This window comes from Leucopleurus acutus (genome assembly GCF_964270905.1).
Source record: "Leucopleurus acutus genome assembly, chromosome: 20".
Lineage (NCBI taxonomy): Eukaryota > Metazoa > Chordata > Mammalia > Artiodactyla > Delphinidae > Leucopleurus > Leucopleurus acutus.
This window is the reverse complement of record NC_139162.1, coordinates 50,907,341-51,024,398: the sequence shown is the minus strand read 5'-3', so window position 1 is coordinate 51,024,398 and position 117,058 is coordinate 50,907,341. Positions and strand designations below refer to the sequence as shown.

Below are 117,058 nucleotides of genomic sequence, written 5' to 3'. Positions count from 1 at the left end.
GTTGATGTAGTAGGCTGAGCTGGGCAGTTCTTGTGGCTTCAAAAGGGCTCTCTTGTGTATCTGTGGCCAGCCACAGGTCAGCAAGGGGACTCTGCTGGCAGGCAGTGGGGACAACAGGAGTGACTGGGCTACATGGTAACATACCCCAGCAGCCTGACCTTGTTTGTGGAAAATGACCAGCTCAGTCCCCCTTCGGGGTGTCTGTCCTGGCTGTTCCCTTTGCCTGGGACACCTTCCTGGCTCAGAGGTCACCTCTGCAAAGACAGGAACAGCCAAACCAAAGCACCCCGCTCTGTCCACCACTCTCTCTCACCTCATTCCCTGTCCCCCATCACCCCCTCCCTGGAATTCTTTCCATCACTTATTTGCCTATTCATTATTGGCTGGAACCTCAGCACTTCCAGAAGGCAGGAGTTTGTCTCTCTCTGTCACTGTGGTGACCTGGGGCCTCAGACAGCAAGCACCCTATACCCAGCAGGTGCCTGGGAAACAGGTGGAGAACGGAGGAAGAAATTCCATAGTTCTGAGACTCAGCCGCCTTCACCTCGTCATTCATTCCTCCTGGCCACGCGTATGCCCTGGCCACGCACCCTCTGCTCGTCCCTGCACTTGAGTGAACAAACCCAAGACCCTGCCCTGGGGGAGCTGACGTCCTAGTGGGGAAGACCCACGATGGGCCAAATAAATGAGCACATCATTTAGTCTGTTAGAGGCTGACAGTGTCATAAAAAGCAGAGCAGGGTAGGGATGGGGGTACAGGTGCCTCTTTTACACATTTATTTACCCTTTCTCTAGTTCGTGCTGTGCCAGGCTCTGTTCCAGGAGGTTTATACCTATCAATCTGGTAAACGCTTACCACTAAGCCCCAGGAGGAGGTATGATCACTGGCCACATTTCCCAGATCAGGAAACTGAGGTCCAGAGAAGTGAAATCGTTCGCCCGGGGTCACAGAGCTGGAGAGTGGCTGTTCCCATTAGAACCCAGGCAGGCTGTGAGCTAACCACTTGCCTCACAACCCCTCATTTTTAAAAATAGAATTCTAAGAGTCTATGATTTCTAAAGGGCCTATATCACCGATTGTTTTCTGAGTTACAAATTGTTTTGGTGACTATGATTACAGTTTGTCTCTCCCCAAACTCCCGGGGACTGAAGTGGGATGGATGAGGGATATACAGCAAGAAGGACTTCCGACACGTCTTCTCCCCACTTTTAAAGGCGGGTGGGGGAGGGTTATGGGGGAGGGGGCAGGGCTGGGCCAAGGCCTGAGGTCTACATCAAGGGGAGGGCTTTGTATTCCTGCAACCTGGCCTGGCTGGCAAAGGGACACTGGCAGGTGGGGGAGGGGAAGCTCTCCTCTCCCCCTCCCCCACCTGGTTGAAAATACCTCTCATTTAATCCTCTCTAATTAAATCAATTGGCTGTGCTGTGGGGGAGGAGAGAAACTGGGCGGGAGGTTAATTGTAACTAAAAATACCTCCCCCACTTCCTGGGGTGAGGAACCAGCTGAACCTGGAGTTGTGAGGCTGCCTGTGCAGTGGGTTGGTGTTGCTGAGTGGAAGGGGCAGAGAGGCGGGGACTCTGATGGGTCTGCAGGGTGGCCCGTGTGGGGCTGGATGGCAGGGCCAGGTGGTCACCGGGGTTGGTGCATGTGCGTGTGTGTGACAATTGCACGACTGCTGAGGCCATGGACTTAGGATGCTGGGGTCGACGTGCCATTGTGGGGAGGGGCATCGGTGTAGCGGCCACCTCCAGGAGTGTGTCCGCCGCCGAGCTTACTACTGAATGGGACGTATGTCACCGAGGAAGGGCTGTGGCTGTCACGCTGTGCCTCATAGGTTGTATGTCTCCGTGTGAGTGCGTGTCCATGACTACAAGACAGTGGGTCTTTATAACTGGGGACCACCTTGCGTATGTCCAAAGCCTGGTTGTGTCTCCACGGCCGCTCTTCTCTGCAGACCAGACCTCACGGTGGCCGCCCCTGAACTGGGAAACAAGTGCAGTGGGATCATCCGATCCGGGGGCGGCAGGGGCTAAGACGCGGCACTGAGCCGCCGAAGCCCAGGTGGGCGTGGCCACCACAAAGGACAGACCCGCAAACAACAATCAGAAGAGACCATGGCGCTGGGAGTTGATCATGGCGCTCCTAGGAAGGAAATAGAGGTCCTCTCCACTAAGTTCTGGCTTGGTCTGCATACGCGGAAGAGTTCTGGGTCTAGTGAACCAAAGTCTAACCTGGATCCTAAAACCAGAGAGTCACAGGCCCTCCATCAATCCCCAGGCTTGAGCCAGGTTACAGACCCAAGGCCCCTTGAATGAGGGGAGGCCGGGTCCCCTCGAGGAAGGACTCCAGTACACTGACCAAAATTCATACTGTTAATCTTTCTACGGGTCTTCCCCAAAGGGACTTACGGCCTTTGACCAGGGTCACTGCGCACTGGGAAAAAGGAAATAATCGGACCTTTCGGGGACTGCCAGACACCGGCTCTGAACTCATGCTAATTCCCAAAGACCCCAAACTTCAATGTGGCCAACCAGTCAGACGGGGTGCTCATGGAGATCAGATGACTAATTTTTTTTTTCCACTCAGCTCCGTCTCACCGTGGGCCCAGGGCATCCCCGAATCCATCCTGTGATAACTTCCCCAATTCTGGAATGGCCAATTGAGATAAACATACTCAACAGCTGACAGAATCCCTGACAGACACCACCTTGATGTCTGGCTGGGATGGTGGGTGAGACCACTGGGCCACCTGGTACGGTCTGGGGGTGTGTCTGGGTGGGATCGTGTGGCAAAGTGAGTCTTTATAACTGGGGGCCTCCTTATATGTGTCCATGGCAGTGTCTTGTGTGTGTGGCTTTGCAGCCTCTTGTGTTACGTGTCCACAACAGTGTGGGGTCATCCCACGCAGATGCATCAGAACGTGGGGCCAGGCAATGAGGCCGGGATCCCTCCAGAGGGCGCTGGGGAGCCAGGGAAGTTGTTTGATAGCAGTTTTATTGAGATATAATTCAAATACCATAAAATTCACCAATTTAAAGTGTGTAGTTCAATGACTTTCTTATCTTCACAGAGTTGTGCATCCAACACCACAATCAATTCTAGAACATTTCCATCCCACCCAAAAGTCACTTCCGATTCCCCCTCCCCAACCCCAAACCCCAGGCAACCACCAATCCACTTTCTGGCTCTGTGGATTTGCCTGTTCTGGACGTTTCTTATACACGGAATTATACAATACGAGGTCTTTTGTGTCTGCCTTCCTTCCCTCAGCATAGTATTTTCAAGGTTCATCCGTGTCATGGCAGTGCTTCATTTCTTTTTAGGGCTGATAATATCCCATTATCTTGGAAGAACTTTGAGCAGAGAAAGGACAGAGTCGGTTTGTGCTTTGCCCCTCGGGGTGCCACATGGAGGGTGGAATAAAGGAGGGCTGTTATGAGTGGAATTCTGTCCCCCAAAGAGATATACTGAAGTCCAAACTCCAGGACCTGTGAATGTGACCTCATTTGGGTCTTAGCAGATGGTCAAGTTCAGATGAGGTCATCGGGTGGGCCCTAATCCAATATGACTGTAAACATGTTCCTTATAAAAATGTTCTTTATAAAAAGGGAACATTTGGACATGCCCAGACATGCCAGAAGGAAAAGACAGCCATGTGAAGACGGAGGACTGCAGTGATGTATCTACAAGCCAAGAAATGCCAAAGATCGCCAGCAAAGCACCAAAAGCTGGGAGAGACAAGGAAGGCTTCCCTTGTGGGTTTCAGGGGTGACAGGCCAAGGCAGGGACATGGGGAAAGAATATGAGGAAACAGGGCCACACTTTTTATTTTTTATTTTGTAAAATAAATTTATTTATTTATTTATTTTTGGCTGCGTTGGGTCTTCCTTGCTGCGCGCGGGCTTTTCTCTAGTCGCTGCGAGCGGGGGCTACTCTTCGTTGCGGTGCGCCGGCTTCTCATTGCAGTGGCTTCTCTTGTTGCAGAGCACGGGCTCTAGGCGCGCGGGCTCAGTAGTTGTGGCTCGTGAGCTCTAGAGCGTAGGCTCAGTAGTTGTGGCACACGGGCTTAGTTGCTACGCGGCACGTGGGATCTTCCCGGACCAGGGCTCGAACTCGTGTCCCCTGCATTGGCAGGCGGATTCTTAACCACTGCGCCACCAGGGAAGTCCAAGGCCAGACTTTTTAGAGATGAGAGTGCCATCAGATTTCTACATGGTATCTCAAGATATCACTGTGCTCACCCCCACAGCTCATGGTGTAACTGCAAACACTCAAATGATGCCTACTACGTGCCAGGCACCGTTCTAAGCACTTTACGTATATGGATTCACTTAATCTTTGAAACAACCCAGCAAGATAGATAACTCTCATTACCTTCCATTTTGCAGATGGAGCAACTGACACCCAGAGAGATTGGGTAACCTGCCCAAGGCTGCACAATGAGTATGTAGCAGAGCTGGGATTTGAATCCAGGCTGTCTGGCTCCTGAATCCATGCCCTTAACCATGATTCTGTGCTGCGTGGAGAGCTTGCTTTTTCTACAGCCAAGGAGGGCTCCGAGGCATAACTTATTCAGCCATCACCCGATTGATGAGTGTCTTTGTGGCTTCCAATTTTCTGACATAATTGGGTGGATCCAGGTTTTGTGGGGCCTGAGGATCATACAATTCGAGGGGCCCTCTTTTGGAAAAACTATAGAACCACCAACACATTAGGTGCAGGGTCTTGTAAAAGGCCTGAACAAGTGAGGGTGCTGAAGCCCCGGCGGCACTATCATCACAGTAAATCCCCCTCTGCTAACTGTACTGCAGAAACGGTACTAGCTGTAGCAAACAGAAGCACAGAATATCCACATGCAGTCTGCACATGTGTGCAAGTGTTAGGAGGAAAGCCTCCTAGAAGTGAAGTTTGGACTTTCCATTCCCAGTGCCTAGAGCAGTCATGCCCGGGACATAGCATGTGCTCAATAAATAGTTGTCAGATATCTTTAACAGGACACAGAAACACTAATTGTACAGAAAAACTGGACAAACTGAAGTATAAGATGAATAACTCCTGTTCGTCAGCAGACACCATTAAAATAGGAAGGCAAGCCACAAATAAGATACTGGTAGTCCAGACATTCAACAAGCATTTGTATGCAGAATATATAAAGAACTCCTACAAACCAGGAAGAAAAAGACAACTCAACAGAAAATAGATCAAACACTTAAATGGACGCTTCACAAAAGAGACCATCCAAATAGCCAATAAGAACATGAAAAGATGCCCGAGTTCATTAGTCATCAGGGAAATGCAAATTAAAAACCACAAAGTGGATCTACCGGAACGTTCGAATTGTGAGCGGGAAGGTAAAGTGGATGAACCACTTTGGAAAACTGTTTAGCAGTTTCTTTTAAACATAAACATACACCTACCTAAGGCAGCAATTCTGCTCCTAGGTATTTACCCAAGAGAATTGAAAACATATCCACATAAAACCTTATACATGAATGTTCACAGCAACTTTAGTTCACAAATAGCTCCCCACTGGAAACAACCCAAACATCTAGAGAATGAAGAGACTGTAGAATATTCAGACACTGGATTATCACAAAAAGGACATGCTGTATGATTCCATTTATGTGAAATTCTAGAAAAGAGAAATCTAATAAATGGTGACAGAGAGCAGATCAGTGATTGCCTGGGGCTGAGGCTGGGCTAGGGCATGGACCCGAAGAGGGGGGAACCATGAAACTTTCTGCAGTGTTGAAAATGTTCTGTGTCAAAACAGACTCACAGACCTAGAACAAACTTACGGTTACCAAAGGAGAAAGGGGAGGGGGGTAGGGATAAATTAGGAGGTTGGGATTAACATATACACACTACTACATATAAAAGGATAACCAACAAGGACCTACTGTATAGCACAGGGAACTCTACTTAATACTCTGTAATAACCTGTATGGGAAAAGAATCTGAAAAAGAATGGAGATATATATATATATATATATATATATATAATTAAATCATTTTGCCATACACCTGAAACTAACACAACATTGTAAATCAACTATATTCCAATATAAAATAAAAATGTTTTAAAAATGAAATTAAAAAAAGAAAGAAAATGTTGTCTTGATTGAGATGGTGGTTACACAGGTGTGTTTGCCAAAATGTATTGACATTTTATTGTATGTAAACTAGACCTCAATAATCTTGATTTAAAAAGAAAAATCACCCTTTCCTGTCTTCTGTCCCCACCCCTCCTATCCCCTGCCCTTCCCTCCACAGAGGTGACCATCATTCAAGTTTGCTGCGTATCTATTGTATCTGGTGTGTGATTCTATTCAATTACGTGAGCATATGGAAACATGTCAATTTTTTTTTAAATTGGGATATCACACATGGTTCTGCAACTTGCTTTTTTTCACTTAGTAAAATTTGGAAATATTGTTTGTATCAATACAGAGCCTGCTCGTTGTTTGGCATGGCTGCATAAGTGGTCAATTGTATGGATGGGTTTTATTTAAGCAGATCCATATGGAGAGATGTTGACGCTGTTTCCCATATTTTGCTCCTACAAAGCTGGTGTGAATATCCTTACACACGTCATTTCCAGACATATGTGTATCTGTAGGATAAATTCCTGAAGGTGGAATCACTGGTCCAGGGGAAGCGGCATTTTTCACAGGTCATTTGATTCTCCCAAATGTCTTTCCAAACAGGCTGTACTGATTTACATTAATTTCCCCTGATTGCCAGTGAGTCCGAGCATCTTTGCATATTATTCTAGGTCATTTCTATTTCGTCTTCTGTGTGGGTTCAAATCTTTTGACTGTGTCCTTCCTAGGCTCTTTATCATTTTCTTATTGGTTTGTAGCAGCTCTTTATATATTTTGGATCTTAAACTTCATCACAGATATTACAGACACTTCTCCCAGTTTGCTGCTTGTCTTTTGGCTTTATGGTGACTCTACCCTCTCAAAATATTTCCATTTTTTGGTTGTCAAATCTCTATCCCTTTTCTGTTATGGCCCCTGAAAATGACTTCCCAACTAAAGGTATTAAAAACAGAGAGATAAGTGGAAGAAGGGAGGAAACTTTAAATGCCCAGAGACAGCCATCAGGGCATCTGTCATAATTGAGGGCCCACAGCCCCTCAGGGGTGAATTCTGTGGCCCTTAACAGTTCCAGAAGCTCTTACTATCCATTAATTACCTGGGGAAACGTCTGTTCCAATACCTGCACAAAGTTCCAGGTGGGGCTGTGCCTTTGCTGTTCTGAGCTGCCTTAAATAACCCTCGTTATGACATTATTTTTCGCCCATCAGATTGACCCAGGTTAGAAAGATGGTGCTCACCGCTGGCGAGGCTGTCGGGAAACGGGCACTTTCACCTTCCTTGAGGGGAATTTGTACAACTTCAATTTAGCAGGATCTTTCCAAATACAAAGTGGGTAGGCACTCATTCAACAACCTTTTAAAACTTTCTCTTGAAGCTTAATATACAGAAAAGTGCACAAATCATTATTAGTTTGGTGAGTTTTCCCAGAAAATGAAACATACTTGCGCCACCAGCGTCCAGACCAAGAAACAAACCCTGAGCAGCCCCCTGCAGCCCAGCTGATGCTGCCCCCACCCCATTATGTTGCCGGAGCTGCGGTTTAGTCCTTCTATTGCATGAATTCACCACAATTATTTATTCTTCTGTCAATGGGCATTTGGCTGGGTTCCAGTTACGAATAATGCTGCTAACACACCCTGGCTTTGGCTGGACACACGTGCATTTCTGTGGAGTGTGTGTCCACGAGCGGAACTGCCAGGTCACAGAACGTGCCCAGGTTCGATTTTCGCAGATTCTTTGAGTTTTTTCCAGTCGTTTTACCGATGAATGCTCCGACCAGCAACACGTGAGCTCTGACTGTGCCACACGTTGAGTTAGTATTGTCAGTATTTTTTGCTAGCCATTCTAATGATATTTACATATATTTATAAACATCTAATGATATTTATTGTGATATGTATTGCAGTTTTAATTGCATCTCCATGACAGTATTTTTTCATGGGCTTATTAACCGTTTGTCTACTTTTTGTAGTTTATACTCAGTATTTTGCCTCTTATAAAGCAGTTGTCATTGATTTGAAAGAACTCTTTGTATAGTTTATACATTTGTAACATGTAGCTATTATATATGTATTTGTTAAATATACATATATAGTGAATATTTTCTCCAAGTCCATACTTGCCTTTTCATTTTCATTCTTTTTTTATTGTCCTTTTTCTCAGTATCTTTTGCAAAACAGATTAATTTTGATGAAGTTCAATTACCATTTTATTACTTGCACTTTTAAATAATCTTTATTATTTTATTGATTTTAATTGTTTAGTAATTTATTTTACATTTTATTTTTATATTTCTATCTTATTTTTATATTTATTTTATTATTAAATAAAGTTAAACCCAAGATTTCTATATCAAAATGAAACCTCTGGGGAAAATAGTTTAGCTGTGTTCATTTGTCAGAGAAAAGAAATATTGGAGCAGAGAGGTCAAGGGGGTTTACCCAAGGCCACAAGGTGTTGTTAAAATCTGCCAAACGCATTTTCTGTTTTTAATACGATGAATCACACTGATTGACGTTCGAATGTTAAACCTACTTTGTATTCCTAGGATAAATGCCCCTTGGCCATGACGTACTACTGTTCTTTTCATATGTTGCTGAATATGAGTTGCTAAACTTTTAGGAAGGAGTTTTGTGTCTGTGTGTCGTCTGAGTCAAGTTTTTCATTAGGGCAATGCTGGCCCAGAGGTGTCGCCTTCCACACTGTGAATGAACCGTTGTTGTGTTCCTTCCCCGTCTGCTGGAAGTCACCAGTGAACCCACCCTAGCCTGTCCTCTGTGTTTGTAACTAAGAATTACATTTCCTAATAAGTTCATAGCGTTGTGCAGTTTCTTCTTGACTGAGCTTTGGTAGTCTGTGCCTTTCTCTGTTTCTCTCTTGCTATGTCTCTTGTCTCTTGTTCTTTCCTCTATCCCGCAGCTGTCGCTGCCTTGGCCACGTCTATCCTGTTGTCACCCAGATTTCAACTGAGTCATGGAATTCATTGGCATCATCATCGTTCACAGCGTTCCCTATCTTTTTCATGTCTGTAGGGGAGACGTGGCCAGGGAGTCCACAGGGGACGGCTGAGGACTGCCCATGGACCCCACAGCAGAACGACCCTGGTGAACAGGCAGCCTGTGGGTCCACAGGAACACTGAACCCACCCCGTCCAACTCTCAAAGTGGCACATGTACATGGGCCAATGCAGCGTCTCTCAGGTTCAAAGGAAAGCAGAGGCCGCGAGTACAGACTCAGGAGACAGCAGTCGCCAGGGGCGATCAGATCCTGTACCTGGAATCTGAGGTCCCTGCTCAGCCTTAGCTCCCCGGATCTACCCCAAAACATCTCAGATGGCCTGCTGCAGCAGGAGGGATGAGAGCCAGACCATGCGGAGGACCAACAAGAGGCAGCTGCTACTTTCTGGATGGGCAGGAGCAGGCTTAAAGATCTGAGCCCATCGGTGAGACTTTTTTTTTTTTTTTTGCTGCATTGGGTCTTCCTTGCTGCGCGTGGGCTTTCTCTAGTTGCAGGGAGCAGGGGCTACTCTTCATTGTGGTGCGCGGGTTTCTCATTGCGGTGGCTTCTCTTGTTGCGGAGCTCGGGCTCTAGGCGTGCGGGCTTCAGTAGTTGTGGCTCGTGGGCTCCAGAGCGCAGGCTCAGCAGTTGTGGCTCGCAGGCTCAGTAGTTGTGGCTCGCAGGCTCTAGAGCGTAGGCTCAGCAGTTGTGCTGCACGGGCTTAGCTGCTCTGCGGCATGTGGGATCTTCCTGGACCAGGACTCGAAACCATGTTCCCTGCATTGGCAGGCGGATTCTTTTTTTTTTTTTTGCGGTACGCGGGCCTCTCACTGTTGTGGCCCCTCCCGTTGCGGAGCACAGGCTCCAGACGCGCAGGCTCAGCGGCCATGGCTCATGGGCCCAGCCACTCCGCGGCATGTGGGATCTTCCCGGACTGGGGCACGAACCCGTGTCCCCTGCATCGGCAGGTGGACTCTCAACCACTGTGCCACCAGGGAAGCCCAGCAGGCGGATTCTTAACCACAGCGCCACCAGGGAAGTTCCATCGGTGAGACTTTATTCACATATTTATGCTCCCTCCCAGCGGGGCTGGGCCCAGACCACAGCTCCGCATCTAGGCTGGGGGCTTGGGCGGGAGCCCTGGCCCTGGCCCTGGTCCTGGTCCAGGACAGGCTGGGCTCACACGTGCTGCCTCCTGTGTCGCAGCACCTCCGTGGGTGTGAACAGAAAGTCCTTCTGGCAGGCCTCGCAGTGGTAGGGCCTCTGCAGGGCGGATGCCTTCTGGAGGGGCTCGGGGGCAGCCTCCTCAGCCCCTAAGGGAGAGGAGATGGGAGGCTGTGAGGGGGACGCTCCATTGCATGCTCTCACCCCCACCCAAATCTCAGAAACCTGGCGGGGTTAGGCTCTCTCCTGGCCTCTGGGGACTCCAGCTCTGTGTCCTCCAGGAAGCCCTCCTTGATCAATACACACACAGAGGCGAGTCTTTACTCTGTGTCCCAGGGGGTGAAAGGGACACAGAGAAAAACACAAGCAGAGACACAGAGACTGAGAGAGACAAACAGAGCCCTGGGGTGGGACCACGTGGCCCTACAGCCATCTCCCCAGCAAGCACCAGCGGGTGGCACATGGGGCACCGCAGAAGACTCTGTGCCCGGGCCTGCCCACTGCAGCGTCCCCTGGCTGACAACAGGATGGACGTGGCCAAGGCAGAGAGAGCTGTGGGACAGAGGAAAGAACAAGAGACACGGCAAGAGAGAGACAGAGAAACAGACAGGAACACAGAGGCCAACCGGACAGGCGGAGACACAGAGACCAAAGAGAGACAGACACCACGACCTGAGAATGAGATGGCTGCAGGGCCTCCTGGTCCCGGGCTCTGGGTCCTTGTGACGGAGTCCGCACGTGGCCCCAGCCAGGGCAGACGGCTGAGGTCGTGAGTCCCCAGAGTGTCGAGCAAGTGCCCAGACGCACAGTCAACAACCACAGGCTGGACGGACAGCTGGGCTAACACAGGCACCCCGGCCGCCACTGCCCCAGCCTCACCTGGGGGACCGTCCTGTGGGGCCTCGGGGCAGGTGCTCTCGTGGGCGATGCGCTCCAAGGGCGTGAAGGGCATGTGCAGGTCGCAGTGGGGGCAGGTCCAGAAGGTGCGGAGACAGTCACTGTACAGGTCCGCGTCGCTCTGCGACAGGCAGGCTGTGTCAGGCCTAGCTCCCCACCGCCCCCCGCCGCCAGCCTGGGACCTTCCCAGAACCCCTCGGGGCTGGCAGGCCCCTTTCTGAAACTGCATCCCTGGACTAAGCTGGAGTGCGGTTGGGGGCAGAGGGTGGGGGGAATCACTGACGTCACATTTTCAGGGGCAGGAGGATGAGGGGCCAAGGTGGGGTCCGTGCTCACCGTGAGGCAGCTGTAGGTGAGGAAGTCAGTGACTGCGTAGCCCCCTTTGGTGGGATGGGGGGACGGGGTAGAGCAGCCAAAGAGGCCAGGGAGGCTGGGGGCAGCAGTGATGGTCTGGGGTCCCACATAGAGGTTCTGGATTTCCAGCCCTGTGAGCCGCCGGAGGCTGTAGGAAACCTGAACAAAGAGAGACAGGAAATAGGGGAGAGAGACTCAGGCAGACATGATCGGAGCACCTGGATCCAGCCGTGCCGAAAGTCCACCCCTGGGCTTCTCAGTTATGGGGGCTAATTGCTTAAGCCAATCACAACACGGTTTCAGATACTCATGACCACAGGCTTGTCTAGAACATTCCCTGATGCCCCATCCCCCATCTCACCTGCCTTCCCCAGAGCCCTTCTCTCCTTATGACTGCTGGGAACACATCCAGACCTTAAGTCTGACCTTCAAGTCTGGCCCCCTTGCCCCTTCTCCTCCAGCACGTCAGCCTGTTCCCCTTTCCCTGGTCCACTGGGTCGCACCCCATCCACGTGTAATAGCAATAGACTCAGGAGCAATTCTCAACCCCCCGCCACTTAAAGAGGTGGGGGATCAGTTTCAATCTGCTCCGTCTGAATTCTTCCCGTCTGTCCTCCACGAATAGACAGACACCTTACAGCTTCCCTCTCACACCCTGCACGCCCTCAACTGCTAACGGGGGGTAACCTGCACCACACATGCAGCATGTATTCATAAACATCTGTTGAATGAGGGCCGCAGGGGTTAATGGCATGGCTCCTGGGGTCAAACCCTGGCTCCCCCCTTACCAGCTGTGTGACGCTGGGCTTGTCATCAACCTCTCTGGTTTGAAAACCCCCAAATGTGTGCATATTGATGAGCTGGAAGCCAGGCCTTCCAGAGCTTTCATCCCTATGGCTGATGGCCCCTGTGGCCAAGGGGGTGCAGGTGCCCAGGAGGCGGGTACCTTGGACGCCGTGAACTGCAGCAGCTCCCTGCTCAGGGCTGCCACCTCCCTGCGGTTGACTGGGTCCGTCTCCTCGTCGTCTTTGTCCTCCAGCCGCCACCGGGCCTGGTGGGCCAGCTGCCGGTCCAGGGCGCTTTCCCAGTGGGCCCGGAGCCGCAGGGAAGCCGCCAGGAGCCGGACAGCGCTCTCACTGTCCACGAGCTGGAGCTCCAGCCAGCCATCGGCCACCAGACGGCAACAGTCACCACTGGTGTCCAGGGACCGGCTGAACAGCAGGAGGGACTGGAAGAGAAGGGGCAGGGGACAGGCAGTGGCGGGAGGGGGAGGATGCCATCACAGAGAGGCCCCCCGCCTGGCTGGGCTCCTGCCCACCCCCCACTCACCCACCCACCCAGCCCTGCAACAAATACTGACCACACGCCTACTCTGTGCCAGACACTCTTCCGGGTGCCAGAGACACAACGTGAACAAGATGGACTCAGTCCTCGCCCCACGGAACTGAAATTCTACTCGGAGAAAGAGACTAATGAAGACTAAAGAGTAAAATGCAGAGCAGGTTCCAAGAAGTCAGGGGCAGGGGAGTCATCCCTGTGCTGGAGGCCAGTGGCCGTCTCTGTCTTCCTAGGGTTGGGGCTACACGTGTGTGTCTTTGTCAACCTTGTCAGATGGCGTGCTTAACATGTGTACGTGTCACTCTCTATACCTTTCATCCTCATAACATATAAACAAACATTGAATGTTAGTTAACAGGAAGCATGCTGAAGTGCTTACAGGTGAAGGGTACTGATGTCAGCAACTTGCTTTAAAATGCATCAAGAAATTCAAAGGAAAGGCCACCTGTTAAAATAGACTGACGAGTGGAGAGGTGATAAAGCAAAGACCGAATGTTAGCTGCAGGACTGGGGAGTGGGAATATTGAGTGTTCCCTCTACACTTCTTTCAGCTTTTCTCGGGGAAACTCCTGTGGGATGGGGCGGGGTGAGTGGGCGGGGCAGGGCTCGCCGCGGGCGGGGCTGCGGGGCTGCGGGGCTGCTGATGGAGCGTGAGAGCCCAGTGTGCTATTCTACTCTTGTGCATGTTTGAAAGTCTCCATCGTCAGAAACCACGGGGCAGGGCGGGGCGGGGCGGGGGGGATTGAGTATCAGGCAGCATCTCAGCCAGCAAAGCCGTGTTTCTGTCCCGAGGTCCTGCTGACCACCAGCACTCCGGCCCTCACCCCACTTCATTCCTCCTCCGGCACTGGTACAGCATCTGGTGTGCTTCTCTTTACCATCTGCCTCCCCCACTTATACATGAGCCCCGCGAACTCAGGGAATCTTGTCCATTCTGATCACGACTGCATTCCCAGCACCCGGAAGAGTACTTAGCGGCTGGTGCCAGGTGGCCACTCAGTACATGTTTGAACGAAGACATAGCGGAGCAGATCAGAGTTCGCTTTCTTGGTGCCAGTGGAAATCAGCGTCAACAACATCTCCCAGGGCTCTAGGAAGGGTGTCTCTCTTCCCTCTATGTCCCCTGGGATGGAAGCGAGGGGGTCGGGGTAACGGGGACACCCACCTGATGGGGGGAGGCCTCAGGTGTGGCCTGTGACCCTGAGTTCAGGCTCAGCCACTTGCTCACTGTGTGGCTTAGTCAAGGGACACGCCCTCCTCCTCACTGCCCCCTGCACCCAGCCCCATCTTCTCCCCTAGAAAGTGAGACTTGTGGCCAGGCCTGGAACCGCAGGGTGGCCACAGTGGGCACACAGGTGTGGCAGCTACTGCTGTCAGGACCCCCCCTTCCTGGCTGCAGACACACATACGCACGTATATCTGCAATCTGAGCACGTTCTCAGCCTCCAGCACCATCCGCTTCTGCCCTACGACCTCAGTCGCCTCCTTGCTGGGCTCCTGGCCTCTGCCCCGTGTCAGACCCTGTCCCGGCTCTGCTCAGAACCCCCTGGTGGTGGCGGGGAGGGGGATCCAGTCTCACCTGCCTCCCTGACCTCTTCTCCAGCCATGCTCCCCCTCACTGACTCTGCTCCAGCTGTTCCCTGTCCACACCAGGCACGTGGTGCCTCAGGGCCTTTGCACTTGCTCTTCGCTCTGCCCAGGACACTCTTCCCGCAGAGATCCCTATGGCTTCCTCCCTCCCTCAGGTCTTTACTTGACTGCACCTTCTCAATAAGGCCCACCCGGATCGCCTGATTCTATACTAGAACCTGTCCCCTCCCCTGCCCCCCAACCCACCCCTCCCCAATCCCCTCACCCGTTCTTTTTATTTTCCCCAAACGCTTATCGCCCTCTACCCTATCAGTTAGTGCTGCACTGCGTTTAGTGCTCCTGCCCGCCCTCCCCGCACCAGATGTGAGCTCCTGGGGAGCAGGAACCGGGTCTTGCCTTGTGCACCTTCCAGAGGTCCTGGCACCCGGCAGGCACTCAGTGAGTGATGAATGACAGCAGCCAGCCTGGGGGAGGGCAGCTCCTCCAGGCCCACCTGGGGCCCCCTGCCCTGGGACACAGCCATGGCACGGGGAGTTGGGAGGCGGGGAGGCTGGGGCGAGGACCCACCTGCAGAGCGGGGATGCGGACACAGTTCACCAGGTACGGTTTGTTGGTCTCCAGCAGGGAGACGAAGGTGAGGAGCTGGTGCCTGCTGCTCATCTTGTCCTTGTCATCTGGAAGGGTCGAGGGGACAGCTCAGCTCCCCGCCACACCCCACACCCGTCATCCCCCAGTGGCTGCCTGTCCCACCCGGGCCATTCACACGTCCACACAAAGAACGTGCTCACGTGTGTCATGGTGAAATGCCTGTGGCTTATTCTTAACTACTCTGCCGGGCTGGATGTGATTTTGGCTATGCAGTGACACTAAGAACTATTGTTAATTTTGTTAAGGGTGACGACAGCATTGTGGTGATGCAAAAAACCAATCCTTATGAATATGATTTTTATTATTATTACTAACTGGTAAGATGTCTGGGACCTGCTTTAACATGCTCCAGCAAAAAGAAAAAAAAAAATCAAGGGGACAGAATAAACAAGGATGGAAAAATGGTGACAGCTACAGCTAGGCAAGAACACGGAGGGTTCCTCACACACTCTCTACTTGCAGAATGCCTGGAACTTACAAAATGTTTCCAAAAAGGAGTAAAACAATGCAATAGGAAGAGGGTAAATTCACTTGGAACTTACAGCACTTGAAGATTAGAGAGAAAGCTTCAAATTCTATCTTTGCTATTTAAAATCATAAACCTTACCTTTGGGCATTACCGTTTACCATTTTAGCGCAGTATGTTACTTTCTTTACAAACAGAAGGATGAGCTGTGTTTCAGCGCTCAGGCAGAGCACATAACTAGACCTTCACGTTGCAGACGTGAAGCCCGCTCCTGAGGGCAGGGCCTGCCCCTGGGGAAGGGCACCCTGGTGGGACTGGCCTGGCCTGAGTGCAGCCTCAGCTGAAGCGACTTTTGTGGCCTGGATCCCACTAGAAGGTAGACCGAATCCAACTGCCTGAACGCTGGGGCTGGGGGAGCCCCCCAGGCAGGACCAAGCCCTGAAGTTCACGGGGCTCCCGGGACAGGTCTCCTGGCAGGTGCTGCTCTAATTGCTAAAAGCTCAGGCCTTGGGACGGGCTCAGGGCAGCCAGCACCACATGGGGAGGGCGAGGCTCAGCAAGGGGTGGACTTGCCAAGGCCACCCAGCCAGGTCTGGCTCTTGGGACCTGCAGGTCCCACGTCAGAAGCCCCAGCGAAGCTGAATGCGGGGAGGAGCGAGGGGGTAACCCCAGACGGCGAGGGGCACCCTGAGGTCACTGTCCTGCCCCTCACATCCCCGTTGGAGGGCTTCCCCCAACCCCCGCCTGGGCTCATGGTACCTCGGCTCCCATCGCCGCCCCTGGCCTCCTGTTCCTGTGTGTGCAGCACCTCAGGGCTGTTGGCGAAGATGCAGGTGGGGTGCAGCACGGCGCCCTGCTTGGTCTCGGTGTGGAAGATCTGCAGAAGCCGAAGGCGGGTGCTGGGTGACAGAGGCCCTCAGACTTGCTCTTCCCGCTGCCAGGTTCCCTCCTCCTCATCTCAACTCAGAAGGCTCCTCCTCCAGGAAGCCCTCTCTGACCTCCTCCAAGGCTAATCAGGTCCCCCTCAGCCCCTGGGTCCCCATCCCGACCCCAACCACTCTGGGCATCTGTCTGGGAACGAGTCTATCCCCTGCCCCCGCCACTAGACTGCAGCTCCACAAGGGCATGGCCAGGGCTGTTTCAGTCACTGCTGTATCCCCAGCACAGAGCAGGTGCTGGGAAGGGGTGACAGACGACAGAACACACACAGGGACGGGGAGAGGGAAGGAGACCCACCTGGTCCGAGTCCTTGCGGCCGCTGTTGAACGGGTCCGGGATGGCAAGCTGTGGGTAGAGGCCCCGGCCCAGCACCAGCTTGAGCAGGGCCATCTGGTCCCGAGTCAGGGCCTGGGCTGAGCTGGCGACCGCCTGCAGCTGTTCCAGGTTGTGCCGGAGCTTGAACTTCACATCCTGGTGGCAACACGGGGGAAGGTGGGTTCCTGAGGGCCCTCCCCACTACCCCAGGGGCTTGTACTGGAATCTGTGGATCCAAGGGTTTCTGTAGACTCCTGTCCATGGAAACCTGCCTACTGAATGAGGGCAGGGCTGTGTCCTCTCAGACCCCAGAGCAAGGCCATGTCCCATAAGACCCCAGGGCAGCCCACATCCCCGCTCTGATCAACTCCATCCTCACCCACCCCAGGCGCCAGTCAGCCCCACGGCGCCTCACCTGGATGTCCACGTTGTCGCCGCCCCCCTGGGAGGCTGCGCCGCCCCGGTCCTCATCGCTGGAGCAGCCGTCCTGGTCCTCCTGGAGCCGCAGCACCTTGCGCCTGCGTCCCTGGCCCTGCTCATGCTGGCGCTTCAGCTGGTAGAGCACCTGGCGCTCCCGACGCTGCCGTAGCCGACTGTAGCTGTCCCCCGGCTTCGAGTCCTGGGCCCTGGCCAGCAGCCCGTGGTCTTCCAACAGCTCCTGGGGGCGGGTGGGGCCCGAGTGAGGGACACGGGGCAGGCCAAGCGTGCTCTGGATGCAGCACGTTCCGGTCTGGGGCCTGCTGCTGGTGGCACAAGACCTCACCCTTAGAGCCACACTTTTCCTCAAATGAAGAACAGGGACCTTCCTGGGGCCTCCCTGCTAGGGCTGTTAGGGCTGAAAGGGGCTGTATGAGAACAACTCTTTGCACGGTGCCGGGCACACGACTGCTCCAGGAAAGAGCCGTCTCTGTCATCGGCCAACGGAACACCTGGGCCAGCCGCCAGGAGGGAGGAGAGGAGGCCGGGCCATCACCACCCAGGGTCCTCCCCGGGGCCTCCTCTGCACACAGTCGTCACCAGGCTCCGGGTATGCTCAGAAATGCCAAGACCTGGGCCCCATCGCAGAATGACTGAATCAGAATCTCAGGAATCTGGATAGCACGGACCCTCCCTGTGATTCCAATGCACATTAGAGACCTACTGCCCACGCCTTTGGAAACAGTCTCCCAGGGACCTACTGCATTGGACCTTGTTTCTCATCGAGCCCCGACCAACGAGGAGAGATAGGATATCATATGTGACTCAGAGTGAGAGAGAGAAAAGGACCCACACTTTTCATTAGTTTCTCAGCATCTGGGGCTCAACAAAGGTTGGACCGTCGCTCTTTAGAAAGTCAGAGATGTTGAGAGATGCCGAGAACAGCTGGGATGTTGGTGGTCCCCAACATGGAGCCCCCGTGACTGCGTGGGAGGCCTTGGCGCTGGCCGTCCACTCTGGGCCGCAATCTGCCCTCCCGCAGCCGAGAGGAATGGTTACCCCGGGGGCTCTTTTATTTTCGCTCCGTGGCACGCTACACGACCGCAGAGAAGTGCTCGGCACCGGGTCTTTCTGTGCTCGAATGGAAAGAGGCCCGTGGAATATTAACAACACAAGCAAGCTGTGGAACCACATCCTCTTTTTTTTTTTTTGCGGTACGCGGGCCTCTCACTGCTGTGGCCTCTCCCGTTGCGGAGCACAGGCTCCGGACGCGCAGGCTCAGCGGCCACGGCTCACGGGTCCAGCCGCTCCGCGGTCTGGGATCTTCCTGGACCGGGGCACGAACCCGCGTCCCCTGCATCGGCAGGCGGACTCTCAACCACTGCGCCACCAGGGAAGCCCGAACCACATCCTCATAATGACGATGAAAACTGCAAACACTTGTATGGGAACACCTGGGTGTCGGGCCCTTCTAAATGCTCTAGGTGTATTAACTCATTTAATCTTCATGGGAACGCTGGGAGGCAGGGGCTATTTTTGGCCTCCCTGTTTTCAGAATGAGAAGCTGAGGCCCCGAGAGGCCCAGTAACTCGCCCAGGGTTGCACTGCTAGCAAGCGGCAGAGCTCAGATTCACTGCTGGGATGTCCGGCTCCAAATCTGGTGCCCCGTGCGGCCTGCTGGCACTCGGCCAGCTCGGCTCCCCCACTCCAGAGAAGGCGGCTTTTTGTGAGGATGCGGCTTGTGACCCTCACCACCCCTCCAGGAAACCCTCCTGGATCTCTACTCCTTTGCCCGGGCCGCACTCCACACCTGGTGATGTGACGGTAGGGGAGGCGGGTGTAGGGTGGGACTCTGATGACTGTCAGAGGATGGGAAGCCGTGCCGCAGAAGGTGTCATGCACACCCCATTCCAGCGCCCCCCACCCCCGCTCGCCAGGTCTGTTCCTGGCCCTGTCTGCCTGGGCAGGCCGGCCCTCACCCCTCCTCCCAGGCCTCACCTTGAACTGGCGCCGCAGGTTGGCCATCTCATACAGCCGATGCTCCTCTATGCCCCGGTGGCGGCACCACCTGCGAGAGTTTCTGCTCCGTTCAGATTTCACCTGGGTGGAGGTCCGGCCACCAGAGGGTCAGGGCCTGGCCAGCTGGGAGGAGGGATGGGGGTGCCGACCCACTGCCCAGACGAACCCAGTGTGAGCCCAAACACCAGCCTCTGGGAGGATGGCAGGCAGGCCTGCCGGCCCTCCCTCAGCACCACCTGCTCTCCTCCTTCTTCCAGGTCTCAGCTCCACTGCCCCCTCCTACAGGAAGCCCTCCCAGACACCACATGGGATCAGACACCCTCCCTGGGCTCTCCCAGCCCCTTTGGACTCCCCATCACAGCCCATTCTGGCTGGTCACTGTCCAGGGACAGTCTCTCTCCTGCACTGAGCTGGGAGCCCCAGGAGGGCCGGGCCAGGTAGTTTTAGTCACCACTGGGTCCCCAGCACTGCCCAGAACAGGACCCGGCCCGGTCAGGGAATGTGTGCTCAAGATATAGCCCCCAGCCTAAGGCATCTAAACTTTCTCCAGATGGCACTGGCTTTCGTCAGTGCTTTAGAAACCTCAGGCTCCCCCCTCAGGCGGGGGCCTCTGCACGTGCGGGTCCCATGAGTGGTGGAGTCAGGGTCCTCCCCAGACAGGCCCGGCCTGCGGAGGGCTCAGTGGTCGTCCCTGGGGTGGCAGTGGGGGCACGAGGAGGAGCCACAGCCTCAGGGAGGCCCTGGCCCCGTGCAGAACGACAGCCAGACGGGGGCACCCTGCTGTCAACCTCACCTGCACCCAGGTGTTGAAGACGTTGAAGAGCGTGAAGGGGTCACCCTGGTCACTCTCCAGGGGTCGCCGTGCCGCCACACACTCGGGGTTGCTCTGGGCGCCGCGGGTGAAGGGCGACTGGACGCTGAGGGCGGCGGCGATGGTGAGCACAGGCTCCGCCAGGTGGAACATGGAGCCCAGGATGAGCATCTTCCCTGGGGGCAGACACTGCGCTGAGCCTCCTGGGCGCCTGACAGCGTCCCCAGCCCTCTGGGGCCCCTGACCCACCCTCCACCTCACCCACAAAGGGCCTCGGGAGCCAGAGGGACAGAATCAAACCCAGAATCGGATCCCAATGTGATGGAAGACTGTTTCCACCTGCCCCAAGGTCAGTGGCCTGCATGTCACACATCTGACTCACCCTCACTGTTCCCCTTGCCTAGCTTTCCAGAAAGTTCCTGTTACACATGTAGCCTCATAAGATAAAGTAGGGCAGTAACACAAGGCTGTCCCAGAACCCCTTAGCTCCGTCACCTCAGGCAAGCCCCTCCTCCTCTCTGTGCCTCTGTTTCCCCACCTGTGAATTGGGTTAACTGCAGCATCTACCTGCTGTGAGGATGAACTGTGCTTCACCTGGGAAGCACGGGGAGCTCCACCTGGCACAGGGGAAGAACGGTAACTGAGCCACCGGGGCCCAGAACTGCCCAGCACTGCATCATCTGTGTCGCCTGCTCCGCAGGGCCTGGGGACCCACGGTGCCAGCCTGGCTGGGGCGTGCCTCCCTGGCGAGCGAGTGACAGCCTTTCTCTGAGCCTCGTTTTCCTCAACTGTACAACAGGAGCACCCAGAGGCCCTCCCCTCACCAGGTGAAGATGAAATAAGGGCCACAAAGTCTTCCACTGACGCAAAGCAAATGCTCACAGACTGTTCTCTTTCTTCTCAGATCTGATTCTCCTTGCACTAGCCCTGTTTCCTTCTAAAATAAACAAAAATAACCATTTCCATGGCTGTGGGTGGCCCTCAGGGTTGGTGGTATCCAGGCTGCTGCCCGTACTGACGCTCCAGCGTGTTGCAATGATGGGGACTTTAACGACATTGACGCAGGCAGAAAGCTCCCCTGGGAAGTGGTGCCCCAGGTGGTAGAACTCAGCGAGCAATATTCTCTGGGCCGTGGGTTGTTGGTAGACACAGAATGCCTCAAGTCAGGAGAATTGGGCAAGACAAATATGCCTCGGTCAGCAAGTTCCTCGGCAGGGGCAGGGATGACTCAGGATGGGCAAGAGGAAGAGGCAGGCGGTTTTGACATCCAACCACAATAGAGGGGGTACCACATGGAGCTGGGGACAGGCTGTGCAGAGGAGGGAAATGTCTGTTTTGTTTACTGCTATCTCCCTGGTGCTAGAACAGGACCTGACCCAGAGGACCTGAGAATGAATGGACAGGGCCCAGAGAAGGACCAGACTTGACCCCGGGCACTCAGAGCAAGCGGTGTCCCACACCCATTCCCAGGACCCTATGTGATCACCCCAAGGGGGGGTCCTCACCAATCACGACGTCCACAGGCAGCTGGGCCAGCAGGGACCCAATGGGGGTGAGGGCCTCTGAGCTGTCCAGGGCCCCCTGGTCCCGGAGGTAGCGGATGGCCGTTTCCAAGCTGGTTGGTGGGGGTGGCTCGATGAAGGGAAAGGTTCGGGGGTCCCCCACACTCATGCCCTTCATCTGGAATGAGAACCAAACCCTGTCAGGAATGGGGAACACATGAGCCACTGTGGAACACCGGGGGACTCAGGGATCACAAACTTGTGATACTTTAAAATGCCCAATGTCAAGGTTCATTGTACAGAAGCAGGGAAGGAGGGCCATTATCTGTCTGTCTGCCTAGCAGCTCTTCTCCACACCCTGGCCATGGAGCGAGCAGACGATCTAAGCTGGACCAACTGAGGTTTCTCAGCCCCTGGTCAGAGCGACTGACTAAGGAATGAGCACATGACCTGAGCTGGGCCATTCAGAATCCTTCCCTGGGGCTTTGCAGACTGGAGCTGAGAGAGAGAAGCTCCAGCATCCTCTCTGGTTGTGAGGGGCCAGGATGGAAGCCCAGAGCTGTTGTGGTTAGTTTTTCCACTGCCTGGAAATTAGCCCATTCACAGCAGATGGAGAAATCCTTAATTTTTCCTAAGCTAGACCTCCCCCCAACATGGACACACAAATCCATAAAAGCCCCTTTTCTGCTAACAACAGTTTGAGTTGGGTTTCTCTCACTTTTGACCAAAGCATCCCGACTGATTCAAAGGCCCAGAGGGGTAGCAGGTCACAGGGAGAAAGCAGTGGAACATGTATCATCACCAGGCCTGGCATGGCATAGGGAAACGGCACCTCTCTGGTGAGTGGATGAAGGAAGGGCTGGCATGGTGGCTCCCATGACCATGAGAGAGTGAGAACAAGGCTCAGAGAGACTAGGGGATCTGCCAAAGTCTCTGGGTAAGGTGACCTGCTCTCCTCGGCCTGATCTGGAGGGCACCAGAAGTTCTGGCATCCACCCAGCAGCCAGTGGTACCACCTTCCTCCCTGCCCACTAAGCTATGGTATTGTCTGGGAGATCACTAATACTCATTAAAAGACCTTTAAATGAGAAGCTCTGGGTGAGGGATAGGGCACGGCTGTTTTTTGTTTTTTTAAGCACTCTCGTGATTCCAAAGTGTAGCTGAGACTGCGAATCACTGCTCTGATCCAGTTGGGCAATGCCACCCCGCCACCCCGGACAATTACAGGTCACAGAGTGGACACGTGACCTAGTTCTGCTGACAAGACAGGATGGGAGACCAGCCAGGGGGCTTCTGGAAAAGGTTCCCACGGCCTTAAAAATGAGACCCACAAACTGGGAAGTCCCTGGCAGGCCAGTGGTTGGGACTCTGCACTTTCACTGCCGGGGGCCTGGCTTCAATCCCTGCTTGGGGAACTAAGATCCTGGAAGCTGCTCGGCGCGGCCAAAAAAAAAAAAAATGAGACCCACAAAGAGGGGCAGTTCATCGCCTCTGCAGCCAGACAGTAAAGGAGGAGGAGGTGCTGCCCGTGGCTACCAGAGCCAGGTGGCATTCATGAGGCACACTCTGGAGCCTGACAGCCTCAGATGGAATCCGGGCTCTGCCACTCGCCAGCCATACCACACGGATCAAGCTACGTAACCTCTCTGCATCCTGTTTCTCATCCATAAATTGGAATAAGTTTACCTACTACAGAGATTGTGTGAGGAGCAAAACGTATATACATAACTCAGGCACCTAGAACAGAGCTAGCACCCAGGAAGTACGAGGTAAGTGCTTTTTATCATCATCATCATCATCGTTATTAGGACAGCTGCTGATAAGCTGAGGCTGGAAAGCTAGAAAAAACCCTGTTCCTTTATGACATCACCATTCTATTTAAATAACCAAGCCTGGGGACTTCCCTGGTGGTCCAGTGGGTAAGACTCCACGCTCCCAGTGCAGGGGGCCCGGGTTCAATCCCTGGTCAGGGAACTAGATCTCGCATGCCGCAACTAAAAAAACATCCCAAGTGCTGCAACTAAGACCTGGCACAACCAAAAAAATATATATATATATAGATAGATAAATAAATAAATACCAAGCCTGGAATTTCCCTATCTCAAGGTTTCCTGTTATGTGAAACGGTACGTTTTCTGTATTGTTCAAGTCAGCATTTTTCAAACAGCAGGTTATGTGAGTCAGGAACTCCATGACATGGGTCACAACTGGCATTTTTTTAAAAGGAAATCAAATGGATAGAAACAATGAGTGTGCATCACCCATAGGAAAGGGGGCTGGTTCATGCCTCTCTCTCACCTGGGCACGTGTGAGCCTGAGGCAGATGCCACCTGCTGTTCCCCATTTTCAATTTCTGCTTCTTCCTGAGCACAGAGACTACACTTCCCAGCCTCCCCTGCAGTGAGGTGTGGCCACAGAACTGAGCTCTCACCAGGGTGAGTGGAAGGGAAGTACACTGCTTGTGGACCTGGCCCTCACACCCTCCCAAACGTAAGTCCCACGCTCTCTCCCCATCGCTGGCTGACACACATGATGAAGAGGCCCCAGGGAGATGATGGAGCCATGAGAGGAAAAAAGGCCCAGGTCTCTGAATAAAGGAAACTGCTCACCAACCCAAGGACTAACGTTCTGCTGTGTTGGCTGTTATGTGAGTGGGTCTATTTGTCACAGCAGCCTAATCTAAGCAAATGACATCTAAGCCATGACATAAAATGTACTGAGAAACCCCGTTTTTTTTGGTTTGTTTTCGTTTTAATAAATTTATTTATTTATTTTTGGCTGTGTTGGGTCTTTGTTGCTGTGTGCGGGCTTTTCTCTAGTTGCAGTGAGCGGGGGCTACTCTTCGTTGTGGTGCGAGGGCTTCTCACTGCAGTGGCTTCTCTTGTTGCGGAGCACAGGCTCTAGGGGCACAAGCTTCAGTAGTTGTGGCATACGGGCTCAGTAGTTGTGGCTTACAGGCTTAGTTGCTCCACGGTACATGGGATCTTCCTGGACCAGGGCTCGAACCCATGTCTCCTGCATTGGCAGGCAGATTCTTAACCACTGCGCCACCAGGGAAGCCCAAAACCCCGGTTTTAAAAGCCACTTCTTGATGGGTTTTCTGTTACAGCTGAAAGCACTGTGACTGAGTCACAAGGTTCTTCCCATGACCCTGTGGATTTGGGGGAACAGTTCTCCCCTCAATACGGGATCTGACATTTGGAAGGAATGAGTTCCACTCAGTGGCCTGGCCAGCCCTGCCCTTCCTGACCCTGAAACCATGTCTAAATGCCTCCTGGGTTCCTCTCTGGCACCAGCACTCAGGATGCAGTCCCCTACCAGCCCCTGTCTCACCTGCAGCACCAGTGCATCCAGGGCGACCCTCCGAATCTCCGGGACAGGGTAGGGGGCGAAGGCATCGTAGTCCGATTCGGCATAGAGGCGGAAGCAGACACCAGGGCCCGTGCGGCCCGCCCGGCCCTTACGCTGCTCAGCACTGGCCTGACTGATCCAGAACTCCTGCAGCCGCTGCAGTTTGGCCTGCGGGTCATAGCTCATCTCCTTCACCTTCCCTGGGTAGGCAGGAGGGTAGCAGGGAGGGAAGGGAATGTGTGTGCAGGAGCCACGTGGGTCCTCCATGCGCCTGGCCCCCTACCCAGCCGTTCATTCACTGACACCATCACTTACTCCTTTGTTCCAGTAACACTAACTGAGAGCTTACTCTTGGCCCCACCCTACCATTTTGTTAATGTATTCTTTAGTTTCCTCATTCATTTATCTTTTCATTTATTTTCTCAAGCCTTTTCTTACTCAGAGGTTCAGTCATCCAACATAAAATTATGGAATCTTTTATCGTCAGTGGCATCAGATTCAATACAATAAGATAACTGCTGACATTTACTGAGCATTCACCCTGTGCCAGGTTCCAGCCTCAGCCCCCAAATGTATTAACGTCTTTAACCCTCAACACCTGAGAGAGGTGCTGTTATGATTGCCATTTTACAAATGAGCAAACTGACGCCCTGAGAGTCACACAGCCGGCAGTGTACCTGCAGGCTGGCCCCAGTGTCTCCTCGCCACTAGGCTATGCTGACTTTCCAGAGAACAGTCTAGTTGGGAAGACAGACAATAACAGATCTTGATCTTAAATAGATCAAGATATATAAAATATAATGCCCATACTATGAAGAAAAATAAAGCCTCATAAGGGGAGTGACAGTGAAAGGAGATCACTTAGATAAAGTGAACAAGTGGGCTTCTCTAATGGGGAGACATTTGCACAGGTCCTGAAATAAGGTGAGGGAGTGAGCCGTGTAAAAATCTGGGGAGAGACAGCTCTCTGCAGAGACGACGGTAAGTGCAAAGGCCCTGAGGCAGGAGCAAGCTAGGAAGGCCTGAGCAAGATTAAGATGCTGCCACTGCTATACAGCCCTAAACACTACCTCCTCCCTGCTGTGGTCCAGAGTTCCCTCACTACATGTGCACAGCTCCAAACCCCACACTTCTCACCAGATCCTTGAGGTAGCTGGGGGGCAGCGCTTACCAGAATCTACGACAAAGCGGATCCCATCAATGGTGACTGAGGTTTCAGCGATGTTGGTGGAGAGGATGCACTTCCGGACTCCAGGTGGGGCCACGTCGAACACCTGGGGTATAGTGAAGAGGCGGCATCAGTGCCTTGTCTTTCTCTCACCCCAGGCCCTTTGCACAACTAACTCGGCACTCACTAACCCATGTGTCCAGTGGCCTCCTGGATGTCCCACGGGCACCTCACAGTCATATGTCTAAAACAGCCTCAGCACCTTCTACTGAACCCTTCCCTACTCAGGCCCCCATCTTAGAGATGGCTCCTCATCTACTGCATCACCGGGACCAGAACCTGGGCTGTCCTGGGTGTTCCCTCCCTTCTCACCCACCCCGCTACACCAGATCATCTTGAACATCTCATGAATTCACTCCCTCCTCCCCAAACCCACAGCCCCTGCCCTGCTCCATGCCCCTCCTTTCCCACCCCAATCCCGCTCCAGCTTCCTCCCTGGTCTCTAGTCTCATCCCCTCCCATCCAGCCTTCACATGCAGCAGAGGGATCTGCTAAAGCACAAACTGGCACTGCCCGCCACCTTGCTCAGAACCTTCCCATGACCCCCCTCCAGTGCCCTCAGGACAAAGCCCACCACCACAATGGGTCTTCACGGTCCCTGGTGGTCTAACCCTGCCCACCTCTCCAGTCCCGTCTCTCCTGACTTCCCCTTCACAATCTGGACCCAGCCACTTTGAGTGCAGTTTCCCAGCTGTCCCATCTTTCTCTCACCCCAGGCCCTTTGCACAAGCCCTTCTCATGGACCCAAGAGACAGCCAAGCACAGTGGTTAAGAGTGGCTGTCAGCAACTGCAGCCTGCAGGCCAAATCCACCCTGCCACCTGTTTTTGTAAATCAAGTTTTAATGGAACACTGCCTCACCAGGTCAGTCTACAGCTGCTTTCTACCTGTAATAGCAGAGTAGTTATGACAGAGACCATAGAGCCCGTAAAAACTAAAAATCTGCCCTCTTCACAGAAAGGCTGCCAACCTCTGGTTAAGAGTATGGGCCCTGGTACCAAATTACCAAGTTCTACAGCCTGGCTCTGCCAATTATGTGACTTTGCATAAGTGCCTACGCCTCAGTTTCTGTATCTATTGAATGGGGACAACAGGACCTGGCAGACAGGGCAGCTGTGAAGCTTAGAGACAAGGAGTGCACAGAGCTCAGGACTCTGCCCAGCACAAAACCAGTGCTCCACACACTTCAGCTGGGACACACTTCTCCTCACCCCCTTCCTAGAATGGGGCTTTCTCAGGTCTCCACGTACAGAGTCCCTTCCTCCAGGAAGCCTTTCCTGAATCCACCAAGACTCTGCTCTCAGAGTATCCAGAGTTCTCCTCTACCACTTGTGGGATTGTCAATTACTTGTCTATCCCCCCTCAGTGGACCAGCAGCTTGAGGGTAAGAACCATATCTCAGCTCCCACTGTATCCCAAAGAGGCCCCTTGGAGCAACGGGAGCACTAAGGAGGTGCTCAAAGCTTGTTTCTTTAATCACTAAACAACCAAGTCTGACCTGAAGGGATTCTTCTGGAGGTGACTATGGTAGTCAGCCTCCAGGACAGCCTGGGGGAGTCTCAACTCCCGGGATTCACACCCTCACCCAGTACTTTCCCCCTGAACAGGGCAGACGGGGTAAAAAACTAAGGGATAGGGCTTCCCTGGTGGCGCAGTGGTTAAGAAATCACCTGCCAATGCAGGGGACACGAGTTCGAGCCCTGGTCCAGGAAGATCCCACATGCCGTGAAGCAACTAAGCCTGTGCGCCACAACTACTGAGCCTGTGCTCTAGAGCCCGCGAGCCACAGCTACTGAAGCCCACGGGCCTACGGCCCATGCTCCACAATGAGAAGCCACCACAATGAGAAGCCCACACACTGCAACGAACAGTAGCCCCCACTCGCCACAGCTAGAGAAAGCCCGTGCGCAGCAATGAAGACCCAACGCAGCCAAAAATAAATAAATAAATTTAAAATTAAATAAATAAAATAAAACTATCTACTATCTGGAAATTAAAAACAAAACAAAAAACAAAAAACACTAAGAGATACTGTAGAAATGATGGTTTGTGATTTCCAAAGCGAGGTCATAAAAGATGCTGTGGCTTCTACTTTGGTCTCTTGGGAAGAGCCAGCCACCATATCGTGAGGACACTCAAAGAGCCCCCTAGAGAGGCCCCCAGCCAACAGCCAGCTCCATCTGAGAAGATAATCCTCCAGCCCCAGTCAAGCCTTCAGATGAGAGCATCCCCAGCTGACATCTGACTGCAACCTCATGAGAGACCCTGAGCCAGAACCATCCAGCTAAGCTCCTCCCAGATTTCTGATCTACAGAAACTATGTGAGATAATGCATGTAACAGTAAACGTGCTGCTAGGTTTGGGGGTAATTTGTTATACAGCAATCAATAACTAAGACAGTGACCCAAAGGCCTCTCTCCCAGCACCCTTCCATGCCAACCAGGCAGTCTCTTCACCTTTCCCCACACCCCACTCACAGGTTCCCACCTCCAGGCCTTTGCTCAAGCTGGTTCCCCCCACCTGGACTGCCTTCCTCCCTCTTCTCCTACTCAAAACCCTCCTTGTCTGGGGCTTCCCTGGTGGTGCAGTGGTTGACAGTCCACCTGCCAATGCAGGGGACACGGGTTCGTGCCCCGGTCCAGGAAGATCCCACATGCCGCGGAGCGGCTGGGCCCGTGAGCCATGGCCGCTGAGCCTGCGCTCCACAACGGGAGAGGCCACAACAGTGAGAGGCCCGCGTACCGCAAAAAAAAAAAAAAAAAAAACAACAAAACCCTTCTTGTCCTCCAAAGCTCAGCTCCAATGCCTCCCACCTCATCAGGGACTCAAAGATGGGAGCAGCCCCTCTGCAGCCCACAGCCCTGGCTTGTGGGGTCACATCTGTCCTGCATTAGCTGCCCTCAGCCCCCCCAGACCCCCATCTGCCCCACGTGGCCTGGCTGCATGCGCCACCTTGTCCTGGTCGGCCACAGAGAGGGCACTGTGCAGCGGCAGCACCGCCCAGCGCTGGGTGTGGCTGGCGTAGGTCTGGGCGGCCTCGAGCACGGCGCTGATCTCCGCCATGCCACTGAGGAAGACCAAGAGGTCACCCCGCTCCTCGGGTGGGTACTTATTGTCAATGGCCTCCAGCACCCTGAGGAAGGGCCGCGGGTCCAGCTTCTCCGACTTGGATGTTGTCGGCTCGGCCTCCTGCGGCTGGTACACAACCTGTGAGGAGACAGCCCCAGGCAGGAGCATACCTTGTCACTCCAGCTCCCAAGCAATGGGGCGAGGAGGCCACAGGCTGACAGAGAAGACACAGATCAGTCAGGCAGCAGACAGCACACTCAAAGACGGTATCTGAGGAGGATGTAATAAAAGGTCGAAGTATCAAGGTAACTTGGAAGGTTTCTGGGGTGCTGGTAATGTTCATGTTTTTTAATCTGGGTGCTGGCTCTAAACAGGTATTTAATTTGTGAAAATTAATTGAGCTGCACACTTGTGATATGGGTACTCTTTTGTATCTGGAGTATAACTCCAACAAGAACAAAATTTTAAGGGGTGGAGTTGGGATTAAAACACTAGAAATCACTTCTCTGAAAGTAACCTCACTGTTTCTAATGGTTACTTAGAAGACAAACTGATGGGCATTTAGACCCAGAAACCACAAGGGACAGTGCAGCTCCTGGGGCTAGGAACCTCAGAGCTCTTATCAATCCTTGGGCGCCAAAACAAGAGGAAGTAGTGGTTATCAAAACCATAAAGGAGGGCTTCCCTGGTGGCGCAGTGGTTGAGAGTCCGCCTGCTGATGCAGGGGACACAGGTTTGTGCCCCGGTCCGGGAGGATCCCACATGCCGCGGAGTGGCTGCGCCCGTGAGCCATGGCCGCTGAGCCTGTGCTCCGCAACAGGAGAGGCCACAACAGTGAGAGGCCCGCGTGCCGCAAAAAAAAAAAAAAAAAAAAAAAACATAAAGGAGAGAGCTGTGTGGAGAGACATCTCGAAAAGGAGCTGTGACTTCGGGTGAGGGTCACAGTTCACTGGAGACCTCAGGGGACGGGCTGACTCTCCTTTTCCCACTGGCCAACCAGAAGGCAAAGGGGAAAGGGGTCTGTTTGTGCCTCCCGGGAAAGACAGGAAGGTGGGGAAGGGACAAGGAGATCTGGAAGGGCAAACAGAAGCTATCGAGCACAGGGACATGTCTGTCTGTGAGTGGGATTCAAGTCCTGGCTCTGCCACTTCTGAGATACTGCTAGTCACCCTGTGACGCACAGGGCAGCCAAGAATTACCCAGACCCAAATGTCCAAAGCGCTGAGTCTAGAAACCCTGCCCTGTGAGATGGGAGAGCAATGAGAAAAGAGGAGCCTGGGTCCCTGAACGACCACGTAGAACAGAGCTGCCCATCAGCCTGGACCAGCCACACTTGGCTGGCTTGGGTTATATAAGAGAAATTTATTTCTATGTTATTTGAACCTTTAAATTTTGGGGTCTCCTCTAACAAGCACTTAGCACTCTATCCAGCACACTGTAAATGCTCCAAAAACAGCAACTTTAAAAAAGAGAGAGAGAGAGAACATCATTAATCAAAGAGATGGGAAACAGAGAAAAAGAGAAGAGAAGGGACATGTCCAGGGTGGCCAGAGACCAGGTGGGAAGTCCGGGGAGGGGCGAGGGGGGCACTGACCGTGATGGGGAAGAGCCTCCCGGGCACCTGTACCACGGGGGCACTGCCGAAGTAGCTGGAAAAGAGCGAGATGTTGATGGTGGCTGACATGAGGATGACCTTGAGGTCAGGTCGCTGGGGCAGCAGGCGCCGGAGGATACCCAGGAGGAAGTCGTTGTGGAGGTGCCGCTCGTGGACCTCATCCACGATCAGGACCTGGTACTGCGGCAGGCGGGGCTCCCGCTGGATTTGCCTCAGGAGCAGCCCCACTGTCAGGAACACGATCTTGGTGGCCGCCGAGCGTGTGCTCTCAAAACGGATCTGGTAGCCGACCTGGGAGTGGGGGGCAGTGGGAACGTGTGGCCAGGAGAGGACCTGGGCCTGGGCCACAGCCCCTCGCCCTCCCCAAATTGAAAATCGGAGCAAATGTCCCACATCAGACTCTGGAGTCCAAAATGCCACCTCTGCCACTTAGTGCTGTTGACTTGGGCAACTCCATCCCACAGATGCGTATTTTTTCCTCCTAGATGCGGTGAGAATTACATGTGCTAATGCACATAAAGTACTTGGCACAGAGCCTGACGTATGATACTAATTAATTATAATAGTAATGCTTAACCCTTCTTTGAGTCCTTTCTATGTACCAGGAACTACTTTAAATCTTTATGTATATCAACTCACTCCATCCTCACAACTACCACACAGTATAAGCACTAGTGTTACCCTCACCTCAGAAATGGAGAACCTGACACAAGTCATCCAAAGTAAAATCGCTAAAAAGTGTTATTGAGACGAAATGTATCTTAACCCCTGCCTCACATCATACACACACAGATTTCAGATGAATTACAGTCCCAAATGTAAAGGTTTTTAGAAAAAAACAGAACATCTTCATGACCTTAAAGTATGCAAAAATTCCTTACACAGAACCCAAAGGGTGGCAACCATAAAAAGAAAATGACAGACTGTGTTATATTTAAATGAAAAGACACCATCATCAAAAGACACCATTCAGAAAATGAAAGGAAACTCACAGAATAGAAGACAAGATTTACAATACATAAATCCTACAAAGGCCTCATATCCAGATGCTATAAAGACATATAAATCAAGAACAAAAGCACAGAAAACACAAAAGCGAAATGGGAAAAAGACTTGAACAGACACTTCACAAAAGAGGCTCTCCAAATGGCTAATACATACATGAAAAGGCACTCAATGTCCTTAGTCATCAAGGAAACACAAATTAAAACTCACAATGCAGGGACTTCCCTGGTGGTCCAGGGGTAAAGAATCTGCCTTCCAATGCAGGGGACACGGGTTCGATCCCTGGTCGGGTAACTAAGATCCCACATGCCGCAGGGTAACTAAGCCCTCTCGCCACAACTAGAGAGAGAAAAACCTGCATGCCACAACTAGAGAGAAGCCCGTGCGCCACAAGGAAAGATCCTGCATGCCTCAACAAAGATCCTGCATGCCACAACTACTACCCAACGCAGCCAAAACAAAACAAAACTCACAATGCAAATTAAAATGTGATATCACTACAGACCCACTGGAAAATCTAAAATGAAAATGATTAACCATAACAAGTATTGGTATGACCCAGTGATCCTACCCTTATTAGATATATACCCAACAGAAATATGTACCAAAACACACCAAAAGGCATGTTATAGAATGTTCGTAGTGGTACCATTCACAAGAGCCTAAAACTAGAACTCTCCGCAATGCCCATCAACAGTAAAAGGAACCAATATCTGTGGTGCCTTCACAATGGAATACCATACAACAGTGTGAATGAATGGTGTACATCTACATGATGATACTATAGGTGAGTCTCACAAAACTAATATTGAGCAACAGAGGCCGTAACTGGCAATAGTAAGCAAGAGAACATACTTTTTGATTCCATTTATAAAAAGTAAGAAAAAGAGGGACTTCCCTGGTGGTCCAGTGGGTAAGACTCTGCGCTCCCAATGCAGGGGGCCCCGGTGCAATCCCTGGTCGGGGAACTAGATCCCGCATGCATGCTGTGACTAAGAAGTCCGCATGCTGCAACTAAAAGATCCCGCGTGCTGCAACTAAGACCCGGCATAGCCAAAACAAACAAATAAATAAATTTTCAAAAAAGTAACAAAAAGAGGAGAAAATAATCTGTGATATTCTATCACCAACGCAGGTCTGATAATCTAGCACTAAAATAACGATCTATCCCTAAGAACAGTGATGACTCTTGAGGCCTCAAGGCAGTAACTGGGAGGCGAAACGAGGAGGTTTCTGGGGTGCTGGTAAGTTTGACTTTTTTACCTGAATGCTAGTTACACAAATGCAGTCAACTTACGAAAATTCACAGAGTTATATACGTATGATACGTGCATCCTTCTGTGTTGAGAGTATGATAACTTCAAAAACAAAAATTTTTAAGTCGTCGAGCCAGGATTAGAACCCTAGAACTCATTAGTAGGAAGCATCCTCATTCTTTTTTTGTGACTGCCTAGAAAAAGACTGATAAACACGGAGGCATTTCCGATTGTTGACTGTTAAGGTGCTATATTGGGTAATGTTAGTGCCTTTGTCATTTGGACCATCTCCAGGACAATCGATAGATAAATTTCTACAAGAATCATCGCTGGGTTAAAGGGTAAGGGTTTTCGTAACGATACTGCCATAGGGCAACCAACTTATTCCGCGAGGTCACTGGGAAAAACTGGAAACCTGTTCTGTCCCACTCACCTGTGAGCCATACTGACTGAGGCTCTCAAAGCCGACCCGCTTCGCCAGTGAGATGCAGGCAATTCGCCGGGGCTGGGTGCATGCCACGTGGCTGAAGCCAGCGGCCAGCAGGTACTGGGGCACCTGAGTGGACTTGCCGCAGCCCGTGTCACCTGCCACCACCACCACCTGGTGCTCCTTCAGCGTCTGCAGGATGCGATCCCCATACTGGGCGATGGGCAGTGCCATGCGCTCACGCTGCAGTTTGGCCAGCCGCCCAAACGCCTGCTTCTGGCCAAAGTCCAGGTAGTGCAACAGGGCTTGGCGGAACTCAGACACTCTCTCCGGGGCCAGGCGCCTGCCTAGCCCCCGAAAGCGCCGAGCGTCGGGGCCAAGGACGGAGAGGTTGATGCGGTAGCGTGGGTCATAAGCGCGAGGTAGGTCAGCCAGTGCCGGGATGCTGTGCTTGGGATGCCTAGAGTCTTTCTCCTCCTTCCTGGTGGTCTTGAGATTCTGGAATCTCTGCAAGCGTTCAAAGAAGGTCCAGAACTTCTGGCACTCCTCAGAACCCTGCCGGATATAATCCTCATCACCGAAGAAGGCGTCCTCGAAGAGGCGACGTGTCTCTGGACAATTCCAGTCCCATTTCTCCGGGTCCTCTTCCTGACTGGGAGCCGGGGGTCGGTCTCGGGGACCCCTGCCCTCCCTTGTTCTGGGAGGCGGCATGCAGTTTTTTGCCGTCACAAAACTGGCCTCAGTTCTGATCACCTAGACCAGATATTCCCCACCTCCTGCAGTGAGAGGCCAGTGCCTGCAATAAGGAAGCACTTTGTCTTCAAAAAGCTAATTTCCTCCTCAGGGGTGCGATAGGATCACGGCAGGTGCTGGCAGAGTAAATGCCCTGCGGCCTGGGTCAAGCTGGTGACACACAGGGCACCTCATGACTCCTGTGGTGATCTCTGGGATGGACACAAGTTCATGCTGGGATCTCGGGCCCTGAATGTTTGCGGGAGAGAACAGAAGACATTCATTCATTTTTAGAAACATTTATTGAGAGCCTGCTGTTTTGCAAGCACTGGAATGGAGGGAGGGACAGCAATGAACAGGACCACACCGAGATCCCGAGATGGAGGCTGTGATAAAGGAAGCCCAGGGGGTTGCGGGAGCCTTCCTTGACTGTGCTTGGGAGTCAGGGAAGGATCCCCGGAGGAGGGAATGTTTGACCTGAAGGAATGTAGGTCACGTGGCCAGTCAACAGCAGAACGTGGTCCTGAGAGGTGATAACATGAGAGAATTGTGGTCCACTGAGTTTCAGGGCTCCTGGGAGCCCTTTGAAATCAAGTGCACAGTTTTGCAAGTGTTGCATTATGTATGTTTTGGTTTTGCCTGCCCGGCAATTCTCTTTTTTTTTTTTTTTTTTTCAGAAAAACCTATGCACTTTCCTTTGGAGAGCAGCCCTTCCTGGAATCCACATGGTTCCCACTGCCTTTAAGTGAAGAGAATTCCTACTGGTTGGGCAAGTGACAAAGGCCTGGCCAATCACAGTACCCTACTCCCCCTTTAACCAGTGACTGGTCTGAAGAGCGGACACATTGGCCCGAGGAGGGCCAATCAGGGCCTTTCCCTGGAATTTACACTATGTTATTAGGAGACAAAAGCTTATTTACTGTGGCTAAGCAAGGACAATATAAACAGGGAGTTGTTTGTAGTAGCTCTTAAATAGTCTTTCCTAGAAATCTATCCCACAGAAAAGGCTGCACGTGGGCACAGTGAGGCACACACAAGGATGGTCACCGAGCAACTACAAGGAGAGAAGTGGAAGAGGGACGGGGAGAAGCTTGGCAACATCATTCAATGCCTGAGGCTTAGTTCCCGCCAACCCTCCACTTCATGGCTACACAAGAAAATGTCTTTTTCTTAAGGTTTGGTTTCTGACTCTTAGCTGCGTAAGTCCTAACTAACAAAGCACATCCCCGCGTATGTGCAATTTTCTGGAGCGAAGCCCATCACTCAGATTCTTCAAAGAGTTTATGATCTTAAAAGGGTCCCGAGACTTCCACGGTAAAGACTTCATGGTCAAACAGATCTGGGTTTGAATCGCAGCTTTATCAGATGTGTGACCACTGGCAAATTAAACCCTTTGAGGTTTTCTTCATCTATAAAATGGGGGCAATACCCATCTCAAAACACTGCAATGTTTATCACCTAGCCTGGCACAGAGAAGCTAAATGGGTAACTGGCATACAAGTCCAGTGAGAGGAACCACGGGCATACAACCTGGAAAAAAATGACACTCAAATGGCCACAATTCACCCTGGTTCATTAGCAATGCTTTCACCTTCTCTGCCTTCAGTCTCTGAGGGCCATCACAGGAGAGTTCTGAGGTTCCATCTCTGTAGCCTCAGAGGGACCCAGACCAACCCTGGGAGTTATTAGAGCCAGGTGAGGCTTTCAGCTGAAGAACCTGTGAACTGGCAGAGCTGTTTCCCGCAGGAGCAGTAGCCATGTGTGGGGATGTGTGGGGAGTGCACATCACTTCCTGGTAAACACCTGGGCTGCGTGATGCCACGGCACCTTCAGAGGGAACTCCTGTTCTAGAAGGGAAGGAAAAGGCCTTGAAAGACTGCTGTGATGCTGAGCCAGTGTTTCTCAGAAGAAGACAAGGACAATTAGATGGAAGAGAGCGTTCCTCCCAGGCTGCTAACTGCCTGTCCTTGCATGTGGGCCGGAAGGAGAGCACCCTCATGACCCTCAAGGAATCCATTCTCTTAAGACGACCTTTTCGACTTCCTGGATCTACTAGTTTCTCTGTAACTGTGTCTCGGACCATCTCTCGGTCTCTTGGCCTGTATTTCCTAGGCTTAAGGCTTTTAGAGGTTTTCTCCGCTTCCCTATTTCTCTCCCGTCTGGCTCTCCATCTTCAGGTCTCTTATCTGTTTTGGTCCATCCTGCTCACCACCCTCATCTCTCTTCCCTTTCCTTGCCTGGTCCCATCTCTTTTCATTTATCTAATGCTCTCCCATTCGGATTCTGTTCTTTAGTCTGATTTTCTCTCCAGCTGTCTTCCTCCATTCGACGCCACTCTACTTCAGTTTTCCATCCGACTGTCTCATTTTCTGTTTGAATTTTTTTTTCCGACTCTCCGTTTTCGTCTCTCTCCATCGTGACTCTCTCATCTCTCTCCATTTCTCCCTAAAATTTTGTCACTCAGTTGTCTGAAGCTTTAACGATAGCTGACATTTACTTAGGGCTGACGCATGTATCAGGCACTATTCTAAATCACTCATATATATTTATATGCATACATATACATCATACACACATATACACACTTTTCTCGCAACCTTAGTTTCCACTCTCATCTTTCTACGTTTCCCTCCATCTCCCAAGTTCCCGGTGCGATCGCATTTCTCTCGTACTCCCTCTAAGCCTCTCTCGGTAGGACCCATCAGCCTCTTGCCCTCGATCTCTCCAGTTTTCGGCTTCCCTCCTCTCTCAACCTCCCTGTCTCTCGGTCCCTCAGTTTCTCGAAGCTTCTTTCCGTGCCTCCATTGCTTTCAGGCTCTCTGACCCTCAGGTTCTCTCAGGAACCCTCAGGCTCCACCTCGGTCTGTGTCTCCCGGCTGCTGGGCCTCCTCCAACACACTGCCTCATCTCGGGATTTCCCTCCCCCCTCAGCTCGCTCCCAAGATGTTCCCGAACCCGATCGGACTCCGGCCGCCCCCGCCACCACCCTGCGCAGCCGCCCCGCCCCCTCACCTCGTTCGCCGCCGCGAACGCCTCAACTTCCGGTCCGCAGGGTCCCTCACGCTCCCGAAACCGGTCCTGCGCCTGCGCACGCCATCCTCACAGCCCAGCCCCGCCCCACTGCAGACTCGAACCAGTGAGCAGCTGCGAGCGCCCAAGACTCACTCTGCGCCTGCGTACAGCACGTTCAGGCCCCGCCTTACTTAGGGCGGAGCCTCGGGTGACGCTGCGCCCTCTAGGGGTTCGGTGGGGGCGTGACGGTGGAGACTTGCTCTACGTTGCGCTAGAACTTGCATCTGGGCATCGCCCGGACGCTGGGGTTTTAGCCGAACTAGGAAGCTGGCCGGAGCCCAGACACTATTAAAACAGTCCCGTTATTTATTTATTATGATTCATAATTATTAATACATAATTCTATCAATGTATAATTCACCCTATCAACTCACTAATGAATAATACAACTCAACTTCCCAGCTTTCTGTCTTAGACGTCCTATGTTTTCCAGCGACGACCACAGGGATTAGATAGTCGTTAAGTGTTTGTTGAATGAATGACTAAATGAACGAGGAAAGTGAGTCCTCTTTAGTCCTAGATGGGCCAGTCATTGCAGCCCTGAGCCTGGATAATACCTACTTTTCAAGGTTGTTGGGAAAAATAAATGCAAAGGTATACATAAGGTACATAAACTTTTTTCACTACTGTACATATAGACGCTTCATAAATGTTAGATCTTTCATTTTTATTTTTATATCCTTCCTGTCATTCTCCTCGTACCTTTGGATAACTTTGCAGTTAAGGAGGTACAGCCTTCATTTCTGGAATCAGGTCTAGGCACTGAGGATACAGAAATGAACAAAACAAAGGAGCTCATAGTTTGGTGGGGGAGACAGACACATAGATTAAAATAAATAGACTGTCAAGAAGAACTGCATCCTCTATAATGAAAAACAAAGCAGGGAAGGGGCAAGGAGTGATGCTCTTTGGCCCAGTGACAGTCAGAGAAGACATCTCCCAGAAAGTAGCATTTGAGCAGAGAGCTGAAAATAGTGGGGCTGCAAGCCATGGGGATCCCTGGGCGGGGACGTTCTAGGTAGAGGAAGCCCCAGAGGCCAAGACTGAGATGACCACAAACTTGGAGGGTTCAAGGGCCAGCAAGCAGGTTTGTGTGACTGGATGAAGGATCGGGGAATAGTAGGGAGAGAGGAAGAGGATAGATCATACACACCAAAGTGAGGACTTTGGCTTCCAATCTGAGTGAGATGGGCTCCATGGGCAGAGTTCCATATGACTTAGATTTTAACAGAATCCTCTGGCTCCCATGTGGGGAACAGACTATAGGGAATCAAGATGAGAAAAGGGGACCAGAGAGGAAGCAATAGGTGGCTGGACCAGGACGTTAGCAGAGAAGATGGATATTTTAAGATAGAATCTGCAGGATTGGCTGCCAGATTGACCATGGAATGTGAAAGAGAGACGGCAAGGATGACCCCAAAGTTCTTGGCCTGAGCTCCTGGAAATACAGAGTTGCCATCAACTGAGATGGGGAAGATGCAGGAGGATGGCGGAGAGAGAAAATCCAGAGTTCCATTGTGAGCATATTGAGTTATTTACTGTACATTGAGTTGGGATGTCAAGTAGGAAGTTGCATGTAACTATCAAACCCTTGGGAAACAGTTTGAACGTAGGCCAATTCTTGTGTCATTATCAAAAGAAGAAGAGGAAGAAATTGACTAACATCTGCTTAAAATGTACAAAAGAGAACTACAATTTTTTTTAAAAAAAGGAAATGGGAAGAAGTAAACAACAAATATGAAATCAGGAAGAAAATCACAAACTACCAACACTGAGATTGAGTAGCAAACTTGAAACTAGTTCTTGGAAAAACTATTAAGACCTGGTTCTTTGGAAACCTAAGGAACTCGATATATCCATGCTAACAATAAACAAAAACAAAGGAACAAACTTGAGAACAAAAGGGAGAAGTTACAACAAACAAAAAGCAGGATTTTTCTTTTTTTAAATAAATTTATTTAGTTATTTTTGGCTGTGTTGGGTCTTCGTGGCTGCACGCACGCTTTTCTCTAGTTGGGGCGAGTGGGGGCTACTCTTCACTGTGGTGCACAGGCTTCTCATTGCAGTGGCTTCTCTTGTTGCAGAGCATGGGCCCTAGGCACACGGGCTTCAGTAGCTGTGGCACACGGACTCAGTAGTTGTGGCTTGCGGGCTCTAGAGCACAGGCTCAGTAGTTGTGGCACACAGGCTTAGTTGCTCCGCGGCATGTGGGATCTTCCCGGACCAGGGCTCAAACCCATGTCTCCTGCACTGGCAGGCAGATTCTTAACCACTGTGCCACCAGGGAAGCCCACAGGATTATTTTGAATGATTAAGGGAGTTCCATGGAAAATTCCACAGAAATACATCTGAAAGCTTTCATGAAATTGATTCTTCTTAACAAAAAATAAGGCTGATGCAGTAAGAAAGGAAAATAAATTTCAAAAAACAGAAAAGACTCTTTGTAAATGTATCAAAGAAGAACTCTCCTAAATGGCACCTGGCCTTAATGCATTAACAGCAGGATTTCTCCCAACTTTGCATGAAGTTATATAAATTGTCACAGGACATAATTCATTCTACAAGGCAGTCTTGGTCTTAATAATTCACGCGTGAGAGCTCTGAATAAAATATCAAAAAATAAAATATGTCTTGTTGAGGACCTACTAAGTGTCTCTGTATCAGATAAAGAAAAAAAAAGATAGCAAGAAAGAGATCCCCCCCCACAAAAAAAAAAAAATTAAAAAATTAAAATGGGCAGAAAAAGAAAGAAAGAGATCCCCACCAGTGGAGAGCTCACAATCTAGTTGGAAAAAAACAAGGTGTAGACAAATACAGTTTGTCTCTTTTTAAGGCTTGGGATGGGTGGAGGAGAGACAGAAATTAAATTGGCCCAGATGTTGTCCTTAGGAAATTTACAGTTTAGCTGGGAATTTTTGTTCCAGAAACTTGGAGAACAGAACACTACTTCCTCCCTGGGAGGGGAATGAATCAGGGAGAGCTTCCTGGAGGAAGTATTATTTGAACAAGGCAATGAAGGAAAAGTTTGGTGATCAAGAGCATGGGCACTGGAGTCAAGTAAACATGGGGTCAAATCTCAACTCTATAACTTCCTTGCCGTGTGATCTTGGGCAAATGACCTCTTCTCCCTGGGCCTCAGCTTATGAAAAGAAGCATCTCCCCCTGCCTGCCTGGGTGTTGTAAGAATTACCTTAAAGTAGAAACTATGTGTAAAGTGCTATCCTGGAGTAGTGACTCTCCATGAAGGTGTTACTGCTATGTGATTTAAAAGATCTGAGCAGGTGAGATGCTAGAGCAGCCCTGTCCCATAGAATTTCCTGCAATGATGGAAATGTCCTATATCTGCACTGCACATGGCAGGGGGCATAATGAATATTTGTTGAATGAATCAAGGGATAAATGACAATATCATTAAGCCCCTGGATCCAGCTATGCCTGAAGCCAGTCTTGTAAAGTGGAAGAGGAGGATACAAACCAATTTCCCTCTAGCTTACACTTCCACCTCTGAGACCAAGTCTCGGCCAGTGGATTTCTTGCTGACCACACTTTCATCATGGCTCTGTGACTCCTTCAGGGCCCAGCGACATGAAGCTGGCAGAGACTTTCGGAGTTGAGACCGCCCGAAATACAGGAAAAGCATGGGATTGAGACAGCTGTGAGCAAGGGCCAGGCCCACGACCAAGGGTTCAGCCCGCAGGGCCCGGGCCAAGAGCACAGAGTGTGGGGCAGCCAAGGTGAGTACCAGCCCCAGTGTGTGGTAGGGGGACCAGCAGACGAAAAACCCTACCACAACGGCCACGCCCAGTGGCCAGCGGCGTCGGGTAGCACAGCACAGGAGGGCACCATGGCAGCCGGCCACGACCACCAGCGGCCCCAGGAAGCCGAAAATAAACCGGGTGGCGGTCACTGAGTTCTCGGCCACGGTCGAGCCGCCGTAGTCCACTACACACTCCAGCCGGTGTGGGAAATACTCCTGACGCAGCCGGTGGTAGATGGCTGAGGGCACAGTGAGCAGCAAGGCCAGGGTCCAGGATGCCCCACAGGCTACATGCACCCTGCATGCCCTCCCAGCTGCACCCCACCAGCTGGGCCCGAAGGCCAGCAGGCAAAGGTCAGCGCTTAGAGTGGCCAGGAGGAGGACGCTGGCGTACATGGACAGCAGGATGACGGCGGGCAGGGCCCGGCAGCCCACGGCCCCATACAGCCAACGGCCCCCGTGGGCGACGGACACCGCTAGGATGGGGAGAGACAAGCAGCAGAGTAGGTCCGCCACGGCCAGGTGGAGGAACCAGGTGGCACCGACCCTCCGGCGGGCCTCTTTCCAGGTCACCCAGGCCACCATGGCATTGCCTGGCAACCCCACCAGGAAGACGGCGGCATACAGCATGAGTGGGGCCACGTGGAGGGGTTCGATGGAGACGCAGGTGTCATCAACACAGTCCACAGGGAGATCTGGAATCTCGCCGTAATCCCCATACTCGTAGCCGAGAGAAGAGTTCTCCATCCAAACCCCAGACACCTGGACAGGCGAGAAATGGCATGAAACCTCAGAGATAAGAACTCTCAGGCCCTTGGAATCCTAGATGCTAGGATCCTAGCATCTCGATCCTGGATCCTAGATCCTTGGAATTCCAAGATGCTCATGGGCTGGGACTTGGGCTGGCGTCCCAGCCCATGAGCATCTTGGAAACCAGAATAGAACAACGTTAGAACTCCAGTGCATTAGAATCTTGGAATTCTAAAATATTCCAGTGTTCGAACCCCAACTTCTTAGCATCAGCTTATTAGCATCTTGGAATTCTAGAATATCAGCTTACTAGCATCTTGGAATTCTAAAATATGACAACGTTCCGTATCTACTGACCAGTGCAGTAACTGTCAGCCACATGTGGCTACCGAGTATTGAAATGGCAGCCTGTGTGACTGAGAAACTGAATTTTCAATCTTATTTAATTGTAATCGATTTAAATAGCTACACGTGGCTAGTGGCTACCTTATTGGACAGTGGCTACCTTATTGGACAGTGAAGTTCTAGAGCATCAAGAATTCTAGAATCTAAACTATTGGAATCTGAATACCCATCAAGATGGGAAAAGGTTAATATGTCTTCACAGCAAAAGTGTTTGTCTTGGTTCTTCTTCATCTGGATTTTCGAATCTTGGTGCAACAAAAATGTACCTCTGAAGCAATGTTGTCATCTTTGTTTTTTTTAATGTAAACTAGATCATTTTAAAACATGCAGATGGCAAAGCGTACACATCTGCAGGTACACCCACTGAGTTGCACCCCAACACATCTGTGTCACTGGCACCCAGAGGGGGGAACAGAACATTTCTAGAATCCTGCTAGAGCAATTTTTAAAAGTAATGACTGTGTTAGGAAAACAAGAGGAATAAAATTTTGAAATTTCTATAATTCATTTATTCATTCATCCAGCCATCCTTCCAGCACAGTTGCTGATCCAGGCACTAGAAGCACAGCGGGGGCCAAGACAGACAAAAACCTCTCTCCCTTTGGAGCTGACATCTTGGTGGGAGGAGTCAGACAGTCCAGGAATAAATAAGCAAAATACACAGTATTTTAGAAGGTGATCAGTGCTACAGCAAAAAGAAAAAAAAAAGTCACACAGGGAATTTTTAATTTCCTATGTTGGAATTTTAAATGAGGGGTCAGGGAGGGCTTCTCTGAGAAGGTGATATTTGAGCAAAGCCATAAAAGAGGTGAGGGAGGGAGCTGTGTGGGGATCTGGGGGAAGAGAGTTCCAGGCAGAGGGAACAGCCAGTGCAAAAGCCCTGAGGTGGGCACATGATGGTCATGCTCGACGAAGAGCAAGGGCACCAGTGTGGAGTAGATGGGAGGTAAAAACAGAGATATCAGCGGCCACATAGGTATTGTAAGTTCTGTATCTTTTATTCTGCGTGAGATGGGAGCCATGGGAGGGTGCTGGGCAGAGAAGTGACATTGTCTATCATAGGAATGATAATCATAACTATTACTACTGTTATTATTATTATTATTATTATTATTACTATAAGCCACCATCTATTGAGACTTTGTGTTATGTGCCAGGCCTTGCTCCAAGCCCCTTTAAATGTTATATCGTTTAGTCCTTACTACAAACCTCTAATTTTCCTACCATTGCTATACCCATTCTGCAGATGAGAAAACTGAGGCACAGAGAAATTAAGGAACTTACCGAGGATGACTCAGCTAAGCAAGTAACAGACCTGAGTTTCAAGCTGTGTTAGTCCCACTCTGGAGCTCTGGGCCCTAGAACATCACCATCCAAAAATCTGAGGTTTGGGAGAGTCGGAAGGCAGGACAGCCAGTGACCCTTAGCAGAACTGGGCTCTGTGACTCTGGGTGAGCAGTTTCGGTTGGCTTTCTCTCTCGAGGTTTCCTCATCTGAGAAGTGAGTTATGGAGGTGAGCCTACCTCACCAGTTTGGGGAGGCCTTGAAGAGTTAATATGTATAAAGTACGTAGCACAGAGTAAGGACTTGGTAGATGGTAGACCGGTCCATGTGATGTCCCCATGATGTCATAGTAACCTGACCCTGCAGCTCTCTGCTGATTCTTTGGGGCTGAATGGCGCTGCCCAGAGTGTCAGCTGGAGTTGATACAACAGGAAGGGCAGAGAGGAAGTTGGGGCACTCCTCCCTGCCAAGCAGATGCTAAGGGGCCAAGTCATTGTGTGTGTGTGTGTGTGTGTGTGTGTGTGTGTGTGTTTGGAATTTGGCACTCCGCTTTCATATTATTTTCATCACTAAAGTAAAACGTGTGCAGGTTTTAAAAATTCAAACCCTCATCAGCTGTGTGGCCTTGGGCAAGCACTGAACCTCTCTGTGCCTCAGCTTCCTCATTTGCAAAATGAGAATAATATACTCACCTTGGAGGGTGTTACGAGAATTCAAGTTAATAGGCGTGAAGAGCTGAGCACGGCGCCCAGTCCATTGTGAGCATTAGACGTGTGTTAACCACCGGTACAGAGACACACACACCCTCTCCCTCCACCCTGAGACCCCGCCCTTTCCAGCTCTATCTGGTTCAAATCTGAGTTTTTTGTGTGTAAGCACCTCAGTCGGGGAAAGTTCAACACCCCCTGTGCCGTCTCTTAATCTTTTCAATTTAATGTCTTAGATCTGTTTCCCTATCCAGACACCCCGACTCCTTTCTTCACAATTACTTCAAAATCAATCCACGGGCTGGGCGTTTTGTGCTTATTAACTAGCCTCAGACTAAAGGACATTTAAGTATCATCATGGGTAGCATTATTATCTTCTTATTATTTTATACACCAAATAAATTATATTCCTATATGTACGTCTATAGATAAAACACTTACCATGATTATTATTTTATAAGCATTCAAATAATAGCTGACATTTATCAAGCTTCTATCATGTACCAGGCATTCCCCTTAGAACAACGCTATAAGGTAAGTACAATTATTATGCTCATTTTCCAGAGCGTCACCTGTTCCCTGCTTCGGACTCTGCTGTGTCCCCGGCACCTGGAGTAGCATGCGGCACACAGCAGGTGCTTAGTTGATATTTATTTGTTGAGTAAAAGAATGAAGAGGGAGAATCTGAAAAGAATATATATGTATGTATGTATAACTGACTCACTTTGCTGTACACTTGAAACTAAAACGACATTGTAAGTTAACTACACTTCAACAGAAAAAAGAAGGAAAGGGAGGGAGGGAGGGAGGAAGGAAGGAAGAAAGGAAGAAAAAACGAGTTAGCTTTGCCTTTAATGGAAGAAGCTAAAAAATACCATCATTTTATTTTTAACGCAGTATGTAATGATGTATGTATTAACATGAAAATACATTCACGAAATACTATTTTGTGAGAAAAGCACGTAACTAAACTTCTAATGTTTTTAAACAATGCATTCATTTTACAGCCAGAAAATTAACAATAAAGATATTGTCATTAGGGGCTTCCCTGGTGGCGCAGTGGTTGAGAGTTCGCCTGCCGATGCAGGGGACACGGGGTCGTGCCCCGGTCCGGGAAGATCCCACATGCCACGGAGCGGCTGGGCCTGTGAGCCATGGCCGCTGAGCCTGCGCGTCCGGAGCCTGTGCTCCGCAACGGGAGAGGCCACAACAGTGAGAGGCCCGCGTACCGCAAAAAAAAAAAAAAAAAAAAAGAATGAAGAGGGAAACTGAGGCACAGAGAAGCAAAGGGGTCACTTAGATTTCTTTCAGTTCCTTGCGATCACAAGGGCCCTTGTGCATGCTCTTAGCACACGTGTGTTTGTGTATCAGCCAGTCTGGCTGGAACTTCTGCCCTGGGAAACCGTGGGGAGAATCTACTAAAGCCAAATATATGAAAACTTTCCCCTTCCCAGAGAAGCATGCATATGCTCACCAAAAAACATGCACCAGAATGTTCCCAGTGGCCGAAGATGGGACACCATCCAAATATTCACTCACAGGAGGATGAATAAACATATCACGGAATATTCTGTAACAGTGAGAATGAACAAACCACATGCGAGAATGCGGATGGACTTCACAAATATGTTGAGGACAGAAAGGCAAACGCACAGGAGAATTTACTGAATGACCCCTTTCTCCTCAAGTTCAAAAATGGGCAAAAGAATTCGATGGGGATGGGGAGTGAGGGCAGGCGGAGGGAACTCTGGGGCTGGGCTCGGGCTATTTTTAACCGGGATGCTGGTTCCCTGGATGTCCTCAGCTTGCGGAGATACGCAGAACTGCTCAAGTCTCATGTGCATACTTTTCTGTGTGTGTGTTCTATGTGAAAATGAAGTTAAAGGATCTTTCTTAAGAAGGGGAATCGCTGAGTCAAAGGGCGTGTTTGGTGGATTCCCCAGAAGCTGCAGGTTTGGGAAGGGCTGTTTTCCTACACACCTGAGTGTGGCCATGGATGGGACCATTTGACAAAGGCTTTTCCTGTTGTACTGCCCAATTCCAAGAGTCTGGGATTCTGGTGTGGATTCCAGTGTGATGGCAATAAGATTCCACTCCTGAAATTCTAGTTCTGATTCCCAGATTCTAAAATAATGAGTCTAAAAGGCCAGGATTAAAAAATGAATAAATGAAAAAAATTTTTAAATAAAAATAAAAGGCCAGGATTGGGAAATGCCCCCCCCCCCATACGCCATCATTCCCTCCCTCCTTCCCTCCATCCTTACCATCTCTTGAGGAATGGTCCCCAGTTTGGCCAAACACCACTTGGGAGCACGATCCAGGCCCACAGCAGGACCTGGGAAGTCTGCAGTCTCTCCCCCGAGTCTGGCAGTAAGTGGATTCCTGCAAGCTGGTCCCGTTTGCCAGGGCTCCTAGGGGACTCCACTGGGCACCGTCACCTCACAGGTCCCAGCCAATTCTCTTAAGCAACAAAAAACAGGAATGGCCTTTTTCTACTCCCAGGGTGTGTTTGTCCTGGATTCTTCCCATGACTCACACATCCCAAAATTACTGGGCAGCAGGCAAGACTGGAGCGGGCTCGGGTGGGTGGAGGGTTGACCCAGTGTCAACAACAATCTCAATGTCACCAGCTTCCTGGAAGCCAGATCTACAATGTGGTGTGACCTTCAAGGCCTGGGGGTCTTGGCCTAGACTCACTGTCCCTCCAGGGCCCTCTGAGGTCTTCCTCACCAAGTCCCCACTGTCTGCTACCCCCATCCCCGCCCCAGACTCCAACTGTGCACCCAGCCCCTCCCTTCTGCCCTCTGCAGAGCCCTGAAGACAGATCAATATTCCTCCCACCTCACATGTTCTGAGAGAGACAGCTCAGAGTCACAGCCTCCACCAAAAGGCCAAGCGTGCCCAGCACAGGGCCTAAGGCTTCAGAGGCAGACAAAACACAAACAAGTCCTATCCATTCTGTGGAGCCTCTGTTTTCCCTCTTTAAAATGGGAAGATTTGGGGAATTCTCTGGTGGTCCAGTGGTTAGGACTCTGCGCTTTCACTGCTGAGGGCGTGGGTTCGATCCCGGGTCCGGGAACTAAGATCCTGCAAGCTGCGCGGTGCGGCCAAAAATTTTAAAAATAATAATAATAAATAAAATGTGAAGATTTTGAGCATAGTGGTTCCTAACCTCCTTCCAAGCATAGCACGGAGGCTGAGAACATGGATTTGAGAGCCACAGAGATAAGATACATATTCCAGGTTTCCCACTGATGAGTTTCTGGGCCTCAACCCTTCTGAGCCTCAACTTCCTCATCTGTGAAATGGACGTTTTAGCTACGGGCATTAAATGGATAAAGAGATTTAGAAAACACACAACAGGGCTTCCCTGGTGGCGCAGTGGTTAAGAATCCGCCTGCCAATGCAGGGGACGCGGGTTCGAGCCCTGGTCCGGAAGATCCCACATGCCGCAGAGTAACTAAGCCCATGCGCCACAACTACTGAGCCTGCGTGCCACAACTACGGAAGCCCACTCGCCTGGAGCCCGTGCTCCACAACAAGAGAAGCCACCGCAATGAGCAACCTGCACACCGCAACCAAGAGTAGCCCCCCACTCACCGCAACTAAAGAAAGCCCGCGTGCAGCAACGAAGATCCAACGCAGCCAAAAATAAAAATAAATAAAATAAAATAAATTTTAAAAAAAGAAGGAAAATCACCTTTAAAAATAATAATAATAAAGTAAAATACACACAACCGCACCTGGCACACAGGAGATGCTGTGTACATGTTTGTTAAATTAGCAGTAATAAAAAGCATATGCTATCAATTTTTTTAAACTTACATTTTAGGAAGACAGACTTAGCAAGAGGAAGTGGCCCTATTTATTCCAACTTTGGAACCCTTTATTCAGCGGTTTTCGGTGTTTGTGCCACTGTGTGTGTATGCTTTAGAGGTTGAGGGGGCACATTTATACATTTCTTTTATTTTTTTAATTTTATTTATTTATTTTTGCCTTCGTTGGGTCTTTGTTGCTGTGCGTGGGCTTTTCTCTAGTTGCGGCGAGCGGGAGCTACTCTTCATTGCGGTGCGTGGGCTTCTCATTGTGGTGGCTTCTCTTGCTGCAGAGCACGGGCTCTAGGCACGCGGGCTTCACTAGTTGTGGCACGTGGGCTTCAGTAGTTGTGGCTCACGGGCTCTAGAGGGCAGGCTCAGTAGTTGTGGCACACAGGCTTAGCTGCTCCGCAGCATGTGGTATGTTCCTGGACCAGGGCTCGAACCCGCATCCCCTGCATTGGCAGGAGGATTCTTAAACACTGGGCCACCAGGGAAGCCCTATTTATCATTTCTTTTGTTGTTGTTTGGAGAATAAACTCATGTTGGTAAAGGAAGTTATTTTTGTGCCAAGAGACTAGAACTCGAAGGGTGGGCTGGGGTGTCTCTGCGTGACCCAGTCTTGGCTGAGACTGACCCCAGACCACCCCCTTCCACCATGTTCTCGGGGGGGGGGGCTTCTCATCCCCACATCCCACCAGCCTCAGGCCCCTGTGGGAACCCACCCTGGTCAGAAAGAGAAACTTACATGGGAGAAGCGTTGGGTGGGGGGCACTGGCGGGGGTGGGGGGTGTTGAGTGAAGCACTGTCTTCTATCAGCTCAAACTTTCTCTGATCTTTTTGACCTGGACCATTTTTAAAGTCTTTATAGAATTTGTTTCAATATTGCATCTGTTTTCTGTTTTGGTTTTTTGGCTGCAAGCCATGTGGGGTCTTAGCTACCCGTCCAGGGATCGAACCTGCACCCCCTGCATTGGAAGGCGAAGTCTTAACCACTGGACTGCCAGGGAAGTCCCAGACCTTCTCTGATCTTGAGTTTACAGGGATGTGTTTCTCAGATCACTTGATCTTAAACCCCTCGGTCACTGAGTCTCGGACATATGTTTCTCAGATTCTGGGAAGCTAAGGCTTTCTGGTGTCTCTGGAGCTGGGGGATCTTACCTGGGGATCTGAGGGATGCTGTGAACGGGGACAGGGACACAGCTGTTATAACAAGTGAGGGGCTTTTCGGGGAGTGGGATTCGTTTTACAGATACCCTGAGAGATACTGAGTACCAGCCCCTCAACAATGGAGAAACTTACAATGAGGACATCCTTAGAAGGTTATTAAATTGACCCATATGAAATTGCCAGTTTTGTGAGTCAAAATAGGTTGAAGTCTGGCAAATCGTGGCAACAGAAAACAGATTAATGATGGCCAGGGCCTGAGGGGAAGGGAGGATGTGAATGGAAAGTAACTGCTTAATGGGAATGGGGTCTTTACTTTGGGGTGATGAAAATATTCTGGAACTAGTTACATAGTGGTGACAGTTGCACAACATTGTGGATATACTAAATGCTACTAATGGTGAGTTTTGTGTTATGTGTATCTTACAAGTTTTTTTAAGTAATAAATAAACTGTTATACCCCCTCACCCTAAAACAGGATGAAGCCTGGTAATTTCATGGAGTGCAGCCTAATGGAATTCTAGAAGCCCAGAGAGTGAGTGGCCAAGATGGGGAAACCAGTCTTTTTTGAACAATACATACTATTACGTGATATCTGATGCATAAAAAAGAGTGCCTGTAACTTGTGTAAAGTACAAAGTACAACAAATTAGCATCTGTAAGATCACCATCCATCTTAGAATCTTTGAATATCTAGATCAAGAGTAAACTTTTTCGGTGAGAGAACTGAGAGTAAATGTTTTAGTTTTTACTGGTCAAGAGGTCATTCATCTCTCTGCTAGAATGAAAGCGGCCACAGATTGAATGGCATGGCTGTGTTCCAATAAAACTTTATTCACAAAAACAAGCAGTGGGCTGGATTTGGCCCGCAGGCTGGAGTTTGCTAACGCCTGATCTAGTTCAAAGACTCTGAAGGCTGAATTGTTGGCATCACAGACTTTCAGAAAGTTGGAATCATAGGTGATTTGACCCAAGGGATCCTACAACATTAGCCACAGACTATTTGAATCACAGGATCCTAGAATGTCACACCAGAATCTTCGAGTGTTAGAAGTATAGTAAGGGCTTCCCTGGTAGCACAGTGGTTGAGAGTCCGCCTGCCGATGCAGGGGACACGGGTTCGTGCCCCGGTCCGGGAAGATCCCACATGCCACGGAGCGGCTGGGCCCGTGAGCCACGGCCGCTGAGCCTGTGCGTCCGGAGCCTGTGCTCCGCAACGGGAGAGGCCACAACAGTGAGAGGCGCGCATACGGCAAAAAAAAAAAAAAAAAAAAGAAGTATAATAAAACCCCAGCTGTTAGATGTTACAATTTCGTAGATGATCTGAACGTTAATCAAGATATTCTAGCCCTGAGCTGTCCAATATGGTAGCCACTGGCCACATGAGGCTACTGAGCATTTAGAATGAGCTGGATCGCTCATGCAGCTCAATATTAAAAAAACAAACAACCCAATCAAAAAATGGGCAGAAGACCTAAATAGACATTTCTCCAAAGAAGACATACAGATGGCCAAGAAGCACATGAAAAGCTGCTCAACATCACTAATTATTAGAGAAATGCAAATCACAACTACAATGAGGTATCACCTCACACCAGTTAGAATGGGCATCATCAGAAAATCTACAAACAACAAATGCTGGAGAGGGTGTGGAGAAAAGGGAACCCTCTTGCACTGTTGGTGGGAATGTAAATTGATACTGTCACTATGGAGAACAGTATGGAGGTTCCTTAAAAAACTAAAAATAGAACTACCATATGACCCAGCAATCCCACTACTGGGCACGTACCCAGAGAAAACCATAATTCGAAAAGACACATGCACCCCAACGTTCATTGCAGCACTATTTACAATAGCCAGGTCATGGAAGCCACCTAAATGCCCGTCGACAGACAAATGGATAAAGAAGATGTGGCACATATATACAATGGAATATTACTCAGCCATAAAAAGGAAAGAAATTGGGTCATTTGTAGATACGTGGATGGATCTAGAGACTATCATACAGAGTGAAGTAAGTCAGAAATAGAAAAACAAATATTGTATATTAACACGTATATGTGGAACCTAGAAAAATGGTACAGATGAACTGGTTTGCAGGGCAGAAATTGAGACACAGACGTAGAGAACAAACGTATGGACACCAAGCGGGGAAAGTGACAGGGGTGGGGGTGGGATGAATTGGGAGATTGGGATTGACATGTATACACTAATATGTATAAAATGGATAACTAATAAGAACCTGATGTATAAAAAAATTAATTAAATTAAATTAAAAAAAAAAAAGATAAGCAGACACAGGAAGAAAAATGTTAAGTTGAAACCAGAGATGAAAATAAACAAGACAACCAAAAAACTGTGTGAAAACAGAAATAGTGCAAAGAGGTAAAGAAAAAAGATTTATTATAATTAATAAATTATAATTAGAGAGTTAAAAGAATATATTGCATAAGAACCAGAAGAAAACAATGAGCTGGATCTGAGATGAAAGATGCTGTGATACACACCAGATTTTGAAGACTTGGCATGATAAAAAAAATCTCTCAATAACTTTTTATACCAATCACATATTGAAATGACAGTGCTTGAAATATATTTGGTTCAATAAAATATAGCACCAAAATTCATTTTACCTGATTCTTTTTATTTCTCTTTGCTTGTCTCTTGCTTGTCTGCTGAAAAATGCAAAATCATGCATGTGGTTTGCATTATATTCCTATCAGACAACAAGAATTTGGAGTAATACCATCCTGGAGGTTGGAGATGGGGTGCTTGGGAAGGTCACATGGCACAGATGCAGGGCGGGAGTCTCTGACCCACCAGGCCTTGGGGGGCCAGATCTGAGCAACAGGTGGGGCCGTGACAGGGGACTTGGTGGGGGGGGGGGGTGCGGAGGTAGGAACACTGCCAACTCAGCCAAACGCATCATTCCCTTCCTTTCCCCACCACTTCCTCTTTAGAACTTGTTGACCTAGCAGATTTCCCAGGCTCCAGATTTCACAATCGCCTGGCCCTTCAACCCACTTCCCTCCTGGGCAGCACTGATCAACAGCAGGCTGAGGATGCCTTGAAGAAGACACCTGGATCCCACATGTCGGCCTCCAAGTGTTTCTAGAAGACCACGGTGGGACCCAGCTTCTGGGAAGCATCTTCTTTCCAAATCAGCATGAAGGAAAGACCCCACTGCCTGCAGCCCACTGACCAAACCAGGAAAGCCAGAGGATGGCCAGGAACAGAGATGGAGCATAGGGGTGGGAAGTCGGGGAGGACTTCCTGGAGGAGACTGCACCCTGAAGGAAGGTAGAATAGCGATAGAGGTGGTCTTTTAAAAACAGACCAAGCAGCTGGGAGACCAGGCAGGAGAAGGAGCAGGGATCCAAGTGGGAGGGGATGGAGGGCTTGGACCATGAAAGGCATGGGGTGGGAAGAGGGTGGCGTCCAGCATGGGTCCCAAGTGCAGGCTTGGGTGACTATATGGACGGTAGGGCACCCCCTGGGTTGGAGAATGCAAAGGGAGGGGGAGGTTTGGGAGAAGATGCCGAGATCATTTTGGGCAAAGTAGGTACGGAGTCCACACCCTGAAGAGAGAGAGAGAACTGTGAAAGTATTGGGTGAAGTCACAAAAGTAGGAAGCCTGTTCAAGAGAACTCTAGAAAGCCAACATTTCAGGGCAGAGGAAGAAAGTCTGCAGAGGAGGCAGGGAAGGATCACACTGAGAGAGAGGATAATCAGCCGGCCTGGAACCCGCCAGGGAGGAGGCCCAAGCAGCTGGGAGGAGGGTGGAAGGAAGGATGTGGGCTGACCAGGCAGAAGGGATCGCCAGCATCTTTACAGAGGGTATCAGACCTGAAGGTAGCTAGGGCTCAGGTCTTCCCCCAACGATCTTGCTGCTAGAGGGTCTGCACAGGTACCAACATTTACTATCAAAAACCACACACAACCTCTTCTGGAAGTCCTGCAGAGCACCTGTCACTCTAGGTGCTCAGACAGCATCTTTAAATAAAAGTTGTCCCCAAGGCAGACATGAGAACACTGTAGTAGCAGGATTCAGCTATGTTTCCCATCGGAATTAGGCAAAATCCCAGCCCAGCACCCCATGCTGGAGGCTGTTCCCTGGACCCAGCCAGCTCCTGAAAAAAGGAGGGAGTCGATATCTATGTGGTCGTCGGATTCAGGGACCACCAGCTCTGTGTGGCTCCCTGGGCACTTGTAATGTGCCAGTCTGAATGGAGATATGCTGTGACTGTAACACACCCAGGATTTTGAAGACAGTACCAAAAAAAAAAAATGTAAAATGTAGCAGCCACTATGGAGAACAATATGGAGGTTCCTTTAAAAAACTCAAAATAGGGTTACCATATGACCCGGCAATCCCACTCTTGGGCATATATCCACAGAGAACTCTAATTAGAAAAGACACATGCACCCCAATGTTCGTAACAGCATTATTTACAATAGCCAAGACGTGGAAGCCACCTAAATGTCCATCGACAGATGAATGGATGAAGAAGATGTGGTACATATATACAATAGAATATTACTCAGCCATAAAAAAGAATGAAATGATGCCATTTGCAGCAACATGGATGGACCTAGAGATTATCATGTTAAGTGAAGTAAGTCAGAGAAAGACGAATACCATATGATATCACTTATATGTGGACTCTAAAAAAAATGATACAAATGAACTTATTTACAAAACAGAAATACTCACAGACGTAGAAAGCAAACTTATGGTTACCAGAGGAGATAGCGGGGTGAGGGGATAGATAAATTAGGAGTTTGGGATTAACATATACACACTACTATACATAAAATAGATAAACAACAAGGACCTGCTGTATAGCACAGGAGGGAACTATACTCAATATCTTGTAATAACCTATAATGGAAAAGAATCTGAAAAAAATATATGTATAACTGTATCACTTTGCTGTTCACTTGAAACTAACATAACATTGTAAATTAACTATACTTCAATTAAAAAAAGAATGTAAAAGACCTCATAATAATTTTTCACACTGATTACATGTCAAAATAAAAATATTTTCAATATATTGAGTTAAGCAAAATATATTATTGATTATATTATTATTTTATCAATTTATATTTGATATCTCTATATATAGTAATATATAAATATATTACTAGCACTAATATTACTATAATATATTCATACATATATACATTAATATAGTATTGATATATGTTATATATTTTGTTATATTACATATTTATATATTATATAATTATAAACAAAATTATTATATAATATTATATACTACATAGATATTCATGTAACATAATCATATAGTACATAATAAATTATTATAATATAATTAATATAGCATTCATATCATTGTTGTTAATATAACATATAATTGCATTATATTATTAAATATTACTATTATTTCATCCTTTTCATTTAAATTTTTAACGTGGCTAGTAAAAAGTTTTAAACTACCTACGTGGCTCAAATCATATTTCTGTTGGTCTGCACAATATTTCTAGCCAATGTGGACACACACACAGACACACACAGAAAACACTAAGCAGGAATATTTCCAAGTCAGTTATAAACAACACAATATTTCAACATTTATTATTTTTTATTTTCATTTTCAACTGGTGTGTACTAGCTTTTTTTTTTTTTTTTTTTTTCTCGCGGTACACAGGCCTCTCACTGTTGTGGCCTCTCCCGCTGCGGAGCACAGGCTCCGGACGTGCAGGCTCAGCGGCCATGGCTCATGGGCCCAGCCGCTCCGCGGCATGTGGGATCCTTCCCAGACCGGGGCACAAACCCGTGTCCCCTGCATCGGCAGGCGGACTCTCAACCACTGCGCCACCAGGGCAGCCCTGTACTAGCTTTTTTGAAAGTCCAAAGGTTACATGCTTTGTATGTTATATATGTATGAGTCTATCGATATAACATTCTTGAAAGGACCAAATCACAGAGATGGAGAGAGGATTCGTGGTTGCCAGGGGTTCGGGACAAGGCTGGGGAGGGTAGAAGGCAGTGAGAGTGGCTAGAAAGGGGTGTCACGAGGGATTCTGGCAGTGATGAAAATGACCTGTGCCTCGACCGTATTCATGTCATCTTGGTTGTGATATCGTAATGTCATTTTGCAAGATGTGCCTATTGCAGGAAACAGGTCAGAGGTACCCAGGGTCACTCGGTTTTACTGCCTACAACCCAACGGCATGAGAATTTAAATGAGGTCAAAAGAAAATGTTTAAATTCTTTTTTCAGCGCAAACAAAACAGCAGTTGACAATGTAAGACAGCAAATTCCCCTGGGACCCCATTCCCTCGAGGGGCCCAACCAATGTTTCCCAACCCTAGGTGTCTTCCTCACTGCTTGCTTTTTGCCATAACTATATAACATCTTTTTACTTAGTACTTTTTTTTTAACCCAGTGAAGTAACATACTGACTTACTGTTTTTCTTTAAATCAACTCAATTCTAAAAGCTGAGATAGGTCCATGGACTTTTGCTTTGTACTAAACAAGAATAACTTCTGAGATGCCAGTTACATTTTTCTTTTTTTGCCAACTCTCCATAAAATAAATATAGAACTCTGTTTTTCAAGGTTTGAATGTTTCTGTTTGTCTGGGTTCTACGTGTCTAATGTATTCACACTCTCTGCACACGAACGTGTTGTTCTATGGAAGGACTCCAGGTATATTGGTTGCTGTTTGTTTTCCAAAGTCCTTGGATGGAAAGAAAGGTTGGGGGTCCCTAGAAGGACGTGCTAATCTTGGAAATGAGGAGTGATGAGGAGGGTTCGCCTGGAAGAGGAAGGACAAGTCTGGGAACGATGGAAGGAATGGAGGCGAATTCACTCAACCACCACCCACCTCGCCAAGATCCAATAAGCAAAGTGAATGGACCGGAAGTTTGGTGGAGCGCCGGAAAGATGGTGGCCAGAGAGGCCTCCCCTTACACCTCCTGGCTCTTCAGGGCCGGGGTGTCCACCGTGGAGAACGTGTTGGACTTGCTCTCCCTGCCCACGGACTCTTCGGCCAACACACCCCGGATCCTGGAGGGGAGGGACTTGAGGAACCGGGTATGAAAGCCCTGGGCAGCGACCACGTAGATGATGGGGTTAATACAGCAGTTGATGTAAGCTACGGAGACACACAGGGCATCCAAACTGGACACGAATTTGAAGTTTGTCTTGTGGGAAAAAGACAGCATCATCCCTGTCACCTGGTAGGGCAGCCAAAAGACAAAAAAGCTGGTCACCACTGCCACCACCACCTTGAGAGTCTTGGTGGAACGGGTAGCACTGCGGCTCCAAGCCCGGATCAGAAGGAAGGTGTAACAGACTGTAAGTGTGACCAGCGGCCCCAGGAAGCCCACGACCAGCCGGATGATGGCCACGGCCCTCTCTATACGTAAACCGTCCTTACCATAGTCAAGCACACACGTCATCTTGTATGGGAAGTGTTCCACATGGACCTTACGATACAAAAAGGAAGGTATGGTCAGCAGCAGAGCCAAGGCCCAGGCCACACCGCAGGCCGCCCAGGCCATGCGGGCCCCTCGATAGTTCTGGCACCAGATGGGATTAAGCACCAAGAGGAAGCGGTCGGCGCTGATGGTGGCCAGAAGCAAGATGCTGGCATACATGTTGAGCAGGATAAGACAAGGCAGGATTCCACAGGCAGCATCACCGAAGGGCCACTCGTTGTGCAGGACAATGGATGCAAACAAGACAGGCAGCGCCAGACAGGAGAGGAGGTCAGCCACCGCCAGGTTGAAAAACCAGATGGCATTGATGGTTCGCTTAACCTCGGACCCCGTCACACAGACCACCAGGGCGTTGCCTGGCATTCCCACCAGGAAGACGACTGCAAAGATTACCAGGGCGATCACATCTGGAATACGCAGCCTGCGACTTTGGGAAGAGTCATCCACCAATATGTCGGGGTTATTGGTCCAGTTGCTATAATCGTAGTAATCAGAGGTGCTATTAGTCATGGAGTCCTGGGTGGAATCAGAGAAGCAGGAATGGTATAAGTCTGCAGACAGGTGGCAGGGGGGCCCATCAGAGCTACTCAAAGCCCATCACTCCACTTCTTTAAGTCTTAGGTTTCTCCCGGGGAAATGGGGATGCTGGGGGCTGAGAGCCAGCTGGGGTGTCATACCACTTATTAAAATAGTGAAAACCCTTCCATGTTAATGGGTCTCCGTGCCATCCTGCCACCTCCCCCTGAAGTCCCTGGACTTCCCCAGAGTCTAGCAACCAAATGGTTAAAGCCTAGGCCTGCTACAATACTGTGGTCACTAGCCACTCTGGCCAGTACCCATGACACACTGCTTGTTAGACATCTTTAATGTCACCAACACACTGAGATGATATTACTGAGCAGGTAGTTCCCCCACCAACACCACCACCAGCAGTATCACCCCCTTTTGCTGCCTCCCACCCACTGAGGCAGCTCTGTGCTCTGCCTGGGAGCAGCTACCCAGAGTCAGCAGTGTTTCAACAGGGCCTCACGTACTCAGGCATCAGGGGTAGACAGGGAGCGTCAGTCATCAAGATACATAATATCTTTTTTTAAAGTTAATTCTGCACTTTAATACTTACAGGAGAACAAGCTAATAATCATACGAACATAAATCCAAAACTGATAGCCCAAGTCCTGAGCTATTCCCTAAATTTAATTTTTCATTTACTTATTTTTCAAATTTTCATTGGAGTATAGGCGATTTAACAATGTGTGTTAGTTTCAGGTGTACAGCAAAGTGAAGATATACAATATCTTAATGAAATATTTTCCAGAATCAAGATGAATGCACCCCACCCCCACCCCCAGAAAAAAACCACAGTGCAAAAAAATTTTAATTTTAAATGAAGGCAACCTGCGGCAGTTGTTTGTTTGTTTTATGGCCCTGCATTATTATGCAAGAGGGGGCTTCCCTGGTGGCGCAGTGGTTGAGAGTCCGCCTGCTGATGCGGGGGACGCGGGTTCGTGCCCCGGTCCAGGAGGATCCCACATGCCGCGGAGCAGCTGGGCCCGTGAGCCATGGCCGCTGAGCCTGCGCGTCTGGAGCCTGTGCTCCGCAACGGGAGAGGCCACAGCAGTGAGAGGCCCGCGTACTGCAAAAAAATAAAAATTAAAAAAAAAAAAAAATATTATGCAAGAGGAACCTGCAGATCAGCCCACAGTTTTCATTCTCAGCTGGGTGGGGTTTTGCAGGTTGACAATGGCGTTGTGCAAACATTCAAGCCATGTGGGGCTTTACGTATAGTCATGGGGTTTTAGGAGGGGTTGTTTTGGGAAGGGGGTTGGTAAAGATTTATTTACTTTTTCTACTTGGTTCAAACTATGGAAGGATATTTTCCGAAGTGTAGATAGGGGCACACATGTGTCCTTCTGCCCTGGGTACCAGGGTGGCTCAGCACGACACTAGGATCCAAACCCCGACTGTCCTACTTGAAGCCTACGTGGCCCTCTGCAAGTTCCATTACTGCTTCATGCCTCCATTTCATTCCTGGTTAACTCCTGTAGCAGTCCTTCAGTTTTAGCTATCGTTATTCCAAAACCTCAGTCTCAGAGCAGAGAGAAAATATTTAGGGGCGGCAAGAGGAAGAAGAAGAAATAAGAATAAGAAATAGACATGTACCTTGCTAGAGGCAGGGCAGAAGGGAGGAAAGGAATAGAGAAGGATATGAGTTCAAGAACAAAGGGTATCTTAGTGCACAGATTATGGTCTTTAATTACCACCTGGCATTCAAAGGAACCAGGGCTCCTTGGAGAAAGGCTGTTTCCTGTTCTGGGACAGAAAATATACAAGATGAGCCCAGAACATCTCACACTAGAAAGTAAGAAAAAATGTTAAATAATGAGAGGGACATATCAAAGAGACAGCCTGAAAAAGCTCCCACTAGTCAAAAGATGGTACCATTTGCGTATATAATAATAACAATAATAATAAATAATAACTGTGATGCAATAAAATACATTAATAATAAAGATCTATGAGTTCATAATGGTAATAAAAGCAAATAAGCCCATTGGTCATATTTTTATTCTGGAAAGGGAATGAATCAAGCACTTAACCTGCCATTTCTGTACAGAGTATATTTCAGGGAAATAAAGAGTCAATGTGGGAGGGCCTTCTTTAGAGAAGAATCTAAAAATAATACTTGCAGAAGGAATGATAGACGAGGAAACACGGATCTGGATGACAATCAACAACACCTAATAAAACCATCAGGTGAAAAACAGACGGGAACTTTATAATAAACAGGTTGAGCTGGCACTGCAAACCCTCCATTCAGCCTCAGCGCCTTGAGAAGACGGACAAGTAGACTTTTGCTCTATCTGATGTGATGCAGTAGAAAGGATACGGCACCACCTATGAAGTAATTTTTGCAAAAAAAAAAAAAAAGAAGAAGAAGAAGGTCAATCTAATCAAGATTCTAGATCTAAAACTACCAGTTTACAGGAAAAGCAGAGGAAAGAGGAACACGTTAACTCACACCACAGGGACAAAATCAGCCCCATCGGAACTCAGGAAACGCTACAGGACAAATGGTCTTGTTACTCTCACAAATAAATGGCGTTTTTAAAACGGAAGGGGCGGGACTTCCCCGGCGGTCCAGTGGCTAAGACTCAGCGCTGCCAATGCAGGTAGCACAGGTTCAATCCCAGGTTGGGGAAATGAGATCCTACATGTCGTGCAGCGCGGCCAAAAGATTAAAAGAAGGGGGCAGGGGAAGGAACGGGAAGTGTCATGGATTAAAAGAGGTTTAAGGAGCATATCAAGCAAAGGCAAAATGGAGACCTTGGTTGGATCCAATTGGAATAATCATATGGGAAAGAAGATACTTTAGAGACAACCTGGGAGATTTAAAGATGGACCGGATAGGGCTTCCCTGGTGGTGCAGTGGTTGAGAGTCTGCCTGTCGATGCAGGGGACACGGGTTCGTGCCCCGGTCCGCGAAGATCCCACGTGCCGCGGAGCGGCTGGGCCCGCGAGCCATGGCCGCTGAGGCTGCGCGTCCGGAGCCTGTGCTCCGCAACGGGAGAGGCCACAACAGTGAGAGGCCCGCGTACCACAAAAAAGGTAGATAAATAAAAAATAATAATAAGAGCTGGATTTTTAGGGCACCTAAATTTGCAGACTGAGGTTGATACCCACTGAACACCCAGCTCGTGGATTAAATAAGATGAAAAATGTTTAAGCACCTGGCAAAATGCCTGGTACACTCTAGGGAGACGAGAAATGGCAATGCTCTTATTATTTATCGATCTTACAATTACTGAAGAGCTCAGATCTTTCTCTGAACAACTGTTTTTTATTTCTAGTTCCTTTATGTTACCCTAAGGTCAACTGGGTCCATAGGGCTGATGGTCCAGGGTACTTGCTGGTAGAGCCATAGCAGTGATTAAATTATTCAGAGGGAACATGTCAGTGTCAGCTGATGAGTGGATGAACAGGGTATGCTATACCCATGCCGTGGAATATTATTTAGTCATAAAAAGGGATGAAGTATTGATGCAAGCTACAACGTGGATGAAGCTTGTAAACATTATGCTGAGCGAAAGAAGTCAGACACAAAAGGTCACATATCGTATGCTTCCATTTCATGAGGTGTCCGGAATAAGCAAATCCATAGAGATGCGGAATGTGCTAGTCATTGCCAGGGACTGGGGAAAGGGAATCAGGGAGGGAGTGCTTAATGGGTACAGGGTTTCTTTTGAGGGTGGTTAAAAGGTTCTGGAAATAGATACAGATAGTGATGGGACAACATCTTGAATGTACTAAATGTCACTGAATGGTACACTTTAAAATGGTGAATTAGTGTGTGTGGCTGATTCACTTCGTTGTGCAGGAGAGGCTAACACAACATGGCAAAGCAACCATACTCCAATAAAAATTAATATAAAGAAAGAAAGAAAGAAAATGGTGAATTGTACGTTACGGGAATTATACTCAATTAAAATTAAAATACCAGTGTCATAAAGACAAGAGATGAATGGGGATGAAAGAGCCAGGACAACCCAATGTCATGTGACATCCTGGACCAGAGTCTGGAGCAGGAAAAACAAACTCACTCTAAAGGGCGTTATTTGGACAATTTAGCAAGTTTGAATATGATCTAGGGTTGCACCATTTGCATATAGATAATAGCATCTCACCAAACAGTAGATTTCCTGACATTGATCATTGTGCTGTGCTCGTGTAAATGAATGTCCTTGTTCTTGAGAAGGAGACACCGAGACATTGGGGGGGCAACGGACATGATGCCTGCAACTTACTCTCAACTGGTTCGGGAAAAAAAAGACAGTAGATGATAGATAGATAGATAGATAGATAGATAGGTAGATAGATAGATAGATGATAGATAGATAGATGATAGATAGACAGAGCAAACTTGGAGAATCTGGATAAAGAGTATATGGAAGTTCTTTGTATTATTCTTGTAATTTTTCTATAAGTGTGAAAATGTTTCAAAAAAGTTAAAATTGTTGAATTGTTTCCATTGATAACGAGCCCCTGCCCTGAGCCACCCACCTGTACCATCCCCCCACTCCCAGAACCCTGACCTCCCATTTTTCTACTTTGGGACCCCCACCCCCAGTTCCCATGCTCGGATCACTAAAGGGTTAATGCCGGGCATGGTAAGAGGCCCCAGACCCTGCTCAGCGGGGGCTCTGCCCCTTAGCGGGATGTTAAATATTTTAAAGGTCCACCTCAGACATGATACATGAAGCTAACTTTTGTCCCTGCTCATTTCACAAGCTCTCGGCCATGCTTAGCTGCAGAATAAGCCAGACCTCAAAAAGGGGAGCCTCCCCACCCCCTGCTCTCACGCTCACCGTTACCCCTCTCATCAGCTGACAAAATTCCTTTTCTGGAATGAACTCACGAGACCCCTTCCTCTCACTGACTTCACGAGTGCAGAAAAAAGATGCTAACTCTAACCCTTTGTGATTTCTAGGATGCTCCGGATAAAAAAGGCTTGCAAAGGTTTGCCATCGCAGCATAACTACGAAGACTAGAAATAGCTGACGCATCCAGCAAGAGGGGACTGACTAAATGAATGACGGCAAATCCAGGCAAAGTAGCACTATGCAACCGCCGAAAGAATGAGGAAGTTTACGTAAAGATGTGTGTGGAAAGAGCTCCAAGATCTAGGGTGAAATAGAAAAAGTAAGAACCGAACGGTGTGTGAAGCATGCTACCTACAAAAGAGGAACCTCTCTCTCTCTCTCACTCTCTCAGTTTTTCTCTCTCTCCCTTCCTTCCCCCCTGCTCCCTCCCCTCTGTCTCTATCATTCTATCTCTCCGTGTGTGTATGTGTGTGTGTGTGTGTGTGTGTGTGTGTGTGTGTGTGTGTGTGTTTGCTTGTGTATGCACAGACTAGTTCCAGAAGCAGACAGGAAATCTGTAACAGTGGTTCCCCCTGGGGAGGGGAAGTAGTGGGTTGGAGGCAAGCATTGGAAGGAAGATTTTACCATACATGCTTTTGTTCTTCTTATATGTCGAGCCATACCAGTGAATGCACCGTCCTTTCCCCCCAAAATGGATGTTATATAGACTATACAGAAGAATTCATGGTTCTACCATTCTAGGAGTCTAGGAAAGATTCTAATGATATTTCTTCATTGCACAAATATTAACAGGCTAGGGGATTTGTTCCTGACATACCTGGCACCTGCCCTTGGAGAGGTTATGGTCTACTGGGAGAGAGAAATGAATCCCCAGGGATGGTAACTGAGTGTGTTCAATAGAGAATTCAGCCTGGTGTGGGACCAGGAGAAGGGTCTTGGTGAAATAAAACCACAGCACCGTTCAACAGAATTTTCCGTACTGATGGAAATATTCCAGATGTGCACCTTCCAAGATGTGCACCTTCCAACCTGTGGCTGTTGAGTGCATGAAATGTGGCAGATGTGTCTGGGAACTGAATTTTTACTTTTCTGTCATTTTAATTAAATGACCGGCCACATGTGGCTGGTGACTACCGTCTCGGACAGCACGGGTCTGGGGCTCCTAAGTGATTCCTAAGTGCTGGGCGCTGTTCTCCATGCTTCCCAGGTGTTAGTTCGTCAATTCCCTAAACACAGTATTTATGCCACAACAACCCCAAAGGCAGGGTACTCTTATTGTTCCTAAGTTCACAGGCTCATTTCAAGAGCCCTTGTCTGTTGTGTGGAGAAATGGCTCCTGATCAGAAGCTAAGAAGAGGAGGTTGGGATTGTCTAGCTGCGGTGAGGGATGGTGGTGGCTTGCGCTAGGGTGGTGGCAGTGAGGAGTCATGAATGAATAGGAGGAGAACAAGGTGAAGAAGATGCTTACGAGGAAAGAACTCAGAATTGCCAAGCTCTGTTCTAAGTCCTTTTCACATATCAGCTCGCTTATTTATTTAGGCCATGTGGCATGCGGGTTCTTAGTTCCCCAACTAGGAATTGAACCTGCGCACCTTGCAGTGGAAGCGTGGAGTCTTAACCACTGGACCGCCAGGGAAGTCCCATGTATCATCTCTTTTAATCCACAGGACGACCCTATGAGCATTGTTGCCATTGCAACACCCATTTTACAGATGAGAAAACTGAGGCTACAGAGCTTAAGAGACCTTTCCTAGTCCTCGCAGTTAGCAAGTGGCAGAGGTAGGAGAGAACTTCTGAGAGTCCAACTCCAGAGCCCTCTCTGAGAGGCTACCAGATCTCAAGTGTATTGGGAGTGAGGGGCATGCATTCAAGGCAAAAGGCCACAAGGTAACAAGGAGGAGTGTCCACACACCAGAAAAATGAACGAACATCAGTGTGGCTGGCAGGTAGCCAAGACGAGGTGGGAGGAGCCACAGATGCCATGTTAAAGGATATGTATTTTATCCTGGGGTAATGGGGAGCCATGGATGGTCTTGGAACTGAGGAGGGACTAGATGAGAGTTTCTCTTTAGAAAGATCCCTCTGGCTGCTGTGAGGAGGTAAGACTAGAGGCAAGAGGACCAGAGAGGAGGCAGGGGCAGGGACCCAGGCGAGCGAAGATGGTGGCTTGGATGGGGGTGATGCCCAGAGGAGGAAGAAAAGTGGAAAGACTTAAGAGGCATGACAGGGGACTTCCCTGGTGGTCCCGTGGTTAAGCCTCCGCGCTCCCAGTGCAGGGTGCCTGGGTTCGATTCCCGGTCAGGGAACTAGATCCCACATGCATGACACAAATAAGACCCAGCACAGCTAAATAAATAAATAATAAATAAATTTTTTTTTAAAAAAGGAGGCATGACATGGCTACAGTCAAGCAGCTGGTGGGTGGTAAACTCTGCCCCAGCCCCTTCCCTCCCTCACTGGGCTTCAGTCTCGCCATCCTCACAGCAGGAAAGTCCTGCCAACTGTCCCCTCCATTACGGTGGAAACAACAGACTCACTTAGGAATGCTGTCAGAGCTAGTAAATACGAAGAAGGCACAGTTTTCTTTTTTTTCCGGAATATCCCTCTCCCTGTTCCTACATGGACACACGTCTTTAAACAATCCACCCACAGAACCACTTGAAACCATTACAGCATCCTCTGAGACATAGGATACAAGGGTGGAGGCGAGCATCTCGACTCAGATTTACCTTCTTGAGTTTGCAATCTTTGTGACTCAGCATCCCTGAGCACGAAGAAACATAAGCACTTGCATTTTAAAAACCACAAGAAGAAGGCAAGCCTTCAGATCCTTTGAGGATGCAATGAACTGCCTTTCAGGTTGGCAAAAATAAAAATTTCCATATAATTATGCAGATGGGGGTCTAGACAAGTAGATACTCTCATGCTCTGTAGATGAGGAATGTAAATTGGTACAAGTTTTGTCAGTATCTGTTAAAGTAAAAATTGCCCATGCCTTGGATTCAGCATTTGCAGTTCTGGAAACCCAGATGTGGGTCCAAAGATATAATTTGGGTTTTGTTTTGGTTTGGTTTGGTTTTGCCACGTGGTTTGTGGGATCTTAGCTCCCTGACCAGGGATCTAACACCGGCCCTTGGCGGTGAAAGCACCGAGTTTTAATCACTGGACCACCAGGGAATTCCCTAATTTTGGTTTTAAAGACAAAGTATTGGACAGCCTAAATCTCCTTTGATAAGAGATGGAAACTCCCACTGGCATATCACACAGCTGATAAAAGGAAAGAGGCAATTTCCCTGAAGTACATGGGGATGATACTTTCCTCACAGACGGTTTAAGTCAAAATTCATAAGTGTCAAGTGCCTAGCACAGTGCCTGGCATGCAGTAGGCGCTCAATAAATGCTGGGCAATAATATAATATGTTATCCATGAAAGAAAAAAAAAAAGACGTAGGACAATGTGTAAAAGAGACTTCCCTTGGGCTTCCCTGGTGGCGCAGTTGTTGAGAATCTGCCAGCTGATGCAGGGGACACAGGTTCGAGCCCTGGTCTGGGAAGATCCCACATGCCACGGAGCAACTAGGCCCATGAGCCACAACTACTGAGCCTGCGCGTCTGGAGCCTGTGCTCCGCAACAAGAGAGGCCGAGATAGTGAGAGGCCCGCGCACCGCCGTGAAGAGTGGCCCCCACTTGCCACAACTAGAGAAAGCCCTCGCACGGAAATGAAGACCCAACACAGCCAAAAATTAATTAATTAATTGATTTTAAAAAGCCAAGCATTTGAAGCCCTTTAAAAAAAAGAGAGAGAGAGAGACTCCCCTTTATAGAGTGGGTGGGGGAGAAAGGATAGACATGTCACAAGCATTGAGGGCCAACTGTATGCCAGGCACTGCTGTAAGAGCTTTCTGTGTATTATCTCATTTAATTCTCTCCACGACCCTATGATGTAGATTCCGCTCTGCAGGGTTACTATCCCCATCTTCGCGGTAAAGAGAAGGAGGTTCAGAAAGACGAGTCTCGTCCGCTATTACACAGGAAAGGCAGGGTTTGAACCCCATTTCAGTATGACCCTCGTGTCAAACTGCTCCTTACTTCGTTCCCTACGCTGCCCTGGAGCACCTGTAGACTGTTTCCAGAAGGATCCACCACAAACTGGTGCCCACCGTTGCCTCTGGGGGAAGCTACAATGAATCTGAAGCTCTGGGGAGGGAAGGGAGTTTCACGGAATACCCTTTAGGGATTTGGAGCTATTTAACAGAAAGAAAAAGAAAAAGTCGAAGCTAATCGTGGGCCCTATAATCCCTTGACAATCTAACTCTTTAGCTCCTCTCAGACCTGGAGTGGGAGAGTCTGAGATGAGGGAGAGGGGAGAAGGAGGGGGCTGGGGGCTGGAGATCCAGGACCAGGAGGAGGGGGAAGGAAAGAGGGAGAGGTAGCAAGAAGGGGCGAGTGGGGAGAGCAGACGGAGCCCAGAAGGGTAGAGGGTGTCTGCCCCCCACTCCCCCCACCAAGACTCACCATATTCAGGTTTCTCCCAGGTTCTCCGCTGATCAAAGTTTCCCTCCTGCCTGAGGGTTGTGGTTTTTAAAGCCCCAAGTGACTCTGCAGAGAGGCGGAGAGGAAATGACCCATCTTTCCCCTCTGGAGTTCTCATTGGTCTAGGGCTCCTTCCGCGGGGCACACACCCAGAGAGACCTGATCACCTCCTCCCAGCCACAGGAAGGAGGCAGGGGCTCCGAAACCTGAGGAAGTTCCAGGTCCCAGGAGGGAGGAAGCCAGAGGAAAGAGACCCACGCTCCATTTAGGCTCAGCCCCTCTCCAGGCCTTGGTTTGCCCCATTTGAGATGATATCTTCCTTTCCTTCTATGGCCCCAGATAGCAGTGGAAAATCTCAGGGGTCCAACTGGCTTAAACCTGGGAAACAGGGATTGTGAGACCCAGCCTCCCAACCAGGTTCCATTGAGGCCCAGAGAGGCAAAGCAGGTCTGTGGAGGTGGCCCAGCACTTGGGGACTGTTCCGTCTTCCTCCCTAGAGTTTTGAAGTTGGCACACACACACCCAGAGCCACCACCATCCTTTCCAGCCCCATTCTGGGTTCTTGTGGAAACACGCTGGAGTCTGGGGCAGGGAAGGATTCTACCTGATTTAGTTTCTTATTGCTGCTGTAACAAATCGCCATAAAACAACAAAAATGTATCCTTTCACAGTTCTAGAGGCCAGAAATCCGAAATCAAAATGTCGCCAAGGCCACACTTCCTCTATAGGCTCCAGAGCAGAATCTGTTCCTGCCTCTTCCAGCTCTGGTCTCCGCCAGCATTCCTTGGCTTGTGGCCACATCACTCCAATCTCTGCCTCTACGGTCACATCTCCTGCCCTCCTACTGTGTGTCTCAAATCTCCCTCTGCCTCCCTCATTTAAGGACCCTTGTGATTACATTTAAGTCCCCCCTAGATAATCCAGGATAATCTCCCATTTCAAGATCCTTAATTTATCTGCAAAGTCCTTTTTCCTATATAAAGTCACGTCCTGGGTTCCAGGAATTAGGATGCAGACATCACTGGGAACCATTCTTAGTCTACCACAATGAGCATGATTATTACGACGGGTGCAGAAACAGGTTCATTTTTCCCATGCTTGTCTGCAACTCTCCTGTAGACCACCCACATCATTCCTCCACAAAGAGTATTTTTCTCCAGCAAGCTTCAGTTTGTGAAGATCTAGCTTTCTTTTTATTGCAAAGATGATCCATGCACCTTGTAAACATTTGAACAATTCAGAAATGCCCTCCTCACCCCCACCCCCCAAAAAAAGCATTGAAAAATCCCCTGACTGCTAACCTTCTGAAACTCCTATTAGCAGTTTGGAGTGTATTCACCCAGACTTTTACAAATGTGGTGTTTGTGTTTGGGAATGGATATGTGACTGCACGATGTTCGGCAAGTTTCTGTTCTACTAAATGAAGCCATGTGTTGTGGACGTGACTCGGGGAGGATTTTGAAGGTCTAGTTGTGGCGATTTGGTGCGGGTAGGAATGCGTGGTTGTTATACCAACCCTGACCTCAAGAGGGCGTCTGAGGCACTTCCCTGGTGGCGCAGTGGTTAAGAATCCGCCTGCCAATGCAGGGCACACAGGTTCCAGCCGTGGTCCGGGTAGATCCCACATGCCGCGGAGTGACTAAGCCTGAGCGCCACAACTACTGAGCCCACGCGCCTAGAGCCTGTGCTTCGCAACAAAGATAAGCCACCGCAACGAGAAGCCCACGAACCACAACAAAGAATAGCCCCTGCTCGCCCCCAAGTAGAGAAAACCGGGACGCAGCAACGAAGACCCAATGCAGCCAAAAATTAATTAATTAAAAAAAAAAAAAAAAAAAAAGAGGGTCCCTGAGCTGTGGGAGACTCAGGAGGCAAGGTCACACCCGCTTGATTTTTTTAAGATTTTTGGACCAAAGTTGTGCATTGCCTTCAAATCTTGAATTCTTAACATTTTCTATGTCCTGGACCTTTAGTGAAGTTATGAACTGCCTCTCAGAATAATTCTTATAACTTTTTATGTTGATGTAATTTCAAATTTAAAGGGAAGTGGCTGGGATAGTAAAAGCAGAAAGGAAATGTGATACAACACCTTATGTAAGGCACCATCCTCATTCACATTTCATCAATTGTTCCAATAATGTGTTTTTGTAACAGCATCGTAAAAATCACTATTTTTTCAGAACAATGTTTTTGTAAGTACATTTAAGCCCCTCGTGTTTTTGTAACAGCATCGTAAGTCCATTGTTAGTTTGAAACCTGTTTATTTGATCACTTCCATGTTGGTGGAACTTTAGGTTGTTTCCAATATTTTTGTCCATATCACCATGAGCACCCTTGCACATACATCCTGGTGCCTGTGTACGAGGACTTATTGCAGATAACTCTCTAGAAATGGACTTGCAGGGCAGAGGGGGTACATATATCGTTCTCAGTATTAGCAACCTTTATGCTGGTGTCTCTTCATCCTCTTCCTCAAGACCCGACCTGGGCGGCTCAATACAGCAGCCACCAGCCACATGCAGCTACTGAGTAATGGAAATGTGGTGAGTCCAACTTGAGATGTGCCCTCCCTGAGTATAACACACACACCAGATCTCCAAGACTTACTGGAAAAAAAAAAAAAGATTGTAAAACATCTCAACAATTTTTATATTGTATTACATGTTCAAATAATAAAATTTTGGAGAAATTGTGTTAAGTATAATATATTATTAATTACAGTTGACGCCCGAAGAAAGTGGAGGTTAGGGGCACTGACCCCCATGTGGTCGAAAATCCTAGTACTGCTCTCTCTGTCTCAAAAACAAAAAGGAATTGATAAATGACTCACCCAAGGGCGGGAAGTGGAAACAGTTTGGATAGAATCAGGACTCAAACTCTAGTTCTTTTGATTCCACATATTGTGATCTCTAATCGAACACAAACTTTTCCACACACTTAGTTAATTTAAAAATCTGTAAAATGAAAGTACAGGTACTATATCTATTGGGAAAAAACCCGCAAGTAAGTGGATCTGCCCAGTTCAAACGCATGTTGTTCAAGGGTCAACTATATATTATTGTTATTGTTACATAGTAAAGATCATTTTTAGGGCTTCCCTGGTGGCCCAGTGGTTGAGAGTCCGCCTGCCGATTCAGGGGACGTGGGTTTGCGCCCCGGTCCGGGAAGATCCCACATGCCGCGGAGCGGCTGGGCCCGTGAGCCATGGCCGCTGAGCCTGCGCGTCCGGAGCCTGTGCTCCTCAACGGGAGAGGCCACAACAGTGAGAGGCCCGCGTACCGCAAAAAAAAAAAAAAAAAAAGATCATTTTTAAAATAGATAACTAATGGGAACCTACTGTACAGCACAGGGAACTCTACTCAGTAGTCTGTAATGACCTATATGGGAAAAGAATCTAAAAAATAGTGGATAGATGTATATGTATAACTGATTCACTTTGCTGTACACCTGAAACTAACACAACATTGTAAATCAACTACACTCCAATAATTTTTTTTTTTTTTTTTTTGCGGTACGTGGACATCTCACTGCTGTGGCCTCTCCCGTTGCGGAGCACAGGCTCCAGACGTGCAGGCTCAGCGGCCATGGCTCACGGGCCCAGCCGCTCCACAGCATGTGGGATCTTCCCGGACCGGGGCACGAACCCGTGTCCCCTGCATCGGCAGGCGGACTCTCAACCACTGCGCCACCAGGGAAGCCCCAATAAAAATTTTTTAAATAATTTAAAACATTTTAAAACATCATTATATGTTACAATATAACTACATAATATTAACATCTTACTATGACTATAATATATTAATATATGTTTATATTGTTGATATTAATCTAAAATACAATTATATTATTAAATATGTTATTATTTCATTTGTTTCTTTTCTAACACAGCCACTTGAAAAATTAACATTACCTATGAGGCTTGCATTTATGGCTTACATTATATTCCTATAGGATAGGGACTTCCCTGGTGGCGCAGTGGTTAAGAATCCGCCCGCCAATGAAGGGGAAATGGGTTCGATCCCTAGTCCAGGAAGATCCCACATGCCGCAGATCACCTAAGCCCGTGCGCCACATCTACTGAGCCTGCACTCTAGAGACCGTGAGCCACGACTACTGAGCCCACGCACTACAACTACTGAAGCCTGCACGCCTAGAGCCCGTGCTCCGCAACAAAGAGAAGCCACTGCAATGAGAAGCCCGCGCACCGCAACGAAGAGTAGCCCCCGCTCGCCGCAAGTACAGAAAGCTGAAGCACAGCAACGAAGACCCAACACAGCCAAAAGTAAATAAATAAAATAAATAAATTTAAAATATATATTTCTATAGGAGAGCCCTGCTCTGGAGCCACCATTAGCCCAGCCAAAACCTTTGTGAAGTATAAAGAGGTACCCTTTCCAGACAGCACTTTATGTCAGGGCACACACACAATCTGACCAGGGGACCCATCTCTGACTATTCCCCTTAAGTTCATTTCTCTCTCACAAACCAGTGTAACTCATGGCTTCCACTGTGGGGTCTAAGGTGGCTGTGCTGGCTCTCACCTCATCCGAGCAGGAAGGGAAAAAAGAGGACGGGGCACAGATGCCCAAACCTTTTAAGGATGAGACTCAGAAGTGGTACCCTTGGCCTCCCATTCACAGTCCATTGCCTGAAACATGGTCAGCTGACCACTGCAAGGGAGGCTGAAAAACCTGGTCTTGAGCTGGATGTTCCTGTGTCCTGTTAAAACTATTCCAGTGGGCAAATGGGAAAATACATCCTAGAGGACAGAGGTCAGATCAGCATCAGGAAGGGCTGCTTTAATTTAAGAAACATGGCATCTACTAAAACTAGATACACACCTAACCTATGACCCAGCAATCCCACTACTAGGTATTTACCTGATAGAGAACCCAACATGTGTCCAGCAAAATAATGTACTAGAGTGTTCATAGAAGCTTTATTCATAATAACCAACAACTGGAATCCAATCTAAAAGTATCCAATCGGCTGTAGAATGGATAAATACATTGTATATTCATACAATGGGATACTATATAGCAGCAGAGAAGAATACAAAAACTAATATTTAAAAAAACTAGGAGAAGGGCTTCCCTGGTGGCGCAGTGGTTGGGAGTCCGCCTGCCGATGCAGGGGACACGGGTTCGTGCCCTGGTCCAGGAGGATCCCACATGCCGCGGAGCGGCTGGGCCCGTGAGCCATGGCCGCTGAGCCTGCACGTCCGGAGCCTGTGTTCCGCAACGGGAGAGGCCACAGCAGTGAGAGGCTCGTGTACCGCAAAAAAAAAAAAAAAACAAAACTAGGGGACTTCCCTGGCATTCCAGTGGTTAAAACTTCATGCTCCCAATGCAGGGCGTGCGGATTCGATCCCTGGTCAGGGAACTAAGGTCCTGCATGCCACACAGGGTGGCCAAAAGAAAAGAAAAGAAAAGAAGAAAACTAATACATGCAACAAACAACATGGCTGAATCTCAGAGTGATTCCGCTGCATGAAAGAAGCCAGACACTGATGTGTACATACTGTATAATTCTGTTTACATGAGGTCCACAGCAGACAAAACTAGGCTTTGGTGTCATAATCCAGGATAGAGGTTATTTTCGAGGGGTAGACATGGTAAGGGGCACTGGGGCAGAGAGGAATCTGGGGGCTAGAAACATTCTTTTTCTTGATCAGGTTGTTGGTCCCACAGAGACATTCAACTGTGAAAATTCCTTAAGCTGCCCCTTTATGGTTTGTGAACTTTTCTGTCTGTGTCCTATATTTCAATGAAAGGTTTTTCTTTTACTATTTATTATTTTGGCTGCGCCGGGTCTTAGTTGCGGCATGAGAACTCTTAGTTTGCAGCACGCATGCGAGATCTAGTTCCCCGATCAGGGATCGAACCGGGGCCCCCTGCATTGCGAGCACGGAGTCTTACCCACTGGACCACCAGGGAAGTCCCAGCTTGTTTTTTTTTTTTTAAAGTAGCCCTGAGAGGCTTAAAATTTACGCAACGGAAAGAGAAAGCAGAAAAGGATTGTGACCAAGTGGCATATAGACTCGTGGTTTTGTGACCTCAAGTCCCTAGGACCGTTCAGAGCTGACCCCATGTGGAGGGGCAGGACTGAGTAGGGGGCTGCAGCTACCACACCCCAAGGAGGTATAGCTGTGGTCAGCCACCAGCCTGCCAGCAACCACAGGAAGCCCAGAGCCAGTCAGATGTTAGCAATCCATGCCAAGGCTCTCAGCTGTGGGCACAGTGGCTTCTGAGGCAGGATGTTGTGAATTAACAGCAGCAGGTCCACACAGGCTTCTGATCCTGGCTAGACTGGCTCACCAGAACTTGCGGCACTGTGGAATTTGAGACACAGGAGGTGGCAGTAAGCACCACGGGGAGACTGGGAGGAAAACTCTGAAGGATGCGTCAAGGAGAGGGCCTCTCAAAGGCTGGCGGAAAACAACACCACCAGCAATAATAATAATAATAATAGCCAACGCTCATCAAACCATTGCCTGGTACCAGGGGCTGTTCTAAGCATTTCACAATAACCTGAACAGATTAAGATACAAAGTGCTGGGGCTTCCCTGGTGGCGCAGTGGTTATGAATCCACCTGCCAATGCAGGGAACACAGGTTCGAGCCCTGGTCCAGGAAGATCCCACATGCCGCGGAACAACAAAGCCCGTGCGCCACAACTACGGAGCCCACGCACCTAGAGCCCATGCTCCGCAACAGAAGAAGCCACTGCAATGAAAAGCCTGCGCACCGCAATGAAGAGTAGCGCCCGCTCACCGCAACTAGAGAAAGCCCGCACGCAGCAACAAAGACCCAATGCAGCCAAAAATAAATAAATTAAATAAAGAAATTATTTTTAAAAAGAAATATGTATGTGAAACCATCACTACAATCAATTTAACTAACATTTCCATAATACCCAGAAGTTCCTCTGTGGCTTTTTGTAATCTATCTCTCGCTCCCTCCACCTTCATTTTCAGGAAACCACTGATCTTCCTGTCACTATACATTACTTTATATTTTCTAGAACTTCATACTGATGGAAACACACAGTATGAAGGTTTTCTTTTTTTTGGCCCGGCTTCTTTCACTCAGTAAAATGCTCTGGAGTTTCATCATGTCATTGCAGGTACCAGGAGTTTATACCTTTTTCTTTCTAACTTTCCATTGTACAGTGTGGTAGACAGAATAATGGTCCCTGGGTTCTTCATGCCTATGTGACTGACCCCCAATGAAAACCCTGGACATGGAGGCTCAGGTGAGCTACCTGATTGGTAGTACTCCATGCGTGTCATCACATGACGTACTGGAAAGAAATAAGTACTGTGCTATGACTCCACTGGGAGGGACCACTGGAAGCTTGTGCCTGGTCTCTCCTGGATTCTGCCCTGTGCACCTTTTACCTTTGCCGATTTTAATCTCTAGCCTTTTACTGTAATATACCATAAACATGATTATGACAGCCTTTCTGAGTTCTGCGAGGCCTTCTAGTAAGTCTCTAAACCTGAAAGTTGTCTTGGGGACCCCCAACACACCTGTCTAGGTGTTTCTCAGTTTACACCTCTCAGAATTCCAGCGACTTCATCTCCGTTTGGTCTCTAACTCAATCTCCATTTCCATTTCCCAAACCCACATATTATCCATCTCCCAGGTCTTTCCTTGTCTCATTTTTCCTGTCTCTCCCTCTTCTCCATTTCCTTACAACATCTGCTGTTTCTGTCTATCAATCTGACAGCCAGAATTACAGCTGCCTCTTCTCTCTTGACGAAAACCACACTTTGCTTATTTTTATCACAGTAAAGTGGGAATTTTAGGACATCAGAAAACAGAATAGATAACAAGAAACACTCTCTCCTTGTTCCCTATCCAACTCAGTGCCAAGCACTTCCTAGGGGTTTACCATCATTGCTCCCATCCTCTGCCAGAAAGTAGAAATCATCCACAGTCCTGAGCCCCAGGCTTCCTGGGCAGTGGGAACAGACAACAAAAAGATTTCTCATCCTCTGAACAATGTTCTGAAAGAGGACTGGCTGACAAAGTGTTAAAATGTTCCAAGACCTTTATTGTCACACTAAGAGAAGAAATGAAGAACCCGTGGTGTATCAGTTAACTATGGCTCTTGTTACAGACTGAATGTTTTTGTCCCCTCCAAAATTCGTAGGTTGAAACATAATCCCGAATGTGATGGAATTAGGAGGTAGGGCCTTTGGGGTGATTAGGTGATGAGAGTGGAGCTCTCATGAATAGGATTAGTGCCTTTATAAAAGAGACCCCAGAGAGCTCTCTGACTCTTTCTGCCATGTGAGGACACAGCAAGAAGGCAGCCGTCTACAAACCAGGGAGTGATCTCTCACCAGACACAGAATCTGTTGGCATCTTGAACCTGGACTTCCCAGCCTCCAGAACTATAAGAAATAGATATTTGTTGTTTAAGCCACCCAGTCTATGGTAATTTGTTACAGAAGCCCAAATGGACAAAGACAGCTACGTAACAAATATCTCCCAATATTAATGGTTTAAAACAATAACTTTCCTTGTTGCTCACAGATCCATGGGTCAGCTGAATGGTTCTTTTGGTCTTGGATGACCTAACCCATGCATCTGAAGTCAGCTGTGGGTTGGGTAGGTGGCCCTGTTTCCGGGAGTTGGATGGGTGCCTGTGGTCTTCTTGGTTCAGGCTCTCATCCTCCAGCAGGCTAGCCCAGGCTTATTCCCATGGCAGTGGAAACTTTCCAAGGAAGCAAACGGAAGACACAAAGACTCTCAAGACCTAGACTCAGAACTAACACAACATCACATCTGCCACATTCTATTGGTCAAGGCTAGCCCAAATTCAAGGGGTGGGGAAACTGATGTTACCCCTTGAAAGGAGGAGCTACAAAGTCAAATGCAAAGGGCGTAAGTGGGGAGATTTGTGGCCACTTTTTACTTGTGACACTAGTGGGCAATGGTGATTCTGTTCTGTTATAAAGAGAAAGCAAGCCCAATTTCTAGTCAAAAATGGTGTCTTTCACAGAGGATCTGCAGAATGCGTGACTCGCGGTTCAGAGCAGGAAACAACCCATTTGTGACAGTCATTAGAGACGGTCTCAAATACTGTGGCTCTCCTGGGCACATGGTAGGGTTCCACCTATTGGAGGTTTGGCGGGGCCATGTGACTTGCCCTGCCCAGTGAAACATGAGAAGAAGGAATATGTACCACTTCAGCCTGCAAATTCTAAGAACTAGTCCACGCTTGACCATAGTTTTAATTTTCCCTTGGCCAGTCGGATGCTGGCTGGGGCTGCACTCATCTGAAGGCTTGGCTGGCTGGATGTCCCAGGGGGCTTACTCACATGACTGACAGTTGATTCTGGCTGTCAAGTGGGAGCACAGCCAGGATTTTAAACCAGAGTGTCTGCACGTGGGCTCTCCATATGGTTTGGGCTAAGAAGCAAAATAAACAGTGAAATGAAACAGTTCAGAGTCAGATGGCCTGGATTTTCATCTTCCCACCCACTCATCCCCCCAACACACACACTCACTGCTCTGCAAATTACTATTTAACCTCTCTGAGGCACAATATTAATATTCATGCCGTTCATATCACCCTTAGTGGATGCTCATACTTTGGTTCTCAGGTTCAGGTTTGAACACAACGTCCAGGCCCTTTCCCCAACCCCCCCTCCCCCCACATGGTGGCCTAGGTTGGGACATGACCACCTGTAGCAGATTGGATTACTCTTCAGAAGTCTTCACTCCATCCACCTCATCTCCTTGGAAGGAATGTATAATACTTCCATCCCTTTATATTGGGCTTGGCCATGTGACTTGTTTGGCCAATAGTATGATGGTACACAGAACACAAACAGAGGCTTGACATGTACCTGTATAGTTAAGTTCACACCTCTGCCATCAACATGAGAGATCCTGGGATAGACCGCTGGTCCCAAGCATTGAATGCACCCGCCAAGGCCAGCCAAGATCAGCCCATCCACAAACACCTGAGGCAGCCCAGTCAAGATCAGCGAGGCAGCCCGCCATGCCCAGCCCCAATCAATCATGCCCCAGACGACCCCAGACATATGGGATGGCCCAGCCAAGATCAGTAGAGCTATCCAGCCACAATCAGCTAGGTGACTCTCAGCATGAGCTAAATAAATGTTCATATTGAAACGGAGCAAGACCCTAAGGTCCCTCCCCCTCTGCATGTCCTCCACCTGCCTTTCGTCTGTGGAAAAATGTTAGCCAAAGAATAAGTTTAATCGGAGAAGTGAGAAAATGAAGAAACAGAGGAAATCAGTCCAACAAGACTAAATAATAATAATAGTTTAGTCATTAAGCATGGTCAAGGACCTTTAGTTTCTTCTCAAGGGCTATAGATAATATTCTGAGCCTATCCTGTGAGCTGTCTGATACTGAAAACTCCAGCAAGTGGAAGAAGTTAACTACATGATGACCAGAGTGTAGCCATGACATAAGCTGCCACAATTCTGAGAACTGGCCTCAAGGAAATGGGAACAAACCGACCCTGGAACTGAAGATTAACTGTACTTAAAACAATCAAGATGATGCTAATCAGACCACTGATGACCAATTTCAAGACGACTGTCAGAGCTGATTGTGTTGTTTCTGCATGGAGCCCCCTCCCTCTGTCTATAAAAGCTCTTGCCTCCTGATTGTCGGGGCGGGGGGAAAGTCAGCCTTTGAACATGTGTCCACCCTCCCCGCCCCACCACTGGTTGCCGGCAACCAAAGTAAAGAAAACTTTCCTTGCCCCCAACCTTGCCTCTTTATTGGCTTTTGAGCTGTGAGCAGCTGGACCACACTTTTGGTTACAATATGTGTACATCACACACAGGTTTTGATTGTTTGTTACCCAACTATAGTGAATTGATACATTACCAGCAGTATATCCACAGACTCATCATCATTACATAGTTGCAGTGTGACTGTATGACCACCAGATTATTTTTATTTTATTTATGATGCATGGACCACATAGCAAGATGACACTGGCAAAATCATAAGTAATTGTACCCAGACCAGATGTTAAATTCAGATGACATGGAAGGCTAAAGGCGGTTTTACAACCACATAAGTTTCAGGGTGGTGTGGTTGGCAGTTAACAGGCTGGAAAAGCCCACTCTCAGGATTTCCCATGACTTGGCTGGACTTCACCCAGAATTTTCCAGAGGCCAGATGACTTGTGATATTGCAACAGATCAAGTGAAAAAGCAACTCTGAAAATCCAGTTGTCTTCTCTTGAACTGGACATTACTTATTCTCAGAAATGTAAAATAATGCCATTCTTCTCATTAAATTTTTTTATTTTGGAAAATATAGCATTTCTCATTTAAAATGTTATTTATGTTTAAATGCAATGTTTCAAAATGTCCATCAACACATGAATAAACAAAATGGGGTATCTGTGTGCAATGAAATATTACTCAATCTTAAAAAGGAAGGAAATTCTGACACATGCTACAACATGAATAAACTTTGAAAACATGATGCTAAGTGAAATGAGACAGGCACAAAAGAACAAATGCTGTATGATTCCATTTACATGAGGTACATAGAATAGGCAAATTCATAGAGACCTAAAGTAGAATAGAGATTACCTGGTGTGGGGGTGATGAGGAATTATTGTTTAGTGAGTAGAGTTTCAGTTTGGGAAGATAAAAAGAAATGCTGGAAATGAGTGGTCATAATGGTTGCACAACAATGTGAATTTACGTAATGCCTCTGAACTGTATACATTTTAAAAATTTTATTTATTTATTTTTGGTTGCGTTGGGTCTTCGTTGCTGCGTGCGGGCTTTCTCTAGTTGCGGGGAGCGGGGGCTACTCTTCGTTGCGGTGCACGGGCTTCTCATTGCAGTGGTTTCTCTTGTTGTGGAGCACGGGCTCTATGCGCGCGGGCTTCAGTAGTTGCAGCATGTGGGCTCAGTAGTTGTGGCTCACAGGCTTAGTTGCTCCAGGGCATGTGGGATCTTCCTGGACCAGGACTCGAACCCATATCCCCTGCATTGGCAGGCGGATTCTTAACCACTGCGCCACCAGGGAAGCCCTCAACCGTATACTTAAAAATGGTTAAAATGGTAAATTTTATGTTATGTACATTTTATCACAATAAAACCGTTGCAGATACGCAATGGATTTATCATGGTTATTTTTAAATGACTTACTAAATAATTTTTAACTTCTCCGTCTTAATACTTAAATATATATTTTTAAAATATTTATTTAGGCTGTGTCAGGTCTTAGTTGCGACATGCGGGATCTTCGCTGAGACATGCGGGCTTTTAGTTGCAGCACGCATGCAGGCTCTAGTTCCCCGACCAGGGATCGGACCCTGGCCCCCTGCATTGGGAGCGCAGAGTCTTACGCACTGGACCACCAGGGAAGCCCCTTAATGCTTAAATATCGATAACTATAACACACATACAAAAAAACTCTTTGGGTTCTCAAGAATTTTTAAGGGTGTAAAAGAATCCTGAGACCAGTAAGTTTGAGAACTGCTGCTCTATGTGCAGCTGAGGCAAGCCTGAGCTAGCTGTCCCTGGCACTTCTCTGCAAGGATCTACAAACTCCCAGGAATTAGTTTCTTCTGGCCCAGGTGGACAGGCGACCTCTAGTGGAAGTATAAGGTATTGCTTGACAGCGCAAAATTTGAGTCATTTTGTGGAGTTCGCTGAAATTCTAAGACAGAAGCAGAGATGGTCGCGAGAAATGAGGATTTGATTTCAGCATATTAACTTTAAACCGTGAACCATGTCTCCTCTCCTGCACATTCACACACATACACACAGACATTCACACGGAGATCCACGGTCACATGCACACACACAAAATTACATACAGACATAACTAGATGCTCACAAACACAGTCACAGACACGCAGACAAGATCAAACACACACTCACACACACCATCTCTCCACAGACCCCCATATGTACACACACAGAAATACTTTCACACACATACAGACACAGTTTCACACATGGACACACTCACATAGTCATACACAGACACACTTTCACATGCACAGACACACACACACACACTAAAATAGCATATCGTTAACAAAAGGGATTTAGTAAATGAACGTCATTCTCTATTTTTAAAAAAAGATCGTAATGGAAAATGAGTTTCTTCCCAAAGCCATTAAATAAATGTTGAACAAATAATTAAGATGAATCTAGGTTTGGCAGCGTGCCCAATTAGAGGTCCACAATCCCTTAGCTGAAGTCTTTGGGGACAGATGCGTTTCAGAACTCAGAACTGTTCCAATTTTAGAAAGGTAATTCTGAGCGAATGCCATATATTACGTAACGCTCCCAGGGGACTGAAGCAGACCCTGCTCCATCAGACATGTTAATATATTTGCAGCAAAATGTGTGAAAATTCACACCAACGGAGATAAATAGTGTTAAGAACGCATATTAGCTGACTTGCCGCCATGTGAGACTGGGCCAAAATGACCCCCTGAAGAAACTCTTTTTTCGGTTTTCAGAGCTTTTTGGAATTCGGAATTATGGATAAGGGATAGGGGATTCTATCGGCAGGCCTTTCACACGTCATCTACCCATACTCCTGCTCTGATTGTTGTAAATTTTCAACTTCAACTTGGACGTGGGGGAGAACGGCAGGATCCTGGAGGACTGCGATTCTTTAGCGCCCCCTCCTGGTAGCCCCAGTCCTTGCAGTTTGGCTGAGGATTTGTCAAGTCTGCCGGCTTTGGCCAGATCCAGCAGTAGGTCCTGATTGGTCTAACCCTCCTGGCACAGGCATTGGTTCCGGGGTTGTCATGTGACCCAAGCTGATCCAATCAGACTGAAGACAAGCCTTTTGGCTCATCAGTAGGGAACTAGGCCTCCCTCTCTCTTTAGGACGGGAATGAGGGGCTCACAGGTTCCTGGATCTGTGGGCACCAGGTGAAGCCACTTGGGGATGAGGCCAGAAAGAACTAGAAACAGTTAGATCCCTGTGGTGGCCATGGAATGGCGCTGCTCAGATCTCCCTCTAAGAGATCCTGCTGCTGACAGCACAGCTATCTGACAGCCCCACCTCATTGGTGCCAAGGCCGCGCCTCCCTTGGGCAGCTCCCAATGAGAGAACACAGTGGGTACTAGTGCCAGCCCACTGCAGCCCCACCCAGGAGTCCTCTGATGGGCAACCTTTGCTCAAAGACCGCCCCAGAGACACACACACAACCCACCCCCACCCCACAGACGTACAGCCAAAGGCTCCTCTGACCCAGTCCTTCTTTCCCTCTCTCCTTTCACAGCTATCAGACTGATGGATGGTGGTGACTGTCCACTTCAGAATGGTTAAAATAGTAACTTATATGCCATGGGTATTTCATACACACAAATTTGACCACCCACCTCTCCTTGCCTCTCCATCACCACCCTGGTCTAGCCGCTATCGTCCGTCACCTGAATCACGGCTGTAGTCTCCTTACTGGGCTCCCAGCTTGCACCCCCGTTCCCTGCAGTTCATTCCCCACGTGGCAGTCGGAGGGTCCTGTTAACACCTATGTCGGGCTCAGAAGCCTCCCACTTCCCCACCTCAATCAAAGTAAAAGTCCTCACCCTGTCCCATGGGGCCCTGCACAAATTACCCCCATTCTCTCTCCCCCAACCTTCTCCTGCCCTCCCTCTCATTCACTCTGCTCCAGCCACACTGACCTCTTTGCTGTTCCTTGAACAAGCCAAACACCTTCAGCCTCAGTGCCTTTGCACTTGCTGTTCCTGATTCCTGGAGCACTCTTCTCCCAAGATCTGCATGTCCTGCCCTCACTTCTCTTAGGCTTCTAGCCAGTAACCAGCAACTTCATCACTCCCTATCCCCTATGCCCTGATTATTTTTCTCCTTTGTGCTTATTACTACCTGATAGTAATAACATATACTTAAGTTATTCATCTATATTTCTTGTCCGTCTCTTCACTGATATGTCAGCTCCATTGAGAGCAGAAATTTCTGCCTGTTTTGTTCCCTGCTGTGTCCCCAGTGCTTAAAATAAGGCCTGGCACATAGTAAGTGCTGCATAAATATTTGTTAAATGAAAGATCAAGAGACAGCGACCAAAAGAGAGCCTGCGAAAAACAGGAAGAGAGAAGGGAAGAGAAACACACAAAAGAGGGGGGTGAGGAGACAGGGGAGTGAGGGAGGCTGAACTAGGGGAAAAATGAGAAGCGGGGGTTGGATCAAGATGGGGGGGAGAAAAGTGAGGAAGCGAGATGAAATAGAGAGAGAGCTGAGGTGAGCGAGTCAGAACAGAGTGAGGGATAGAAACAGAGATAATATTGACAGACATCAGACAGAGAGACAGAGACACACAAAGATTGAGAGACAAAGAGAAAAGGGGAAGAGGAGACAGTGGTGAGGGAGACACACAGACGAGAAACCAAGAGAGCAGGAAAACGGGTTGGGAGAAGTGAATTGAGAACTAGAGAGAAGGGGGCCAGTGGGAACAGAGATGGAGTCCCTCCCTCTAACTCACCATTGGCTGGTGTCCAGGGCTCTGGGCTGACTGGATATTCCTTGAGATCCAAGCTGTGGTTTTTAAAACCCCAAGGGACAGAGGTGGGTGGAGAGAAAGAACATATACTGTTCTGTGGGCTTCAAATCACCAGCTTCTTTAATCCTCAGAGAAAACTTCATGAGATAAATACTATGATCATCTTCATTTTACAGGACCAAAGAGGTTGAGTTACGGGCCCAAAGTCACACAGCTAGTGAGAGGAAGAGCTAGGATTTGAAACTGGGTGTCTTGGCCCAAGGTCAGTGCCCCTAACCACCATCTACGCTAACTGGAAAAAGGTGCTGGCTGCCTGAGTTCCATTCACTCTGGAGACACCCTCTGGGAAATGGTGCTGGAGGGGTAGAGGAAGCAGAGGAGGTAAACGGATTGACATTCCTAGCCAGGTACATATCCACAGATGTCCCAGTCTAGGAAAGAGGCTCAGCTTCACCATCCTGGGGAAGTCTCCAGTTCAAGGGAGGTAGTTGGACAGGAAACCACTTCCTGCTTGTAGGGTCCTACGCCCTGCCCAGAGCTAGGCCTTAGTAGTCGGGATGGGAAAATTGACTCGACCACCTCTGACTCTTTTAGCAGGACTGGAGTTTCTCTACCTTGGTTTGCAAGCAGCATTGCAGACCAGAGAGGTTGTACTAATCTTCAAAGGCAGCAGCGTGCTTTGATAACTTCCTCTGTGATTTCCAGAGGGGCAGAGAAGCTCTACCACCACCCCTGTCCATGCTCATCTCTCAGAACCCAGGAAGAAGGCCTCATTCTCTCCCAGCAGCACCCTTACATCTCCAGGTGACTTAGCCTCTGTCCCCGACATTATAATTATACGAATCGCAGCTCCCAGAAACCCAGCTCTTGCTGATATCATCCCATCTCTCATCTCCTGTGCTGTAACAGGAGGCCGGACCCTTTGCTCCCCTCCAGAGGAACTTGACCTCTGCCCCAAGCATGCAAAAAACTGCGAAGTCCTTCACACTGCCTGACCTTCAACTACCCTGTTGCCGACAAGCCTCTTCTCCTCACCCCAACCCAGAAAATACATGATACCAATGGAAGAAGAAAAGGGCCCCCCGAGGGAAGGGGAGAACCCACACAGCCCACCTAGGGAGAGAAACGAAGATCAGATGCCAGGAAGGACTTGCCCTCACAAACTTGAGAGGGGCGGCACCTCTGTAGACAACACGACAAACACAGCACGAGGCAGCTGGGGCTGAGTTTATTGCAGGTGGAAGATGGATACGGAGATTCAGGGAGAAGGGGGGCGGGCTGAAGACTCTGTACTCAGAATCCTAAAGAGGGAGGGTCAGGAGGCAAAGATCAGTTTGCGGTCGGCCAGATGGTGGAGGACCGGCCTGACGGCGGAGAAGCTGCGAGGGGCGAGGCCCAGAGCCAGCCCCTCTTCGCCCCCCATTCTTCAGGATGACGGCTCCGGAGACGCTACACGATGTCATGAAGAGGGAGCCAGACCCCAATCCGGGAACGGCGCATCCGCGGCGGGGGCGCCGGGCTCTCGAGGGCCGGCGGTCCATCTTGGGTGAAAAGGAGGGTTACCCGGGTCCTCGCCCCCCGCGGCCTCCGGCGTCTCCCCCGGCGTCTGGCGGCTCGGGCGGCGTCTGGGGTCGCTGTGGCGGCGGCGGCGGCGGCCGTGCGGCAGCTCGAGGTGGGGTCGCGGCCCGCCAGGGGCTCCCAGGAGACAAGAGACCGACGCAGCGGCGGGCACCGAGGCAGGTAGAGCACCCGCGCGGGCGCCGCAGGGAGAGGACTGCGCGCTGGGCGGCGGGCCGGCTGGGGCCGCAGGGGGCCGCGTGGGAACCCAGATGAGACCGTAATAGACAGCGAGCAGCACGGCAGCCAACGACACGCAGAGAAAGTAGGCGCAGACAGGAGCCAGGCGCAGCCAGCGGCCCCGCGGGCCTTCGCTCAGCCCCGCGCCACCCGGGCTCTCGCCGCCGCCACCCACGCAGCTCGTGCCCCGCATCCCCGCAGCCCACTCGGCCCAGCGCCACAGCCCACACAGAACCCGCCCCTTGGGCCCGCCCCCTCCGGAGGACCGCCTTCGCGCTCTAACACTCCCTCGTCCAACCCCGCCCCCGCCAGCGTAGTCACGCCCCAGCGCGGGCGGGCTTCCTCCGCGTTGTAAGCCCGCCCCCTCCTCAGCCTCCGGCCAACCATCATCAACCTAAGGCTTAATCACAGCGTCTGACCCCGCCCCCACCTGGCTCTGGGCCCGCCCCAAGCACGCAATACCTCGATTTTTCTCAAACGTTAAGTCTCGGCTCAGCCGACACCCGCCAGGCTGGCCAGGCAGTTGTTATACCTGTACCGGCGCTTAGCTCCGCTCTCCCTTTTCTGTCCTCCTCCCTGCGCCCTAACCCCGTCCCCTTTCGGAACTCGGACTCCTTCCAGGCATCTAGCTCCACCACTCCCTTGCCAAGCTCAGGCCTTTTAAGTCCCGCCCTTCCTTAGCCGCAGTCCCGCCCCAGTTGTAACTTGCCTTTCTCCAAGCTAAACTCTACTCCAACTTTCGATCCCACCCTCTTCTCCCCTTACCCTCACCCATCTTCGGTCCAGGCTCCACCTCCTTTCTCCACTAGTTTGCGCACCCCATTCTAAACCACGCCCTCCACCGCTGGCTGCGCCCCACACCGGCATAAGGGATTCCCATCTAAACCTGCTCTCGTAGTTCCATCCCACATCCTAACATCCTCCGTCCCATGGTTTAACTCCATACACCAGAATTCTGGCCCCACCCAGTCACCCTAACCACGCCCCCTCACGGGACGTGCCTCCTTCTCCATACTTTGTGTCCTGAGGTCTAAGCTCACAACCCGAAGCTCCAGATCCGCCCCACACACCAATCACGCCCCCTCCCCATCTCCTCCCCCACCACCCTCAATTTCTCCCTCTCTAAAACCATGGGGTCCAGAGTGGGCTCCGGGGACGAGAGAGCACAGCCCGGAGATCCAGACTAAGCCCCTCCTGCCTCCCCCTCCCCATCAAGGCGGGGAAGCTTCAGTCCCCTCCCAGCAGCGTCTTCAGGAATTCGGGGAGGCCTGTGGGAGGGGGGGAGGGAAGACGTATCAGGGGGGGTGGAGGAAGAAAGACCCCCTTCCTCCCGCCTCTTCCGCCACGAAAAAGCCCGCCAAGCTCAGCAACCCAGCCTGCCCCCGCCAGCAACACAGTTCAAAGGTTAGCGGAAGCACTGCGTTTAATAGGGACCGGGCTGGCGGCCGAGGAAATCAAGTCCTTCAGGAGTCACCGGCTATTCGCCATGCCCCAGATGTAAGCTCCTGGAAGCGGAAAACGGCCCGGGAACTGGCACCTAGACCCCCATGGCCTCCATAAGGCGGTAACTCGGGGGCGTCTCAGCCACCCCGGTGCCACAGCGCCCCCCATTTGTGAGACGGGACTACTGCCCTGGCCCAACCCGGTTCACTATCCCTGGCTCCTCCCCCCTTACATTTAACCCTCTCCTGGCTGGAGTGTGGCGGAAGCAGAGGACAGAGGAGCGAGGCGGCAGGAGGTTAGTGCAGAGCGCAGAGGCCACTGTCAGCGGGCGCGGTCAGCGGGCGGCCCCCGGTGGCGAAGCGGCCGCCACCACTTTGCAGAAACGCACCCTCTGGAAGTCGGTGATCTCCGCCGTCTCCTGGCCCTCAGGGTCCGCCTCTGGAAAGAGAAGGGGTGGTCACTGGAGGGCAGCAGTAACCCCTGCACCCCTACCGCCGGACCCGGGACGCTCTAGCCCCGCCCCTCTGCCCCACTGAGCCTGGCTGCCGCCCACCCCGCGTTAAGCGGTTTACGAGTCTCAGACTCCTTTAATCCTCGGAGTGGACCCACGCAGCAACACCCACCCCAGCAGTACCCTGTTTACAATCGAATACATAATCTGATATAACGAGATCGCAGTCACGTGACCCAAAGGCAAAGCGCTTGGGCACCCCGGCCTCAGCCACCACCATAAACTCCGTCCTCTCGGATCGCGGGCCCACCCCACCACGGGCCTAAGCCAACCTCTATCACGCCTGCCCTACAGGACCTACCCTTCACTTCCCTTGCCCACCTCCTGAGTCCTAACCAGACCTTCCTTGGCTCTGCCCCGAAATCCTAATCCCACTCCTGGGGGAGGTCCGGGTTCACAATCTGGCTTCCACCTGCTGGAGGTGGAGACAGGGTTGGCCTCTGGCTCCAGGTCCGCTGGCCCCAACATTCTATTTTACCCCAATTTTCTTACCCCACTATTTTACCTATTTCTATTCTAATTTACCCCAATTTACTAATTTACACCTCAAAACTCTAATCTCGCCCACAGCTAAATCTATTACTCTGCCCCTCCCCATTCTTATTTTTGACCTACTTAAATTTCTAATCCTGCCCTTAGCTCCTCCCCCTGAACCTAGCCCACCCCCTTATTTTTAGATTACTTTCCAGAACCCCTGGGATGGGCCTCTAAATCCTAATCCCATCCTGGCTCCACCTTCTCACCCGCAAACCCCATACACACTCAATTCCTAGCGGCTCGACCCGGGGGAAGTCCTTCCTTTAGCCCCACCCCCTTCACACCCACCTTTCCCAGCAGCGTAATCCCACCCCCACCCCACCCCACCCCCGTCCAGCTGCTCCCCACACCCATGGTGGAGACCCACTCCACCCCGTTCTACTCCCCCCAAACCCTCTTCCCCTCAACCCAAGAGGAAGCGGAAGGAAGAAGGCCACCGCACAGCCGCTCCCCCACCTGGAGCTGTCTCAGACCCCTCCTCTTCAGCTTTCTGGGTTCTTGGGAGGCTGGGCCCACTCTTCAAGGAGGCAGGGGCTGGCTGGTCACCTCCTGGAGGAGGAGGAGGCCCAGTCAAGCCCCTTCCCCTCCAAGTATCCCCCCACCCAAGACAGAAGGCCCTTGGGGAGTGAGAGGGGGGTTCAAGGACACACGTGGGGAGGGTCATTGGAGAAAGTGAACTCTTTATTGGGGAGGACACTCTGAATAGCTCGCAGTAGGGCAGGATCTGGGGGTGGGCATTCCAGAGGCAGGCATGGCCCATCCTCCCTAGCCACCAGGGCGGTGGGACACACGGGGTCCTGGGGCTGAGCCTGAGGGTCCCCCATGTACCCCTTAAGCACACACACAAGCAGCCAGCTTCATGCATTTCCGAAAGGCCAGGCCTCACCCGGAGAGAGGGCGTCAGCTGGATGGGCGGTCCGGGGAGAATTCAGCTCCATCTCTTCACCCCAGTCGGACACAGGCTGGTGGCCCCCGGTGGGCGAGAAGGGGCTGGAAGGCGTGGCAGGGGCCTGGGGGAGTGGCAGGGGCTCCTCCGGACTGGCGGGCTCTTCGTTGCCACGTTCCCCGCTGGGGCTCCCGCTGGGGCTCCCACTGGGGCTCCCGCTGGGGCTCCCGCTGGGCTCAGGCTCGTGAGGCCGGTGGTCCCGGGCTGGTTCTTCTCCCTCCTCATCAGCCTCTTCTTCTTCCTCGACCTCTTCCTCCTCCGCATCCTCACTCATGTCTTCCCACTCCTCGGCCTCCCCGTCGTCACCCTCGCCCTCCTGGCCCTCGCCCTCCTCACCCTCGTCCTCGGGAGGCTGATGGGCAGGGGCCGGGCTCTCGGGCGGCTGTGAGAAACACAAGGCAGGTCGGGGAGAGGGTGTGGGCCCTGGGCATTCTCACACCACCTGCCAGAGATGACACGCCACCCTACCTGCATGGGCGCCTCCTCAGGGGTAGAGGGCTGTGTGGGCTCAGGGGCTGCGGACACTGCCTCCTGCGTCTCCCAGCGGTCATCGTGGTCACTGGAGGGAACAGAGGAATGGAGTGAAGCCCAGGTGGAAAGAGGAAGGGCTCCCCACCCCCAGCGCCCCCCCAGAGACAGAGCTGCAACATTCAGCTGGGTGGGGGGAGCTGGCACGCTGGAGCACCCAGGAGGAGGAAATGGTGGGCGTGTCCGTCAGGGACGGACAGATGGAGGAGGGCCAAGTGGCAGAAGAGGACCCGGATGGGAGGGGAGGAGAGGACAGATGAGGGCAAAGTGGAGAGCCAGGCCCCAACACCCCCAAAACCAAGTTCCTGACCCACAGGGAGATGAGTGCCCGAGGCAGGCAGGGCCAAGACAGGACAGATAGACACACCCTCCCACACACAAGCCAGAGAATGGCCAGGGGTAGAGCCACACAGCCCCACTGGGGTTGTGCACGTGCAAGGGGAAGGGGTGCCCCCACCTGTAGGCACGGGGGGCTGCCTTGGCCTGAGGTCGGCCGCTCTTCCTCTTTCTACGGCTGACCTCAGTTTTGTGCTGGGACAGGAATTCCCTGAAAGTGGGGGGCTTGGGAGGCCGGGCCCAGGCCTGGTCATCTGCAACAGAACCCAGGGGAAGTTGGGGGTGGAGGGCATGGCACAAACCACGCCCACCCCTCCCCTGGCCCCGGCCCAGCCAGCTGCTTCACCCCACCAAGGACCCCCACTCACCATAGCGGTGGGATGGTTCCAGGGCCACGGCTGGGCCATCCTTGAACCTGGGGAAAGAGAAAGGGGGTGAGCAGGCAGCTGGGGCACAGGGAGAACAGGAGAGTGGGAAGAGATTAGGGGGAGAGATGGGGGCCAGGGTCAGAAATCAAGATCATAGACGGCAAGGTGGTCAACCAGAAGCGGGCAGAGGTGAGGAATGTCACTGACTAAAAGGAGGACAGGACCAGGTGAAAGACAAGGGGCAAATTTGACATCATAGTGACAAATACAGAAGAAAAAAATTCAGTATTTGACAGCCTGCCCGCCCGTGAACAAAAATTTGGAAAGTACATGATCCCCAGCTCCTGTCCGGCCTCATTTCCTGTCACTCTTTCTCACCTCCCCAGCTAAGCAAGTTCTCCTACCACATGGAGCTCCTGCCTCAGCGCCTCTGCTCTTCCTCAGATCTCTCAGCGACTCACCCCCTAACCTCCTTCAGCCCTCAGTCTGGAGGCTTTCCTAAACTTCCTAATCACATATTATTACATATATTATCTAAGTCCAGAACAGCAGCCTCCAACCCTCTCCACGCTCTGCTTCATTATTCTTCAGCATCTGACATGAGCTCTATTCATTGCCCATCTTTCCCACTGGACTCTAAGTTCCATGAAGACAGAAGCATTTTCCTCACGGCTATATCCCCATCACCTAGAACCTTCCAAGACACATAGGAGGGACTCAATAAACGTTTGCTCATGAAATCATTGCACATGTGCAGTAGTGAGACTTGCTGCCGGCTGCTTTGAGGACATAAGAGGAAAACAATTACTTTCTCAGTCTTAACCCTGAGAACATCTCCCCAAAAGCCCCACCTGTCTACACCTTAGAAAGATCAGCTACAGTATCTGTGCAAAACGTTTCTCACGCTGGCACAGGCTTAGCTCACAATCCAAAAATAAATGCTCTGACCGCCAGGCACACAGACAAGATCCTCTTTCTTCAGCCAGCGCCACGGCAGAGGATACAGGATGATGTAAAAACTACAGCTGTTGACCTTAAGACTGCCGTTGGCGGCTCTTCCAGAACCTCTCTGTCTTCGCTGTGGAAGTCAGTGCTCCTGTGGATGATGCCTCTGCTTTCAGTTTGACTAACGGGATGTTTCCTGGGACCCGAAAGGGGACAGAGTCAGACCTGAGGATAATAATGCCACCGGGATAAGGAGTTTGGGTTGGTGGGGAACAGGTTAGAGGGATGAAGGGAGGATGCCGAGGTGTAATCACTATAAGTAACTCTTCATGCCCTCCCTGTGTGAGAAGTCACATCTGTGCCCTTGGCCATGTAGCCACTGCAGTACCACCCACTAGAGTGGGCAGAGTTTAAGTTCCTGCCACAGCAACGCAGGGTCTGCTGGCTAACAGAATAGGGAAGTGTGTCCACTCTCCCTCCTGCACATCTGCCAGTGCCACGGCCAGCACGTCCCCAGGGAGCCCGAAGGGAAGGCACACCCAGGTAGACCCACAGCTTCAAGTCCAGCCTGGATCAGCCCAACCCAGGAGACCTGTGAACACGTGAGAAAGAAATGCTTTCATGTGTCCCTGAGATTTGGTGGTGGTTACGCGGCATCACGTAGCAACTGCTAACTGATACACAGGGTGAGAAACCAGAGACAGGCAAAGGAGTCAGAAGTCAGGGCCGAGGTCGAGAAGCCAAACAGAAGAGGCAGGGCGGAGACTCACATGCCATCAGTCTTCTCAGCATCCCACTCCCTCCGCCACTGGCCGGTGGGCTTGCGGTGCCGCTGCAGCCGCTCCTGGTCGATCTTCTCCCGCTCCTGCTTCCAGCGCAGGTACTCGGACCGCTCTCGGCCCGTCATGGAGAGCGTCATGTCCCCAGCGCCACCCAGGCCGGCCCGGCGGCCCTGCCCCCAGCAGACAGGCAGTCAGGACCCAGCTACAACCCTCCCCCGCCACACCCCCTCCCCCAGGCCCTCTAAGCTGGGGGGAGGGGGTAGAGCCACCGGCTCAAGGTCACACGTGAGGAAGATCAAAGCCACATCTGTCCATGTGGCACCTTCTCAGAGAGGCCATCCCAGGTCTCTGTCTCTTAGTAGCATCCCTCTCTCCTCTGTCCCCTGACCCAGCTGGGCTGGAGTTTTCTTCTCTACACTTGCCATTACCTGACATCTTATTACATGGTCACTGATTTAGTCCCAGCACCCAAAACAGTGCCTGGCCCCGGCAGGGGCCCAGTAAACATCACTAATGTTAGTAATGAGAGAACATCGCCAAAACACACCAGAAACCTTCGGAAGGAAAGCAGTGTGGTGCTGGCTCAAGAACCGACAATCACTGGGCGGGTGGGGGGTGGGGGCGAAGCCTGAGTGCAGGGCTGCTGCCTCTCCCTACTCTGTGTCCCCTGCGCCGCATCCGGCCCTCCACACACACCCCACCCCTGAACTCAGAGACTGGCTGCCGGAAGGAATGTCGTGGCCCCGGGAGCCCCGGCTGCCGGCACGCACCTGCCGCTCCTGCTCGAGGCCACAACGCACCCGCTCGAAGTCGGGGCCCCCCCAGTTGCGCCCGTGCCGGCGGCTGCCTTCCCGACGGTCCCGCTCAGGCTCCTCCAGGGGCCCGCTGCGTCGCCGGGGGTCGTCCAGGAAGTTCCGCACTGGGTTGGGCTCCAGCACGCCTTCCTGCGGGTACACGGAGGTGGGGGGTGTTGGCGGGCTCCCGGGGCCCGGCGGCTCCGCCCCACCGCCAGGGCGCGCCAGAGGCACTGACCCGCTGGTTGCGCTCGTACTCTGCAATCTTCTCCATCTCTTCATTCATCTTCTCAATGTTCTGCTTGCGCCGCTCCTCCCACTCCTTGTTGGGGGAGGGAGGGGACAAAGAGAGACACAGGGCGTCAGAAAGAACCACGAAACCCGAGCGTCCGTCACCTTCTGAGGCTTTCTCCTTAGGCCTGCGTGCATGGCAGCCCCTGGATGGCAGCTGGGCATTGGCTCTCAGTGTGTCCGCGGTCAACTGATAAAGGGGCTCAACGTACCTCGACTGTTTGTGCAAATACAGCGTGTGCTGACCGCCTGCTTTCCGTTTGGGGTCTGGAATTTGTGCGTGTACTAGGCAGAGGGCACCTACATGACCAGCCCCGGATAAAAAGCCTGGGCACTAGGTCCCTAATGAGTCCCCAGTCGATGACCTCTGACACATATTGTCAATGCCGGAAGGATGAAGTGCAGCCCATGTGGCTCCACTGGGCGAGGACTCTTGGAAGCTGGCACCTGGTATCCTCCAGACTTCAGCCCATGGGCCCTTCTTTCCCTTTGCTGATTTTATTTTGTATTCTTTCCCTGTAATAAATCTTAGCTGTGAATCTTTCTAGCAAAACTCTGAACCTGGGAGAGGGGTGGGAACCCCAGCACACTATGGCTGGCACGGTAACAATGCCACAGTAATAACTCGGCACATGGCCAGGTGACCCCCACAATCCATTCTCCTGTCCTTCCAAGGTAACAGAATTTTAGATGAGCACGTGGCATTTCCAGGAGTCAGCATACCAGAGAGAAATGAACTTCCATTTGACTGAAGCCATGGCGTTTTGGGGTCTTTCAGTTACAACAGCTTAGCACCTACAAATAATAACCATCCTTAAATAACACTCACTGAGCACTTACTCTGAGGGTTTCAATGTCTGATGTCACATGATGCTTACAATAACCTTTAAACCTGATTTTCATTCCCGTTTAAGAGTGAGAACCAGGAAGTTCTCAGAGGGGAAGTGAGCTGCCCAAGGACAGGGAACTAACAGAAGAAGGCTGACCCCTCAGCCACCATGCCAGACAGCCTCCCATTCTGCTAACCTGCGTGGTGGGGCACTGGGAGCAGTTACAGTAAGAACATCACTGTTTCCCACCAACAAATCGGGGGAGTGACACAGAGAGAGCACGTGCGTACGCACACATGCAAGAGAAAGCGTGCGCGCATGCGCTACTGGACAGAGCCCACCAGACGGCACCAGAAAGAGAAAATAGAGACGGGCAAGGAAAGGCAGGTGGGCAAGCACACAGCAGACAGAGAGCAAAACAGGAGAGATAGAAAGAGACAGGGAGAGTACCTACAAGCACTGGCCTGGAGGAGGGAAGGAGGGACGGAGGGAGGGAGGGAAGGAGGGAGGGAGGGAAGGAGGGAGGGAGGGAAGAGATGAAAAAGAGCTGAAGAGAGGGGCCGAAAAAGAAGCAGAGAAAGATGGATGAAGGAGACAATCAGTTTGAGAGCAGGAACAGAAAGAGAAACAGGACAACGTGGAGCCTCGCCAGAGGACTCCAGCCCCTGCTCGGCTCCTACCTTGGATTTGCGGTCGGCAGTTGAGGCATCTCCAGTTCCAGAGAGATGAGGGGACCCCCTGGCCCGACCCCTCCGGCCGCGGCCCCCAGCTCCTCCTCGAGGCTGCTCCCCGGGACTGTCTTCCCAGCTGCGGGATGACCGGCCCATGCCCGCCCGGCCCATGCCTGCCCGGCCTCCATGCTGAGGGGGGATCCGGCCTCCCTTGCTGGCCCCTGGGGGCCGAGGGGTCCCAGGAGACCTCCGGGAGGGACCCATGTTCTTCTCCTGGAAAGGGGGGAGGGGGGGAAAGTACAGTCACTGGGGCAGGGAGACGGGGACATCCCAGGCCCAGAGGGCAGCTGCCAGGATCAAGGCTCCCACAGGTCTGGGGCAGCTGGGAAGGCCTTTAGTTCTCAACCCTCCCCCCCGCCCTGTACTCACGAGTCCCCACCCCGGCGTGGAGCTCACCATTTCCATTGCCACATTCTCCTTCTCCACGGAGCGGCCCTTCCGGGGAGCTGTCACCGCTACTCCCTCGAGTTCAGCTTTTTTGCGGTCCTCCTCAATCTCCTAGGAGCAAGCAACAGAGATAGGAAGTGTCAGGGGTCCTCTGTACCAGCTGGATTCCCACAGCCCCCTGAACTTCTCCCAAGTCTGCCCCAGCCCAGACCTCTCTCTGGAGCTCTAGACAAGAAAGCTGGTCACTTCAGCATCTTCCCTCAAACTCCACCAGGCTGTTCCCCTGCTCAGAACCCTCCTGTGTGCCCATCTCTGAGTCAGAGCCAAAGGCCTCCCCACAGCCGACAGGGCCCTACAGAGTCTGGTCTCGTTACCACCATGAACTCACCTCCCGCTCTCTCCCCTCACTCTGACTTCCTCACTGTTCCTGGAACCTACCAGGCTCAAACCTGCCTCAGGGCCTTTTTCACCCGCTGTTCCCTCCCACGGGAACACTCTTCCCCCAGAGATCCTCCAGTCCCTCACCTCCTTCAGGTCTCCGCTCAAAAGTCCTCTTCTCAGGAAGGCCTTCCCTGACCAGCTCCCCTGCCATTCTCTCACCCCTCCCCCTCCCCCATCACTACCCCGCATTATGTGTATTTTGCTAATCGTCTGCCTGTTTTGTTCACTGATGTATACCCCGAGCCTAGAACACTGCCTGGCACACAACAGAGGCTCAGTATGTTTTTGTTTTTGTTTTCAATGAACGAACGCATGAAGAATGAATAAGTGAAACCCACTCCTCATCCCATCTCAGGGACAGCCCCACCACCTACTCTGTCACCTGTGACAGGGACCTGGGCCTCGTCCTGGACCCTCTCTCCTCTCTAACTCCACCACGGCCCATCAGTCACTGAGTCCCTCCCAAAAGCCCTGTCCCAGGCCGGGCACCTCTTCTCCACATCCCCCAATGAAGTCCCTGCCCCAGCTTCCTCCTTGTCTCCAGTATCCCCTCCTCCCACCCACCACCACACAGCAGCCAGAGGGGTCTTCCTAAAAAGGCATTCTGACCTGGCCCCACTCCCCCTCAGAGCCCTCCAGGGCTCCGCAGTGTCCTTAGGAAAAAGTCCAAACTCTTAGCCTGCTGGTGTTCTGGGCCCTGCATGGCCTGGCCCCAGCTGATCACTCCAGGTCAATATCCCCCAACTGACCCTCCCACTTTAAGCTCCAAGTTTTTGCGCAAACTGTTCCCTCTGTGCAAAACGTGTTATGCTTTCCTTTTCGACTGACTAATGGTCTCCGCACCTTTTAGGTCTCAGAATCCCCTCCTCCAGGAAGCCCCCTTAGTATCCCCCGGGCTGGGTGAAGAGCCCCCTCTGGGCTCCCACAGAACCCTGAACTTCTCCATCCCAGCCTTGCCCACTCTGTCATCACTGACTGAAGCCACAGCTGGATCCCTACTGGCCTGTGAGGCCCGGGGACCAGGGCCATCTCCATCACTGCTGCTTCCCCAGCACCACTCAGCAGTGGGCCTGGTGCAGTGAAGACACTGGAGAATACTTGTGAACAAATGAATGAATGAATGATGGAATGAAAGAAGGGATCCCAGGCTAAGGCCTTTGGCTTTTATCCCGAGAGTGATGAAAAGTCATGGAAAGGTTTTAAGGAAGGGAGAGGTGAGGGAAACTCACTGCGGGGAGGAGAGGGGATGGGGTCTCCCAGGGCGGGGCTAGGGCACCTGGTAGCGCCGGATGAGGGCCTCATTCTTCCGCCGAAGAGCCTCGATCCTCTTATCTAGCTCAGCATCCTTCTCCTCCTTCGATTTCAGATCCAGTGTGGCCGACTGAGAGGGGTAGACAGTTCAGAGACAGTGAGGAAAACCTACACCCACCCCAGTGCCATTCAGTCTGGTGTCTGAGAGTCAGGAACCTGGGTCCCCTCCTCCCAAGGCCCCTGCCCCAAAGCTCAGATCCCAGAGACCCCACTTTCCTTCTCACCATTCCGCTGGCAGGATGGGACCAGGGTCCCAGCAAACCTTCCCTGCAGAATCTGGACACAGCACTCGGGGTTCCTGAGGTCAGAGGGAACAGAAGGACTAAGGCCAATGACTCTACCCAATCTGTCTCCTCCTCTCCCATGACGGGGGCTCCTCTAACGCACACACTGCACGCGGGCACACAAACACCTGCACTCCAAGGTAACGTTAGCCCTCAGTCCCACACCCTCTTCTTGAAGTGCTAGCCCGCCCCTTACCTGGAAATGTTTAGACTCAGTCCTCTCCGAAACGTTTTGGACCCACCCATTTCCCATAAAAACAATGTAATCACACCCACCTTGGAAAAGTTCTGGTCCCGCCCCACCACTTAGGAAAACATCCCATACTGCTCCGTTCAAAACGGAAATTCTAGGTCAGTCTCCACACCTCTGTGCTGGGAGTTTAAACCCGGGCCTCTATCCCAGGAGAGCTTTAGGTAGGGCCTCTGCCCCAACCTGCACAAGAAAGTTCTAGGCCCAACTCCCTGTGCCCATTCCGGTGCCGCCCACATCCCCGTTAGCAGTCTACATATGCCTCTTTCCCAGGAGTTTCACAAACGTCTTATAACCTCACAGTCAATACAGTTCGAACCCCACTCCTATTTGCTGCCCCTACACTCAGGAATGTTCTAGCTCCACCCGCATCATCCTAAGAAAGGTGCCGCTGCCTTCCCGCACTCCCACAAAGATTCCGCCAACAGGCCCGGTACCCACTGGAGAGACTTCCTGGGTCTGGCTTGACGTCCCAGGGGAAACTGTACCCGCCCAAGCGCGGACAAAACTTCTCCGCCCACCCGCGGCTTTCTAGGTAAAAGCTTCAGTCTCCACCCGGTAGAGAACGCCACAGGCCCGCCCCGGGCCAGGGCAAACTTTCTGGCCCCGCCTTTCCCGCCAAACCTATGGCCCCGCCCACATGCTCGCGTCATTAATCCCCCCACCCCCGGCTTCCGACTTTCCCAGCCAATCCTCTGGCCCCGCCCTCTAGATCCCCAGGCAACAGCCTAAACCCGCCCCCTCCTTCTCGCGTTATTACACCGGCCCCGCCCCCGGCTCGCCAGCCACACCCTGGCCCCGCCTCCAATTCGCCCTTCCAACCTTCTGGTCACGCCCCCGGCTCCGCCCCCTCCTAGTCGAGTCAAAATCTGACCCCGCCCCCGGTACTCCTAGGTTCTGGATCAACGGCTAGCTTCTTCACCACACTCTGGCCGCGCCCCGGGCTCCCGCAAAACTTTCTGGCTCCACCCCCAGCATTCTCTGCCAGCACTCTGGCCCCGTCCCCAGCTCCCCGGCATCTTTTTGGCCCCGCCCTCACCCTCGGGTCAGCCCCTGGGTCAGCCCCTGGATCCGCCCCTGACTTCAAGAACCCACTTCCAGGGCAGGCAAAACTTTCTGGCCCCGCCCCCAGAGTTTTCGGCCAGAGTCCCGGCCCCGCCCCTAGCTCTCAGGGTAACACTTGGCCCCGCTCCCAGCCCAAGCACTACTTTTCGGCCCCGCCCCCAGCTGCCCACCCACGCTCCGGACTCGCCCTCAGCCCGGCCCACCCCGGCCCTGCCCACCCACCGACGTCCCGCCCCTCCAGTACCCCCGCAGCTTCCCAAGTGGGCGTCCAGTCCCCGCCCCCCGCAGAGTACTCTGACCCCGCCCCCGCGGGCTGCTCGCTACCCCGCCCGTGCCCGCACCCGCTCCCTGTACGTGGGGCGTCAGGCCCCGCCCTCTCCGGGCGCGCTCCCGGCCCCCTCCCCCGGTCACCTGTCCCGGAGACCCCGCGGCGTCCGTGACTCCGGCTCCGTCGGCCTCCGCGTCCGCAGCTCCCGGGCCGCGCGCGTCACTTCCCCCCCGCACCACGTGAAGAGGTGCACTAAAGCGGGTCACTTCCGGTCTTGCCGGCCGTTTCCGGGAGCCTTAAAGGCGCCGCGCCCCCCCCCCCCCCCCCCCGGTGAAGGAGGGAGTGGGTTGAGCCGGTCCGCAAGAGTGTTCAAAGGTGTTCTGGAAGCTTGTGTTACTGCTTTATGCCTGAATTACCTTCTTCCACGGAGGGGAGACACCATCCTCTCTCTCTGGCCTCTATCTGCTTCTCCTCTTTTCTGGTTCCAATAAATAGATGCCAGGCACTGGGCAATGACTCCTGGAAGCCTGACCTGCCAGCTTGTGCTGGGGGTGGATGGGGGATGCCCCACCCTCCTGCCAATGAAACCTTACAGTTAGTTGTGGGAGCTTAAAATTTTCAACGGAAAGAATCGTTTCTTCATCCTCTAAATCAGAGTTGAGTGACAGGCTGTGTGCTGGGGGGTGGGGGGGTGAAGCGTGTTAAGGTGATGAAAAGGCAGACCCTATCCCTGTCCTCGTGAGGGAAGGCACAAGTACACGTGAAATAACAGAAAACAGAAATGTGGGCGATGTCTTGCAACAAGGACTGGGGAGAGGCTGAGGGTGAGAGGGGGTGGCTGTCCAGGCAGAGGGCACACAGCCGGTGCAAAGGCCCTGTGGTGAGTGAGCTTGGTGCATTCTAGGAACTGAAAGACGCTCAGAGAAGGACCTGCTGAATTTGGCTACAGAGTCCAGAGGGTTACGTGCATTAATCAAAACTTAGACATAATTAACCTGTTTTTATAAGTGATGCTAAATGTTATGGAACACCCTTACAGGAGGTGATGACACTTATAAGTGGGCAGACCAGATTCCCTGAGGTTGCTGATAATTTTATTTTGTGATTTAAAGCATGAAAAGGGGGAGTACCTTGCCCCTTATGTGGTTACGGTTAACAGCCTTTCAGAGACCTTCTCTACATATACAACTTAATTCTCTTAAAATTCCCCAGGAATTCCCTGGCAGTCCAGTGGTTAGGACTTGGCACTTTCACTGCTGGGGCCCAGGTTCAATCCCTGGTCAGGGAACTAAGATCCCACAAGCCATGTGGTGCGGCCACAAAAATCAATCAATCAATCAATCCCCAAATACCTGCCAAATTCAGGACACCCTTGCTTCAGCTCTTTATTCAAATGACACTTCCACTTCAGGGCCTTCCTTGAAACCACCCATTTGACAATTTCGAAATCTCTCATCCTTTCCTCTTCCAATTTTATTCCCCCATGTTACTGTTTACCCTCTAAACTACCATGTTTCACTCACTTCTCTTGTTCACGGTCTGTCTCCTCCACTATATTGTCTGTTTTATGTCCCCAGTGCCTCCAACTGTACCTTATACATAAGAAGCTCTCAAAACCTATTTGTTTAGGGAAACTTTTTTTTTTTGGCCGCACTGTGTGGCTCGTGGGATTTTAGTTCCCTGACCAGGGATCGAGCCCAGGCCCTTGGCAGTGAGAACACAGAGCCCTAACCATTGGACCACCAGTGAATTCCCTGAGTGAATCTTTATTACTACTATTTTCCTCCTTCTTTATAAACAAAAAGTATGTGCACTGCACTGAAATTCTGTACCTTGAACTTAACAATGGATGGTTGGCCACCTTTTAAACGGCATGTGATGTTCTATCCCAGAGATGAGCCATAATTTGGCCCAACTGGTCTCGTGGCCCTTCGAGTTGTTTCCAGTTGGGGAGGTTGCCAACAATGCCGTATTGAATTTCTTTTTCTAAAAAATATTTATTTAGTTAGTTAATTAGTTAGTTGCACCGGGTCTTAGTTGCAGCATGCAGGATCTTCATTGCCACGTGTAGGATCTTTAGTTATGGCATGCAGGCTCTTAGTTGTGGCATGCGAGATATAGTTCCCTGACCAGGGATTGAACTTGGGCCCCCTGCATTGGGAGCATGGAGTCTTAACCACTGGACCACCAGGGAAGTCCTCACATTGAATTTCTATAGGCACATATCTTTACAAGTATATGATCTGTGACCTTGCTCGAAAAGGACTCACAGGGGCTTCCCTAGTGGCGCAGTGGTTGAGAATCTGCCTGCCAATGCAGGGGACACGGGTTCGAGCCCTGGACTGGGAAGATCCCACATGCTGCGGAGCAACTGGGCCCGTGAGCCACAATTACTGAGCTGCACGTCTGGAGCCTGTGCTCTGCAACAAGAGAGGCCGTGATAGTGAGAGGCCCGCGCACTGCGATGAAGAGTGGCCCCCGCTTGCCACAGCTAGAGAAAGCCCTCGCACAGAAACGAAGAACCAACACAGCCATAAATAAATAAATAAATAAATAAATTTAAATCATATGGAGTTTAAAAAAAAAAAAGGACTCACAATGTCATGATTAACACTCTGAAGCCAGGAGACTTCCCTGGTGGCGCAGTGGTTAAGAATCCGGGGACACGGGTTCAATCCCTGATCCGGGAAGATTTCACATGCCTCGGAGCAACTAAGCCTGTGTGCCACATCTACTGAGCCCACGTGCCGCAATTACTGAGCCCACGTGCTGCAACTACTGAAGCCCCTGCGCTCTAGAGCCCGTGCTCCACAACAAGAGAAGCCACCACAGTGAGAAGCCCACACACCACAACGAAGAGTAGCCCCCGCTCGCTGCAACTAGAGAAGGCCTGCGCGCAGCAACGAAGACCCAACGCGGCCAAAAATAAATTAAAAAAAAAAGGGGGCTTCCCTGGTGGCGCACTGGTTGAGAGTCCGCCTGCCGATTCAGGGGACATGGGTTCGTGCCCCGGTCCAGGAATATCCCACATGCCGCGGAGCGGCTGGGCCCGTGAGCCATGGCCGCCGAGCCTGCGCGTCTGGAGCCTGTGCTCCGCGACGGGAGAGGCCACGACAGTGAGAGGCCCGCGTACCGCAAAAAAAAAAAAAAGAACAGAGGCGGGCCCAGGATACGTAGAGCCTGAAGTTTATACCAAGTTGGAAACCCTCTTGAAGAAAAAAGAGTAGGGAATTTGCTGGCGGTCCAGTGGTTAGGGCTTGGCGCTTTCACTGCTGGGCCTTGGTTCGATCCCTGGTCGGGGAACTAAGATTCTGTAAGCCACGGCTGGCGCAGCCCAAAAAAAAAGAGTACAAGACTGCAAGGGCACCTCCCAGGGTGTTGGACGAAGCCATGGAAATGAGGGGCCCAGAGCTTACACTTCCTCCATTTTGCAGGAAAGCCACCTCTGATGGTGGCAGCTCGGGAAAGACGGTGTGCCCACTTCCACTTCCCCAGGCAGGACAGGAGTGCGTGCTCCCCCGCAGCCTCGCTGACATTGCGTTTCTCATTCTTTGATCTTTGATCTTTGCCAATATGGCGGCCAAAGGGTGTGTCTCAAGTGTAGTTTGAGTTGCCGCTCTCTGATTAAAAAGTGAAACTGAACACTTTTCAGTATGTCTATTGGGGATCAGAAGGTGTGATGAAGAGTGAGCTGGGCCTTGAGAATCCCTCCTTGGGGCACTCAGCATTTTCACCGGAACTCTCTGGGCAACTCAGGGAGTTCCTTATCATCTCCACTTTACAAAGGAGAATGCAGAGTCCCAGCAAGAAGAACCCAAAGGTCAGCTAAGCTACCACTGATGGCACCCCTTCCTGGAGCTCAGGCTCCAGTGGTCCCGATGCCCTTGCCCCTCCCAGCCAGCTCATCATTCTCACTCCCATTTTATTTTTTTATTATTTTAATTTTTTAAATTTTTATTTATTTATTTTTTTGCGGTACGCGGGGCTTTCACTACTGTGGCCTCTCCCGTTGCGGAGCACAGGCTCCGGACACGCAGGCTCAGCAGCCATGGCTCACAGGCCCAGCCGCTCCGCGGCATGTGGGATCTTTCCGGACCGGGGCACAAACCCGTGTCCCCTGCATCGGCAGGCGGACTCTCAACCACTGCGCCACCAGGGAAGTCCTTTTTTAATTTTTTAAATGAAGTATAGTTGATTTACAATGTTGTGTTAGTTTCATGTGTACAGTAAAGTGATTCAGTTGTGTATATGTATATATTTTGGTTGTTGTTTGTTTGTTTTTGTTTTTTAATATTTATTTATTTATTTAGGCTGTGCCGGGTCTTTAGTTGCAGCATGGCATGCGGGGTCTAGTTCCCTGACCAGGGATCGAACCCGGGCCACCTGCATTGGGAGCACAGAGTCCTACCCACTGGACCACCAGGGAAGTCCCTGAAAAAGCAGTTTGAAAAAGTTAGTAAACTGATTTTCCCCTCAAGCCGCCCGAGGGAGCGTGGTCCTGCTGCCACCTTGATTTTGGCCAGTGAAATTCATTTTGCACCTCTGACTCCCAAAGCAGTAGGAGAATAAACGTGTGTTGTTTGACAGCAGCAAGAGGCACTTAAAACAGTGCCAGGGACACAGAAGGTGCATTTAACTGCCACTATTATATTACTCTTACTTGAAAGACCCTTGACCACATAATACCAGCTGATTGCCTCTGAACATGACATGAATGTTTGCTAATTTATTGGTTAAAGGGACACTCTTTTTTCATTTGCATCACAGTCCTAAAAGGTAAATGCCTTTGTTTATACTCACATTACAGAGAGAAAAAACAGGCTCAGTGAGGCTCCTCTGTGCAAGGTGTCACAGCTGCTAAGTGGCTGGGTTGATGTCCAATAACAAATGACCACAAACTGTGTGACTCAGAATAGCGGAAATGTATTCTTTCACACTTCTGGAGGCCAGGAGTCTGAAATCAAGGTGTCAGCTGGGTTGGTTCCTTCTGGAGGCCCTGCCTCTCTCCCAGCTTCTGGAGGCTGCTGGCAATTCCTCGCATCCCTTGGCTTGTAGACACATCACTCCAGCCTCTGCCTCAGCCTTTCCCAGGGCTTCCTCTCTGTGACTCTGTGTCTTCTCCTTTTCTGTCTCTTATAAGGACATCTGTCACTGGATTTAGGGCCCGCCCTAATCTAGAATAGAATGATCTCAACTCGAGATCCTTACTACACTACATCTGCAAAGACCTTATTCCCAATAAGGTCACATTTTGAGGTTTTGGATAGACATATCTTGGGGGCCACAATTCAACCACTACAGCGGCAGGGTCACAGTTTGAACCCAGGGACTTCCCTGGTGGCACAGTGGATGAGGCTCCGTGCTCCCAATGCAGGGGGCCCAGGTTTGATCCCTGATCAAGGAACTAGATCCCACACGCATGCCGCAACTAAGAGTTCGCATGCCACAACGAAGAGTTCGCATGCCACAACTAAGAAGCCCACCTGCCACAACTAAGACCCAGTGCAACCAAATAAATAAATATTTTAAAATAAATAAATAAAAAGTTAATTGTACTTAAAAAAAAAAATTGAACCCAGTCCCCAGGGCTTGCCAGCCTCCACGTGGCCCAGTCCTCCATACTGTCCCTCAGACAGAAAGTGTCCCTGACTAGCTGATGCCCATCCCTCTGCTGACCCTTCCAGCCACATCTTTCCCTTTCTCCTCTCCTCACACTGCCCGTTCTCAGCCCCTAGTTCTCAACAGGGATGATTTTGCCCCCCCAGGAGACATTTGGCAATGTCTGGAGACATTTTTTTAAATATTTTTAAAAATTTATTTATATTTTATTTATTTATTTAATTATGGCTGCGTTGGGTCTTTGTTGCTGCACGCAGGCTTTCTCTAGTTGTGGTGAGCGGGGGCTACTCTTCATTGCAATGCGTGGGCTTCTCATTGCGGTGTCTTCTCTTGTTGCAGAGCATGGGCTCTAGGTGCGCGGGTTTCAGTAGTTGTGGCACGTGGGCTCAGTAGTTGTGGCTCGCAGGTCCAGTAGTTGTGGCACACAGGCGTAGTTGCTCTGCGGCATGTGCCATCTTCCCGGACAAGGGCTCGAACCCATGTCACCTTCATTGACAGGCGGATTCTTAACCCCTGTGCCACCAGGGAAGTCCCTGGAGACATTTTTGATTGTCACAACTAGAACCTCAAACTGTGACCTTGTTTGAAAGGAGGGTCTTTTCCAATGTGGTTAAAGCAAGGATCTCGAGCTGAGATTATCTTGGATTAGGGTGGATTAGGGAAAGGGTCCTACTGGCATCTATTGGGTTGAGGCCAGGAATCTGCAGAACAGCCCCCACAGCAAAGACTCATCCAGGCCCAAATGTCAACAGAGCTAATGTTGAGAAATCCTGCACTAGCCACACTGAACGATATTTTCAGTTCCTTGAAAACAACACGCTCTCCCTCACCTGGGCCTTGGCATAAGTCATTCCTCCTGCTTGGAACACCCTTCATAGCCTCTTCCTCTGGTTAGGTCTTCCTCATCCTTTCAGGCTCAGCTCAAATGTCACCTCCTCCAGGAAGCCCTCCTGGACCTCAGGCCAGGTCAGATGCCCCTCTAGGCTGTCTCTGGATCCCCACATCCCAGCTCTGCCCATTCAGGGTCCTCACTGTCCAGGGACAGTTCTGTATCCCCCACTGGCCTCCGAGCCATGTAAGGGAAGGGCTGGAGTTGTCTCTGTTACTGCTGTGTCCCCAGCACTGTCCAGCACAGGGCCACGAACACAGTAGGTCTCAATACATGTTGAATAACCAAAGCAACCTGGTTCTCACAGAGCCTTCTCAGTCTCCCAAACCAATTAGACCAACACGTCCCAACCCCAGGGGATCCCAAACACCTTTTAGGACAAACACTATTTTCACAACATGCCTTTTCCTCTCCTGAAATGAGATGCATAGATAGAGTGTCCTACCTACATAATCATTTTTTAAATATTTATTTAAATATTTATTTATTTGGCTGCACTGGTCTTAGCTGCAGCATATGAGATCTTTAGTTGCGGCGTGCATGTGGGATCTAGTTCCCTGACCAGGGATCGAACCCGGGCCCCCTGTATTGGGAGCGTGGAGTCTTACCCACTGGAGCATCAGGGAAGTCCCTACATAATCATTTTTTTTCAAATCAATTTAATAACCTAACTGCAATATAAAGGAGAAATTAAAGGAAAGTAATTTATGCTAAATCAGTGCATATGTAAAGATGCATTAGTCCAACGACACTGAAAAACATAAAGAAATAGCCAAATGCTTTCACCTACTTATAATGAGTGGGTTTGAGTATAAAAGAATTTGAAAAATCACCAGCGGAATATTGTCAACAACCTTTCTATATTTGAGATTTTAAGAAACGGCTAAGTGTGTGTGTGTGTGTGTGTGTGTGTGTGTGTGTGTGTGTGTGTAAACTCAGCTTGGATGCAGCAGCTGGGACAACAGCCTGACACAAGATGCTGTGGTGAGACACTTTTCTTTTTTTTTTTTTTTTGGTGAGACACTTTTGATGTGACTTTGATAGCAGAAGTGGGATTGCAGTGGTGACATGAACCCTGGACAGATTTCTGAACAAAACAAGGTACAATTTTCCCTTGAAAGAAGTAGTTGCATCCCTGGGAAGTTCAGGCTATATGAAAACCATGCAAATATTACTTTACTATGCAAATAATACCTTGCGTTTACCAACAACAGAACGGCTCAAATTAAAAGGCCCGACAATGTCAAATGCTGACGAGGACTTGGAGCAACTGGAACTCCCAACCCCTGCTGGAGTGGAGCAGCTAAAATGCTCCAATCACTGTGACATACCGCTGGGCAAGTTCTACTACAACACAGCGCACACACATAACCTATGAGCGAGCAGATCCACTCCAAGGGATTTACCCAACAGCGTTGCATACACGTGTTCCCAAAAGACATGCCATGTATAAGAACATTCATAGCAGATTTATCATAATAGCCCCTCTTACGGGACTGGTTTGTGGCCCCTAAAAATGTATCGATACATGTTGAAGTGCTAACCACCCCCAGGATCCCAGAATGTGACCTCATTTAGATATAGGCCCTTTGGAACTTCCCTGGGGGTCCAGTGGTTAAGACTCCATGCTTCTACTGCAGAGGGCACAGGTTCGATCCCTGGTCAGGGAACTAAGTTCCTGCACTCTGTGCAGTGCGGGAAAAAAAAAAAACAGAAACGAAAACGTAAGCCCTTTGCAGAGGTAATTAAGTGACAATGAGGTCATTAGGATGGGCCCTAGTCCAGGATGACTGGTGTCCGTATAAGAAAAGATTAGGACACACACACACAGAGGGAAGACCATGGGAAGACACAGAGAGAAGGTGGCCATCCACAAGCCAATGAGAGAGGTCTCAGAAGAAACCAACCCCACCGATACCTTGATCTAAGACTTCTGGCCTCCAGAACTATGAGAAAATAAATATCTGTTGTTTAGGCCATCCAGTATGTGCTACTTTCTTTCTTTCTTTTTTTTTTAAAGGGATTTTGCTTTTTTTTTTAATTTTTATTTATTTATTTATGGCTGTGTTGGCTCTTCGTTTCTGTGTGAGGGCTCTCTCTAGTTGTGGTGCGCAGGCCTCTCACTATTGCGGCCTCTCTCTTGTTGCAGAGCACAGGCTCCAGACACGCAGGCTCAGTAATTGTGGCTCACGGGGCAGGCTGCTCCGCGGCATGTGGGATCTTCCCAGACCAGGGCTTGAACCCGTGTCCCCTGCATTGGCAGGCAGATTCTCAACCACTGCGCCACCAGGGAAGCCCCTGTGCTACTTTCTTATGGCAGCTTTAAGCAAACTAATCCAACCCCAAACTGGAAACAAGTCAAATGCCTTTCAGCAGCAGAGTGGATAGTCATACTGTGGTGTCTTCACACCAAGGAAAACTATACAAAGATGAAAATGAACGACGGTCTCTAACTGTGCGCAAAGACACGATGAATCTCACAAACATGGGGCTGAGTGACAAATGCCAAACAGACACAAAGGAGCACATACTGCATGGTTCCATTTGTATGAAGTTCTAGAAAAGGCAAAACTAATCTCTGCTGTTAGCATCCAGGATAATGATTACCCAGGGGGATAATGACTAGAAGGGGGTCTGAGGGAAGGTCCTAGGGAGCTTGTAATGTCTGTTTCTTAGGCCACCACCCCCCGCCCCACGCCCTCAGCCCAGGTAGGCAGTGATTACATGGAGTTTTACATTTGGGATTTCTGGGTCTTACAAAAGTATGGAAGTTATGCCTCAGCTGAAACAACGTTTTAAAGTATTTTAAAAGTAAAATTTGGAAGTTCAAAAAATAATCGTAAACAATACTTTGTGTTTAATGTGAAATGGAGTTCAGTTCTAGCATTAGTACATAGGTAATATCGGGCTACCTGAAGATCTGTACGAAATTTGCTAGCCGCGCAGGCGACTTTCGCGGTGCGAGTTTCCCGCTCGCCACCAGGGGACGGTGTAGCGCACTCCCTGCCGCTTTAGACCCCAGACGCATTCATTCAACAAATAGTCCTTGAACCATGAAACCTGCTTTGCAGAAACTTGGTCTGGTTTTTCACTCTGTGAAATGGGGATTAGAAGGTACAGCTATGCTGGAGGCATGTCCCTGCCGCCATGGAGCTCACTTTCAACAAAAGGAAACAGACAGTAAGTAGCTAAACAAATGAATATATAAAAGGAGAGCTGTGGAGCAAAATTAGGCAAAGTGAGGGGACAGAGGTGGTCCTAGAAGCCTTCTCTGAGGAGGTGACATTTCAGCAGAGACCGGAGTGAAACATGGGGGCAAGCTAGGTGAATACAGGCATGTCCCAGGTGGAGAAAGGGAATATGGTGGCTTCATTCCCCAGCTGTAAGACAGAAAGGGAGGCTGAGGCAGGCCCAGCCAGGCCCAATAGGAGGCAAAGGGCGACACATTCCCTGACACAAGCAGTGCAGGCTGAGGTGCAGACAAGATGAGCTCCTATGAGCCTGGGGAGACAGGGGGGCAATCAGAGGGTCCTGCCTGGAGGAGTCATCACAAGACTCAAACCTTGTAGGCCCTCTGAAGTGACTGACTGAATATTTGTTTTTATCATGATTGTGTTCAGGTCCTGCCTATCTCAGTAGCCCCAGCCCTTAAAGAGAGTCTGTACTAACATTTAAAGAGCATTTTCTACTTCTGGGGTTCACTTTTGTTCTTCATGAACTCATCACAAAAGCCCAGTGCCGGGCTTCCCTGGTGGCGCAGTGGTTGAGAGTCTGCCTGCCGATGCAGGGGACACAGGTTCGTGCCCCGGTCCGGAAAGATCCCACATGCCGCGGAGTGGCTGGGCCCGTGAGCCATGGCCGCTGAGCCTGCGCGTCCGGAGCCTGTGCTCCGCAACGGGAGAGGCCACAACAGTGAGAGGCCCGCGTACCGCAAAAAAAAAAAAAAAAAAAAGCCCGGTGCCAACAGTACTCTTGCAATCTCCATTTTACAAAGCGGGATACCAAAGCCCAGAGTCCCTGTAAGCTGTCCAAGATCACATGTCCAGCCGGGATTTTTTTTTTTTTTAATCTTTATTGGAGTATAATTGCTTCACAATGGTGTGCTAGTTTCCGCTCCATAACAAAGTGAATCAGCTATACATACCCAGCCGCCGGGATTTGAACCCAGAGAGGTCCTTCTGACTCCTGGAGCCCATTCTACCACGTCGATAATAAATTATTGTAATTATTAATTGCATTGTGCTTAGGCAAGGGACTTAATCCTTCTTGCCTCGGTTTCCCCCTGTGTAAAATTCTGCTAATCATGGCAGGCTGTGAGGACTAAATAAGATGATATAGTTAAAGCGCTGAGAACATGCCAGACACACACTCTATTTGTAGGTTATTATTGTTATTATCCATCAAAGCCACACATAGTTACTGAGCAAATCATATAGACTCTACTTGCAAAATAAAATCTCAGTACATTCAGAATCCTACATCACCCACCTCCAGCTCTGGCCTCTTAGGATGGTCCTAAGGATTTAACGACGTCAGGTGTGTAAAGCAGTGAGTTGGCACAGAGCTTGGCACATAGGTGCACAGAATGTGAGAATCGCCATTATTATTATTATCATTATCACCCTGACCCTTTTATCCTTCCAGCTGCTCAGGCCAAAACGGGAACCCCCTAAACTCCTCTCTTTCCCACACATCTGCACCCAATGCCTCAGCCAATCCCATCGGCTCCACGTTCAACCTGACCCCACAGTATCCACTCTGGTCCAGTCTCCAGCACCTCAACCTATGTTATTAAAATCTCCTCCTCCCTGGGCTCGCAGCTCTCTCTGTCCACAACCTGTTTCCCACTTGGCCGCCAGGGGGCGCCTTAAGAACTAGGTCAGCTCACGTCCCCTCTTCTGCTCAGAACTCTCCGGTGGCTCCCACCTGACTCAGAGTAAAAAGTAAAGTCCTCACCACGATCTAATCCTGTATCGGACTTCACCTCCCCCCCGCCTTGCTCACTTCCTTCCAGACCTTCCAGCCTCCAAAGGGCTCCATTCATCAGCAATGAGACCTCAGACGGCCGACCTCAAGTTTCTGACCTCAGTTTCCCAGTTGTAAGTGGGATTTAAAATAATCTCTATCTCATGGGGTTGTCGTGAGGGTGAAATGGGTTCATATTTGCAGCGCTCGTGAGCTGGTGACATCGTGAACTGGAGAGGTGGGATTTTTACGCGGCGCCTGCGCTTCCCCCTTTCGCCACTGGGCGGCAGCAGGCTCCCGGCGGATTCGTCCGCACGGCCCGCACGGGACGAGGAGCGGGGGCAACTCCGGCAGAGGAAGCTGATGAAATCCAAGCCAACTTGCAGTGAGCTCATCCCGCCCGGGCGCCTCCGGAAGCCACGGGGCCTCCGGGGCTCCGCCTGGCCCTAGCGATAAAACTCCGGTGCTGAACCAGGGCGGGAAGTCCTTCCTGAAGTCTGACCTGCGTGAGGCCTGCTGGCAGAAGCCTGGGCGTGCGGGGAGGGGCGAGGGTGAAGTAGCGAATGGTCCCCTGGCTGTCTCCGCGGAATGAAAAGTGAATTCTGAGCCTGGCTGTGGGAATGGGAGAGAGAGGGGACGGGGAAGGGAGGGAGACAGAGCCAAGAAGCAGAAAGACACAAAGATGGGGAGACTGAGGCAGAGGAGCGGGAGACAGAGACAGAGAGACGGAGAGACAGCCCGAGAAAGTCTCTAGAGGGACAGAAGTGGAGAGACAGAGAAAAGAGAGAGATGGGGAGAGAGATCAAGGAGAGACAGAGATGGTGGAGAGACAGGGAGAGACAGAGCTGGGACGTGGGAGACAGAGACAAGAGAAAGAGACACGCAGGGACACAGAGATAGGGAGAGACAAACAGGGGTAAGAGGCGGAGAGAGAGTGCTAGCGAGTGGCAGAGATGGGGAAGCAGAAGCCGAGAGGCAGAGGTGAGGGAGAAGGAGTCAGGGATGTAGAGACGGAGGTGAGGTTGGGGAGCCGGGGGGTGAGGGGGATCCGGGAGGGGCACACGGGGTTAGGGTCGCCTGCAGGGGCGGGCCCTGCGGGATATGGGCGGGGCCCCTCCCCTCCCACAGCCCCCATCCCAGCAGCGGCGGCGGCGGCGGCGGCGGCCGAGTTACCGAGTTACCAAGTTACCGCAGGATTCGGAAGCTTCTCACTGGCGAGGCCGCAGCCAATCAGAGAGCAGCGTCGCTGTTCTCGGGCAGGAGGCCTGGAGATGCACCTTCCCCCGACACCCAGCGAAGCACGCTGCCACACAATCACAGTGGCTCACACACACTGTCCCAGGGACACGCAGCATCACCTCACACACACACACACAATCACAGTGACACACACAGTGTCATACGCAGTCCCAGGAACACGCAGAGACACACAGCATCACACAGACACACAAAGTATCGGGGACACAGACGTTGTTCCAGGACACACAGCATTGCGCAGACCCACAACCACAATGACACCCAGTGTCGCCCAGACCCATGCAATCTCCGTGACTTAATCCCTAAGACACACAATATCAGTGACACCTCATAATTCCACAGCCAGTTGGTCCTGACACACACACTATCACGGTGACACACACAATCACAACAATAGCTCACTCAATCACAGTGACACACATTGCACAAATACAATCTCATTAACATACAGTCCCATGGACACACAGCATCACACTGACAAACACAATCACAGTGGCACACAGTTACAATGACAATCACAAGGACACATAGCACTGCACAGACGCACATACTCTCAGTAACACACAGTCCCACAGACACACAACATTTGAGATACAATGACAGTGTTACACACACAATGCCAAAATACACAGCATTGTCCAGACACAATCATAGTGACACAACCACATTGACACATGGTGTTACACTGATACATACAACCACACTAACACAACAGTAAGCCACAGCATGTCCACAAACATTTCTGCTAACACACAACATCATTCCAACCCTGTCACACAATCACATGGACACACAACATCTCACCCATGCACACAAGCACGTTGCACAAAACAGCACATGGACACTAACACACAGATACACCATCACACTCACACACAGCATGGGCAGCTATCATACATTAGCACACTGACACACAATCACATAGTCAGCCATCCCATGGGACAAATGCTGACACACATCATCCCACTGACACAATCAACTGATACACAACAGTACACTGACACAACCACACACCGTACCCTGACACAACCACAACTCTCATAAGTCAACCCCCTGACACACAGCACACTGGCCCAGCAGACTTAGAGAACTCTCCAGCACACACACAGTCACACAAACACGCACACACTCATCCCTGCCCTTGCCCCAGTAAGATGTGTGTGATGTGGGATGCTGCAGGGGGAAGGGGGGGATGCTGAGTGGGCGTGTGTGTGTGTGTGTGTGTGTGTGTGTGTGTGCTTGTGTGTGTGTGCTTATGCCTCCCTCTCCCGGCCCTTCCGGGGGGTGGGGGGGCAGGGCCATGCGGCAGCCGCTGTTACCGGGTAAACTTCCCCGCCCCCCCCCAGCGCGGCCGTTAGTCAAACCCCCCCAAGGATGATGTCATCGCTCATTCTGGAGGCTGAGTAATCCTCGACTCCGCCCCCCCCACCCCCCCAGGTACCAGGGTAGGGGCAGGCCGCACCTGGATTCAACCAGGGTCTGGAGCTGGGGGCTCCGCTGCCTGGGTCTCCCGGGGATGGGGACTGAGGAATCTGAGCCTCTCTGGAGTGGCCTGGGCGCTCATATCAGGACCCCTTGAGGCTGGAGGCTCCCAGTCCTGGATCCCTGGTGGCCAACTAAAGGCACTGGGAGACTGGATCTACCAGATCTAGGGTCTTGGGCATCCCAGGGCCCCAGGACGGGGAATGGGCCCCCTGCACCACGGTGAGGGGCTGGGTCACCTCGCCAGGTGTCTGGATGGGGGGTCTGAGACACTGGGGGCTTAGACTCCTGGGTCCTTGGCATGTGTGTGGGCAGGGGGAGGGGTGTAGGTTGAGTACCAGGGAGGAGAGGGGATGGCTGTGGGCTCAGATGCCTGCTTCCTGGGAGATCAACAAGCTAGACCCTGGGGGAAATGACTCGGAGGGGAGGGGGGCTGGCAGTCTACACCTTGGGGCTGGGCAGATGGTCCTCCGGATGAACTGGACACCTGAGGGTCTGGTACCTGGTGTATGTGTGGGGTCTTCCGGTATCAATATGGTGAGGGACCAGGATGCCCAGGGGCTCTGAGGCATATTATGCTTTGGGGCCCAAAGGCTTGAGCCCCTGTTTCCTGTGGGGGTGGAGTGCCTAGTTCTAACTTTCCCAGAATCAGACCTGCTTGGGTGCCCGTCTGGGGGCATCCGCAACCCTTCTTTCCAGGCACTGGGAAACTAGCATTCCCCTTGCGGGAGGCGGTTCATATCTCTGTTGTCACAGGACAGGGCACCCTGAGTCCTTTGGGGAGGGGGGAACCCCTATTTTTATGGGCTCAGGACGCCTGAGTCCTTTTCTGGTGGGGGATCCTCAGCCCCTGTTTTTAAAAGTCACGGTGCCTGAATCCTGTTTGGGGCGCGTAGTGGGGGGCGTGTTGTGCGGACAACCAGCCCCTGTCTTCACGAGGTCAGGATGCCCAGGACTCCTTCTGGGAGGGGAACACTTGCTCTCTGTTTTCACAAGGCCATCTCTAGCGTACCTTGCTGGGGAGGGATGGGAGGCGCAGCCTCTCTTTCCAGCCCACCCCAAGTGCCCATCCTCGCCCCAGAGTGCGAGTATGGGGCGGGGGAGGAGGGCGGCGGGGGAGGGGGGACAGTGCCCAGTCCGGGCCTCACCCCAGCCGGCCGCAGGCTTGCAGGCAGTGAGCCTGGCAGCTCCCCGGGGCCCGGCTCCCCGCCCCCCGCGCCGAGGGCTCCCCCAGATCCGGGCGGGCGGGCGGGCGCTGCGGCGGCCAATGAGCGCGCTCGCCGTCTCCGGGAGCCGGGCCGGCTCTGCCCGCCTGGCATTGGGCACGCGGTGGGCAGCGGCGGGCGGGGCCTGGGGGGTCCTCGCGCCTGGTTGGGCCAGGCTTGTTGCTGGGTAACGGGGCGGCGAGTTTCCCCTGGCAACGGCGGCGGGTACCGCTCACTGGCTGGCCGGGAAGGAGGGGGGGCGCGGGCGCAGGCAGGCCCCGCAGACCCCAGCAACAGCGCGCGGCCCCCGCCCCGCCAGGGAGCGGTAACCTTCACACGCGCCGGCCGCTCGGACCCCGCGGACACCGGCGCCCCCGCCCAGCCCCCACCAGGCTCCCGTCCAGCCTCCGGGCCTGGGAGGCCGGCTGCACTGAGGGGACCCAGGAGGCCCCCTCCCCACCGCGGAAAGCCAGGACTCAGAGCCTGCAGTGAAAAGTTAAGTCCTTCCCAACTCCCTCTCCCGTGCTGAGAAATCTACTTCCCCGGAACGGCATTCAAGATGTTAGGGAAGGTTATGGGTCTGCAGTGAACTAGCTGGGACATTTGTTTTCTTTAAGCGGGACTTCACACGGAGCCAGCTGCTGCCGGGCACTCTTCTACGTGCGTTACAAATAGGAACTCATTTAATCTTCACGTTTCATTTGAGGGTCCTACGGTGATCCCCTTTGTACACGTGTGGAAACTGAGGCTCAGAGAGAGGAAGCTACTTCCTCGCGTTCATCATTTGAACGCAGGCAGCCTGGCTCCGAAGTCTGGAGGCTCTATCTCTTCACTGTGTTGAATGTCCCTTTGAGAGGCATTAATTCAAAATGAGAAACTGTGCCGGCCTGGAGAAACACCTTAGTGGCTGGCCTGCGGGCGCGGTTTGAAACCCCTGCCCCAACCTGAGGGTCTTAGCTTGAAGATCTTGTTTGGATTCTCAGAGTCAATAGCCCCCCACACTGGTAGTAGTAATGATGGGTAACATGTATTAAGGACCCACGGAGGCCCCAGTGCTTTATTTTATTTATTTATTTATTTATTTATATATTTTTGCAGTACGCGGGCCTCTCACTGTTGTGGCCTCTCCCGTTGCGGAGCACAGGCTCCGGACGCGCAGGCCCAGCGGCCATGGCTCACGGGCCTAGCCGCTCCGCGGCACGTGGGATCTTCCCGGACCGGGGCACGAACCCGTGTCCCCCGCATCGGCAGGCCGACTCTCAACCACTGCGCCACCAGGGAAGCCCGATTTTTACTGACCTTCTTACTCTGCACAATCCTATGAGGTAGGGACCTGTGCTGTCCCAACTCACAGGTGAGGAAATTGAGGCACAGAGACGTGACAACTTGCCCAATGTCACACAGCCAGAAGGTGGCCGAGCTGGGGATTCTAGGTCAGGCCCTCAAGTCCCCAGAGCTCCGGCTCTTGGGTGAGTTTTTGTGTAGGCTTTGGGGGGGTTGAGCCACAGTTATGGAGACCCTGACGGATTTCTTTTAGCCAATGGTTCTCAACCTGGGTTGATTTTCTCCCCCAGGGCACATCTGGCAGTGTTTGGAGACATTTTGGATTGTCACAGAGGGAGGGGGTGCTACTGGCATCTAGTGGCTAGAGGTCAGAGTGACTAATGAACATCCTACAAAGCACAAGACAACAAGGAATCATCCGGCCTCAAATGTCAGTAGAGAAGAGATTAAGAAACTGCTCTAGGGGCTCCCTGGCGATCCAGTGGTTAGGACTTCGCGCTTCCTCTGCAGGGGGCCCGGGTTCAATCCCTGGTCAGGGAACTAAGATCCTGCATGCCAGCAGCCCCAAACAACAACAAAACAACAACAAAAACAGAAACAACCAAAAGACAACCTCCACTCTCTGCCACGCCTGACTGCCAACCTGAGCCAAGCCATCCCTCCATCCCTGACCCCTCTCATTTTCTCTCCATCTGGTCTCTCCCTCTCTCTTTCTGACTCCGTCCATTCCCCTCATCTGACTCCTTCTCTGTTTGTACCTTTATTCGCCTCTGTTTCTAATCCTCTATCAGAGGTATTGCTGCCTGCCCAGATCTTCAGAGCCTCCCGGCCCCTCTCCAGGGGAGCAAGGACCAGAGGCAGGGTTGGAGGCCCAGAATGCTCCTCCAGGAACTTAGAGGAGGGAGTCCCTTGGTCCCTCAGGAGACCTGCTGGTGTAGGTGTGGAGGGGAATTTAGTCTGGAAGACAGAGGCTGGGGCTTCTCCTTCCTTGGGCCCCTAGGGTAGGGGGTCTCAAAAAGGCAGCCCTTCAGCCAGTCACAATATAGTTTTTAATTTTGACTTTGTATGTCTCTAGGAGAAACACACTTTCTCTCCTTAGCCACAGTCCCCACCATGCCCTGTTGTCTTACACTGGACTCACTTCTCTCATTTATTTCGTATTGGCTCTTGAGTTTGAGATCCCTGGTCTGGGGGTAAGAGGATGCCAGAATTTGGAACAGAATCTGGACTACATAGTGGGGAGGATCTTGACTGGTGCCAATGCTTATGGCCTGGTAGATTCTTGGCCCTCTCCTCTCCCACTCCTACCCACCAAGCCAGATTCCTTCACACTCATTTTCTTCTCAGAAGAACATTCCAGCACGTCTGGCCTCCTGGTGTCCAGTCCTAGACTAGGCAGCTTTAGGGCGCTGATCAGTGAGTAAGGGGAGTAAGGGGTACAGGCTGGTCTGCGAGCCTCTCTCCCAACATGATCACTGCCAGGCACAGAGCAAACACTGACAATAATTAGTTATACTAGTGATAGTAGCCAACATTTATTAGGCACTTATACGTGTAAGACACTGTATTCAGTGATTTCCATGAATGATCTCATTTAATAAACGTCTAAAGCAGCATCCCTCAAGCACCGTTAACTTCAACCTACAGTCAGCAATACATCCATTTTCTTTGTGGCTTGGTTTGTATCCACTATACATAAAATTTTCAGGAAACAATATTTCCTCTGACTTCATAATTTTTTTAAATTATATTCTGTTTTGTTTTTTTTTTAAGTCTGGTCAAGAGCTGCTAAAGTTGCAGGTAAAAGGGACTTACTATAAAAAGGCACAAGGGAAGTTTTGGGGGGTGATAGAAATGGTCCAAATCTCAATTGTGGTGGTGTACAGTAGCGTACATTTGTCCCAACTCACCAAACTATACACCTAAAAAGAATGAATTTTATGGCATGTAAACATATCTCAATAAACTTCAATAAAACAGAATAAGATCCACACAAGTGATTTCACAGTCCATGGCTTGCTCGTGTGGGTCATGACCCACAGTTTGAAAAACACCGGACGGGGAATTCCCCAGTGGTCCAGTGGTTAGGGCTCTGCACTTTCACTGCCGAGGACTCAGGTTCAATCCCTTAGTTAGGGAACTAAGATCCTACAAGCTGGGCAGTGCAGCCAAAAAAATTAAAATAAATATTTTAAAAGATTTAAAAAAAGATTTAAAAAAAACACTGGAGGAAAGGAAGGAAGGGGAAATGAATGAATGAGGGAAGGAAAGGGAAGGAGAGAGGGAGGCTGAATTAGTCCTCAATATTTAAAGTAGGGAGATTACCGTTTTCTGCTCTTGAGAAGTCAAAGGGTCTGGCCCTGGAGGGAACCAAATTTGAGAACCTGGATATGCCCACCTTTGCTGGGGTCTGGCACCCCTTCTCGGCTAGCCCAGAGCTGGGCACTCAGAGGCCACTTGCCCTGTGATGACACAGTTTGGTTTGCGGTGTGACATAGAGGAAATGGAAGGTGCAGGGGAGACAGAACCCAGAGTCTTTGTGGGGGGGCAGGACACCACCTAGTGACCACATCAGAGTGGGGGAAGGAGTGACAATGGGAAACTGAGAAAGGAAAGGGAACTGAAAGGCAGAAAACCCGAGTGAGAGTCACTGCAGGGACTGCCCGGGCATGTCCCATGCCAGGTGCCCGGGGCTTTCTCATAGCCCTGGTTCCCCCACCAGACTCGTGGCGAGTGTGGTCAGATGTGCACGCTTCTGGAGTGCCCCATCAGTGGGCCAGTTAGCAGGAACCTGTCACAGGTGTGACTTTGTGACTGTCTGTTGATGGGGGGAGTTTATGTCTGACTTGATCTGTGTCTGTGACGGTCAATTTCTGACAATTTTAATGTGTCAGTTGTGAGCTGGGGTGGGTGTGTTTGTGTGTGTCTCTGTAGGAGTTTCATCGAGATCAAGCTGTGTGTCCAGGTGTCCCTGTGACAGGTGTTGTGTGTGTATGTGTGTGTGTTCAGCTGAGCCTATCAGGAAGTTTCTATTTCCTGAGAAGCTCTCAGACTGTGTGTGTGTTGTGGGTACCTGCTCAGTGGGCATGCTTGTGAACCTGATAGGTTTGTGGATCTAGGTGTGCTCAGCATTGTGGGTGTTTGTGCAACTGTGTGTGTCCCTGACAGTGTAGTATGTGCGTCCCAGTGACCCTGTTAGCAAGTCAGATTATGTATTTGTGTCTGGATGTGTGAGTGCTCCGTCAGTGTGTGCGTTTGTGCGTCCACGCCTCTATCCAGGGTGTGCATTTGTGTGTCTGCAAGTCGGCTTGTCCCCGAGGCCCTGTCAGCACGTGACTTTGTGTACCCTGGAGCGCCAGACGGTCAGTCTCCGTACACGTCTCTGGGTGTGTCTGTGGGTCCCAGTCAGTGTGTCAGTGTGTG

At 50.6% G+C, this 117,058-nt stretch overlaps 5 protein-coding genes across 8 annotated transcripts; all 5 read right to left on the bottom strand.

Annotated features, from left to right (window-relative positions):
* Positions 1-10,170: 10,170 nt before the first annotated feature.
* DHX34 (DExH-box helicase 34) lies at positions 10,171-35,908 on the bottom strand. The gene is made up of 17 exons (XM_082862137.1): positions 35,836-35,908; positions 33,519-34,493; positions 30,804-31,115; positions 29,093-29,347; positions 26,085-26,187; positions 24,896-25,113; positions 21,566-21,740; positions 20,043-20,236; positions 19,229-19,330; positions 17,229-17,471; positions 16,796-16,969; positions 16,319-16,436; positions 15,013-15,119; positions 12,464-12,745; positions 11,500-11,676; positions 11,146-11,284; positions 10,171-10,415 (listed from the first exon to the last, which is right to left on the bottom strand). Exons 2-17 carry the CDS (start codon positions 34,221-34,223, stop codon positions 10,282-10,284), a joined length of 3,438 nt encoding a protein of 1,145 aa, XP_082718263.1. The 5' UTR covers positions 34,224-34,493; positions 35,836-35,908; the 3' UTR covers positions 10,171-10,281.
* A 4,898-nt stretch (positions 35,909-40,806) lies between these two features.
* C5AR2 (complement C5a receptor 2) lies at positions 40,807-46,535 on the bottom strand (the record flags this gene model as incomplete). The annotated part of the gene is made up of 2 exons (XM_082862426.1): positions 46,484-46,535; positions 40,807-41,835 (listed from the first exon to the last, which is right to left on the bottom strand). The coding sequence occupies exons 1-2, from the start codon at positions 46,484-46,486 to the stop codon at positions 40,807-40,809; spliced, it is 1,032 nt and encodes a 343-aa protein (XP_082718552.1). The 5' UTR covers positions 46,487-46,535.
* An 8,529-nt stretch (positions 46,536-55,064) lies between these two features.
* C5AR1 (complement C5a receptor 1) lies at positions 55,065-66,610 on the bottom strand. 2 transcript variants are annotated; one of them, XM_082863170.1, is made up of 2 exons: positions 66,569-66,610; positions 55,065-57,149 (listed from the first exon to the last, which is right to left on the bottom strand). In XM_082863170.1, exon 2 carries the CDS (start codon positions 57,035-57,037, stop codon positions 56,141-56,143), a length of 897 nt encoding a protein of 298 aa, XP_082719296.1. In that variant the 5' UTR covers positions 57,038-57,149; positions 66,569-66,610; the 3' UTR covers positions 55,065-56,140. The 2 variants fall into 2 exon arrangements, with proteins under 2 accessions (XP_082719296.1, XP_082719295.1); XM_082863169.1 differs by having other exon boundaries at positions 55,065-57,190; positions 66,569-66,587.
* A 16,701-nt stretch (positions 66,611-83,311) lies between these two features.
* On the bottom strand, positions 83,312-84,091 carry INAFM1 (InaF motif containing 1). Its single transcript, XM_082862860.1, has one exon. It carries the CDS (start codon positions 84,077-84,079, stop codon positions 83,549-83,551), a length of 531 nt encoding a protein of 176 aa, XP_082718986.1. The 5' UTR covers positions 84,080-84,091; the 3' UTR covers positions 83,312-83,548.
* A 983-nt stretch (positions 84,092-85,074) lies between these two features.
* On the bottom strand, positions 85,075-95,355 carry CCDC9 (coiled-coil domain containing 9; the record flags this gene model as incomplete). Of its 3 annotated transcripts, XM_082862632.1 has the most annotated exons (14): positions 95,292-95,355; positions 95,033-95,137; positions 93,325-93,426; positions 92,878-93,141; positions 91,315-91,398; positions 91,053-91,226; positions 90,271-90,452; positions 88,556-88,602; positions 88,309-88,441; positions 87,792-87,882; positions 87,264-87,705; positions 86,834-86,926; positions 85,718-85,767; positions 85,075-85,154 (listed from the first exon to the last, which is right to left on the bottom strand). In XM_082862632.1, the coding sequence occupies exons 1-14, from the start codon at positions 95,292-95,294 to the stop codon at positions 85,137-85,139; spliced, it is 1,788 nt and encodes a 595-aa protein (XP_082718758.1). In that variant the 5' UTR covers positions 95,295-95,355. The 3 variants fall into 3 exon arrangements, with proteins under 3 accessions (XP_082718758.1, XP_082718757.1, XP_082718759.1); XM_082862631.1 differs by lacking the exon at positions 85,075-85,154 and having other exon boundaries at positions 85,664-85,767; XM_082862633.1 differs by lacking the exons at positions 85,075-85,154; positions 85,718-85,767; positions 86,834-86,926 and having other exon boundaries at positions 87,099-87,705.
* Between the last annotated feature and the right edge of the window lie 21,703 nt (positions 95,356-117,058).

What these genes read in the sequence shown, in the direction of transcription:
- DHX34 (XM_082862137.1), bottom strand. Translation starts at nt 34,223, where the DNA reads ATGCCGCCTCCCAGAACAAGGGAGGGCAGGGGTCCCCGAGACCGACCC. An exon ending in GCCGCAAGGACTCGGACCAG is followed by an intron (nt 16,437 to 16,795) that starts GTGGGTCTCCTT and finishes CGGCTTCTGCAG; the next exon opens with ATCTTCCACACCGAGACCAA. An exon ending in CCCACAGGACGGTCCCCCAG is followed by an intron (nt 10,416 to 11,145) that starts GTGAGGCTGGGG and finishes CCTCTCCCTTAG; the next exon opens with GGGCTGAGGAGGCTGCCCCC.
- INAFM1 (XM_082862860.1), bottom strand. Translation starts at nt 84,079, where the DNA reads ATGCGGGGCACGAGCTGCGTGGGTGGCGGCGGCGAGAGCCCGGGTGGC.